Below are 107,272 nucleotides of genomic sequence, written 5' to 3' on the forward strand. Positions count from 1 at the left end.
TTGTAAAACAGAATCCAATGCTAATCAATTACTAGGCTTTGTAATCAAATCAAACTCAAACAGGGAAAAACTTATAATCTTTTGTTGGTTTACAATGATACCAGGAGGCTACAGGGTGTGAGAAAGCTCATAGATTCACAGAAAAGAGAGGAGTCAATTTTGCCAGCACTTTTTTCTCTTGTATCAAAATGAGTCAGAAAATCTTTAATAAAATCAAAATTCTACCAAATCAATAAGGTGTTTTTTTTATGTGACTGATCTGAATGAAGTACAGTACATTAAAAGTTTTCTCTGAAATGTGACAGAATTATTTTTGCAATAATGAGAGAAATTAAAAAGAGACCCTGGTTATATTCATTTACTGTACCTCTGGCAATCCTATACCTTTAATGCAGGGGTCCCCAAACTAAGGCCCGGGGGCCGGATGCGGCCCATCGAAGCCATTTATCCGGCCCCCACAGCACAAGCGCAGAAGGGGGTTGGGCTAAATGGCCCAAGGGGTTTCTTCTTCTCTTACAACCCTTATTATTATTATTATTATTATTATTATTATTATTATTATTATTATTATTGACACAACGACGTTGTATGACACAGCAAACAAGATAGATATGCTGGATTTCGTTTCACAAAATCACAAGTCGAACACTTCCCAAGTGTCTAGGACTGTGTGATGTATTTTCGGATGATGCGTGCAGATCCCAGTAAGGTGGCCTTTTGCAGTTGGCAGATCGTAATTTTGTCAATGTCTATTGTTTCCAAATGCCGGCTGAGATCTTTTGGCTCGGCACCCAGTGTGCCCATCACCACCGGGACCACCTGCACTGGTTTCTGCCAGAGTCTTTGAAGTTCAATCTTGAGGTCCTGATAGCGGCTGAGTTTTTCCTGTTGTTTTTCTTCAATGTGACTGTCACCTGGGATGGCAACATCAATGATCCAAACCTTGTTCTTTTCCACAACTGTGATGTCTGGTGTGTTGTGTTCCAGAACTTTGTCAGTCTGGATTCGGAAGTCCCACAGTATCTTTGCGTGTTCATTTTCCACAACCTTTGCAGGTTTGTGATCCCACTAGTTCTTAACTGCAGGGAGGTGATACTTGAGGCATAGGTTCGAATGAATCATTTGGGCCACATAGTTGTGCCTCTGTTTGTAGTCTGTCTGTGCAATTTTCTTACAGCAGCTGAGGATATGATCAATGGTTTCATCGGTTTCCTTGCACAGTCTGCACTTTGGGTCATCAACTGATTTTTTGATCTTGGCCTTGATTGCATTTGTTCTGATGGCTTGCTCCTGGGCTGCAAGGATCAGGCCTTCTGTCTCCTTCTTCAGGGTCCCATTCGTGAGCCAGAGCCAGGTCTTCTCCTTATCAGCTTTTCCTTCAATTTTGTCAAGGAACTTTCCATGCAGTGTTTTGTTGTGCCAGCTGTCAGCTCTAGTTTGTAGTGCGGTTTTCTTGTACTGGTTTTTTGTCTGCTGTGCTTTGAGGAGTTTCTGATTTTTGACTTCAATCAAAGCAGGTTCTTCACTTTGTTTTACATATTCTGCCAGGGCATGTTCTTCTTCTTTGACTGCTTGTTTTACTTGCAAGAGTCCTCTGCCCCCTGATCTTCTAGGCAGATACAGCCGGTCAACATCACTGCGAGGGTGCAGTGAATGATGAATGGTCATGAGTTTTCTTGTTTTTCTGTCCAAATTGTCCAGTTCCGCCTGTGTCCAATTTATAATGCCAGCAGTATATCTTATGACAGGTATGGCCCAGGTGTTTATGGCCTTGATGGTGTTGCCTCCATTGAGCTTGCTTTTGAGAATTTTTCTGACCCTTTGTGTGTATTCTTTACTGACCACAGTCTTCACATGTTCATGCTTGATGTTGTCCAGCTGTAATATGCCCAGATATTTATAGGCCTCTGGCTTATTATTATTATTATTATTATTATTATTATTATTATTATTATTATTGAGGCTGGGTGGCCATCTGTCAGGGATGCTTTGTTTGTGCTTTTGGTGCACAAAGGCAGAAGGAGTTGGACTCAATGGCCCAAGGGGTCTCTTCCAACCCTCTTTATTATTATTATTATTATTATTATTATTATTATTATTATTATTATTATTATTAAAATTGAGGCTGGGTGGCCATCTGTCAGGGGTGTTTTGCTTGTGCTTTTGGTGCACAAAGGCAGAAGGGGGTTGGATTCAATGGCCCAAAGGGTCTCTTCCAACCCTCTTTATTATTATTATTATTATTATTATTATTATTATTATTATTATTATTATTATTAACATTGAGGCTGGGAGGCCATCTGTCAGGGTTGCTTTGCTTGTGCTTTGGGTGCACAAAGGCAGAAGGGGGCTGGACTTAGTGGCCCAAGGGTTCTCTTCCAACCCTCTTTGTTGTTGTTGTTGTTGTTGTTGTTGTTGTCGTCATCATCATCATCATCATCAAGGCTGTATTTGTTCCTGTTTTGTTTGTTTTTTTACTTGAAAATGAGGCATATGCAGAGTGCTTAGGAATTTGTTCATAGATTTTTTTTAACTCTAGTGTGGCCCTCCAACGGTCTGAGGGACCGTGGACTGGCCCCCTGTTTAAAAAGTTTGGGGACCCCTGCCTTTAATGATATGGTTTAGCACTCTGGGTAGTTCCTGAAACCCAGGCTGGATTCAGTCTTCCATTAATGCTGGAGCCAACAATCATACTGGACTCCCATGCCACTGAAAACATTTTACCATTCCACAAAAGTTAAATCTCTTGAATAAACTACTCCCCATCTCTTCAAGCTGTGTTTTATGCCATTCTACAATGTTTGTTCAGTTGCCTAGCCTCCAAGGCCAGATTTGTTAATTGCTATTTTTGATCCCTGCTGAAATATATATGAAATATCATTTTTTTCACAGTTCCTTGATTAATATTTTCTTGGAACTACAGAAGTTTCTCGTCACTGTTCCTGTATGAATCTAAATGAGGGAGACTGTATGCAACAGATTGGTTGATAGAAAGTGTTACTCTAGCTCTACACAATTTCTGGGTATCCAGGAGAAATTGATCTGCCTATGCATCTAAACAAAATTTCAACCTCACACAGAGAACTTCTATTAGGTTTATACTTCACTGGCTTTACAGTCTCAGCTTGAAGGCACTAGAATGCACATCCCACAACTAATAAGTCATCATGGGTTAACAGGGATAGGAAGTTCCATGTGTCACCCCGTCTGTGCACTTCCTTTGTCATCCTTGACTTCATGTAACTCGTTTATGAAAGTTCTGAACACTTCATTCCGTAAAAATTGCAAAATAATATATGATAGCACAAATGGAATTTATGCTGCATATGATCAACAAAGGTCCAGTTGCTATTCTGGAAAACATTAATTTTGTGTAGTCTTTTAAAAGGTTGTTAGTGGGGAAAAAATGGAACTGATATGGTAAAGGCAAGGGCCAAGATCCTACAACTTGATTGCATAGCATAATCTATAGAATTAGGTGGAGGTTGCACCATGTCACAATTAGGCTCCTGTCGAATGGAAGTTGTAATTTCATTCATTCTTGTAGATGACTGCATATATTTCATTTGTGAACTGAAAAATGCTCTGTGATGATCATTATTTATTATGGCTTTTGTCTCATTGGAACCCCATGTTGAAATTGCTTGTTTAGTTAATTGTTCTTTTTATTGTTTTATTGATTCTGAATGCTTTGTTATAATAAAGGATACATTTTCAATGATATGCTTTTCTAGTATTATTGTTTTAATCAGAAATATTTAACATGCTTATTCATGGTTCAATTTTGTTCTAAACGTAGAAGGAAACACCTTAGATGGGAGGGGGAATGGAAGCAATGACTTGTGATCAGTTGAGTTGGACTCCTGGGAGTAAAATCCCAGGAAGCCAAATCAGCCTTAAATGATGCTCTTTCTTGGCACCTTGCAAAGCAAGCAAAGCAAAGCAGAGATTCTTCGCATTTCATGTGGCTCAAAATGTTTCAAGGAAAAGATGAATGACCTCACCTACCAATGTGTCCGGGTAAGTTTGATTTTGATGTATTCTTTGCTACTTTCTATTTGTCTGCCTGATAGTTTTCCATCCACCCATCCACCCACCCATCATATCTATTATAAGGAAATAATAGATTGCTTTTCTGATTCCCTCCTGCAGTGGCACAAATAGAATAATACTAGGATTTTGTTTTTCTGTTTGTTAAAATATTTTCATATGCACTCTTATATGCTGAAAACATTAAAATGAAGAGAGATATATCATCTTTTTGCTATGTGGTTTAAATATTCCGTGGCCCTTTTGTATTTTCTAAACCAAGATATAGATATCATTGTAATCAGTCAATTTTCACATAATGGACTGTCCATTTAGTGGGGAAATGTATATATTGTCTGATAATAGAAGAATGGGAATAAATCAGATTGCAACTCATCTCCCCTTACTTTTATGTATTGGCTAATTTTTCTTCATTATCAAAACAAAGCAGGAAATTTGGTCACATTCTTTTAGCAGCCTACTAAACAATGACCTAGAGCAGTGGTTCTCAACCTGTGGGTCCCCAGGTGTTTTGGCCTACAACGTGCAGAAATCCCAGCCAGTTTACCAGCTGTTAGGATTTCTGGGAGTTGTATGTCAAAACACCTGGCAACCGACAGGTTGAGAACCACTGACCTAGAAGGTTATCTATATCTAACAATGGCATTTGCTATTTGTTGAACTTCAAACAAAACAACTATACACTAGATTAGTATTCTTCATGCACTATTGAAGGTATGTTGATAGCATGAAATCATTCCAACACAAAGCACCAAAATACTTTCTGAGTTCCCACCTCTAATATTAAACGTATGTAATCCTATATTGTGACAGAAGTTATTGGCAAGCAACAGCTGCATCTTTTGTGCCCAAGAAAACCAGAGTATATTCACGAATCTAGAAGTGATTTTATGTCACATAGCCTTACAATCCAGGCTAGAGATTTCTTAGATGTAAACATTAGAAATATGTCTGTTCTGGTTGTGGCTGCAGTCTACCTGTAATCTTGGTTCATATTGTATGTGGTTGCTATAGGAATTACAACACAGGACTATGGTCATAACATTTGTTAGAAAATTAACATAAAAATCATTACCCAAATGAAGTAGCAAAAATATCACTCTCCAAGAAAAAAGAGTTTATTAAAATTGAAATGGCTAATATTCCAAAGTAGTAGTTTAACTATTTTTTTAATCCTCATCCTACAGGAAATATCAAGATACCGAAAACAGCATGAGTAACTTTACTTCCACATCCTCTTTTCTGTTGCTGGAATTCTCAGATATGAGAGAACTACAAATCTTATCCTTTTTTGTCTTCCTAGCATTCTACTTGACTGCATTAATAGGCAACTTTCTCATTATCACTGTAGTTGCAGTTGATTCCCACCTTCACATTCCCATGTACTACCTCCTATTTGATTTGGCCATGTTGGACATTGGATCAATTTCTGTCATGGTGCCCAAGGCTATGGCTATGTCTCTTAAGAATGATAGGTCAATTACTTATGCTGGCTGTGTTGCTCAGGTTTTCTTTTATATTTTCTTTGGAGCCTCAGGTTATAGTGTCCTAACTATTATGGCTCACGATCGCTATGTTGCAATCTGCCACCCTCTCCACTATGAGAGAATCATGCACAAAGGAGCCTGCCTACAGATGGTAGCCACTGGGCTGATTGCTAGTCTTATTTATGCCATATTACACACCTGTGGCACCTTTGCAAATCCTTTCTGTTCCAATATTGTCAATCAGTTCTTCTGTGAAATTCCACAATTAATAAAGTTGTCCTGCTCAGGCCTTTCTTTAATGGAAACTGGGGTTCTTATCCTGTCATTTAGTATAGCATTAGGGTGCCTTATCTTCATCATCAGATCATATGTACAGGTCTTTGTTGTTGTGCTTCGAATTCCTTCTTCACAAGGTCAGAAGAAAGCCCTCTCCACTTGTGTTCCCCACCTCACAGTTGTCACAATGTTGGTAGCCAGTGGGGTCCTCGCCTACGCAAGGTCTATTGCTGACTCTTCTAATTTGGATACAGTTTTGGCCATGATATATACCATAATTCCTCCTATGTCAAATCCATTCATCTATAGTGTTAGAAACAAAGAGGTCAAGACTGCTTTAAGAAATCTGTTACATGCTGCCTTTTCCTTTTAAAACATAGTTAAAGTTGTTACTTGAGAATTGAGTTGCATGATCTTTCAGATCTTAATATTTCCCTCTGAACCTTTAACCCTACACTTCTCATGTACTTTGTCCTCTCACACAGGTTGGGGTCTACTTTTTTCTTTTGTGTCATTTCTTTGAGCCTTATTTATCAGAAAGAATATAATTTGATAGAACGTTTTCACCCAGAGATAGTAAATACTGTTGGTTGCTTGTATATTCCCAGGTCTTCCTTGATTTTCTATAAACAGCCTGGGGTCAACAGGAGTGGCTACTCCTTGCGGTCCCAGCATATGGCTACTCAGTGCTTGTAGAAGTGTGCCCAGATCCATTTATTGCAACTTGAGGAAATCATTCAGTTTGAGGCTACTCTATCTTCCCAGTTTCATTGCTGGGATGAGGAATGTTACTTGAATAGATACCTCTTTCAGCAGTTTTCCTCAATGTACTTTGTATATATAAAGGATGTGGTAACTGGGAAGCACCCTATGAACTCTATACAAGAAACTTGAGATGCTTCTCAAAGTGTTCCAAAGATAATTATTTTACAGGTTAAAATTAAGAAAAACATTTTAGCAAAAAACCACCAAAGAGTTTTTAAGAATCTTCAGGCACTTTTTTTCCCATGTCAGGAGCGACTTGAGAAACTGCAAGTTGCTTCTGGTGTGAGATAATTGGCTATCTGCAAGGACATTACCCAGGGGATACCTGGATTTTTTAAAATGTTTTTGCCATCCTTGTGGGAGGCTTCTCTCATGTCCCTGCATGGAGCTGGAGCTGAGAGAAGGAGCTCATCTGCACTCTCCCCAGGTTGGATTCAAACCTGCAACCTTCAGGTCAGAAGTCTGCCGGCACAAGGGTTTAACACATTACGCCACCGGGAGCTTCTTCAGGCACATGATAAATTAGAAACTAATGGGAAAATTGTATGTATCCATTATTGGGGAAGTTGCACTAATAAATGCAAATGTTTTTCCAAGGGTCAGATCTCAATTGGTTTGTTTATTCACAACTTAAAAAGAGATTTCAACAGGATAAAAAGAACTCATGCAAAAGATGGAGAAAATTAGTTTTATTTGGAATTGTGTAAAGATGATGGTCATATAATTTTTTAAAATGTACAAATGCCTTTTGAAATTAGAGATAGAAGTTGAATCTGTAAAATGAGAAGGTGGGTCAAGAATTGTGGGCATAATGAGGAAATGAACATTTAAAACAATGGCATGACATAATTCTTCTAGTCTAGTAATTTTGTAAGAAAATATACATAAAATGATGTATAGATAGTACTTAAATCTAAGTAGGTTGTCAAAAATGTGCACAAATGCTTCAAATTTATGCTGTGCTTCTCAGGATAAGAAAGGATCTTTTTATGACATGTGGTGGACCTCCAACAAGGTGAAAGATCCATATCTTTAATGCAAATAAAGTAAAATAAAATTAAAGGTGGATTGTGGAATATAAACAGAAAAATATGTTTTTGCTGGACATTTTTGAGAAGAAATTGGATCACGACATTGACTATTCTTCACATATGTAATAACAACTGGAAGAATACTGTATGCTCAAACTTGGAAATGAATTGAAGCACCAATGAATGGAAGAATAGGCTGCTAAATTTACAGAATTTGCCCAAATTATCTAACTGATGTGGTTTCTGAAAGATAAATCAATTGTAATTTTTATGAAAGATATACATATACTGTATGTTATTTATCTATAGTCCTTCTTTTCTACTTCTTTTTCTTGAGTGCTGTTTATCTCAATGTGAATTAGTTTGTATTTGTTAAAACTAATAAATATCACTTTAAAAACCTAAATATTTTATATCTTTTGCCATAGAAAACATATCCAACATCTCTGTGTATAGTTTAAGATTATTTGATGATTTCAGCAAAAAGTAATTAAAAATTCCAGAAAGTGTATATAAGATTATCTATGTAGAACATTCCAAAATACCTCCAAATTAAAAAAAAAACTAACAAGAACAATTTCTAGAAAAGGGAAATTCCACAATTCACAATTGCCACTTTTTGGAGAAAAACTGCAGTAGACTAAAAAGAAAAGGGAAATGATAAAATCTATTTAGATATCGAGTGGCCTGTCACTCTCTCTTGAGGCAATGTGTCTCCAACTTGCATGAAATGCATGAAAAACTAAGGTACGAAGGTGACTATTACTAGCAGGCCCATACTTTGTAAAGCAGAGCTTTACTAGATAGTTTATTCATAGTAACAGTACAAAATGTTTGTTAATCCTCAGTATATCAATTAACAATTAAAACAACATTTTCCAAAACTCTATATGATTTTTTTGTTTCATTGTGAAATACTTCTATCTTTCAACATCAAAACCCAAAAGTTACAAACCACTGAGATGAAATATATCATTTTACTATACATACATCATTTTTATTAATTAAAGGGCCATACTTTCTTTACCTTTAAAAGCAGGGTGAGAACAGATGTATTTATTTACATATCAGAGACAACCATGATTAGTACTATCGACATGCATTTTCAAATAAGAAATATTTTGATACAAACATTTTCTGATAGAATTATATCATTGTTTTGCACACAAATAAAAATATCAATGACAAGATCTTGCATAAGGAGACATATATGTCTCATAGATAGCAACATCTCTGTATCTACTAAAGATACACCACTAAACCCATTGCAAACTGTATTACTCCCTTCTATTCTCTGGCTATAAAACAATAGTTTACAAGTTGCTGAAGTAGAAAAAGATGAGCGACAACCTATTCATACACTTTCTTTTGGTTAGATGCACTACATCAGGGATCAATAGGGACCACAGGAGGTCTCTGTAGATAAGTGTTTCCCAGTTCTATTCTAATAGTGTCAACCGGTTCTTCTGTGAAGTTCCACAATTATTAAGACTCTCAGAAATGGCAGAAATATTCAATGCCAGAAAACCGCACAATTATTATTATTATTATTATTATTATTATTATTATTATTATTATTACTATTATTATAAGACCTATTATACTCACTCAATTTTGGAAGGGGAAAAGGTACTAGAAATGTGAGAGACAGCATTGATTTCAAAATAAGGACAAGATGGAACAAAAACAAGCAACATTTGAGCAAATTCATTATTGAAAAATCATTAAAATTAGACATTAATACAGCTATATAGCATTTGAAATAACAAAATGGAAAGGGTTAATTTTTTTAGTGATTCTTTTATTTTTTCTAAAACCTAAACACTGTCGGTCTTCCCTGAATTTAACAAAGTTATCAGTTCAGAAACTTATTTTAATACACTTTGCTGAGTTAGGATTGCGGTTTTCTTGTATTGGTTTTTTGTGGGCTGTGCTTTGAGGAGTTTCTGATTTTTGACTACAATCAAAGCAGGTTCTTCACTTTGCTTTACATGTTCTTCTTCTTTGACTGCTTGTTTTACTTGTAAGAGTCCTCTGCCACCTGATTTTCTAGGCAGATATAGCCGGTCAACATCACTGTGAGGGTGCAGTGAATGATGAATGGTCATGAGTTTTCTTGTTTTTCTGTCCAAATTGTCCAGTTCTGCCTGTGTCTAGTTTATAATGCCAATATCTTTCATGTCACCAATATGTCAATGTCACTAATAAGCTACAGATTTAATAATGTAGCAAGAGATTTCTTAAGTGACATAGGAATTCGAGATATGTCTGTTCTGGTTGTAGCTGCAGTCCAACTGTAATCTTGGTTCATATTGTATATAGTTGATATACAAATTACTACACAGGACTATTGCCATAACATATCTCAGAAACCAAACATAATGTAGTAAAAGCTATCTTGAAGACTTCACTGCCCAAGAAAAGTGAATTTATTAAAATTAAATCTTGTATTCCTCATCCTACAGGAAATATCAAGATACCGAAAACAGCATGAGTAACTTTACTTCCACATCCTCCTTTCTGTTGCTGGAATTCTAAGATATGAGAGAACTACAAATCTTATCCTTTTTTGTCTTCCTATCATTCTACTTGACTGCATCAATAGGCCACCTTCTCATTATCACTGTAGTTGCAGTTGATTCCCATCTTCACACTCCCATGTACTATCTCCTATTTAATTTGGCCATGTCGGACATTGGATCAATTTCTGTCATGGTGCCCAAGGCCATGGCTATGTCTCTTAAGAATGATAGGTCAATTACTTATGCTGGCTGTGTTGCTCAAGTTTTCTTTTTTGTTTTCTTTTCAGCCTCAGGTTATAGTGTCCTAACTATTATGGCTCATGATCGCTATGTTGCAATCTGCCACCCTCTCCACTATGAGAGAATCATGCACAAAGGAGCCTGCCTACAGATGGTAGCCATTGGGCTGATTGCTAGTCTTATTTATGCCACATTACACACCTGTGGCACCTTTGGAAATACTTTCTGTTCCAATATTGTCAATCAATTCTTCTGTGAAATTCCACAATTAATAAAGCTGTCCTGCTCAGGTTTTTCCATAATGGAAACTGGGGTTCTTATCCTGTCATTTAGTATAGCATTAGGGTGCCTTATTTTCATCATCAGATCATATGTACAGATCTTTGTTGTTGTGCTTCGAATTCCTTCTTCACAAGGTCAGAAAAAAGCCCTCTCCACTTGTGTTCCCCACCTCACAGTTGTCATAATGTTGATAGCCAGTGGGGTCCTTGTCCATGCAAGGTTTACTGCTGACTCTTCTAATTTGGATATAGTTTTGTCCATGGTATATACCATAATTCCTCCAATGTCAAACCCATTCATATATAGTGTTAGAAACAAAGAGGTCAAGACTGCTTTACGAAATCTGTTGCATGTTGCAATTTCCTATAAAAACATACTTAAAGTTGTTCTGTGAGAACTGTGTTGTATGAACTTTCAAATGTTAATATTTCCCTCTGAATGTTTAACTCCACTCTTCTCATGCATCAGGTCCTCTCACACAGGTTGAGCTCTCCTTTTTTCTTCTGTGTAATTTCTTTGAGCTTCATTTATCAGATAGAACATAATTTGATAGTACATTTTCACCCAGAGATAATAAGTACTTTTGGCTGCTTGTATATTCCCAGGTCATCATTGATTTTCTATAAACAGCTTGGGGTCAACAGGAGTAGCTACTCCTTGCAGTCCCAGCATATGGCCTCTCAATGCTTGAAGAAGTGTGCCTAGGTCCATTCAGTTTGAAGCTACTCCATCTTCCCAGTTTGATTGCTGGGGCAATGAATTTTGCTTCAGCAGATTTCCTCAATATACAATGTAAATATATAGGACGTGGCAACTGGGAAGCACCCTATGTACTCTATACAAGAAACTTAAGATGCTTCACAAAGTGTTCAAAAGATAATTATTTTACAGGTCAAAAATGAAGAAAAACATTTTAGCCAGAAAAAAAAGATCACAACCCGATGAATTTTTAAGAATCTTCAGGCATATGAGAAATTAGAAACAAATGGGAAAAATTAATATATCAGTTATAGGGGAATTTGCACTAATAAAAGCAAATGTTTTGCCAAGAGTCAGATCCCAACTGGTTTGCTTATTTATAACTTAAAATGATATTTCCACAGGACAAAAAGAACTCATGCAAAAAGATGGAGAAAATCAGTTTTATTTGTAATGGTGTAAAGATGATGGTCATATACTTTCAAAAGTGAGACAATGTCCTTTGAAATTAGAGATAGAAGCTGAATCTGTAAAATGATAAGGTGGGTCAAGGGTTGCAGGCATAATGAACAAATGAACATTTAAAAAATGGCATGACATAAATTCTTCTAGTCTAGTAACTTTGTAAGAAAATATACATAAAATGATATATAGATAGCACTTAATTCGAAGTAGGTTGTCAAATGTATGTCGTGCTTGTCAGAATAAGGAAAGATCTTTTCCTGACAAGGACCTGCAACAAGGTGACAAGATCCATACCTTAATGAAAATAAAGTAAAATTAAATTAAATGTGGATTGTGGAATATAAACAGAAATGTTTTTGCTGGACATTTTTGAGAAGAAATTGGACTACGCCATGGACTATTCTTCACATATATAATAAGAGCTGGAAGAATACTGTATGCTCAAACTTGGAAATGAATTGAAGCACCGATGAATGGAAGAATGGGTTTCTGAATTTACAGAATTTGCCCAAATTGCCTGACTGATGTGGATTCTGAAAGATAAATAAATTGTAATTTTCATGAAAGATTGGAAATTGTTTATGGATTTCTGAGCAAAAAGATCTGGTAATGTTAGCAAGTGGAATTTAGTTAAACCCGTAATGATGGAATAACATATCTTTTGCTAGTTATTTTCCTCTCTTTATTAGAGTTCATTAGGGGGCAGAGTTCTTTTGTAGCTTTGTAATGTATTGTTTGTGTGGTTGTAGGTATTATAATACTGTAGATTAGTGACTTAGTAATGAACCATTATGTTAGTTTAGTGTTAGAATTAAGTGTAATGAACTTTAGTTTTAGATATACATACACTGTATGTTATTTATCTATAGTCCTTCTTTTTTACTTTTTTTTCTTGGGTGCTGTTTATCTCAATATGCATTAGTTTATATTTGTTAAAGCTAATAAATATCATCTTAAAAACTTAAATATTTTATATCTTTTACCATAAAAGAAAAGCATATCCAACATCTCTGAGTATAGCATAAGATTGTTTGATGATTTCAGCAAAAAGTAATTAAAAATTCCAGAAACTGTATATAAGATTATCCATGCAGAACATTCCAAAAATACCTCCAAATCCACAAAAACCAACAAGAACGATTTATAGAAAAGGAATTAACAACTCACTTTTCACTTTTTGGAGAAAAATTGCAGTAGACTAAAAAGAAAGGGGAATGATAAAATATATTTAGATATCAAGTGGCCTGTCACTCTTTCTTGAGGCACAGTGTCTCCAACTTGCATCAAATGCATGAAAAACTAAGGTACGAAAAATGCATGAAAAACTAAGGTGACTATTATCAGCAGGCCCATACTTTGTAAAATAGAACTATACTATATACTTTCTTCTCAGTAATGGTACAAAATGTTTTTACTTCCTCAGTATATCAATTAATAATTATACCAATTTTTTTTAAAAAAAATCTATGATTTTTTGGTTTCTGTGTGAAATACTTCCAACTTTCAACATCAAAATCCAAAAGTCACAAACCATTGGGATGAAATGGCTGTATTTTCTTTTTTCGTTAAAAGCAGGGTGAGAAAACAACGTATTTACTTATCAGCGACATACATTATTAGAACTATTGAAATGAATTTTCAAATAAGAAATATTTTAATATGAATATTTTCACTCTGATAGAATTATAACATGATTTTATACACAAATAAAAATATCAATGACAAGATCTTGTATAAGGAAACATATATGTCTCATACATAGCAACACCTCTGTATTTACTAATAATACACCACTAAACCCATTGCAAACTGTATAGCTCCCTACTACTCTCTGGTTACAAAATAGTAGTTTACAAGTTGCTGAAGTACAAAAAGATGAGTGACAACATATTCATACACTATCTTTTGGTTAGATGCACTACATAAGGAATCAATATGGACCATGACCTGCCTCTTCCAGGGCAATCTTCCAGCCTTGGCACTGTAGTGAAGTGGTCTGTGATCTTGTGGCACCGGTCAATCAGCTTAGTGATGTCCCAGATGCCCCTTGGGAGGGTCTCTGTAGAGGGCGTACTAACTAGCCCAAGCCCTTCATGGATGGTGAGGTGGAGAATGGCCCAGACCCCAGAAGCCAGCATTCCCCACTGCCTGCACTATATTTGCCCCATTATCAGTTGCCATAAAACCACAGGTGAGCTGCCGCCTCCCAGACAGCCATACCTCCAGCATGCGGTCTATGACCCGGTAGATCTTGGAAGAAGTATGAATCTTGTCAAGCACTTCTATGTGGAGCAGGCCCAGAGATGTCCTCTTTCCATGGTGTGCTCTCTCTCTCTCACCAATGCCCAGCGAGGGAGAGGTAGACCACGGGTGGACCTAATGTCTGTGATGAAGTGGATGGACGTCCAGCCAGTACCATCCATCAACTGTTCGACACATTCTCTGCACCCTGATACAGGGATGGTATCACCATCCTTGAGGAGGTCATACAGAAGGGGACCTTGTAGTTGGGAGCCACCAGTGTTTTGGAGAAAAATTGCGGTGGACTCCATCCGAAAGCCTCCTAAGATCCCTCTTCCAACTCTTGAGTAAACTTCTCAATAGTCACAAGGGACTATTTGCACCCCCCCCCCCCTCAGCCTCTAACTGTCCATGGGCACTAATGTACTCTAAAAAAGAAGAAAATGGGTTCCTTGGAACTACAAAGACAAGTATCCACTTATTATAATAATACAGAAATCATTAAACCTAAATTTAGTATCAATACATCAATATGAAAACAGATACAAAAGGAGTTGTTAAACAATCAAATAAAGAACTGTTACATTCACAGTAGAAACAATATTTTTCTCTTGTAGGATGAATTTACTCCTCTTCTCATAAACAATAAATACTCTTAAGTTCTTTGAGTGTTCCACATACTAATGTACTCTGCCAGTCCAGATTGAGAGGCTCCAGCTTGTGCCCTCGTCTCAACAGCAGCAGAAGGAGTAACAGAAGCAGCAGCAACACCAAGAGAGATGCACTTTATTTTTGTTGTGGTGGTAGGAGGAGAAGCAATATATATCTCCCTCTGAAAGCCTGGTGACCACTGGAGCCAGCACTACCCACCCCATGCCTCATTATGTATATAAAATATAAGTGTTGGTGTTAAATCACTTTATTAATGTGTATATGTACTTGTGTGCACTAGCCAGGTAAAGGTTTTCCCCTGACGTTAAGTCCAGTCGTGACCGACTCTGGGGGTTGGTGCTCATCTCCATTTCTAAGCCGAAGAACTGGCGTTGTCCGTAGACACCTCCAAGGTCATGTGGCTGGCATGACTGCATGGAGCGCTGTTTCCTTCCTACCGGAGCAGTACCTATTGATTTACTCACATTTGCATGTTTTTGAACTGCTAGGTTGGCATATTATTTTATTGTATGACACAGCAAACAAGATAGATATACTGGATTTCGTATCACAAAATCACAAGTCGAACACTTCCCAAGTGTTTAGGACTGTGTGATGTATTTTTGGATGATGTGCGCAGATCCCAGTAGGGTGGCCTTTTGCAGTTGGCAGATCGTAATTTTGTCAATGTCTATTGTTTCCAAATGCCGGCTGAGATCTTTTGGCATAGTACCCAGTGTGCCCATCACCACCGGGACCACCTGCACTGGTTTCTGCCAGAGTCTTTGAAGTTCAATCTTGAGGCCAGAATCCTAGACAAGTATTTACTTTGTAAATGAATTTTTTTTTTCCAAAAAATAAATAAATAGAAGATATAATTGAGATGTATACATTGTCTGATCTATCTCGTGGTAGAAGTGGATGAAACAACATTCTATGGGGAGTAGGGAAATTCTGATCAGCTGTGCTGTCCTGTTGGGATTAAAATCCCCAGTAAGAGAAACAACCTTTAAAGAGGCTTCCTGCCAGACATGTTGCAATGATATGCTGCAATGAATGCTTGCACCCACATTTTGTTCCTGCTATTTTTACAGATCTGATGTTTCTAATACATCTATAGCATTGGATAATATAATCAATAAAATGCCACAAATTTTGTACTAATCTTACAGAGCTTTGAAGGTGTGCAGTGAAGCTACTAAAGGTGTTTGTGTAAGTGTTATTGATACCAGTTTATTTACCATAGCTGTTTGCCAGTTTTCTTTCTTTCTTTCTTTCTTTCTTTCTTTCTTTCTTTCTTTCTTTCTTTCTTTCTTTCTTTCTTTCTTTCTTTCTTTCTTTCTTTCTTTCTTTCTTTCTTTCTTTCTTGCTTGCTTGCTTGCTTGCTTGCTTGCTTGCTTGCTTGCTTGCTTTCTCCCTCCCTCCCTCCCTCCTTCCTTCCTTCCTTCCTTCCTTCCTTTGTTATCTTCCTGTCTACCTATCTATCTACCAATCTGTCTTAACATCTTTTTGATGAGTAGTTTCTGAAGTAGGAAATTTAAAAGATGAGAAATTGTACAGTTTCAATTGTATAGAACCTGTAAAGTGTGCAGTAAAGCTATTAAAGGTGTTTGGATAAGTGTCACTGTTTGTTTACCAGAACTAATGTATCTATAGCATAAGATGTATACCCAAAAAAATGCTACAAATTTTGTACTAATTATTGAGTGATTGCAAATGCTGTGGGCAATGGACAGATGGACTCTCACACTTTACCACATCATATTGTTATGAAAGGTGACTGGAGCTGCATCTTACAGAGCCTTGAAGGTGTGAAGTGAAGCTACTAAAGGTCTTTGTATAAGTGTTATTGATACTTGTTTGCTTACCACAGCTGTTTGCCGGTTGTCTCTATCACCTATCTGTTTGTCTACCAACCAACCAACCTACCTACCATCTACCTACCTGTCTTTTTGATAACTAGTTTCTGAAGCGGGAAAATTAGAAGGTGAGAAATTGTACAGTTTCAATTGTATAGAGCTTGTAAAGTGTGCAGTAAAGTTATTAAAAGTGTTTGGATAAGTGTCACTGTTTGTATGCCCGAATCTTTGCCAACACTCCTGTCTGTCTGTCTGTCCCAAAATATGTTGTCTGTCTGACAACATATTTTTCAATGGTTTCTGAAATAGGAACATTTTTCACCTTCCATTGCTGACCTTCACAGTTTGAGGCATCATATTTTAGTACAGTCAGGGATAACATCACAATTTGGACTTAGTTCTTCTCTAAGCATTTTTTTTAGCATTTCCTGCACTTTTTATGTTTATTTAGTTTAACCTTTGGTTTTGGCTATTTATAAGTTATATTGAGTTTATTTTATTTCATGTTTTGCCTTGCCTTCACTGTTGTTTATTTGTTACCTGTTTTTGAGCATTTAATGTTTGCCTTTTTTGTTATGAGTCAGTGCTATCTTTATACATGATAGTAATGTAGACCAAAGCAATGAACAGATTGTTCACATGTTGTGTGGTTCAAAATGCTTCAAGGAGAAGATGAATAACCTCACCTACCAATGCCTCAATGGATGCTGGACGGGTGGCTGAATTTAACAATAACAATTACTTGCCTAAAATTGTTTAAATGTGTGTTGGGTAAGTTTTATTTTGTTGTATTCTAGAGTGTTATGCCCTTTGTTATCTTCTGTTTGTCTATCTGATGATTTTTCAGTCTATCCACCCCTCCTTATCTATTATAAGGAAAAGTAATTATTAAATCCCTCTTATAGTGGCACAAGTAGAATAAAACACTAGGATTTTGTTTTTCTGTTTGCTAAGGTACATGCACTTCATTTGGTATCTTCTAAACCAAACCATATAGGTATCATTGTAACCAGACAATTTCCAGATAAATAACTGTCCATTTAGTGGGGCAATGTATATATTGTCTGATAATGGAAGAATGAGAATAAATCAGATTGTGACTCATCTCTCCTTACTTTTGTGTAATGGTTAAGTACCTTTGGGCAAATTCTTCTAGCAGCCTACTGAACAATGAACTAGACATTTATCCAGTTCTAATATTGGCTCTATCTGTTGATCTACGAACAATATAAATACATATTAGATTAGTATCACTCATGCACTGTTGAAGGTAGGTTGGCAGCATGAAATTTGGCATGAAATTTGCCAACTCAAAGCACCAAAGTGCTTAGTGAGTTCCCTCTTCTAATATTAAACTTATGTAATCCTATATTGTGGCAGGAGCTACTGGAAAAAACCCCAGCTTTTGTGCCCAAGGAAACCAGATGATATCCTTAAATCTAGAGGTGATTTCAAGGCACGTAGACACACAATCCAGGATTGTCATCTTCAGGAACATTAGTTCTTTGTCATATGCATAAAGCCAAAAGAAACAGAAATATAAAATCAATCAGTATCACTTATGCAACTATTTAGAAAGACGGGAAGGAGTATATGAGTCTTGTGATTTTTTTTTAAATAGTCAGTTTATTTCAGACTATGTATGTGGTAATTAGTTACACAAAACCTCTTCAGATTTCATGGGTGACTGACTACAATTACTCATACAGTCTTTGTTTTGTGACTTATATTTTATCAAATCAATGTTAATCCATGAAAGCTGGATGTAAATACTTAGATAGCCCATACGAAAATCTAAATAATATTATAAAAATGGATTTAACTACTGAGAGTTTGTTTTTTGGAGAAAGGAAAATCTTTTTTAAAAAATAGACCAATTTTGCCTTCTCCCATTAATACCGAAGAGCAAAGCATAAGCAACCTATTATTGTATTTGAAATACAGACTTTGAGAACAGAGTTGATGTATTAACTCCACCCTATTCATTGCCTGTGTATATGTTAAGACATGTAACTGCGGCACATAAAACCATTATGAACTAACCTTCAGAAAATTTTGATATGTCATCAATATGCTGATATCGTAAGCCATTTCTCTTAATTTCTTCAGAAACACAAAAGGCTGGGAATTGATGGGCTAAATAAGATATAAATTAAACTGACATTAAAACTTATATATAATAATGTAGCTAGAGATTTCTTAGATGTAAATATGAGAGTGATGTCTGTTCACTTTATGGCTGCAGTCCATCTGTAATCTTTGTTCCTATTGGATGTGGTTGCTATGGGAATTATTCTACACAGGACTATTGCAATAACATTTCTCAGAAAAAAACACAAAAAATTATTTCCCAAATAATGTAGCAAAAACTTCACTATTGAAGAAAAAAGAGTTGATTAAAACTAAAATGGCCGATATTCCAAAGTGTAGTTTAATTATTTTTTAATTCTCATCTTACAGGAAATATGAAGATATCAAAAACAGCATGAATAACTTTACTTCTACATCCTCTTTTCTGTTGCTGGAATTCTCAGATATGAGAGAACTACAAATCTTATCCTTTTTTGTCTTCCTAGCACTCTACTTGACTGCATTAATAGGTAACCTTCTCATTGTCACTGTCGTTGCAGTTGATTCCCACCTTCACACTCCTATGTATTATTTCCTCTTTAATTTGGCCATGTCGGATATTGGATCAATTTCTGTTATGGTGCCCAAGGCTATGACAATGTCCCTTAAGAATGATAGGTCAATTACTTATGCCGGCTGTGTTGCTCAGGTTTTCTTTCATGTGTTCTTTGCGACCTCAGGTTTTAGTGTCCTAACTATTATGGCTCATGATCGCTATGTTGCAATCTGCCACCCTCTCCATTATGAGAGAATCATGCACAAAGGAGCCTGCCTACAGATGGTAGCCATTGGGCTGATTGGTAGTCTTATTTATACCATATTACACACCGGTGGCACCTTTGGAAATACTTTCTGTTCCAATATTGTCAATCAGTTCTTCTGTGAAATTCCACAATTAATAAAGTTGTCCTGCTCAGGTATTTCCATAATGGAAACTGGGTTTCTTATTCTGGCATTTAGTTTAGCATTAGGGTACCTTATTGTCATCATCAGATCATATGTACAGATCTTTGTTGTTGTGCTTAGAATTCCTTCTTCACAAGGTCAGAAAAAAGCCCTTTCCACTTGTGTTCCCCATCTCACCGTTGTCACAATGTTTGTAGCCAGTGGGGTCCTTGTCTATGCAAGGTCAACTGCCCAATCTTCTAATCTGGATTCCATTTTGTCCATGATATATACCATAATTCCTCCAACATCAAATCCATTTATCTATAGTGTTAGAAACAAAGAGGTCAAGACTGCTTTGCAAAATCTGTTACGTGTTGCGATTTCCTATAAAAATAAATTTAAAGTGGTTCTGTGAGAATTGAGTTATATGATCTTTCAAATGTTAATATTTCTCTCTGACAGTTTAAGTCTACACTTCTCATACATTGTTGAAGATTTTCATGGCTGCAATTATATGTATTTTCTGGAAATATATTTTAATATGTGTATTCTATGGAATGTTTTCAAATGATTCTGCATTTTGATTATGTGTCTTAGCAATGTTGCAACCTACCTTGAGTTGTGAGGAGAGGCGGGTATGAAATAAAATTATTATTATTGTTATTAATAATAATAATAATAATAATAATAATAATAATAATAATAATAATAATAATATATTTGTGCATCCTCAGTATATGGATTAATAATTATATTGAAATTGACAAAACCTCTATGATTTTTAAAATTGTTAAATGGTGTTTTAATTTCAACATCAAATGTTGCACCTTAGCACTGAGACATCCTTTCATCCAATGCAGTGATCCAGTAATAAAATGTTTATTGCAGCAAGTATATAAAAAGGGGAAAAAGGTCAAATCCAAAAGAGACATTCAGAATATGAAATGCAATACACAAAATAAGCCAGAATTCAGTAGCAGGAATCCAAAAATGCCATAGTAAGTTCCAAACTCCAGGAGTACAAGAATACAGAAGTAATCCATGGTATTCCCATGAACATGAACACAGGAACCTCTCTAAGGTAAATCCTCCAAAGGTACATAAGCGTAGACAGGAACATTAAACAAGAAATTTGTCAATACAAGAACCAGCATCTTGGTAACATGAACAACAGTCCAAGGCTGTTCCATCATCAATTATCTGTAATTCCAAGTCTATTATTGCACTGTACTAATCACCGAAAGCCTGATCCCAGAGCCAGGTTTTTACTTTTCTCCTGAAGGTTAGAAGGGAGGGGGCTGATCTAACATCACTGGGGAGGGAGGTCCACAGCCGAGGGGCCACCACTGAGTTGAAACTGCATTTGAACCCTGAGTAAGCTTTGGTTAATGTATGCTGTCATATGGAAATATTCATGAAAACGCAGCCTGAGAAATCTATATAGGTCCTGTAGATAGTGCCATGTTCACAACCTGTGTCTCTTCATACTGATACTCCATTGGTCCAATCCATGTGACAAGATCCAGAGTGGAAGGTGGTGGAGGGGGGCAGACAAAACTTACAAAGATTTTGCCTCTGCTTCTACACTTCTGTCTTATGGGATATGGGCTCCATGACATACTACCCTTCTGGCATCACTTTGTTTGGTGCTAGCAAATACATCTCCTCACTTCAGCTGCATCCATGTCATTAGGAAACACGGACAAATTCCGTGCAATACTCCTAGACCAACCAAATTTATTTCTCTCACACACACTGCCTTAGGAAGGAAAACTATACTTCTCTTACTTTAGCTCAGTGGTTCTCAACCTGGGGTCCCCAGATGTTTTTGGCCTTCAACTAGCAGCTGGTAAACTGGCTGGGATTTCTGGGAGTTGTAGGCCAAAAACATCTGGAGACTCATATAATACAATTCAAAGCAGATAATGTCATATCAGATCCTGGGATATAGGGCAGTGTAGAAGAGGCTTTAATATAATGCAAATAAAATGTCCTAACTCAGTCGCAACTGCTTATCTGGTTTCAAGCTCTTATATTCTTGGGGTGCTCAAGTGTGAGCTGCCCTTAAAATGGGAAAATATTTTTTCTAGAATAAAAAATGAAAAAGTTCAGACTTTGATGTTAATGTAGTTATGACATGAACAGCTTCCAGATTACATCATTTTTGATGCAAATATATGACAAGTCCTTGGCACATTATCAACTATCCGCCATTAAAGTGAATGCCAAAACCTAAAGGCCTTTGTCTGAATTAACTGCCATGACTCAATGTATGGAATCATGGACATTGTAATTTTGTTTCATGTTGTGGTGACTCCTAACCATAACATTATTTTCGTTGCTACTTCCATAACTGTAATTTTGCTACTGTTATGAATTGTAATGTAAATATCTAATATTCAGGATATATTTTTATTCATTAGACCAAATTTGAAGACTGGTGGGGTTGGGGGTGGGAATGATTTTGTCATTTGGGAGTTGTAGTTGCTAGGATTTATAGTTCACCTACAATCAGAGAGCATTCTGAACTCCACCAACATGGAACTGAACCAAACTTGGCACACAGAACTCCCATGACCAACAGAAAATATTGGAAGGGTTTAGTGGGCATTGACTTGAGTTTTGGAGTTGTAGTTCACCTACACCCAGAGAGCACTGTGGAAGTAAACAATGATGAATCTGGATCAAACTGGGCACAAATACTCAAAATGCCAAATGTGAACACTGTTAGAGTTTGTGGAAAATAGACCTTGACATTTGGGAGTTGTAGTTTATGGGGCTTATAGTTCACCTACAACCAAAGAGCCCCTTGAACCTCATCACCAATAGAATTGGGCCAAACTTCCCATGGAGAATCCCCATGACCAACAGAAAATACTGGTCTTTGGTGACCCATCTAACACCCCTTTTGTGACCTCCCCCATGGGTCCTGACCTCAGGTTGAGAAACATTGTCTTAGATCATAATCCCATTCTTCACCTTTCAAGTTAAAGACTGTGTTCTACATTTGGAATTTTCTTTCAAGAATATATCACAGCTAAACATGTGCAAATTAGAAGATTAGAATATGTCTCACAAAAAAGTTACAAATATGATCCTTTATCATGTTATCAGAAATAATTGGGCAGGTGTTCTTTTGTACTTTAATTTTGTTGTAAGAGTGGGGAAAAGAACACCCAGGAGAGGAGGAATTCAATAGTTGTTACTTCTGATCAGACCTGCTGGATTCTTGGGAATAAAATCCCAAGAAACCTAAACAGATTTAAATAATGCTCCTTCTATGATATGCTGTAATTATTTGTTGCTGTGAGGATAAACCCCAATTGTGTATAGATAGTGTGTTTGTAGTATAGACCAAAAGGTGATCAGTCACATTTATGGCAATAGTCACTGCATGACTGAATTCTCTGGAAAGACTGAATTCTCTTGTCTGTCATGCTGTAATGAAAAGTGGAGGAGAAGTTGAATCTTAAGGCTGAGTGTCTACCTGAAGCACATTAAAGGTATTTGGTACATGGTGTGTTCCAAAGTTGTCATTTCCTCCTTTATGATTCTGTCTTTCTTTATCTTTCTTCTTATATATCTAATTTGTCTCTATGTATCATGTCTCTATCCACCTATCCTACCATTATTTTTATAATTCTTTTTGGAAATGCTTTTGTTGTCATAATTCTTTCCTATAATTGAACAAGCAAAACAGAACAACCTTTTCATTTTCGGTTGGCGGTGCATTTGCTAAAATGTTTTTGTGCCATTCCATAAAGTTGAAACATGACAATGGTGAGAGAGACCCACATTGTACTGTTCAATTTATACATTGAATGACCATCATTTTGCAAGGCAATCATATGTATGTTGTCGAAGGCTTTCATCGCCGGGATCACAGGGTTGTTGTATGTCTTTCGGGCTGTGTGGCCATGTTCCAGAAGTATTCTCTCCTGACGTTTTGCCCACATCTATGGCAGGCATCCTCAGAGGCATGGATAAACTAAGTAAGGAAAGGAAAGAATATATATCTGTGTAAAGTCCAAGGTGTGGCAAGAGTCCTTTGTCACTGGGAGCCAGCATTAATGTTTCAGTTAATCACCCTAATTAGCATTGGAGATGTTTTGTCCCTTGCCTGGGGGCATCCTTTGTTCAGTCAAGCCTTCATTGTGTTGGTTCCCATCTACTGTTTTGATTTTGGAGTTTTGTAATACTGGTAGCCAGATTTTGTTCATTTTCATGGTTTCTTCCTTTCTGTTAATGTTGTCCACATGCTTGTGGATTTCAATGGCTTCTCTGTGTAGTCTGACATGATCGTTGTTGGAATGGTCCAGCATTTTTGTGTTCTCAAATAGTATCCTGTGTCCAGGCTGGTTCATCAAATGCTCTGCTATGGCTGATTTCTCTGGTTGAATTAGTCTGCAGTGCCTTTCATGTTCTTTGACTCTTGTTTGGGCGCTGCGTTTGGTGGTCCCTATGTAGACTTGTCCAACCTTCTTCCAGTATGGAAGAAAGGTAACCTATGACAAATGTTATACAAGTGTAGCTAAACACAATGAAATAAGCAATTCTATTGAAAAACTAATTTCAACACATTTAATGTGTTACGACGATAAAAAAATACAGAAAATAGCTGAAGAGTTTTCAAAAAGAAAAGGTCATCACCTGCTAGTGAAAGGAGACTATAGAACGATCTAGCCTAGCCATCTGTGTAGGGAAATTCCCATTCTGTAGGGAGGCATTGAGAAAACGCATGCCCATGCCAGATGTGGCTGCAACATTGAGGGGACCAAGATCCCTTCTACATTACCATATAATTCAGATTATCAAATTTGATTATCCACATTATCTGCTTTGAACTGATTTATATGAGTCTACACTGCCAGATAATCCAGTTCAAAGATGATAATCTGGATTTTATATAGAAGCGTAGAAGGGGCCTAAGGCCCCTTCCACACAGCTATATAAAATCCATAGTGAACTGTGGCAGTGTTGACTCAGATAATTCAATTCGAAGCAAATATTGTGGATTATCTGCCTTGATATTCTGAGTTATATGGCTGTGTGGAAGGACCCTGCTAAGAGAAAGCTCTTACCTGAGAATCTTAGAACTCAAATGGGCTCATAAAAAGAGATACAGTCTCTCAGACAGGCTTTATGGATGAAAATTAAAATGCTGACACACAGAGAGTCACTTGATGTTAATTTATCAGGGGGTTAGCTATTGAATCAAGATAAGAATGCAAGGTCCTTCCATTTGAATATTTTGTAAGCCAAACATTTGATATGTCAAGACTACTAGTATTCCAGCTTAAATATGGAAAGATTTTTAAAAATAGGATCTCAGATATATGACATTTTGAAAAATGAATATTCAAGTTCGTTCATTGTCAAGGGAGGAAAGAAAAAATACATTAGACCATGCTGGAAAACTGATGATGCCTTTGTTTTTTCCTGGAATATAATAATTCTCTATGGTGATACATTTATGTTTACTACTGTCTCTGAAATAGGAAAGGTAGAATGAACCACATTGTTCACCTTCAATTGTTAACCTTCACAGTCTTTATGCATCATATTTTAGTACATCCCAGGATAACAGCATAATTTGGACAGAGTTCTTCTCTAAGCATTTTTTTCAGTATAAACAATAAGAAATTTTAACAATTTTCTCCCCACTTCAAGAAAATCTTGACAGCTAGAGGCACAGAGACAGACACAAATTAATTTATATTTTAAATTAACTTTTTTGGATATCTTTTCCTTTCTTCAGATTTACTAATGAATGTATAAATATTGGGAGAAGGGCTGAGGGATAGTGTCCTTGGCTGATTTTTTCCCATATCTTCTGAAGCACAAAAGATTGTACAAAGGACAAGATCTAGGTAGGCTGTGTAATGGCTAAAGGGTTTCTTTTTTGATCCAGAAATTGAGGAGATGTTCTATTCAGGCTGTGATTTCCGTTGCTTAGAGAGTATTCTTATTGCTAAGGCCAATGTAGAAGGCATATTACAGTGTAACTCTCTTAGCATCTCTGGGGCAACATAAAGCACAATTGTTTCACTATTGGTGTAGGAAAATAAATCTTGTATATTTTCCTGTTTTATTAGACAGGCTTGCTTAAACTTAAACTATACCAATAGCTTCATAACTCATGTCTTTTCCTATCTAGGTGTTATATATGAACTGAAGGCAACATGTACAATCACACTTCTACATCCAGTTTTCTCCTGCTGGAATTCTCAACTACCAGAGGACTGCAGATCTTACACTTCTTTGTGTTCCTAGCAATGTACGTCGTTGCACTGACAGGGAATCTTTTCATCATCATTGCAATTCTGGCAGATTACCAGCTACACTCCCCCATGTACTTTTTTCTCTTGTGTTTGGCTGTGGTGGACCTTGGTTCAGTTTCTGTCACAATACCCAAATCTATGGCTATGTCCCTCATGAACGACAGGTCAATATCTTTTCCTGGATGTAAAGCTCAAGTTTTCTTTTACTTCTTCTTTTTAACGTCAGATTTTGTTCTCCTCAGTATAATGGCACGTGATCGCCATGTTGCAATCTGCAACCCACTTCATTATGAGAGAATCATGAATAAGGCAGCCTATGTTAAGATGTTAGTGATTGGGTTGATTATAAGTCTGGTTTATTCTACATTGCACACCAGTGGCACCTTTATGAATACTTTCTGTTCTAATAATGTCAACCAGTTCTTCTGTGAAGTTCCACAATTATTAAAACTTTCCTGTTCTGACCTATATCTAGTTGAAGTTGGGCTCCTTGTACTAAGCAGCATTGTCGCATTAGGATGTTTTATCTTTATCATCATCACGTATGTTCAGATCATTGCTGTGGTGCTCAGAATCTCCTCTGTACGTGGTCAGAAAAAAGCCCTCTCCACTTGTGTTCCCCACCTCACTGTTTTCTCTTTACTATTCATCACTGGAGTGCTTGCTCACGCACGGCGTCCTGGTGATATATCTTCGAGTCTGGATTTGGGTTTTGCTGTGATGTATTCCATAATTCCTCCAATGTCCAATCCATTCATTTATAGTATAAGAAACAAAGAGATCAAGAATGCTTTGAAGAAAGTGTTATATGCAGTTAATTCCCACAAAACCATCTTTAAGGCCATTCTGTGACTATCGCCTTGTATGATCTTTTACATATTATTTTCTTTCTCTTAATGAGTAACTCTATGATAAAAAAATTGCATTTAAACAAAAAAATTCATTTTGCCTTAGGGTTTTCTCTTCGTTCCTTCTACTTTTTCAGTCTTTTACTTATTTTCATTCTTTGACTTACTATATAGAGCGTAATCAAGTCTTGTCAATTATTGTTGTTTGGTTTGGTATTGTGATATGACCTAAGGGTTAATCCATAAAAGTATTATTATTGTTATTATTGTTGTTGTTGTTATTATTATTATTATTATTATTATTATTATTATTATTATTATTATTTATTCTTATTGATATTTCCCCACATTACCTAGTAGAGACCATAAAGCCTTCAAGACCATCTACATCAGCTGATAGAAGAAAATGTTGGAATTTCACACAACCACAAAGAAATCTATCTTTTATCTATTTAAATAGTTATGTTCTAGGCTTGAGCGATCCATGAAAAAAATGTTTCTAAACTCGCTTCAAAAGTAGGGGGCGCTGACGCTTCGTTTCTGAAACTACTTCCAAAATTTGGCACAAAAAAGTTTCAAAACTTAAGAATATTCGGAATATTCAAAATTAATTCGTTAATGGCGGACACGCATGCACAGTGGCCAAAAACAGCAGGGGGGGACTTTACAGGACTCTCCCGCCCTCATTTTTGAGCTATCCTCTTCAAATTTGGTACAGCGGTAGAACACAGTTAACACTGCTAGCTCACAAAAATTCAGAATGTTTCCTTTATCCTCTGATTTTTAGCAAATTTTCATATCTTTTATAATAAAACCATTTTTAATAATTGCAGAAATCTGTTCCTGGTTTGAAAGTCTTATTTCCAGTTTCATTGGGTTGTCTTTACTTTGAAAGTCATTGTTCTACTACAGAAACTTTGTTTTTGTGGCTGAAACTTTGTTAAATTGGTGGACAGTGTCCCAGGAAACCATATGTGCTATAGCACCATGTCCCTTGTGCAAAGACAAAGTTCAGATTATATGCAGTGGGGATATATATTATCCTCCTTATCCTTCCCCTCCTCCTCTTCTTCCTCCTCCTCCTTCTTTTGGAGGAGGTTTGCAAAGCTTTGGAGAACTTTTGTGCAAAAGAGGGAGAGAGAAAGGGAAGCCAAGGGAAACTTCTTCTCCTTTTCCCCCTCCTCCTCCTTCCTTCCTCCTTTATCCCAGATTATATGCAGTGGGTGCTCATATAATCCAGTTTAAATCAGATAATCTGGAATCAGATCCTGGGATATAAGGCAGTGCAGATCTTCAGCGCTTTATACCAAGATCTGATCCCAGATTATCTGCTTTGAACTGGATTATATGTCCACACTGCCAGATAATCTGGTATAAAATAATCTAGGAGTAGATTTCTTCTGATGGGGCTTAGTCTGCTTCTAACCAGGAGAGGAGGGAACTCTCTCAGGACAGGGGCTTATGTCACATACACACAAATATAGAGCAAAATTTAAAAGGAAAAAAACATAGATTTAAAATGCAACCTTTTCTCTTCCCAGAATGAGACTATTAATATTATATATATACGAGGGTTATCCAGAAAGTTCATTACATTTTGGAATTAAAAATAAACAAAGTACAGTAGAGTCTCACTTATCCAACACTCGCTTATCCAACATTTTGGATTATCCAACGCATTTTTGTAGTCAATGTTTTCAATATATCATGATATTTTGGTGCTAAATTTGTAAATACAGTAATTACTACATAGTATTACTGCGTATTGAACTACTTTTTCTGTCAAATTTGTTGTATAACATGATGTTTTGGTGCTTAATTTGTAAAATCATAACCTAATTTGGTGTTTAATAGGCTTCTCCTTAATCTCTCCTTATTATCCAACATATTCGCTTATCCAACGTTCTGCCGGCCCGTTTATGTTGCATAAGTGAGACTCTACTGTATAGAAGAAAACATTTACCATATTCAGTTGAAAGCCAGACCCAAATACCAGTTCTCACCATAGTCCCCATTGAAATCTAGGCAGTTATCATAGCGATAAAAGTGTTTGGAAAGCCCCCCCCCAACCCAACATTCCCACCTGGCTTGCATCCTGAACCAGGCTGGCTTCCCTTCCCTCAGCTGTACATGTGCTGTGCTCAACTTTCCCCACGATCTTCCTGGATTGCTCTTCTGTTTTGCAAATGCTTGCAAGGAAGGTTTTTTGGGACAGGAAAGGTGTACTTCTTGCAAAACCTTAGAAGAGCGCCTTCCTTGCAAGCATTTACAAAACAAAAGAGCAATCCAGGAAGATCGTGGGGAAAGCTGAGCGCAGCACATGCGCAGCTGAGAGAATGGAAGGATGGATGGATCTCCCCTCCTTTTCCCCCTTTCCTCACTTAAAGCTTCTGGCAAAAGCAGGAGGGAAGGCTGCGAAGGAGAAGAGCGGAGATCCTGCAATGCGACTCCCTCCTCTTGCAACCTGGTTTAAGCAACCACTCCAGGATAGGGAAAGGGGAAAGGGATTTCTCTCTTGCAACCCAGTTTAAGAGGCCCATAGAAAGCAACCATGGGGAAAGACAAACAAGACTCCCTCCCTTCTGCGATAGGCCGCAGGGAGGCAAGGCAAACCCAGGCTAGTCTGCACCTCCCTCAAACCAAGTTTGGGTGATTAGAAAATGCTCTTGCTTTGCTTCCGACAACATCTGAATCCATTAGAAAAATAGGCTATCGTGGTTCGATACCGTGGGATACAAATGACTAGATAACCTGCTTCAAAAGTCGCTTCAAAAGCTACAAAACAAACAAATTAGATCCGACATACGCAGGAATCAAATTTTTTGCCCAACCCTATTATATTCCTCCCTTACTCTCTTTCCCATTAATTCGAGCCGCTGTCTTTTGTCTATCTCTCTGTGTCTCTCCTTCTTTCTCTCTCTTCCTCTCATCCCTTCTGGGTCACCATGGGTTCCTTTGCCTTGCCTTGCCTTGCCTTGCTCTTCAGCTTCATCAACCTCATCATGTCCCTTTCAATATGGCGGCTTTGGAAGACATTTGTTCTACCTTGTTTCTATTGCCAGAGAACTGAAGAACTGCTGTGTCCAATTTTGGGCACCGCAGATGAAGGGAGATGTTGACAAGCTGGAAAGCGTCCAGAGGAGGGCGACTAAAATGATTGAGGGTCTGGAGAACAAGCCCTATGAGGAGAGGCTTAAAGAGCTGGGCATGTTTAGCCTGCAGAAGAGAAGGCTGAGAGGAGACATGATAGCCAATCCATGTACAAATATGTGAGGGGAAGTCATAGGGAGGAGGGAGCAAGCTTATTTTCTGCTGCTCTGCAGACTAGGACACAGAACAATGGCTTCAAACTACAGGAAAGGAGATTCCACCTGAACATCAGGAAGAACTTCCTCACTGTGAGGGCTGTTCGGCAGTGGAACTCTCTCCCCCGGACTGTGGTGGAGGCTCCTTCTTTGGAGGCTTTTAAGCAGAGGCTGGATGGCCATCTGTCGGGGGTGCCTTGAATGCGATTTCCTGCTTCATAGCGGGGGGTTGGACTAGATGGCCCATGAGGTCTCTTCCAACTCTACTATTCTATGATTCTATGATTCTATGCTGGGCATATTTGAATTATGTAATAGATATCAACATCTATCATATACATTCTCATGACTTAGAGGTGCACAACATAAATAGCTTTCAATATATCTGTTGTAATGTAGTATACAGCATCCCCTCCTAATCAATTACTATGCTTTGTAATTACATCAAACTCAAATAGGAAAAAGTTACCGTATATATGCAAGTATAAGCCCCCTTTTAGAACTGAAAAAGCCCGTCTTGGCTTATGCTAGAGTGAGGGTCCTGGCCGGCTTATATTTGAATTGGCTTATACTTGAGTATATAGGTAATTAGAGTTGGACAGTCTTATCTTATTAAAGTCTTATTATTATCTTACCTTTCAGTTTTATGTAAATATTCAAACCTGCTGATGCCTCAATTAATGTAATTTTATTGTTATCTATTTTTCTTTTTGAAATTTACCAGTAGCTGCTGCATTTCCCACCTTGGTCTTATACTCAAGTTAGTAAGTTTTCCCATTTTTGTGGTAAAATTAGGTGCCTCTGCTTATATTTGGGTCAGCTTATACTTGAGTATATATGGTATAATCCTTTGTTGGTTTACAGTTATACTATGAGGCTACAGGTATTTTTCTGTGACAGGATTGGATAAAGTATATTAAAAGCTTTCAGTGAAATGTGACAGAAATATTTTTGCAATAATGAGAGATATAAAAAGGCAACCCTGTCAATTTTCACTGTATCTATGGCAATGTTTGTGTGTTCAGTTGTAGACCCCAGTAGGTAGATCAGAGATGCCAAAGTTCAGTTCATTGGCTAATAGACGTTATTTTGTAAGCAGTATAATGCTGAGTCTTATAAATGCACAAGTAAATGTGTATGTGTACACATGTGTGTATTTGTGTGGGGATGTGTGCACAATTCATCTTTACTAAAGCTGTCCACTCTCTCAAGTTTTGAATCTCACTGAGATTAATCATTACCCTTTGGTTTATCTAATACTAAACATATTGTATACTTTAAACATTCTGGTTTAGCACTTTATGTAGTTCCTGAACCCAGACTGGAGTCATCCACTGATGCTGGAGCCACCAATCATTCAGGACTTCTATGTTATTTGAAACATTTTACCATTCCATAAACGTGAAATCTCTTGAATATACTACTCCCCATGTCTTCAAGCTGTGTTTTATGCCTTACTTCCATGTTTGTTCATTTGCCTAGCCTTCATGACCAAATCTGTTAATTTCTATCTTTGTTCCATGCTGAAATATATATGAAATATCATTTTTTTCACCAGTTCCTTGATTAACATTTTATTAGAACTACAAATGTTGATCCTCATTGTTCCTCTATGAATCCAAAGGAGAGAGACCTCTTAACTGTAGGCAGCAGATTGGTCAATGGAAAGTGCTACTCTAGCTCTACACAATTTCTGATCCATGTATACATCCTAACAAAATTCTTGTTTTGATGCTGATAGAGCATAAACCTCCCTCAAGGTGAGATGGCTGCATCATCTCAGTTTGAAGGCACCAGGGTGCATCTCCCACAACTAATCAGTCATCATGGGTCAACAGGGCTAGGAAGTTCCATGTGTCACTCCATCTGTGCACTTTCTTTGCCATCCTTGATTTTGTGTGACTTGTTTATTAAAGTCCTAGGCACCTCATTCCATAATAATGGCAAAATAATATATGATGGCGTAAATGGAATTTATGCCTGCATATATATAATCAACTGAGGTCCAGCTGCTAATCTGGAAAACATTAATTTAGTGTAAACTTTTTTAAAGGTTGCTGGTGAAAAACATTTAACTGAGATGATAAAGGCAAGGGTCAAGATCCTACAACTTGACAGCACAGCATTTTACCATTTATGGGGTTAAGTGGAGGTTGCGCCATTTCACAGTTAGGCTCTCATTGAATGGAAGTTGTACCTTCATGCATTCTTAGAGATGATTGCACATTTCATTTGTGCACTGAAAAATACTGTGATAACTGTAATGGAAATTGCTACTTGTACAATGGCCATGCTCTTCAACTAGGCCTGTGCAGCCTTGATCTGCATGCAACCAGTGTTCAACTGACAAGGAAATCACTCAGATGGCATTTGTGAGTGCATACTATGTTCTGATGACAATTACTTATCATGGCTTTTTCTCATTGCAACCCCGGATTGAAACTGCTTGATTAGTTCATTGTTATTTTCATTGTTCTATTAATTTTGAATGCTTTGGTATAATAAAGGATATGTATTCAATGTATGCCTTTTTAATCTTTTGAATGTTCTTTCCTCTGTTTTAATCAGAAATATTTGACATGCTTATTAGCTGTTAAATTTTGTTATAAACATGGAAGAAAACACCTTAGATGGGAGGGGGAATTGAAGCAATGATTTGTGATCTGGTGAGTCAGGCTCATGGGAATAAAATCTCAAGAAACCAATATAGCCTTAAATGATGCTTTTTCCTGGCACTTGGCTATCATTTTGTGGCAACTATGAGTCTGTGCTATCTTTATACATGATACTACTCTTGAATAGATTGTTCACATGTCATGTGGTTCAAAATGAGAAGGAGAAGATGAATAATTGCACCTACCAATGTCTCCATGAATGCTGGAGGAGATGCTGAATTTAACAATAACAATTACTTGCTTAAATTCATTTAAATGTGTTTGGGTAAGTTTGATTTTGTTGTATTCTAGAGTGTTCTGTCCTTTGCTACATTCTGTTTGTCTATCTGATTATTTTTCAATCCATCCACCCTTCCATATCTATTGTTCCATGCTTTTCCTTATCTATTATAAGGAAAAGTAATCTATTATATCCCTCTTATAGTGGCACAAGTAGAATAACACTAGATTTTGTTTTTCTATTTGCTAAGGTATTTTCACATGAACTCCATTTGGTATTTTCTAAACCAAAACCATATAGATATCATTGTAACCAGACAATTTCCATATAAATAACTGTCCATTTAGTGGGGCAATGTATATATTGTCTGATAACGGAAGAATGAGAATAAATCAGATTGTCACTCATCTCACCTTTCTTTAGTGTAATGGTTATGTAACTTTGGGCAAATACTTCTAGTAGCCTACTGAACAATGAACTAGATAGTTATCCAGTTCTAACATTGGCACTAGCTATCTGTTGATCTACAAACAGTACAAATACACATTAGATTAGTATCACTCATACACTGTTGAAGGTAGGTTGGCAGCATGAAATTTGCCAACTTAAAGCACCAAAGTGCTTAGTGAGTCCCCTCCTTTAATATTAAACTTATGGCAGAAGGTATTGGGAAGAAAAAAAACCAGCTGCCTCTTTTGTGTCCAAGAAAACCAGATGATATCCTTAAATATAGAGGTGATTTCAAGGCACATAGACATACAATCCAGTATTGTCATCTTCAGGAACGCAAACAGTAGTTCTTTGTCATATGCATAAAGTCAACAGAAACAGAAATCTAAAATCGGTCAGTATCACGTATGCAACTATTTAGAAAGAAGGGAAGGGGTATGTGAGTCTTGTAGTTTTTTAAATATTCAAATTATTTCAGACTGTGCATGTAGTAATTTGTTACACAAAATTTCTTCAGATTTCATGGGTGACTACACTGACTCATACAGTCTTTGTTTTGTGACTTATATTTTATCAAATCAGTGTTAATCCCTGAAAGCTGAAGGTAAATAGAGAGCCCATACTAAAATCTAAATAATATCATAAAAACTGATTTAACTACTGAGAGTCTGTTTTTTTGGAGAAAAGGAATTTTTTTTAAAAAATAGACCAATTTTGCCTTCTCCCATTAATACCGAAGAGCAAAGCATAAGCAACCTCTTCTATTATTGTATTGGAAATACAGACTTTGAGAACAGAGTTGATGTATCAACGCCACCCTATTCATTGCCTGTGTATATGTTAAGACATGTAACTGCGGCACATAAAACCATTATGAACTGAACTTCAGAAAATGTTGATATGTCATCAATATGCTGATATCATAAGCCATTTCTCTTAATTTCTTCAGAAACACAAATGGCTGGGAATTGATGGGCTAAATAAGATATAAATTAAATGGACATTAAAACTTATATATAATAATGTAGCTAGAGATTTCTTAGATGTAAATATGAGAGTGATGTCTGTTCACTTTATGGCTGCAGTCCATCTGTAATCTTTGTTCCTATTGGATGTGGTTGCTATGGGAATTATTCTACACAGGACTATTGCAATAACATTTCTCAGAAAAAAGCATGAAAAATTATTTCCCAAATAATGTAGAAAAACTTCACTATTGAAGAAAAAAAGAGTTGATTAAAACTAAAATGGCTGATATTCCAAAGTGTAGTTTAATTATTTTTTAATCCTCATCTTACAGGAAATATGAAGATATTGAAAACAGCATGAATAACTTTACTTCTACATCCTCTTTGCTGTTACTGGAATTCTCAGATATGAGAGAATTACAAATCTTATCCTTTTTTGTCTTTCTAGCATTCTACCTGATTGCATTAATAGGTAACCTTCTCATTGTCACTGTCGTTGCAGTTGATTCCCACCTTCACACTCCTATGTATTATTTCCTCTTTAATTTGGCCATGTCGGATATTGGATCAATTTCTGTTATGGTGCCCAAGGCTATGACAATGTCCCTTAAGAATGATAGGTCAATTACTTATGCCGGCTGTGTTGCTCAGGTGTTCTTTTACGTTTTCTTTGCAACCTCAGGTTATAGTGTCCTAACTATTATGGCTCATGATCGCTATGTTGCAATCTGCCACCCTCTCCACTATGAGAGAATCATGCACAAAGCAGCTTGCCTAAAGATGGTAGCCATTGGGATGACTTCTAGTCTTATTTATGCCATATTACACACCTGTGGCACCTTTGCAAATACTTTCTGTTCCAATATTGTCAATCAGTTCTTCTGTGAAATTCCACAGTTAATAAAGCTGTCCTGCTCAGGCCTTTCTTTAATGGAAACTGGGGTTTTTATTCTGTCATTTAGTATAGCATTAGGGTGCCTTATCTTCATCATCAGATCATATGTAAAGGTCTTTGCTGCTGTGCTTAGAATTCCTTCTTCACAAGGTCAGAAGAAAGCCCTCTCCACTTGTGTTCCCCACCTCACAGTTGTCACAATGTTTATAGTCAGTGGGGTCCTTGTCTATGCAAGGTCTACTGCTGACTCTTCTAATTTGGATATAGTTTTGGCCATGATATATACCATAATTCCTCCCATGTCAAATCCATTCATCTATAGTGTTAGAAACAAAGAGGTCAAGACTGCTTTACAAAACCTGTTACATGTTGCAATTTCCTATAAAAATATATTTAAAGTAGTTAATTGAGAATTGAGTTGTACGATCTTTCAAATGTTAATATTTTTCTCTGACAGTTTAACTCTACACCTCATATATTGTTGAAGGATTTCATGGCTGGAATTATAATATGTATTTTATGGAAATATGTTTTGATATGTGTATTCCATTGAGTGTTTTTAAATGATCATGTGTTTTGATTATGTGTCTTAGCAATGTTGTAACCTGCTTTGAGCTGTGAGGAGAGGCAGGTAAATAAAAGTATTATTACTATTATTATTAATTTAAATATTTGTACATCCTCAGTATATGGACTAATAATTAAACTGAAATTTATAAAACCTATATGATTTTTTTAAATTGTGAAATGGCATTTTAGTTTCAACATTAAATGTTGCACCCTAGCACTGAGACACCCTTTCACCCAGTCCAGTGATCCAGTAATAAAATGTTTATTAAAGCAAGTATATAAAAAAGGGGGAAAAATTTCAAATCCAAAAGAGACAGTCAGAATATAAAATGAAATACACAAAATAAGCCAAAGTTCAGTAGCAGGAGTCCAAAAATGCCAGAGTAACACCCAAAATCCAGGAGTACAAGAATACAGAAGCAATCCAAGGTATTTCTATGAACATGAACACAGGAACCTCTCCAAGGTAAATTCTCCAAAGGTATATAAGTGTAGACAGGAACATTTAACAAGAAACTTGACAATACAGGAACCAGCATCTTGGTAACATGAACAGGAGACCAAATCCCCAATAGCAATATTGTTTCCTCTGAGAACCTTGAAGCCAAACCATTTAATTTAAGCTTGTCCAGGCACCTATGACATCATGCCTAACACACCTGGACTTCAAGATCTTATTGCAAACCCACTGGGGATATCTAATTTGCCTGATTTTCACACCATGCATTCTCAAGTTTGATCTATACTCCCTTGAAACCTCCCCATCTTCCCAAGGTTATTTCTCAAGTGTTGTTTCTCTACTAATGCTATACCATCAAACCCAAGGTAAACTGTACAGCTCCCTTCCACTCTCTGGCTACAACACAATAGTTTACAAGTTGGTGAAGTACAAAAAGTGTATGACAACCTATTCATATACTCTGTTTTGGTTAGATGCACTACATCAGGTATCAATAGGGACCACAGGAGGTCTCTGTAGATAAAAGTTTCCCAAATTCAAGTCTTTCAGGTGTTTGGACTTCAGTTCCCATAAGCTTCAGCTGCTCTGGCCAATTATGGATTCTGGGAGCTGAAGTCAAAAACACTTAGAAGGACACACTTTGGGAAACAGTTATCTACAGAGACCTCATGTCACATATTTCCTGGCAGCCTTGCAGGAAATCGTTGTCAAGAGATCATTACATTGTGCATTTCCACAACATCGTCTCAAATCGATTTTCAGTTGAAAAATAGAAAAAATAAAGCGGAGCTTTCCCCCTTACTATACAGCTACAGCATTATGATTTCCACTTTAACTACCATGACATTGTCCTGCCTTGAGTCCCCTCAAGTGAGAAAGGTGGGGTAAAAATGTCGTAAATAAATAAATAAATAAATAAATAAATCTACAGCTGAGGGAAGTGCATTTAGTATTCCTGGGCATCATTTACACTGGCATACAATGCAGTTTCATAATGCAGTTTAACTGTATTTAACTGCATTATATAGCAGTATAGACGCATATAATGACATTAAATGTTGACAAGCTGGAAAGCATCCAGAGGAGGGCGACTAAAATGATTGAGGGTCTGGAGAACAAGCCCTATGAGGAGAGGCTTAAAGAGCTGGGCATGTTTAGCCTGCAGAAGAGAAGGCTGAGAGGAGACATGATAGCCATGTACAAATACGTGAGGGGAAGTCATAGGGAGGAGGGAGCAAGCTTATTTTCTGCTGCTCTGCAGACTAGGACACGGAACAATGGCTTCAAACTACAGGAAAGGAGATTCCACCTGAACATCAGGAAGAACTTCCTCACTGTGAGGGCTGTTCGGCAGTGGAACTGTCTCCCCCAGACTGTGGTGGAGGCTCCTTCTTTGGAAGCTTTTAAGCAGAGGCTGGATGGCCATCTGTCGGGGGTGCTTTGAATGCGATTTCCTGCTTCATAGCGGGGGGTTGGACTGGATGGCCCATGAGGTCTCTTCCAACTCTACTATTCTATGATTCTATGAAATCATATTATGAAATTGTATTATATAGCAGTGTAGATGGGGCCTAAGTCAAAAAGCTCATATGCCTCATTAAACTTCAAACCCCAGGATTCCACAGGAGACTGTCATAGTATTTCAAGTGAAAACATAGGTAGAATTGTGTAATGTGAAAAAAAAACCCTGGTGTGATGATTTCATGTCATTTGGTTGGGTGAGAGGGGGATAAGTTTGGAAATTCCGCACAATGATGATATTTTCAGTAGGAGACCCGAGATCCCCTCGCTTCTCCTTCTATACATATGAGTCATCCAAAGCTTTCATCCTTGTGAATACAGGTATTTCAGGTACACTATCTGTACCTGAAATAAACCCCCAAACCAATAGCGTCAGTAGCTTTAAATGGGAACTGATGTGCATTTCTAATTTTGATCTTTAGCAAGAAAGAAATTCTATTGCACTGGGTAAGAAAGACAAACCAGAAATGGGATACAGAACTGAACATACAGACCCCCTGAAGTAATAGGCATATCTTTGGCCAGAATAAGGTGTCAAAGAAGTGCTTAACTTCAGCTGGAATGTGCTGCTTTTGCATGTAGTTGGCCTTTTAATTGCTCAGTTTCCAGCATGCTGATCCTTGTTGGTATTCTTTAATTGTTTTCCTCTTAGACAGCTCTAAAAGGAATGAGAGCCTCCACAAATAGAGCATCAATGTCTAAATTTGCAAGGATGTCTAGCAAACATTTTTGAGACCCAAGTTTCCAGCAAGAGGCCCTCTTATTGATCCTGATCCATCAAAGCTCTTGTTGAAATGGAGGTTTGGCTGTATTCAACTATGTGGTTGCTATGTGTATGTTCTCCTTATGCAGACCTCATTGAAGTTATACATCTATGGTTGCAACTGTATTTGAACCCTGAGTAAGGTTTGATTAATATAAGCTGTCATATGGAAATATTAATGAAAACACAGCCTAAGAAATCTATATAAGTCCTGTAGAGAGTGCCATGGTCACAATCTGTGTCTCTTCATACTCATATTCCATTGGTCCAATGCATGTGACAACATCCAGAGTGGAAATTGGTGAAGGGGGCAGACAAAAATTACAAAGGTTTTGCCTGTGCTTCTACACTTCTGACCTATGGTATATGGGCTCCATGGCATTCTTCCCATCTGGCATCAGTTTGTTTGGTGCTAGCAAAGACATCTCCTCACGTCAGCTGCATTCATGTCATTTGGGAACATGGACAAATTTTGTGCTATATTTTTAGACCAACCAAATTGCTCCCTCTCACTGCCTTAGGAAGCAGAATTACACTTCTCTTGCTTTAACCCTTTCCTCACATATCACTTGAAAATCAAGTATTTTGCTTTAGTCTGCCACATTCTCATGCATTACCATTAAATTATTTTCAGCAGGCCTTGGATATATTTAAATATCTAGACATCTATACACATAATAAAAGTGAAAAATGTGTATGTGGAGTTGGTGTCCACTTACATAGACAGCCTCCCACTTCCACAAACTTGTACTTCATTGTGTTCCTAGCCCTGTACATGATGGCAGTATTAAGCAATCTTCTCATCATCATTGTAGTTGCACTTGATTTCCACCTACATACTCCCATGCACTTTTTCTGTTCAGTCTGGCTATTTTGGACATTGGATCCATTTCTGTTATGGTACCTAAGGCTATGGCTATGTCCCTCAAGAATGATAGATCAATTATTTATTCTGCATGTGTCGCAGAGGTTTTTTTTTTGCTTCTTCTTTTTCACATCAGATTTTATTGTCTTAACTATAATGGCACATGATCGTTACATTGCAATTTGCAATCCTCTCCAGTATGAGAGAATTATGCACAAAGGAGCCTGCCTTCAGATGGTAGCAACTGGGTTGATATTTAGTCTTATTTATACCTGTGGCACCTTTGCAAATACTTTCTGTTCCAATGTCATCAATCAGTTCTTCTGTGAAGTTCCACAGTTATTAAAGATTTCCTGTTCAGACCTTTACTTAGTGGAAACAGGGCTTCTACTCCTAGGATGCACCATGGCATTTGGCTGCTTTGTCTTCATCATTGTAACTTACATGCAGATTTTTCGTACAGTATTCAGAATGCCTTCTGTACATGGTCAGAAGAAAGCTCTCTCCACATGCTTTCCCCATGTCACTGTGGTCACACTGTTCATATCCAGTACAGTCTTTGCCTATGCAAGGCCTCCTAGTGGGACATCTTGTCTTGATATAGTTTTGCGGTGATATATCCTGTAATTCCTCCCATATCAAATCCATTCATTTATATATGAGAAGCAAGGAGATCCAGGTTGCTTTGAAGAACTTGTTTGATATCATGCTTTCTTGCAAAATCATGTGTAAAGCTGTTCTGTGAGATAATGACTGTATGATCTTTCATGTGTAAATATTTCTCTCTCAAGGTTTAAAACTATAGCTCACTCTTTCGTGTGTGTGTGTGTGTGTGTGTGTGTTTGTGTATCTACCATGGCGCCAATCTGTTGTGAACACTTTTATATAGCCATGCAAAATCTAGTGTTATTTCTGATATTCATGAGCATCTGCCAAGAATGTCTGGTGGGAGTTCAAACAAGAATTCTCCTCTATTATTAAAATAAATCGGAGGCAAGGAGGAATTCAGGTTTCTACTACTTTCCTCTTTTTGGACAGGAATATAACATTGTTCACTATGCCAGTAATCAGAATGAGATTGCTATTTGAGAAAACTGATTTCAATGGCCATGGATGGGGAATAACCTGTTCAGTGTTTAAATCATTATGATATCATTGCAATTGTTAGAGATGGGGTAGAGATACTGGTGACATGTTCTTGGGAAGTGCTCTGAAATGACTGCAACAGCTTGCTTTGGCAATCTTTGAGAAAGGAATGTAAAGAGCTTTCAAAAGTTTTCTTGGCCATGGAAAGAAAAGGTGTCGTAAATCGTTTCAATTTGTTATAAGAGTGTTTGCATTTTTGATGGGACTATTATTATTACTTGCATTTCAGAAAAACGTAAAAAAAATTGGTAAGATCATGAACCATCAGATTTAACTATGCATGCATCTGCAGTAGAAAATTAATGAAATTTGACACCACTTTAACTGTGATGGGTCAATGCAATAGAATAATGGGAGTTGTAGTTTTACAAGGCCTTTTGGCTTCTCTGCCAAAGCATATTGGTGCCCCACCAAACTACAAATTCAAGGATTCCATAGCACTGTGTCATGGCATTTAACGTAATGTCAAACTGCATTAATTCTACATTAATGCACTCAATAATAATAATTTTCCTGCTTTGTCCCTAATTAATCCTCTCTTGCTGGAGACTTTGTTTGGACACCTTTGGTAAATGTCTGACAGGGTCTGCATTTTAGTCCCTGTCTGAAAGGGCCCTGAGCCCATCACCCCTGTTTATGGACTGCTGCAGAGCTCAATGAGAGCTCCTAACTGATGTGAGTGCCTGATTAATATCAGCAAAGGTGTCTGTGTAACCAAACTATCCATTGGATCCTACTGGACTCTAAAAATTGACATAAACAAAATGATAAACATACATGTTTATTTATAGCACTTTGATAGCTATTCAAAACAAAGGCACTCTGTTGTCCTGGCTTCTGATTGGTCCAAAATGGTGCCAGCTAGGATCCTCCCTCTAATAGATCTGGGAGTTTTGTTTGTCCTCATATCTGATTGGCTCCAGTCATGGTGGAAAATTTAATGAACGGTCATTGGTGTATTTGAAGATTTGTGTCTGTTTATTTATTTGCCCAGGAGTGGAAAAGAATGCATTGAGGCAAGAAATAGTAGGTTGAAATGAGTCGTTATATCTCTGCCTCAGTCAGTACAATGGTACCAGTCAGGTAGACAAAGAGATGGTCAGGGTGTTGGTGAATTCAATGGAGACGTCAGAGAGGGGGTCTTATTCAGCAATTCATGAAGAATCCCTGCGGCTTTTCCTAAAGCCCATGATGTATTCTGCGTGACTTCTCAGGGCCTTGTGAAGGGATTATACTAGCTGTTGTGTGGTCATACCCTGAGGCCCTGGGTGTGTGTGGTGTAAACAACATTCTAGGGAAGTTCAATGAAGGGTGACTTGAAAAGTTCAACACAGGCTCCCTATTAGCCCCTATGGAACCATGGACTCCGGGATTCATCCTTGGGTTTGGTTTCTTATAACAACTGTATGCCCTTTAGGCATATTATGAAGACTGCACTGGAGACAGACATTAGGGATATGAGGAAAGAAAGCAGAACTTTATTGCCTGGGACATTTGGGCAGTTGTCATTCAAAAAACGAACATCTCAAAGTTCCGTACACACACTCCTTTATATGAATCTAGTTGTGTAAGTAACATAATGAGTAATGCTTCAGACAACTCTATTTTGTATGATCTTCTCAGAACTTTATCTCAGTTCCTGACATTGGTGAATATTTACCATCTCCACATGTCTACCCAGAAAATGTGTATTTTGCCTTACAATGATAACACACAAATATCAATTAAAGGTGGAAACAGAAGTAGTTCATGAATGATTGTGGCAAAATGAAGGATGTTTGTATCTGTGTTACATGTTTAATTTTTTTTCCAGAAAATAAAGCATAGATTTCATCATTATTTTAAAGTTCAGCATTCTTTGCTATACTAATACAAAGGCGATTCTCAGAGGAACAATTAAGTTGAGTTTATACATGAATTCACAAAGGCCAGGAAACCTGTGTTGATAGTTAGATCTCATTACATTGATTGGATGGGATGATAGTCCCAGGAATATTAATCTATTTCTGTTTCTCTTCAGAGAAATAAAGTGTTGCATAGATAGAAATATCTCTTTTAAAATAAATGTAATGGTTAAAATTAATATTTGAGATCTGGAATCCTCTGTAGATAAAAAGTTCAATTTAGGGTCAAGTCTACTCTACTGTGCTCATCTTATTCCAACCCTGAAAGTCTTCTCCAAGATTCATATTAGATGAAGTGGCAAAAGAATAATTTTACTGACTTTTTCCCTAGGGGACCAATTAAAACTGCTTATTACTTACCATTAATTCACTGTGTTTTATTGTTCACACACTCTTTGAATTGTTGCTAAAGCCAATTTTTAAAATTTTAATTTTGTATGGATAAACAAGAAGGAAAGAAACTATTTTCCCCCAAACACAAGAATAAACCATAACTTTTCCACAAACATAAACATGTTGATGATATCAGAAAGCAATTCCTTCAACACTTAAAATTATGTCATACTGTTCATGATTTATATTTCTTTGGCATACATTGCAATCTGATCCATGTAGAAAAGGAGCAGAAGAATAAACAATGGCAGCACCATAAAAACAAACATTAAGGCGAGGCCGCAAAGGGGCAAAGCACATTTCAGAATGGATAGGTTTTGACCTTCATGCTAAATTACTGAAAAAGAAGTAGCAGAATCACTATCAATGGCACATACATGTTTGCTGATCAACCCAATGAATAACAAAACAAGACACAAATAGGATAAAATAAGGACAATTTAATTGACATGGAACAACTTGGTGCAGGAATTGTTGGAGTGGTGGGTTTCATCTAGGTGTGGGCGTTCCCACTCTCTGTTGTCACCAACTGACTGCTGTGTACATTCTGGTTTTAATTTTTTTAAATATGTATGCCAGAATATATATTTATATACAGTATATGAGGCCCCTAGAACCATGAGACATGCAAAAAGATCATAGTTAATAACTTAAATTGTCCCCCTTAAAAATCAAATCCCCCCCAAGTGTGGCCTGTGCCCCACATTGGGAACCAGAGGCTTAGAGAAAGAACAGAAAACATTCTGGTTTTTTTTAAATGCAATTTTAATTGACCAAAAGCAGACCAACAAACCTTTTTAGTGTCAGGTGTGACTTGAGAAATTGCAACCAACAAACCTATGCACAACTAAATGTATAAAACATTAGATAAATTACAGAGTCACAGAACTGTTCCCCCCCCCCCAAAAAAAACCAAACAAACCACACATACAGTGGCACATGCTTTATTTACATCCCACCTGGATTTCTGTAACACGCTTTACATGGGGCTGACTTTAAAGAGGGCTTGGAAACTTCAGCTGGTCCAAAGAGCTGCAGCTAGATTTCTAATTGGGGCTGGCTAGAGGGAGTGGGCAACCCCTGTTGCAGCAGCTCCGCTGGCTGCCAGGCTGTTTCCAGGATTATGACCTTTAAAGCCCTAGATGGTTCATGTCCAGACTATTTGTCTGACAGTGTCTCCTTGTATGAACCTGCCCAGGCCTTGAGATCTTCAGGAAAGGCCCTTCTCTTGGTCCCACTTCTATCTCATAAAACCATCGTCATACAATTTTAAATTTTGAATCCCGTTTGGGGAGATAAAGCAGGATATAAATAATAATAATAATAATAATAATAATAATAATAATAATAATAATAATAATAGGCACACTGGGCGGTGTGCCAAAAGATCTCAGCAGACATTTGAAATCAATAAACATTGACAAAATTGTGATCTGTCAACTGCAAAAGACCACCTTACTGGAAACTGCACGCATCATTCGAAAATACATCACACAGTCCTAAACACTTGGGAAGTGTTCAACTTGTGATTTTGTGATATGAAATCCAGCATATATATCTCATTTGCTGTGTTGTACTATGTGTTTGTGTCAACAACAACAACAACAACAACAACACAACAGGCAGTTTAGCAAATGTCTCCCTAAATCTATTTAACAATAAAGTTCTAAAATTTGGGTTGGGAAGATAATAATCAGTTTGAGCCGTTTGGCACTTAATAGTGTGGTGCCATGAATGAGATTTTCTCAAAGATGCTGTGATTGATATGCTTCCTCTTATGCTTAAACCACTTCATCCCCAATGAACTATCTGTTTAATTTATTATTATTATTTTATTGTATGACACAGCAAACAAGATAGACATGCTGGATTTCGTATCACAAAATCACAAGTGTCTAGGACTGTGTGATGTATTTTCGGATGATGCGTGCAGATCACTGAAGGGTGGTCTTTTGCAGTTGGCAGATTGTAATTTTGTCAATGTCTATTGTTTCCAAATGCTGGCTGAGATCTTTTGGCACGGCACCCAGTGTGCCCATCACCACCAGGACCACCTGCACTGGTTTCTGCCATAGTCTTTGAAGTTCAATCTTGAAGTCCTGATAGCGGCTGAGTTTTTCCTGTTGTTTTTCGTCAATGCGACTGTCACCTTTATTATTACTATTATTATAAGACCTATTATACTCACTCAATTTTGGAAGGGGAAAGGGTATTAGAAATGTGAGAGACAGCATTGATTTCAAGGACAAGATGGAACAAAAACAAGCAACAGTGAGCAAATTCATTATTGAAAAATCATTAAAATTAGACATTAATACAGTTATATAGCATTTGAAATAACAAAATGGAAAGGATTAATTTTTTTAGGGATTCTTTCATTTTTTCTAAAACCTAAACACTGTTGGTCTTCCCTGAATTTAACAAAGTTATCAGTTCAGAAACTTATTTGAATACACTTTGCTGAGTTATGATTGCCACCCCTGGGAGCAATGTTCCAGAAGCACAGAAGACAAATTAATACATCTCTTCAATTGAAGACATTTTTCAGAATAAATCCAAGTGACATGGATGTCTTTACTGACACGCAGCTAGCTTGCTGTTAGAGAAGGAAAGTACTGTAGATCTGAAATCAAAAGCAATATGTGAAGAAAAGTTGTAAGTGATTTAGAAGTTTCCTGATGATTTTGGGATTTTCTCAAATGTTTTCACAGGCTTTCCTTCGCTTCCATATTTTCCTTTCTTCATATTTTCTCTTCTGTTCGCTTTAAGTAAGAGTTGTCAGAGATAGAAAGTTGTGGTGTTCCTTTCTGCTACCCTAGAAGGTAAAACAGATCACTGATTCAAATTACAAGTCCGTGGACTTTGATTCAACATTCAAAGAAATGTTTTGATAGTAACAGCGGTTCAACAGTGGCACTAATTATGTAGAGAGGGGGTGAGGTCTACTTCTCTTGACATCTTCACAAAGAGATTAGGTAGCTACCTGCTGGGGAAGTTCTAGCTGGATTCATTGCATTGAGTGGGGTTTGGAATTGAAAGTCTATTGGAGACCTTTTAAGTATGATTCTATGATTCTGTATTTTTGCCTTTACTTATGATTCCCTCTGCATCTATGAATCAATCTAGTTTAGTCACCATCTAGCTGGGGTGCTCATATAGTTTTAAAGATTTCCTACATGCAAACAAATAATTCATAAAAATTCATATAAACTGTTGCCTAATTTCCAGACAGTAAGTTCTGAGACATGCATTAGATGTGTAAGTTGGGCAAGTTTATTGCCTTACTTGAGTGGAAATTTGAAGTTAATGTAAAAATTACTTCTCTACTAGAAAGAGTTTAGGAAAGCAAGAATGAATTGACAGAAGACATTTCAGAGACTGGCATATAATTAGGGTTAAAGAAGCAAATGAAGAGCAGTTGAAATGGGAGTGTATGTCACATTTGGAGGTGTTTTAAACCCATTTTCTGCCAAGATGAGTGCAATATTTCCAGAATATGTAGTTCTGAGTTTCTAAATATTAGGTGTGTGATAATTGCAAATAGTAGTTTCACCACTTTAAAAAAACTTTTCTTTTTATTCTTCATGTTCTTTTAGTTCATATTGCCATTACATATGGTGTTTTCAAAAGGATCTCACCATCTAGCATAGATTTTCCTTTGCTTCTGTCCCTTCACATTTTTCTCTTACATTGATGCCATTTGTTTCAATAAGCTTACCAGAAGACTGAATAGTCTAAGTTTATTTCACCTCTGTTAGAATAGTACAATATTTGTTTGTTTAAAAATGGGAACCATAAGAAGAATTAAGATAATATCATATGTATGTATTCATTATAAAATTGTTTGAGTAAGACCCACCTTGTTGGGTAAGACCAATTTATCTCAGTGGGGCATAGTTCTAATAGGATATGTTTTAGGACAGTATTGTTCAAGTGAGAATTGAAGTTGCCATGCTGGTTGCCTCTCTGCTATAACATCTGAAGAATATTAGAAAAGCAAACAAAAATGTATTGATGAGAGCATTTTTAGAGATGGCAGACCAAGAAAAAAATGTGGAAATTTCAGATTAATATACAGTGAGTGTTAGACCACTTTTAGGGTATTATTTCTAACTCTGGACACATATTGCTCCCAATTAAGGATGATAAGTTTTATGATCAGTCACAAATTATTACCTCCAAGATAATTACATCTTATAATATAAAAAGAATGTAAAAGTAGGGATATGTAGGGAAAAGTAGGGAACTTCAAGAATGCTGGCTAATGTTAGTTTTTTTTCCACCGAAAAATGTCAATTACCGGTAAGGGAAGAATTTGAAATGGGAATTCATTCATTCATTCGTTCATTCATTCATTTTTGACAGCAGGTTAATAAGTTAACCTTGAGCCAAAACTTGTGTTAAATACCAATTTCTGCTAAAAATTAATATGGCAACTTTTGCCTCGCCACTTCTTTTATGCTCATTTTAAAAGCTGCCACCTTGTGGGTGGGATTTGGTGGAAATTGTGTGTTTTAAAAAGCATTTTAATTGTATTTATTATATTTTAATTGCATTTTAACATAAACCATGCAGTACTATTTAATTGGGTTTTTTAAATTTTGCATTTGCTTTGTTTTAAATCGAGATCAAAGTGTGTGGTTGTTATTCGTCTTCAGTCTCCACGAGGAGAAAGGCAGGATATACATAAAGTAAATAAATAAAATAAAAATAGTTTTCTTTACATAGGCAGCAGAAGAACTGAGAAGTAAACCAAACTCTCAATGTTTTGTTTTCTAGTATTCTCAGAGATTTGAGAACTATGACCTCTACACTTGTTTGTGCCCTTGTCTTTTACCCTACAATAGTTGCAAGAAACCTTCCTAACATTTGTACAGGACCTTGTTGTCCCACTCCAACATGTACACCCCTATGTACTTTTTTCCTGTATTGGATTTTGGATTTATCTCTGGAGGCATGCCTAACTATTGTCTTCCTTGTGTTTGAACAGGCAGTCACTATGTCTCTTAAGGAGCAACAATTAATGAATCAATCTTCTCTGTCAGAATTTCTTCTCCTGGAATTCTCAAATGTTCGGGAGTTCCAGATACTACATTTCATTGCATTCTTCATTTTCTACCTGGTAGCAGCTGCAGGAAATCTAGGTCTAACATTGTGGATAAGTTCTGTAATGGCTAAAACAAACAACTGCCAAATCTTAAGAAGAGATTTAAGAGGTCTAAGAATTGGGGATATGTTATGTACAGGGTGTCATTGGGATTGTTCTCATTGTGTTCCTCTTGCTAATGCTGTTTAGAAAAGATATAATAAGTCTATGCTGTAGACATCTCTGAGGAAACAAATACAAATTTTCCTCTACTGATGTGGGAAAATAAGAGTTGTATATTCTTCAGTTTAGGAGCTCTGACGGCAAAGTGTGTTAAAGCACTGAGCTGCTGAACTTGCAGACCGAAAGGTCCCAGGTTCAAATCCTGGGAGCGGAGTGAGCACTCGCTGTTAGCTCCAGCTTCTGCCAACCTAGCAGTTCGAAAACATGCCAATGTGAGTAGATCAATAGGTACCGCTCCGTAATGGTGCTCCATGCAGTCATGCCGGCCACATGACCTTGGAGGTGTCTACGGACAACGGCGGCTCTTCGGCTTAGAAATGGAGATGAGCACCAACCCCCAGAGTCAGACATGACTAGACTTAATATCAGGGGAAACCTTTACCTTTTATTCTTCAGTTTTATTAGACAGGCCTGGCTAAACTTAACTATATATCTACCAGCAGACTAAAAATTATTTGCTTTTTCTGTCTACAGGTATTATATGTGGATCGAAGGCAACATGTACAATCTCACCTCCATATCTGATTTTCTGCTGCTGGACTTCTCAAATATCAGAGGACTGCAGATCTTGCACTTCTTTGTGTTCCTAGTGCTGTTCCTGATCACAACAATTGGAAATCTTCTCATCATCATTGCAATTCTCACAGATTACCAGCTACACTCCCCCATGTACTTTTTTCTCTTCTGTTTGGCTCTGGTGGACCTTGGTTCAGTTTCTGTCATAATACCCAAATCTATGGCTATGTCCCTCATGAACGACAGGTCAATATCGTATTCTGGATGTATAACACAAGTTTTCTTTTCCTTTTTTTTGGAACATCAGATTTTGTTCTCCTCAATATAATGGCACATGATCGCCATGTTGCAATCTGCAACCCACTCCATTACGAGAGAATCATGAATAAGGCAGCCTGTGTTAAGATGTTAGCGATTGGGTTGATTATAAGTCTGATTCATGCCACATTGCACACCATTAGCACCTTTGTGAATACCTTCTGTTCTAATAATGTCAATCAGTTCTTCTGTGAAGTTCCACAATTATTAAAACTCTCATGTTCTGACCTATATCTAATTGAAGTAGGGCTTGTTGTTCTAAGCCTCATTATAGCATTAGGATGTTTTATCTTTATCATCATCACATATGTTCAGATCGTTGCTGCAGTGCTCAAAATCCCCTCTGTACATGGTCAGAAAAAAGCCCTCTCCACTTGTGTTCCCCACCTCACTGTTGTCTCTTTACTATTCATCACTGCAATATTTTCTTATGCAAGGCCTCTTAGTGATATATCTTCCAGTCTAGATTTGAGTTTTGCTGTCATGTATTCCATAATTCCTCCCATGTCAAATCCATTCATTTATAGTATAAGAAACAAAGAGATCAAGAATGCTTTGAAGAAAGTGTTATATATGAAGCTCATTCCTGCAAAACCATCTTTAAGATAATTCTGTGACCATCAGTTTGTATGATCTTTCACATGTTAATGTTTCTCTCTTAATGAGTAACTCTACAATATAAAATTTTTATTTAAGCATACAAAGGCATTCTGTCTTGGGCGTTTCTCTTTGTTCCCTCTACTTTTTATTTTTTTCACTTATTCTGTCAGTTAAATCTGACACAAAAAAGTTGGAGTTTCACAGAACCAAACAGAAATCTGTCTCTTATGTATTTTGAGTATTTATGTTCCTCCCTTACTCCTTTCCCCATTGATTTGAGCCACTGTCTTTTGTCTATCTTTCTGTGTCTCTCCTTCGCTCTCTCTTCCTCTCATCCCTTCTGTTTCACCATGGGCTCCTTTGCCTTGCCTTGCTCTTCAGCGTCATCAACCTCATCATGTCCCGTTCAACATGGCGTCTTTGGAAAACAATTGTTCTACTCCGTCTCCATTGCCAGAGAACTGGAGAACTGCTGGACATATTAGAATTATGCAATAGATATCAACATCTATCACATGCATTATGTTGTAAAACAGAATCCAATGCTAATCAATTACTAGGCTTTGTAATCAAATCAAACTCAAACAGGGAAAAACTTATAATCTTTTGTTGGTTTACAATGATACCAGGAGGCTACAGGGTGTGAGAAAGCTCATAGATTCACAGAAAAGAGAGGAGTCAATTTTGCCAGCACTTTTTTCTCTTGTATCAAAATGAGTCAGAAAATCTTTAATAAAATCAAAATTCTACCAAATCAATAAGGTGTTTTTTTTAATGTGACTGATCTGAATGAAGTACAGTACATTAAAAGTTTTCTCTGAAATGTGACAGAATTATTTTTGCAATAATGAGAGAAATTAAAAAGAGACCCTGGTTATATTCATTTACTGTACCTCTGGCAATCCTATACCTTTAATGCAGGGGTCCCCAAACTAAGGCCCGGGGGCCGGATGCGGCCCATCGAAGCCATTTATCCGGCCCCCACAGCACAAGCGCAGAAGGGGGTTGGGCTAAATGGCCCAAGGGGTTTCTTCTTCTCTTACAACCCTTATTATTATTATTATTATTATTATTATTATTATTATTATTGACACAACGACGTTGTATGACACAGCAAACAAGATAGATATGCTGGATTTCGTTTCACAAAATCACAAGTCGAACACTTCCCAAGTGTCTAGGACTGTGTGATGTATTTTCGGATGATGCGTGCAGATCCCAGTAAGGTGGCCTTTTGCAGTTGGCAGATCGTAATTTTGTCAATGTCTATTGTTTCCAAATGCCGGCTGAGATCTTTTGGCTCGGCACCCAGTGTGCCCATCACCACCGGGACCACCTGCACTGGTTTCTGCCAGAGTCTTTGAAGTTCAATCTTGAGGTCCTGATAGCGGCTGAGTTTTTCCTGTTGTTTTTCTTCAATGTGACTGTCACCTGGGATGGCAACATCAATGATCCAAACCTTGTTCTTTTCCACAACTGTGATGTCTGGTGTGTTGTGTTCCAGAACTTTGTCAGTCTGGATTCGGAAGTCCCACAGTATCTTTGCGTGTTCATTTTCCACAACCTTTGCAGGTTTGTGATCCCACTAGTTCTTAACTGCAGGGAGGTGATACTTGAGGCATAGGTTCGAATGAATCATTTGGGCCACATAGTTGTGCCTCTGTTTGTAGTCTGTCTGTGCAATTTTCTTACAGCAGCTGAGGATATGATCAATGGTTTCATCGGTTTCCTTGCACAGTCTGCACTTTGGGTCATCAACTGATTTTTCGATCTTGGCCTTGATTGCATTTGTTCTGATGGCTTGCTCCTGGGCTGCAAGGATCAGGCCTTCTGTCTCCTTCTTCAGGGTCCCATTCGTGAGCCAGAGCCAGGTCTTCTCTTTATCAGCTTTTCCTTCAATTTTGTCAAGGAACTTTCCATGCAGTGTTTTGTTGTGCCAGCTGTCAGCTCTAGTTTGTAGTGCAGTTTTCTTGTACTGGTTTTTTGTCTGCTGTGCTTTGAGGAGTTTCTGATTTTTGACTTCAATCAAAGCAGGTTCTTCACTTTGTTTTACATATTCTGCCAGGGCATGTTCTTCTTCTTTGACTGCTTGTTTTACTTGCAAGAGTCCTCTGCCCCCTGATCTTCTAGGCAGATACAGCCAGTCAACATCACTGCGAGGGTGCAGTGAATGATGAATGGTCATGAGTTTTCTTGTTTTTCTGTCCAAATTGTCCAGTTCCGCCTGTGTCCAATTTATAATGCCAGCAGTATATCTTATGACAGGTATGGCCCAGGTGTTTATGGCCTTGATGGTGTTGCCTCCATTGAGCTTGCTTTTGAGAATTTTTCTGACCCTTTGTGTGTATTCTTTACTGACCACAGTCTTCACATGTTCATGCTTGATGTTGTCCAGCTGTAATATGCCCAGATATTTATAGGCCTCTGGCTTATTATTATTATTATTATTATTATTATTATTATTAAGGCTGGGTGGCCATCTGTCAGGGATGCTTTGTTTGTGCTTTTGGTGCACAAAGGCAGAAGGAGTTGGATTCAATGGCCCAAGGGGTCTCTTCCAGCCCTCTTTTTTATTATTATTATTATTATTATTATTATTATTATTATTATTATTATTAAAATTGAGGCTGGGTGGCCATCTGTCAGGGGTGTTTTGCTTGTGCTTTTGGTGCACAAAGGCAGAAGGGGGTTGGATTCAATAACCCAAAGGGTCTCTTCCAACCCTCTTTATTATTATTATTATTATTATTATTATTATTATTATTATTATTATTAACAACATTGAGGCTGGGAGGCCATCTGTCAGGGTTGCTTTGCTTGTGCTTTGGGTGCACAAAGGCAGAAGGGGGCTGGACTTAGTGGCCCAAGGGTTCTCTTCCAACCCTCTTTGTTGTTGTTGTTGTTGTTGTTGTTGTTGTTGTTGTTGTTGTTGTTGTCGTCGTCATCATCATCATCATCATCAAGGCTGTATTTGTTCCTGTTTTGTTTGTTTTTTTACTTGAAAATGAGGCATATGCAGAGTGCATAGGAATTTGTTCATAGATTTTTTTTTTAACTCTAGTGTGGCCCTCCAACGGTCTGAGGCCCCCTATTTAAAAAGTTTGGGGACCCCTGCCTTTAATGATATGGTTTAGCACTCTGGGTAGTTCCTGAAACCCAGGCTGGATTCAGTCTTCCATTAATGCTGGAGCCAACAATCATACTGGACTCCCATGCCACTGAAAACATTTTACCATTCCACAAAAGTTAAATCTCTTGAATAAACTACTCCCCATCTCTTCAAGCTGTGTTTTATGCCATTCTACAATGTTTGTTCAGTTGCCTAGCCTTCAAGGCCAGATGTGTTAATTACTATCTTTGATCCATGCTTAAATATATATGAAATATCATTTTTTCACAGTTCCTTGATTAATATTTTCTTGCCACTGTTCCTCTATGAATCTAAATGAGAGAGACTTCTTAACTGTATGCACCAGATTGGTTGATGGCTCTAGCTCTACAAAATTTCTGGGTATCCAGGAGAAGTTGATCTGTGTATGCATCTTAATAAAATTCTTGTTTTGATGCTGATGGAGCATAAACCTCACACAGAGAACTTTTATTAGGTTTATATAAGCTCTTCAGAATCTCAGCTTGAAGGCACTAGAATGCATATCCCACAACTAATCAGTCATCACGGGTCAGCAGGGATAGGAAGTTCCATGTGTCACCCCATCTGTGCACTTCCTTTGTCATCCTTGATTTCGTGTGACTTGCTTATGAAAGTTCTGAGCATCTCCTTCCATAATAGTTGCAAAATAATGTATGATGGCACAAATGGAATGTGTGCTTTAATATGATCAACAAAGGTCAAGTTGCTAATCTGTAAAAAATTAATTTAGTGTAATTTAGTGTAAAAGGTTGTTAGTGAAAAACATCTAACTAATATGGGAAAGGCAAAGGCCAAGATCCTACAACTTGACTGCACAGCATAATCACCATCTATAGAGTTAGGTGGAGATTGCACCATGGCACAGTTAGGCTTCCCTTGAATGGAGGTTGTAACTTCAAGAATTCTTGGAGATGATTGTATAAAGTTCATTTGTGCCCTGAAAAATATTTTGTGATAGTCCTAACATAAATTGCTACTTGTACAATGGCCATGCTCTTCAGTTAGGGCTGTGCAACCTTGATCTGCATGCAGCCAAAGTGCAACCAATAAAGAAATCCTTCATCTGGCATAGATGAATGCATACTGGTTTACACCACTGTCACCTATACCTATGTTCTTTATAGACACTGATGACAATTACTTATTATGGCTTTTTTTTTCATTGGAACCCCTATTGCCTAGAAAATGCTTGATTAGTTCATTGTTCTTTTCATTGTTTTATTAATTCTGAATGCTTTGTTATAATAAAGGATACATTTTCAATGATATGCCTTTGTATTCTTTTGAATATTATTTCCTTGTAAATGAGTATTTATGAGGAAATATTTGACATGCTTGTTTGCCATCTTCTTGTTTTAATCAGAAATATTTGACATGCTTATCCATTGTTTAATTTTGTTGTAACCATGGAAGAAAACACTTTAGATGGGAGGGTGAATGGAAACAATGACCTGTGATCAAGTGAGTTGGACTCGTAGGAGTAAAATCTCAAGAAGCCAAATCAGTTTCTAAAGATGCTTTTTCTTGGCTTCTTGCAAAGCAAAGCAAAGCATAGAAGAGATTGTTCACATGTCGTGTGGCTCAAAATGTTTCAAGGATTCATAGCTTTCATATCTGTTATTTTCCATAGGAAATGTAGGAAATTCCATATGGAAATGCATATGTTTCACAGTGCTCTTTGACCAATATGATGGCTCTCTTGTCATCTCAGTCAAGTGGTCTTAGAGATCAAAGCTCAGATGACATGCTATACCTAAGGGATAAGTAACTGGTGGATGTTATAGGGTCTGTCTTACAGACTGATAAAAAATTTGGACTTTATCTACATGTAAAAAAAAACTCTGAAAATTTGAATTGCCAGGAAATATCCCAAAAGCAATAGAAGCCAGGAAAGACCCCCCCCCCCCCATGTTTTTTTGGTCTTTCTGAACCCAGTGTCCACAAAAGCAAGTGGAAATTGCTTCTACAGGTTGAGGGCACAAATTAGGAATTTCCTAGGGACCCTAGGATCATCGAATAACCCTGGTATTTTAATGGCCCTATGAACACTTGCTTTATCTCACAAGGAAGTAAGGTATTTAGTCTTGACTTTTTGCATTATGATATATTGCCCATACACACACACACACACACACACACACGTCAATGACCAGTACCATGTCCAGATATAGGTACATAGATAGGTAGATGAAAGACATAATTTCTGAGAAAAATCCTAGAAAAGAATTTACAAATGAGATTTTTTATAGTCAGAAAGAAGTGAGATGTATTCATTGTCTGTTCTGCTTTGTAGAAGTGGATGAAACAATATCCCATGGGGAATGAGGCAAAATTCAACACTGATTTCTGATCGGATGGGCTAGACTCATGGGACCAAAATCCTCTGAAAAGCCTTAAAAGAGGTTCCTTCCAGGCATGCTGCAATTATATGTAGCAAGTAATGCTCTCACTGACATTTTGTTCCTGTTATCTTTACATATCAGGTATTTCTAATGCATGTATAGTAAAGGGTAATAATCAACAAAGCATCACAATTTTTATCCTGATTATTGAATGATTTCACATGCTGGGGACAGAGGGACTCACAAACATCATACTGTTACTAAAAGTGGCCAGGAATCTGCATCTTACATTGCCTGGAAGCTGTGCAGTGAAGCTATTTAAAATATTTGGGTAAGTGTAATTGATACCTGCCTTTTTGTTGTTGTTGCAAGAACTGTATTCCAGTTTTCTCTGTCATCTACCTACCTATCTTTCTATCTAACTACTTACATATTCTAATATCTTTTTGATAGTTCTGAAGTGAGAAATTTGAATGTAAGAAGTTGTATACATCCAATTGGTTTTGCATAGAACCTGTAAAATATGCAGCAAAGCTGTTAATTTTTTGTAAATGAGTGTCATTGACTTCTTGTTTGTTTGCTGGAACTGTTGCTAACATTTCTGTGCATATATGTTTGTGTGTCTGCTGCCTGCCTGTCTCATTTATGCCTCACAACATCTATTTCAATAGTGCTTGAAATAGGAAAAGTAGAATGAACCAAATTTACTTTCTGTTGGTTTATATATAACTAATTCTCACAGTCAGGGATAAGAGTACAGTTTGGACATAGTTCTTTTCTAAGTAGTATTTTTTTTAGAATGAACAATATGAAGTTTTAGCAATTTTCTTCTCATTCAGGAAAATCTTGAAGGATGTATAAAGAGGTAGGCAAAAAGGAAAGGAAAGGGGAAGAAAAAGTCATGTAACTAGCTGCAGCTTTGAGACAAAAACAAAGTTATATTTCAAAATGAGCTTTTCTCATGTCAGTTCCTTTTTTTAAATGCACTGATGACATGATATTAAAGCTAAAGTTTTAAAAGCAAAAATAGTTGTCATAATGGCATTAGAATATAATGTGTATTATAAATATGTAAAATGCTAGAAATCCTCAAAGCTCTGTGTGGTCTTTCAAGTATTTTGTAAAAGAGATAAATGCACTTTCCAAAGCTCAGATAGGCAGAGAAATTGAACAATGCTACAACTTTTGTTTTATATGGGAAATGCCAATTATGAGTTATAGAGCCATTCTGCAAAGGCTAATGCAGGTCTACATCTAGGTCTAACATTGTGGATACTTGATAGGTTCTGTAATGGCTAAAACAAACAACTGCCAAATCTTAATACGAGGGTTAAGAGGTCTACGAATTGGGGATATGTTATATACAGACTGTCATTGCGATTGCTCTCAGGGTGTTCATCGTGTAAATGCTGCTGTAGAAAAGATATAAATCTATGCTCTTGACATCTCTGAGGAAACAAACAAACACAAATTTCCCTCTGCTGATGTGGAAAAATAGAAGTTGTATATTCTTTAGTTTTATTAGACAGTCTTAGTTAAACTTAAGCTACATATATACCAGCAGATTAAACATTATTGGCTTTTCTGTCTACAGGTATAATATGTGGACTGAAGGCAACATGTACAATCTCACTTCCATATCTGGTTTTCTGTTGCTTGGCTTCTCAAATATCAGAGGACTGCAGATCTTACACTTCTTTCTGTTCCTAGTGCTGTTCCTGATTACAATAATTGGAAATCTTCTCATCATCATTGCAATTCTCACAGATTACCAGCTACACTCCCCCATGTATTTTTTCCTCTTCTGTTTGGCTGTGGTGGACCTTGGTTTGGTTTCTGTCACAGTACCCAAATCTATGGCTATGTCCCTCATGAACGACAGGTCAATATCTTTTCCTGGATGTGTAGCACAAGTTTTCTTTTTCTTTTTCTTTATAACATCAGATTTTGTTATTCTCAATATAATGGCACGTGATCGCCATGTTGCCATCTGCAACCCACTCCATTATGAGAGAATCATGAATAAGGCAGCCTGTGTTAATATGTTAGTGATTGGGTTGATTGTAAGTGTGATTTATGCCACATTGCATACCAGTAGCACCTTTGTGAATACCTTCTGTTCTAATAATGTCAACCAGTTTTTCTGTGAAATTCCACAATTATTAAAACTCTCCTGTTCTGACCTATATCTAGTTGAAGTAGGGCTTGTTGTTCTAAGCCTCATTATAGCATTAGGATGTTTTATCTTTATCATCATCACATATGTTCAGATCGTTGCTGCAGTGCTCAAAATCCCCTCTGTACATGGTCAGAAAAAAGCCCTCTCCACTTGTGTTCCCCACCTCACTGTTGTCTCTTTACTATTCATCACTGGAGCATTTTCTTATGCAAGGCCTCCAAGTGATATATCTTCTAGTCTGGATTTGTTTTTTGCTGTGATATATTGCATAATTCCTCCCATGTCCAATCCATTCATTTATAGTATAAGAAACAAAGAGATCAAGAATGCTTTGAAGAAAGTGTTATATATGAAGCTCATTCCTGCAAAACCATCTTTAAGATAATTCTGTGACCATCAGTTTGTATGATCTTTCACATGTTAATGTTTCTCTCTTAATGAGTAACTCTACAATATAAAATTTTCATTTAAACATAGAAATGCATTCTGTCTTAGATGTTTCTCTTTTTTCCATTCACTTTTTAATTTTGTCACTTATTCTGACTAATATTTCTCCACATTACCTAGCAGAGACCATACAGCCTCCAAGACCAGCTAAATGACCTGACAGAAAAAAATTAGGAGTTGCACAGAACCAAACAGAAACCTATCTCTTACTTATTTTGAGTCCTTATGTCCCCCCCCCCCTTACTCCCTTTTCCATTTATTTGAGCCACTGTCTTTTGTCTATCTTTCTGTGTCTCTTCTAGAGTAGGGTCCGGTATTTGTCTCATATGTTTAATCCGTGCTTCTGTACCGTACAGTTCATTTGTATTGCATGGTATGGCAGAGTTCGTTCTTTGGTCTGCCTGCCGCTTGTTGCCTCTTGCCTGCCTCAGTGCCTGTCTTGCAGCCTGCTTATTCTTTAATCTCAGGTCTCCTAGCAGATTGAGAGGGAGAAGTCTCAGGATCAGTGGTGCCTTATGCCTGCCTTAAAGCCCAGGTCTCTTTGCAGATCGATCGAGAGAAGTCTCAGAATCAGTGGTATCTTACACCTTGCCTTTAAGCCCAGGTCTCCTTGCAGATCTAGAGGGAGACATCTCAGAACAAGTGGTGCCTTAAGACCCTGCCTTTAAGCCCAGGTCTCCTCACAGATCGAGAGGGGCACATCTCAGAATCATTAGTATCTTAAGCCCTTAGGTTAGAGGGCGGCACCAGTGGAGAAAGAGGGAATGTTTTTAAGGAGATTTTATTTATAGAAAGAAAAAAAATCCCTAACATTCAGGGGATGACCCAAACCTTGTAAGAATTCGTGGGCTAAAGATGCTGATATGCCTTCCATGTGTGGAGAATTTCACCGCTCTAACCTTAAAACTGAGGGGGAGGGGAGCCTGGGCAGCTTGCCCAATGAAAGAGCTCATTCGTATGGACCACAGTTTTGGAAGTGGTGGACAGACACAGAAACGGGGCCATACAAATGAAACAATTAGGAACAATAAGCGATTTCATACAAATGCACAAAACTAGTCTCTCCTTCTCTCTCTCTTCCTCTCATCCCTTCTGGGTCACCATGGGCTCCTTTGCCTTGCTCTTCAACTACATCAACCTCAGCATGTCCCTTTCAACATGGTTGCTTTGGAAGACAATTGTTCTACTCCATCTACATTGCCAGAGAACTGGAGAACTGCTGGGCATATTTGAATTATGCAATAGATATAACATCTATCACATGCATTCTCATGATCTAGAGATGCACAGCATAAATATCTTTCAACGTATCTGTTGTGATTTAGTAGACAGAATCTCCTCCTAATAAATTAATATGCTTTGTAATTATCAAACTCAAACATGAAAATATGAAAATAGTTAAAATCTTTTGTTAGTTTGCAATGATACCAGAGGAGGCTACAGGGTGTGAGAAAGCTCATAGATTCAAATAAAAGAGAGTAGTCAACTTTGCCAGCACTTATTTCTCTTGCATCATAATGAGTCAGAAAATCTTTAATAAAATCAAAAATTTACCAAATCAATAAGGTGTTTTTTTTAATGTGACTGATCTGAATGAAGTATATTAAAAGTTTTCACTGAAATGTGACTTAATTATTTTTGCAATAATGAGAGAAATTAAAAAGAGACCCTGTTCATTTTCATTTACTCTACCTCTGGCAACCCTATATTTTTAATGATATGGTTTATCACTCTGGGTAGTTCCTGAAACCCAGGCTGGATTCAGTTTTCCATTGATGGTGGAGCCACCAATCATACTGGACTCCTATGCCATACAAAACATTTTACCATTCCACAAAAGTTAAATCTCTTGAATAAACTTCTCCCCATCTCTTCCAGCTGTGTTTTATGCCATTCTTCCATGTTTGTTCAGTTGCCTAGCCTCCAAGGCCAGATTTGTTAATTGCTATTTTTGATCCCTGCTGAAATATATATGAAATATCATTTTTTTCACAGTTCCTTGATTAATATTTTCTTGGAACTACAGAAGTTTCTCGTCACTGTTCCTGTATGAATCTAAATGAGGGAGACTGTATGCAACAGATTGGTTGATAGAAAGTGTTACTCTAGCTCTACACAATTTCTGGGTATCCAGGAGAAATTGATCTGCCTATGCATCTAAACAAAATTTCAACCTCACACAGAGAACTTCTATTAGGTTTATACTTCACTGGCTTTACAGTCTCAGCTTGAAGGCACTAGAATGCACATCCCACAACTAATAAGTCATCATGGGTTAACAGGGATAGGAAGTTCCATGTGTCACCCCGTCTGTGCACTTCCTTTGTCATCCTTGACTTCATGTAACTCGTATATGAAAGTTCTGAGCACTTCATTCCGTAAAAATTGCAAAATAATATATGATAGCACAAATGGAATTTATGCTGCATATGATCAACAAAGGTCCAGTTGCTATTCTGGAAAACATTAATTTTGTGTAGTCTTTTAAAAGGTTGTTAGTGGGAAAAAAATGGAACTGATATGGTAAAGGCAAGGGCCAAGATCCTACAACTTGATTGCATAGCATAATCTATAGAATTAGGTGGAGGTTGCACCATGTCACAATTAGGCTCCTGTCGAATGGAAGTTGTAATTTCATTCATTCTTGTAGATGACTGCATATATTTCATTTGTGAACTGAAAAATGCTCTGTGATGATAATTATTTATTATGGCTTTTGTCTCATTGGAACCCCATGTTGAAATTGCTTGTTTAGTTAATTGTTCTTTTTATTGTTTTATTGATTCTGAATGCTTTGTTATAATAAAGGATACATTTTCAATGATATGCTTTTCTAGTACAGTAGAGTCTCACTTATCCAACATAAACGGGCCGGCAGAACATTGGATAAGCGAATATGTTGGATAATAAGGAGGGATTAAGGAAAAGCCTATTAAACATCAAATTAGGTTATGATTTTACAAATTAAGAACCAAAACATCATGTTATACAACAAATTAGACAGAAAAAGTAGTTCAATGTGCAGTAATGCTATGTAGTAATTACTGTATTTACAAATTTAGCACCAAAATATCACAATGTATTGAAAACATTGACTACAAAAATGCGTTGGATAATCCAGAACGTTGGATAAGCGAGTGTTGGATAAGTGAGACTCTATTGTATTATTGTTTTAATCAGAAATATTTAACATGCTTATTCATGGTTCAATTTTGTTCTAAACGTAGAAGGAAACACCTTAGATGGGAGGGGGAATGGAAGCAATGACTTGTGATCAGTTGAGTTGGACTCCTGGGAGTAAAATCTCAGGAAGCCAAATCAGCCTTAAATGATGCTCTTTCTTGGCACCTTGCAAAGCAAGCAAAGCAAAGCAGAGATTCTTCGCATTTCATGTGGCTCAAAATGTTTCAAGGAAAAGATGAATGACCTCACCTACCAATGTGTCCGGGTAAGTTTGATTTTGATGTATTCTTTGCTACTTTCTATTTGTCTGCCTGATAGTTTTCCATCCATCCATCCATCCATCCATCCATCCATCCATCCATCCATCCATCCATCCACCCACCCATCATATCTATTATAAGGAAATAATAGATTGCTTTTCTGATTCCCTCCTGCAGTGGCACAAATAGAATAACACTAGGATTTTGTTTTTCTGTTTGTTAAAATATTTTCATATGCACTCTTATATGCTGAAAACATTAAAATGAAGAGAGATATATCATCTTTTTGCTATGTGGTTTAAATATTCCGTGGCCCTTTTGTATTTTCTAAACCAAGATATAGATATCATTGTAATCAGTCAATTTTCACATAATGGACTGTCCATTTAGTGGGGAAATGTATATATTGTCTGATAATAGAAGAATGGGAATAAATCAGATTGCAACTCATCTCCCCTTACTTTTATGTATTGGCTAATTTTTCTTCACTATCAAAACAAAGCAGGAAATTTGGTCACATTCTTTTAGCAGCCTACTAAACAATGACCTAGAGCAGTGGTTCTCAACCTTTGGGTCCCCAGGTGTTTTGGCCTACAACGTGCAGAAATCCCAGCCAGTTCACCAGCTGTTAGGATTTCTGGGAGTTGTATGTCAAAACACCTGGCAACCGACAGGTTGAGAACCACTGACCTAGAAGGTTATCTATATCTAACAATGGCATTTGCTATTTGTTGAACTTCAAACAAAACAAATATACACTAGATTAGTATTCTTCATGCACTATTGAAGGTATGTTGATAGCATGAAATCATTCCAACACAAAGCACCAAAATACTTTCTGAGTTCCCACCCCTAATATTAAACGTATGTAATCCTATATTGTGACAGAAGTTATTGGCAAGCAACAGCTGCATCTTTTGTGCCCAAGAAAACCAGAGTATATCCACGAATCTAGAAGTGATTTTATGTCACATAGCCTTACAATCCAGGCTAGAGATTTCTTAGATGTAAACATTAGAGATATGTCTGTTCTGGTTGTGGCTGGAGTCCACCTGTAATCTTGGTTCATATTGTATGTGGTTGCTATAGGAATTACAACACAGGACTATGGTCATAACATTTGTTAGAAAATTAACATAAAATCATTACCCAAATGAAGTAGCAAAAATATCACTCTCCAAGAAAAAAGAGTTTATTAAAATTGAAATGGCTAATATTCCAAAGTAGTAGTTTAACTATTTTTTAAATCCTCATCCTACAGGAAATATCAAGATACCGAAAACAGCATGAGTAACTTTACTTCCACATCCTCTTTTCTGTTGCTGGAATTCTCAGATATGAGAGAACTACAAATCTTATCCTTTTTTGTCTTCCTAGCATTCTACCTGACTGCATTAATAGGCAATCTTCTCATTATCACTGTAGTTGCAGTTGATTCCCACCTTCACACTCCCATGTACTATCTCCTATTTAATTTGGCCATGTTGGACATTGGATCAATTTCTGTCATGGTGCCCAAGGCCATGGCTATGTCTCTTAAGAATGATAGGTCAATTACTTATGCTGGCTGTGTTGCTCAGGTTTTCTTTTATATTTTCTTTGGAGCCTCAGGTTATAGTGTCCTAACTATTATGGCTCACGATCGCTATGTTGCAATCTGCCACCCTCTCCACTATGAGAGAATCATGCACAAAGGAGCCTGCCTACAGATGGTAGCCACTGGGCTGATTGCTAGTCTTATTTATGCCATATTACACACTGGTTGTACTTTTGCAAATACTTTCTGTTCCAATATTGTCAATCAGTTCTTCTGTGAAATTCCACAATTAATAAAGTTGTCCTGCTCAGGCCTTTCTTTAATGGAAACTGGGGTTCTTATCCTGTCATTTAGTATAGCATTAGGGTGCCTTATCTTCATCATCAGATCATATGTACAGGTCTTTGTTGTTGTGCTTCGAATTCCTTCTTCACAAGGTCAGAAGAAAGCCCTCTCCACTTGTGTTCCCCACCTCACAGTTGTCACAATGTTTGTAGCCAGTGGGGTCCTCGCCTACGCAAGGTCTATTGCTGACTCTTCTAATTTGGATACAGTTTTGGCCATGATATATACCATAATTCCTCCTATGTCAAATCCATTCATCTATAGTGTTAGAAACAAAGAGGTCAAGACTGTTTTAAGAAATCTGTTACATGCTGCCTTTTCCTTTTAAAACATAGTTAAAGTTGTTACTTGAGAATTGAGTTGCATGATCTTTCAGATCTTAATATTTCCCTCTGAACCTTTAACCCTACACTTCTCATGTACTTTGTCCTCTCACACAGGTTGGGGTCTACTTTTTTCTTTTGTGTCATTTCTTTGAGCCTTATTTATCAGAAAGAATATAATTTGATAGAACGTTTTCACCCAGAGATAGTAAATACTGTTGGTTGCTTGTATATTCCCAGGTCTTCCTTGATTTTCTATAAACAGCCTGGGGTCAACAGGAGTGGCTACTCCTTGCGGTCCCAGCATATGGCTACTCAGTGCTTGTAGAAGTGTGCCCAGATCCTTTTTTTGCAACTTGAGGAAATCATTCAGTTTGAGGCTACTCTATCTTCCCAGTTTCATTGCTGGGGTGAGGAATGTTACTTGAATAGATACCTCTTTCAGCAGTTTTCCTCAATGTACTTTGTATATATAAAGGATGTGGTAACTGGGAAGCACCCTATGAACTCTATACAAGAAACTTGAGATGCTTCTCAAAGTGTTCCAAAGATAATTATTTTACAGGTTAAAAATTAAGAAAAACATTTTAGCAAAAAACCACCAAAGAGTTTTTAAGAATCTTCAGGCACTTTTTTCCCCATGTCAGGAGCGACTTGAGAAACTGCAAGTTGCTTCTGGTGTGAGATAATTGGCTATCTGCAAGGACATTACCCAGGGGATACCTGGATTTTTTAAAATGTTTTTGCCATCCTTGTGGGAGGCTTCTCTCATGTCCCTGCATGGAGCTGGAGCTGAGAGAAGGAGCTCATCTGCACTCTCCCCAGGTTGGATTCAAACCTGCAAACTTCAGGTCAGAAGTCTGCCGGCACAAGGGTTTAACACATTACGCCACCGGGAGCTTCTTCAGGCACATGATAAATTAGAAACTAATGGGAAAATTGTATGTATCCATTATTGGGGAAGTTGCACTAATAAATGCAAATGTTTTTCCAAGGGTCAGATCTCAATTGGTTTGTTTATTCACAACTTAAAAAGAGATTTCAACAGGATAAAAAGAACTCATGCAAAAGATGGAGAAAATTGGTTTTATTTGGAATTGTGTAAAGATGATGGTCATATAATTTTTTAAAATGTACAAATGCCTTTTGAAATTAGAAATAGAAGTTGAATCTGTAAAATGAGAAGGTGGGTCAAGAATTGTGGGCATAATGAGGAAATGAACATTTAAAACAATGGCATGACATAATTCTTCTAGTCTAGTAATTTTGTAAGAAAATATACATAAAATGATGTATAGATAGTACTTAAATCTAAGTAGGTTGTCAAAAATGTGCACAAATGCTTCAAATTTATGCTGTGCTTCTCAGGATAAGAAAGGATCTTTTATGACATGTGGTGGACCTCCAACAAGGTGAAAGATCCATATCTTTAATGCAAATAAAGTAAAATAAAATTAAAGGTGGATTGTAGAATATAAACAGAAAAATATGTTTTTGCTGGACATTTTTGAGAAGAAATTGGATCACGACATTGACTATTCTTCACATATGTAATAACAACTGGAAGAATACTGTATGCTCAAACTTGGAAATGAATTGAAGCACCAATGAATGGAAGAATAGGCTGCTAAATTTACAGAATTTGCCCAAATTATCTAACTGATGTGGTTTCTGAAAGATAAATCAATTGTAATTTTTATGAAAGATATACATATACTGTATGTTATTTATCTATAGTCCTTCTTTTCTACTTCTTTTTCTTGAGTGCTGTTTATCTCAATGTGAATTAGTTTGTATTTGTTAAAACTAATAAATATCACTTTAAAAACCTAAATATTTTATATCTTTTGCCATAGAAAACATATCCAACATCTCTGTGTATAGTTTAAGATTATTTGATGATTAAAAAAAGTAATTAAAAATTCCAGAAAGTGTTTATAAGATTATCAATGTAGAACATTCCAAAATACCTCCAAATTAAAAAAAAACTAACAAGAACGATTTCTAGAAAAGGGAAATTCCACAATTCACAATTGCCACTTTTTGGAGAAAAACTGCAGTAGACTAAAAAGAAAAGGGAAATGATAAAATCTATTTAGATATCGAGTGGCCTGTCACTCTCTCTTGAGGCAATGTGTCTCCAACTTGCATGAAATGCATGAAAAACTAAGGTACGAAGGTGACTATTACTAGCAGGCCCATACTTTGTAAAGCAGAGCTTTACTAGATAGTTTATTCATAGTAACAGAACAAAATGTTTGTTAATCCTCAGTATATCAATTAACAATTAAACCAACATTTTCCAAAACTCTATATGATTTTTTGTTTCATTGTGAAATACTTCTATCTTTCAACATCAAAACCCAAAAGTTACAAACCACTGAGATGAAATATATCATTTTACTATACATACATCATTTTTATTAATTAAAGGGCCATACTTTCTTTACCTTTAAAAGCAGGGTGAGAACAGATGTATTTATTTACATATCAGAGACAACCATGATTAGTACTATTGACATGCATTTTCAAATAAGAAATATTTTGATACAAACATTTTCTGATAGAATTATATCATTGTTTTGCACACAAATAAAAATATCAATGACAAGATCTTGCATAAGGAGACATATATGTCTCATAGATAGCAACATCTCTGTATCTACTAAAGATACACCACTAAACCCATTGCAAACTGTATTGCTCCCTTCTATTCTCTGGCTATAAAACAATAGTTTACAAGTTACTGAAGTAGAAAAAGATGAGCGACAACCTATTCATACACTTTCTTTTGGTTAGATGCACTACATCAGGGATCAATAGGGACCACAGGAGGTCTCTGTAGATAAGTGTTTCCCAGTTCTATTCTAATAGTGTCAACCGGTTCTTCTGTGAAGTTCCACAATTATTAAGACTCTCAGAAACAGCAGAAATATTCAATGCCAGAAAACCGCACAATTATTATTATTATTATTATTATTATTATTATTATTATTATTATTATTACTATTATTATAAGACCTATTATACTCACTCAATTTTGGAAGGGGAAAAGGTACTAGAAATGTGAGAGACAGCATTGATTTCAAAATAAGGACAAGATGGAACAAAAACAAGCAACATTTGAGCAAATTCATTATTGAAAAATCATTAAAATTAGACATTAATACAGCTATATAGCATTTGAAATAACAAAATGGAAAGGGTTAATTTTTTTAGGGATTCTTTCATTTTTTCTAAAACCTAAACACTGTCGGTCTTCCCTGAATTTAACAAAGTTATCAGTTCAGAAACTTATTTTAATACACTTTGCTGAGTTATGATTGCGGTTTTCTTGTATTGGTTTTTTGTGGGCTGTGCTTTGAGGAGTTTCTGATTTTTGACTTCAATCAAAGCAGGTTCTTCACTTTGTTTTACATATTCTGCCAGGGCATGTTCTTCTTCTTTGACTGCTTGTTTTACTTGCAAGAGTCCTCTGCCCCCTGATCTTCTAGGCAGATATAGCCGGTCAACATCACTGTGAGGGTGCAGTGAATGATGAATGGTCATGAGTTTTCTTGTTTTTCTGTCCAAATTGTCCAGTTCTGCCTGTGTCCAGTTTATAATGCCAGCAGTATATCTTATGACAGGTATGTCCCAGGTGTTTATGGCCTTGATGGTGTTGCCTCCATTGGGCTTGCTTTTGAGAATTTTTCTGACCCTTTGTGTGTATTCTTTGCTGACCACAATTTTCACATGTTCATGCTTGATGTTGTCCAGCTGTAATATGCCCAGATATTTATAGGCCTCTGGCTGGTGACACTTTATTGTTTGGCCATTAGGCATATTTATGCCCTCACTTTCAATGATTTTTCCCTTCTTCAATGCCACTGTCGAACATTTGTCCAAACCAAACTCCATGCTGATATCAGTGCTAAAAAATCAGACAGTGTTAGTCAGAGACTGGATTTCAGTTTCCATTTTCCCATACAGCTTCAGGTCATCCATGCACATCAAATGCGAAATTTTGTGAGATTTCTTAGATGTTTGATAGCCGAGATTTGTTTTTTTGTAAGATTGTTGACAGGGGGATCATGACAATAATGAAAAGCAGAGGGGACAATGAGTCTCCCTGGAAAATTCCTCTTCTGATGTTGACAAGTCCATAGCTTTCATTTCCAACAAACATTTTTTTATCTGTTTTTGGGCATTTAAGGTTCGCTTACTTTGTTATTTTTGTAAACTGCCCTGAGTCCCTTTGGGGAGAGAGAGAGAGTTATAAATAAAGTATTATTATTATTATTATTATTATTATTATTATTATTATTAACAATAAGAAATTTTAGCAATGTTTCTTTCCACTTCAAGAAAATCTTGAAAGATAAAGAGCTCATAAATGAAAGGAATCTGGGAAACGTTCTATTCAAGCTATGGTTTCTGTTGCCCCGAGGCCAATGTGGAAGAGACAATGTGGAATTGTAACTCTCTTAGCATCTCTAGGGCAACAAACAAAGACAATTGTTTCTCTACTGATGTGGCGAAATAAACCTTGTATTTTTCTGTTTTGTTAGGCAAGCTTGGTTAAATTATACCAACATCATAAGAATTCTTGTCTTTTTCTATCTATAGGTGTTATATTTGAACTGAAGGCAACATGTACAATCACACTTCTACATCCAGTTTTCTGCTGCTGGAATTCTCAACAATCAGAGGACTGCAGATCTTACACTTCTTTGTCTTCCTAGCAATGTACCTCATTGCAGTAATAGGGAATCTTTTCATCATCATTGCAGTTGTGACAGATTACCAGCTACACATCCCAATGTACTTTTTTCTCTTCTGTTTGGCTATGGTGGACCTTGGTTCAGTTTCTGTCACAATACCAAAATCTATGGCTATGTCCCTCATGAACGACAGGTCAATATCTTTTTCTGGATGTATAGCTCAAGTTTTCTTTTCCTTTCTCTTTATAACATCAGATTTTGTTCTCCTCAACATAATGACACATGACCGCCATGTTGCAATCTGTAACCCACTCCATTATGAGAGAATCATGAATAAGCCAGCCTGTGTTAAGATGTTAGCTATTGGGTTGATTATAAGTCTACTTTATGCCACATTACACACCAGTGGCACCTTTATGAATACCTTCTGTTCTAATAACATCAACCAGTTCTTCTGTGAAGTGCCACAATTATTAAAACTCTCCTGTTCTGACCTATATTTAGTTGAATTTGGGCTTCTTGTACTAAGCTGCACTGTCGCATTAGGATGTTTTATCTTTATCATCATAACATATGTTCAGATCTTTTCTGCAGTGCTCAGAATCCTCTCTGTACATGGCCAGAAAAAAGCCCTCTTCACTTGTGTTCCCCACCTCATTGTTGTCTCTTTACTATTAATAACTGGAGCGTTCTCTTATGCAAGGCCTCCTAGTGATATATCTTCCAGTCTGGATTTGGGTTTTGCTGTGATGTATTCTATAATTCCTCCCATGTCAAATCCTTTCATTATAGTATGAGAAACAAAGAGATCAAGAATGCTTTGAAGAAATTGTTATATATGAAGCTCACTCCTGCAAAACCATCTTTAACGATCTCATCAGATGGGGTGAAATCTCAGTCCTAGGAAGCTTTCACCCCATTCTGGGGGCCGGAGGTTGACAGCTGACATCACACAACAATATGTGATTTTTTGGCATAGGCCCCACCCCAAAATGACACTTTCACCCCCAATTTGAGAGGCTTCCCATGTGATGGGGAAAGTGTTATGAAAGGGATGTGTGCAGGGTGACAGATTTGCCTTATTGCTCCCTTTTTACTTGCCAGAAGCCAGGCAAAGCAAGACATTCACCTGGCTTTTCTGATAAGTTTGCAAGGCCATTCTGTCACCATCAGTTTGCATGATCTTTCACATGTTAATTTTTCTCTCCTCATGAGTAACTCTACAATAACAATATTCATTAAAACATACAAATGCATTATGTCTTAGATGTTTCTCTTTGTTCTCTGTACTTCTCTCCCTTCTCTTTATTCTCACTCACATTTCCCCACACTACCTAGCAGAAAACTTACAACCTTTAAGACCAGTTACATTACCTGATAAAACAAATGTTGGAGTTTTGCACAACCACATTGAAATCTATCTCTTATCTATTTGAAACTTTATGTTCCTCCCTTACTCCCTTTCCCATTAATTTGAGCCACTGTTTTTTGTCTATCTGTGTCTCTCCTTCTCTCTATCTTCTTCTCATCCCTTCTGGGTCACCATGGGCTTGCTTTGCTCTTGAGGTCCATCAACCTCATCAATCTCATTCCATGTGGCTGCTTTGGAAGATAATTTTCTACTCCGTCTCCATGCTAGACTACTGGAGAACTGCTTGGTATATTTGAAAAATGCAATAGATATCAATATCTTATGAATACTCATGTCTTAGAGATGCACAGCATATATATCTTTCAATAGACCTGGTGTTATTTAGTAGACAGAATATCCTCCTAATCAATTACTATGCTTTGTAATTATATCAAACTCAAACATTAAAAGGTAAAATCTTTTGTTGGTTTATAATGATACCAGGAGGCAACAAGATGTGAGAAAGCTCATAGATTCAAATAAAAGTGATGTGTCAACTTCAACGTCATAATGAGTCAGAAAATCTTTAATGATTCAAAACTCAGAATTTCACCAAATCCATAAGGTTTATTTCCATGACAGTATTGGATAAGAAATATATAAAGTTTTCACTGAAATGTGACAGAAATATTTTTGCAATAATGAAAGAAATAAAAATGCAACCCTGTCCATTTTCACTTACTCTACCTCTGGCAATGTTTGTGTGCTCAGTTGTGGACCTCAGTAGGTAGATTATGGATGCCAGAGTTCAGTTCATTGACTAAAAGAAGTTATTTTTATAAGCAATATAATTCTGAGTCTTATAAATGCTGAAGTAAATGTAGGAATGTGTGTACAATTCATCTTCACTAAAGCTGTCTACTCTCTCATGTTTTAAATCTCACTGAGATTAACCATTCACCTTTGGTTTATCCTGACTCTAATACTAAACATACTGTATACTTTAAATGATATGATTTAGCACTTTGGGTAGTTTCTGAAACCCAGACGGGTGTCATCCACTGATGCTGGAGCCATCAGTCATACTGGACTTTAATTACTATCTTTGATCCATGCTGAAATATATATGAAATATCATTTTTTCACCAATTCCTTGATTAACATTTTCTTGGAACTACAAATGTTGATCCTCATTGTTCCTCTATGAATCCAAAGGAGAGAGACCTCTTAACTGTAGGCAGCAGATTGGTTGATGTAAAGTGCTACACTAGCTCTACACAATTTCTGATCCGTGTATGCGTCTTAACAAAACTCTTGTTCTGATACTGATAAAGCATAACCCTCCCTCAAGATGAGATGGCTGCATCATCTCAGCTTGAAAGCCTCAGAGTTCATCTCCTGCAACTAATCACTCATCATATTGGAGACTAGCCTGGAGGGAAAGTAAAGGAGAGAATTCCAGGAGAGCAATAAAACAAGCCTTTTATTATTATCACAGCTGATGATAAGGCGAAACAGCCGTTGGTACCCATTTGTGAGTTTGTACTATACAAATGGCCGTCGCAACATGTGTGTGCGTAGCAAACAAAGAACTTTATATCTCGGCTTATCTAAAACTGACCAATGGCTGAGGGTCTTCCTCACCTTCTACACCTACTTGGCACAAGTGATTCCAATGACCTAACTTGTTTACTCTGAGCTTTCTTCTCCCTCTGGAACTTCCTGAAGGAAGGGAGGGGCACAGGCCCAGTGTTGCACATACTACTTTGGTTCATACAAAGCGCTTATATTGTCTATATAAAGGCTATATGATATATGCAGAGGCAAAGCTGTCAGAACCCTGGCAGCTGGGCACCAATAACCTACACGGAGGCCAGTCTCTATCTAATATCTTTATTAAAGAAATTTATAAAATCAATAAAAACAAGTGAAGAATATAGTTCAGAAGCAGACCTTTCAAATGAGGTCAAATATAGTCCAATAATGTATTGTCCAATAAATGATATTAGAGTTCAAAGTTTTAATCCACTTGACCAAAACACACACTCTTGCCAAGCAATAGTGTGGGGAAATGTCAGAGTCTTAGAAGTCCATTGAAACTTGACAACAAGGCTGGATATAAACTTGATTCTTGACTAGGTCCGTGACTGAAAACAAGCAAACATGAAGCGTGGAACAGGGTCCGTGGTTAAACTGCAAGGCAAGGCTTGAAAGCTTGATCCGGGAAGCTAGGAACTGGGGTTACGAAGTCCACACACGATCTCACTCCTCAAGCTGAACAATTGACTCCGCAAGGAATCTCTCGCGCCAAACCCCTATATTGGGTCTCGTTTTCCCGCCAACAATCTCTTTCCCTAGAGAATGAGAAGCGAAACCCAACTCTGTCCAGGTGCATGACTCCTTAGAATTTCCCAAGGGAAACAGGCTTAATCAGTCTTTTGTCTGGCAGCGATTCTTAAACTTCTCCGATTAGCTTCTCTAACTCCTCTGTCCCTCGAATAAGATTCCTTCCTGGGAAACGGAGGGGAGTACTGCCCAAGGCCTGTTTCACTGAATTCTTGAGGGCAAACATCAACATCCGGCTCTTGTTGAACCGGCGAAAACCCCATGTTTTCATCTTCATCTGCCACGATAGTATCAGGAACAGGACTACAAGGCCCATGAGGCATCACAAAAGCTATGTTAGGCAAAAGTTTACTATTTTCTGGCTTATGGTCCCTACAATCATGGGTCAACAGGGCTAGGAAGTTCCATGTGTCACTCCATCTTTGCACTTCCTTTGCCATCCTTGATTTTGTGTGACTTGTTTATGAAATTTCTGGGCATATCATTCCATAATAATTGCAAAATAGTATATTATGACACAAATGGAATTTATGTCTGAGGTTGAGCTGCAAATCAGGAAAAACATTAATTTAGTGTAAACTTTTTAAAAGGTTGCTACTGAAAAACATGTAACTGCAATGATAAAAGCCAAGGTCAAGATCCTACAACTTGACAGAACAGAATAATCACCATCTATGGAGTTAGGTGGTTGTTGTACCATTTCACAGTTCGGCTCCCATTGAATGGAAGTTGTACATTCATACATTCTTGGAGATGATTGCACATTTCATTTGTGCACTGAAAAATACTCTGTGGTAGCTCTAACAGAAATGGCTACTTATACAATGGCCATGCTCTTCAACTAGGCCTCTATCAACTAGGCCTCTACAGCCTTGATCTGCATGCAACCAATGTGCAACTGACAAGGAAATCACTCAGATGACATTTGTGAATGCATACTGGTTTGCAAATCTGGACAGTACCTATTTTCTGATAACAATTACTTATTATAGCTTTTTTCTCATTGCAACCCCGGATTGAAATTGCTTGATTAGTTCAGTATTCTTTTCATTGTTCTATTAATTCTGAATACTTTTGCATAAGAAATAATTTGTTTTCAATGATATGTCTTTTTAATCTTTTGAATGTTCTTTCCTCACAAGTGTATCATTGTCTTATTGGTTTAATCAGAAATATTTGGCATGCTTATTTGCTGTTCAGTTTTGTTATAAACATGGAAGAAAACACTTTAGATGGGAGGGGGAATGGAAGCAATGATTTGTGATCAGGTGAGCTGGACTCATGGGAGTAAAATCTCAAGAAACCAATACAGCCTTAAATGATGCTCTTTCTTGGCACCTTGTTATCATTTTTGTGTCAATTATGAGTCAGTGCTATCATTATAAACGACAGTAATGTAGACCAAAGCAATGAATAGATTGTTCACATGTCATGTGGCTCAAAAGGAGAAGGAGAAGATGAATAATTGCACCTACCAATGCCTCAATGGATGCTCAATGGGATGCTGAATTCGACAATAACAATTACTTGCCTAAAATTCTTGTATTTAGGTAAGTTTGATTTAAATGTATTTAGAGTGTTCTGTCCTTTGCTACCTTCTGTTTGTCTATCTGATTTTTTTCAATCCATCCACCCTCTTTATCTATTATAAGGCAAAATAATCTGTTAAATCTCTTTTGTAGTGGCACAAGTAGAATAACACTCAGATTTTGTTTTTCTGTTCAGTAAGGTATTTTCACATGAACTCCATTTGGTATTTTCTAAACCAAAACCATATAGATATCATTGTAACCAGACAATTTCCACATAAATAACTGTCCATTTAATGGGGCAACGTATATATTGTCCGATAATGGAAGAATGTGAATAAATCAGATTGTGACTAATCTCTCCTTACTTTTCTATAATGGCTTTTTTTTTCTTTACTATCTAAACTAATCAATTCCTTTGGGCAAATTCCTTTAGCAGCCTTAATGTACAATAAACTAGAACATTAACCAGTTCTAACATTGGCACTAGCAATCTGTTGATCGTCAAACAACATAAATATGTGCTAGATTAGTATCATTCATGCACTGTTGAAGGTAGATTGGCAGCATGAAATCATTATGTAATCCTATATTATGGTGGAAGTATTGGCAAACAACAGCTGCATCTTTTGTGCCCAAGAAAACCAGATGATATCCATAAATCTAGAGGTGATTTCAAGTCACATAGACATACAACCCAGGATTGTCATCTTAAGGAACACAAGCATTAATTCTTTGTAGTATTAAAAAAAAACCCTGAAATCCAAACTCAGTCAGTATCACTTATGTAACTATTTAGAAAGAAGGAAGGAGGGTGTGAATCCTGTGGTATTTTTTTAAAGAAATAGTTAATTTCAGGCTGGGCATGTGTTAATTACACAAAACTTCTTCAAATGCCATAAGTGATGACAATGACTCATATAATCTTTAGTTTGTATATCAGTGCATCTGAGCAAATTGATGTTAATCCATGAAAGCTGGTGGTTGGTTTGAAAGATATGTTTATGATTTGTAATTGGGACAGACAGATGCTAGATAAATAGACAGCCCATACTAAAACCTAAATAATATTATAAATCTCATTTAACCGGTATTGCCCTCCCCCATTAATACTGAAGAGCAAAGCACAAGCAACCCCTTCTATTATTCTATTGGAAATATAGTAATTGAGAATGGAGTTGATGCAGAAACCCCACCGTATGCATTGTGTGTATATATGTTAAGACTGCTCCACCTGAAACCATTATGAATTGACCTTCAGAATATTTTGACATGTCACCAATATGTCAATGTCACTAATAAGCTACAGATTTAATAATGTAGCAAGAGATTTCTTAGATGACATAAGAATTTGAGATATGTCTGTTCTGGCTGTAGCTGCAGTCCAACTGTAATCTTGGTTCATATTGCATATAGTTGCTATACAAATTACTACACAGGACTATTGCCATAACATATCTCAGAAACCAAACATAATGTAGTAAAAACTATCTTGAAGACTTCACTGCCCAAGAAAAGTGAATTTATTAAAATTAAATCTTGTATTTCTCATCCTACAGGAAATATCAAGATACCGAAAACAGCATGAGTAACTTTACTTCCACATCCTCTTTTCTGTTGCTGGAATTCTCAGATATGAGAGAACTACAAATCTTATCCTTTTTTGTCTTCCTAGCATTCTACCTGACTGCATTAATAGGCAATCTTCTCATTATCACTGTAGTTGCAGTTGATTCCCACCTTCACACTCCCATGTACTATCTCCTATTTAATTTGGCCATGTCGGACATTGGATCAATTTCTGTCATGGTGCCCAAGGCCATGGCTATGTCTCTTAAGAATGATAGGTCAATTACTTATGCTGGCTGTGTTGCTCAAGTTTTCTTTTTTGTTTTCTTTTCAGCCTCAGGTTATAGTGTCCTAACTATTATGGCTCATGATCGCTATGTTGCAATCTGCCACCCTCTCCACTATGAGAGAATCATGCACAAAGGAGCCTGCCTACAGATGGTAGCCATTGGGCTGATTGCTAGTCTTATTTATGCCACATTACACACCTGTGGCACCTTTGGAAATACTTTCTGTTCCAATATTGTCAATCAATTCTTCTGTGAAATTCCACAATTAATAAAGCTGTCCTGCTCAGGTTTTTCCATAATGGAAACTGGGGTTCTTATCCTGTCGTTTAGTATAGCATTAGGGTGCCTTATTTTCATCATCAGATCATATGTACAGATCTTTGTTGTTGTGCTTCGAATTCCTTCTTCACAAGGTCAGAAAAAAGCCCTCTCCACTTGTGTTCCCCACCTCACAGTTGTCATAATGTTGATAGCCAGTGGGGTCCTTGTCCATGCAAGGTTTACTGCTGACTCTTCTAATTTGGATATAGTTTTGTCCATGGTATATACCATAATTCCTCCAATGTCAAACCCATTCATATATAGTGTTAGAAACAAAGAGGTCAAGACTGCTTTACGAAATCTGTTGCATGTTGCAATTTCCTATAAAAACATACTTAAAGTTGTTCTGTGAGAACTGTGTTGTATGAACTTTCAAATGTTAATATTTCCGTCTGAATGTTTAACTCCACTCTTCTCATGCATCAGGTCCTCTCACACAGGTTGAGCTCTCTTTTTTTCTTCTGTGTAATTTCTTTGAGCTTCATTTATCAGATAGAACATAATTTGATAGTACATTTTCACCCAGAGATAATAAGTACTGTTGGCTGCTTATATATTCCCAGGTCATCATTGATTTTCTATAAACAGCTTGGGGTCAACAGAAGTAGCTACTCCTTGCAGTCCCAGCATATGGCCTCTCAATGCTTGAAGAAGTGTGCCTAGGTCCATTCAGTTTGAAGCTACTCCATCTTCCCAGTTTGATTGCTGGGGCAATGAATTTTGCTTCAGCAGATTTCCTCAATATACAATGTAAATATATAGGACGTGGCAACTGGGAAGCACCCTATGTACTCTATACAAGAAACTTAAGATGCTTCACAAAGTGTTCAAAAGATAATTATTTTACAGGTCAAAAATGAAGAAAAACATTTTAGCCAGAAAAAAAAAGATCACAACCCGATGAATTTTTAAGAATCTTCAGGCATATGAGAAATTAGAAACAAATGGGAAAAATTAATATATCAGTTATAGGGGAATTTGCACTAATAAAAGCAAATGTTTTGCCAAGAGTCAGATCCCAATTGGTTTGCTTATTTATAACTTAAAATGATATTTCCACAGGACAAAAAGAACTCATGCAAAAAGATGGAGAAAATCAGTTTTATTTGTAATGGTGTAAAGATGATGGTCATATACTTTCAAAAGTGAGACAATGTCCTTTGAAATTAGAGATAGAAGCTGAATCTGTAAAATGATAAGGTGGGTCAAGGGTTGCAGGCATAATGAACAAATGAACATTTAAAAAATGGCATGACATAAATTCTTCTAGTCTAGTAACTTTGTAAGAAAATATACATAAAATGATATATAGATAGCACTTAATTCGAAGTAGGTTGTCAAAAATGTCCACAAATGCTTCAAATGTATGTCGTGCTTGTCAGAATAAGGAAAGATCTTTTCCTGACAAGGACCTGCAACAAGGTGACAAGATCCATACCTTAATGAAAATAAAGTAAAATTAAATTAAATGTGGATTGTGGAATATAAACAGAAATGTTTTTGCTGGACATTTTTGAGAAGAAATTGGACTACGCCATGGACTATTCTTCACATATATAATAAGAGCTGGAAGAATACTGTATGCTCAAACTTGGAAATGAATTGAAGCACCGATGAATGGAAGAATGGGTTTCTGAATTTACAGAATTTGCCCAAATTGCCTGACTGATGTGGATTCTGAAAGATAAATAAATTGTAATTTTCATGAAAGATTGGAAATTGTTTATGGATTTCTGAGCAAAAAGATCTGGTAATGTTAGCAAGTGGAATTTAGTTAAACCCGTAATGATGGAATAACATATCTTTTGCTAGTTATTTTCCTCTCTTTATTAGAGTTCATTAGGGGGCAGAGTTCTTTTGTAGCTTTGTAATGTATTGTTTGTGTGGTTGTAGGTATTATAATACTGTAGATTAGTGACTTAGTAATGAACCATTATGTCAGTTTAGTGTTAGAATTAAGTGTAATGAACTTTAGTTTTAGATATACATACACTGTATGTTATTTATCTATAGTCCTTCTTTTTTACTTTTTTTTCTTGGGTGCTGTTTATCTCAATATGCATTAGTTTATATTTGTTAAAGCTAATAAATATCATCTTAAAAACTTAAATATTTTATATCTTTTACCATAAAAGAAAAGCATATCCAACATCTCTTAGTATAGCATAAGATTGTTTGATGATTTCAGCAAAAAGTAATTAAAAATTCCAGAAACTGTATATAAGATTATCCATGCAGAACATTCCAAAAATACCTCCAAATCCACAAAAACCAACAAGAACGATTTATAGAAAAGGAATTAACAACTCACTTTTCACTTTTTGGAGAAAAATTGCAGTAGACTAAAAAGAAAGGGGAATGATAAAATATATTTAGATATCAAGTGGCCTGTCACTCTTTCTTGAGGCACAGTGTCTCCAACTTGCATCAAATGCATGAAAAACTAAGGTACGAAAAATGCATGAAAAACTAAGGTGACTATTATCAGCAGGCCCATACTTTGTAAAATAGAACTATACTATATACTTTCTTCTCAGTAATGGTACAAAATGTTTTTACTTCCTCAGTATATCAATTAATAATTATACCAATTTTTTTAAAAAAATCTATGATTTTTTGGTTTCTGTGTGAAATACTTCCAACTTTCAACATCAAAATCCAAAAGTCACAAACCATTGGGATGAAATGGCTATATTTTCTTTTTTCGTTAAAAGCAGGGTGAGAAAACAACGTATTTACTTATCAGCGACATACATTATTAGAACTATTGAAATGAATTTTCAAATAAGAAATATTTTAATATGAATATTTTCACTCTGATAGAATTATAACATGATTTTATACACAAATAAAAATATCAATGACAAGATCTTGTATAAGGAAACATATATGTCTCATACATAGCAACACCTCTGTATTTACTAATAATACACCACTAAACCAATTGCAAACTGTATAGCTCCCTACTACTCTCTGGTTACAAAATAATAGTTTACAAGTTGCTGAAGTACAAAAAGATGAGTGACAACATAGTCATACACTATCTTTTGGTTAGATGCACTACATAAGGAATCAATATGGACCATGACCTGCCTCTTCCAGGGCAATCTTCCAGCCTTGGCACTGTAGTGAAGTGGTCTGTGATCTTGTGGCACCGGTCAATCAGCTTAGTGATGTCCCAGATGCCCCTTGGGAGGGTCTCTGTAGAGGGCGTACTAACTAGCCCAAGCCCTTCATGGATGGTGAGGTGGAGAATGGCCCAGACCCCAGAAGCCAGCATTCCCCACTGCCTGCACTATATTTGCCCCATTATCAGTTGCCATAAAACCACAGGTGAGCTGCCGCCTCCCAGACAGCCATACCTCCAGCATGCGGTCTATGACCCGGTAGATCTTGGAAGAAGTATGAATCTTGTCAAGCACTTCTATGTGGAGCAGGCCCAGAGATGTCCTCTTTCCATGGTGTGCTCTCTCTCTCTCACCAATGCCCAGCGAGGGAGAGGTAGACCACGGGTGGACCTAATGTCTGTGATGAAGTGGATGGACGTCCAGCCAGTACCATCCATCAACTGTTCGACACATTCTCTGCACCCTGATACAGGGATGGTATCACCATCCTTGAGGAGGTCATACAGAAGGGGACCTTGTAGTTGGGAGCCACCAGTGTTTTGGAGAAAAATTGCGGTGGACTCCATCCGAAAGCCTCCTAAGATCCCTCTTCCAACTCTTGAGTAAACTTCTCAATAGTCACAAGGGACTATTTGCACCCCCCCCCCCTCAGCCTCTAACTGTCCATGGGCACTAATGTACTCTAAAAAAGAAGAAAATGGGTTCCCTGGAACTACAAAGACAAGTATCCACTTATTATAATAATACAGAAATCATTAAACCTAAATTTAGTATCAATACATCAATATGAAAACAGATACAAAAGGAGTTGTTAAACAATCAAATAAAGAACTGTTACATTCACAGTAGAAACAATATTTTTCTCTTGTAGGATGAATTTACTCCTCTTCTCATAAACAATAAATACTCTTAAGTTCTTTGAGTGTTCCACATACTAATGTACTCTGCCAGTCCAGATTGAGAGGCTCCAGCTTGTGCCCTCGTCTCAACAGCAGCAGAAGGAGTAACAGAAGCAGCAGCAACACCAAGAGAGATGCACTTTATTTTTGTTGTGGTGGTAGGAGCAGAAGCAATATATATCTCCCTCTGAAAGCCTGGTGACCACTGGAGCCAGCACTACCCACCCCATGCCTCATTATGTATATAAAATATAAGTGTTGGTGTTAAATCACTTTATTAATGTGTATATGTACTTGTGTGCACTAGCCAGGTAAAGGTTTTCCCCTGACGTTAAGTCCAGTCGTGACCGACTCTGGGGGTTGGTGCTCATCTCCATTTCTAAGCCGAAGAACTGGCGTTGTTCGTAGACACCCCCAAGGTCATGTGGCTGGCATGACTGCATGGAGCGCTGTTACCTTCCTACCGGAGCAGTACCTATTGATCTACTCACATTTGCATGTTTTTGAACTGCTAGGTTGGCATATTATTTTATTGTATGACACAGCAAAAAAGATAGATATACTGGATTTCGTATCACAAAATCACAAGTCGAACACTTCCAAAGTGTTTAGGACTGTGTGATGTATTTTTGGATGATGTGCGCAGATCCCAGTAGGGTGGCCTTTTGCAGTTGGCAGATTGTAATTTTGTCAATGTCTATTGTTTCCAAATGCCGGCTGAGATCTTTTGGCATAGTACCCAGTGTGCCCATCACCACCGGGACCACCTGCACTGGTTTCTGCCAGAGTCTTTGAAGTTCAATCTTGAGGCCAGAATCCTAGACAAGTATTTACTTTGTAAATGATTTTTTTTCCAAAAAATAAATAAATAGAAGATATAATTGAGATGTATACATTGTCTGATCTATCTTGTGGTAGAAGTGGATGAAACAACATTCCATGGGGAGTAGGGAAATTCTGATCAGCTGTGCTGTCCTGTTGGGATTAAAATCCCCAGTAAGAGAAACAACCTTTAAAGAGGCTTCCTGCCAGACATGTTGCAATGATATGCTGCAATGAATGCTTGCACCCACATTTTGTTCCTGCTATTTTTACAGATCTGATGTTTCTAATACATCTATAGCATTGGATAATATAATCAATAAAATGCCACAAATTTTGTACTAATCTTACAGAGCTTTGAAGGTGTGCAGTGAAGCTACTAAAGGTGTTTGTGTAAGTGTTATTGATACCAGTTTATTTACCATAGCTGTTTGCCAGTTTTCTTTCTTTCTTTCTTTCTTTCTTTCTTTCTTTCTTTCTTTCTTTCTTTCTTTCTTTCTTTCTTTCTTTCTTTCTTTCTTTCTTTCTTTCTTTCTTTCTTGCTTGCTTGCTTGCTTGCTTGCTTGCTTGCTTGCTTTCTCCCTCCCTCCCTCCTTCCTTCCTTCCTTCCTTCCTTTGTTATCTTCCTGTCTACCTATCTATCTACCAATCTGTCTTAACATCTTTTTGATGAGTAGTTTCTGAAGCAGGAAATTTAAAAGATGAGAAATTGTACAGTTTCAATTGTATAGAACCTGTAAAGTGTGCAGTAAAGCTATTAAAGGTGTTTGGATAAGTGTCACTGTTTGTTTACCAGAACTAATGTATCTATAGCATAAGATGTATACCCAAAAAAATGCTACAAATTTTGTACTAATTATTGAGTGATTGCAAATGCTGTGGGCAATGGACAGATGGACTCTCACACTCTACCACATCATATTGTTATGAAAGGTGACTGTGGAGCTGCATCTTACAGAGCCTTGAAGGTGTGAAGTGAAGCTACTAAAGGTCTTTGTATAAGTGTTATTGATACTTGTTTGCTTACCACAGCTGTTTGCCGGTTGTCTCTATCATCTATCTGTTTGTCTACCAACCTACCTACCTACCTACCTACCATCTACCTACCTGTCTTTTTGATAACTAGTTTCTGAAGCGGGAAAATTAGAAGGTGAGAAATTGTACAGTTTCAATTGTATAGAGCTTGTAAAGTGTGCAGTAAAGTTATTAAAAGTGTTTGGATAAGTGTCACTGTTTGTATGCCCGAATCTTTGCCAACACTCCTGTCTGTCTGTCTGTCTGTCCCAAAATAGGTTGTCTGTCTGACAACATATTTTTCAATGGTTTCTGAAATAGGAACATTGTTCACCTTCCATTGTTGACCTTCACTGTTTGATGCATCATATTTTAGTACAGTCAGGGATAACATCATAATTTGGACTTAGTTCTTCTCTAAGCATTTTTTTAGCATTCCCTGCACTTTTTATGTTTATTTAGTTTAACCTTTGGTTTTGGCTGTTTACAAGTTATATTAAGTTTATTTTATTTCATGTTTTGCCTTGCCTTCACTGTTGTTTATTTGTTACCTGTTTTTGAGCATTTAATGTTTGCCTTTTTTGTTATGAGTCAGTGCTATCTTTATACATGATAGTAATGTCGACCAAAGCAATGAACAGATTGTTCACATGTTGTGTGGTTCAAAATGCTTCAAGGAGAAGATGAATAACCTCACCTACCAATGCCTCAATGGATGCTGGACGGGTGGCTGAATTTAACAATAACAATTACTTGCCTAAAATTGTTTAAATGTGTGTTGGGTAAGTTTTATTTTGTTGTATTCTAGAGTGTTATGCCCTTTGTTATCTTCTGTTTGTCTAACTGATGATTTTTCAGTCTATCCACCCCTCCTTATCTATTATAAGGAAAAGTAATTATTAAATCCCTAAAACACTAGGATTTTGTTTTTCTGTTTGCTAAGGTACATGCACTTCATTTGGTATCTTCTAAACCAAACCATATAGGTATCATTGTAACCAGACAATTTCCAGAAAAATAACTGTCCATTTAGTGGGGCAATGTATATATTGTCTGATAATGGAAGAATGAGAATAAATCAGATTGTGACTCATCTCTCCTTACTTTTGTGTAATGGTTAAGTACCTTTGGGCAAATTCTTCTAGCAGCCTACTGAACAATGAACTAGACATTTATCCAGTTCTAATATTGGCTCTATCTGTTGATCTACGAACAATATAAATACATATTAGATTAGCATCACTCATGCACTGTTGAAGGTAGGTTAGCAGCATGAAATTTGCCAACTCAAAGCACCAAAGTGCTTAGTGAGTTCCCTCTTCTAATATTAAACTTATGTAATCCTATATTGTGGCAGGAGCTACTGGAAAAAAACCCAGCTTTTGTGCCCAAGGAAACCAGATGATATCCTTAAATCTAGAGGTGATTTCAAGGCACGTAGACACACAATCCAGGATTGTCGTCTTCAGGAACACAAACATTAGTTCTTTGTCATATGCATAAAGCCAAAAGTAACAGAAATATCAAATCAATCAGTATCACTTATGCAACAATTTAGAAAGAGGGGAAGGAGTATATGAGTCTTGTGATTTTTTTTAAATAGTCAGTTTATTTCAGACTATGTATGTGGTAATTAGTTACACAAAACTTCTTCAGATTTCATGGGTGACTGACTACAATTACTCATACAGTCTTTGTTTTGTGACTTATATTTTATCAAATCAATGTTAATCCATGAAAGCTGGATGTAAATACTTAGATAGCCCATACGAAAATCTAAATAATATTATAAAAACTGATTTAACTACTGAGAGTTTGTTTTTTGGAGAAAGGAAAATCTTTTTTAAAAAATAGACCAATTTTGCCTTCTCCCATTAATACCGAAGAGCAAAGCATAAGCAACCTATTATTGTATTTGAAATACAGACTTTGAGAACAGAGTTGATGTATTAACTCCACCCTATTCATTGCCTGTGTATATGTTAAGACATGTAACTGCGGCACATAAAACCATTATGAACTAACCTTCAGAAAATTTTGATATGTCATCAATATGCTGATATCGTAAGCCATTTCTCTTAATTTCTTCAGAAACACAAAAGGCTGGGAATTGATGGGCTAAATAAGATATAAATTAAACTGACATTAAAACTTATATATAATAATGTAGCTAGAGATTTCTTAGATGTAAATATGAGAGTGATGTCTGTTCACTTTATGGCTGCAGTCCATCTGTAATCTTTGTTCCTATTGGATGTGGTTGCTATGGGAATTATTCTACACAGGACTATTGCAATAACATTTCTCAGAAAAAAACACAAAAAATTATTTCCCAAATAATGTAGCAAAAACTTCACTATTGAAGAAAAAAGAGTTGATTAAAACTAAAATGGCCGATATTCCAAAGTGTAGTTTAATTATTTTTTAATTCTCATCTTACAGGAAATATGAAGATATCAAAAACAGCATGAATAACTTTACTTCTACATCCTCTTTTCTGTTGCTGGAATTCTCAGATATGAGAGAACTACAAATCTTATCCTTTTTTGTCTTCCTAGCACTCTACTTGACTGCATTAATAGGTAACCTTCTCATTGTCACTGTCGTTGCAGTTGATTCCCACCTTCACACTCCTATGTATTATTTCCTCTTTAATTTGGCCATGTCGGATATTGGATCAATTTCTGTTATGGTGCCCAAGGCTATGGCAATGTCCCTTAAGAATGATAGGTCAATTACTTATGCCGGCTGTGTTGCTCAGGTTTTCTTTCATGTGTTCTTTGCGACCTCAGGTTTTAGTGTCCTAACTATTATGGCTCATGATCGCTATGTTGCAATCTGCCACCCTCTCCATTATGAGAGAATCATGCACAAAGGAGCCTGCCTACAGATGGTAGCCATTGGGCTGATTGGTAGTCTTATTTATACCATATTACACACCGGTGGCACCTTTGGAAATACTTTCTGTTCCAATATTGTCAATCAGTTCTTCTGTGAAATTCCACAATTAATAAAGCTGTCCTGCTCAGGTATTTCCATAATGGAAACTGGGTTTCTTATTCTGGCATTTAGTTTAGCATTAGGGTACCTTATCGTCATCATTAGATCATATGTACAGATCTTTGTTGTTGTGCTTAGAATTCCTTCTTCACAAGGTCAGAAAAAAGCCCTCTCCACTTGTGTTCCCCATCTCACCGTTGTCACAATGTTTGTAGCCAGTGGGGTCCTTGTCTATGCAAGATCTACTGCTCAATCTTCTAATCTGGATTCCATTTTGTCCATGATATATACCATAATTCCTCCAACATCAAATCCATTTATCTATAGTGTTAGAAACAAAGAGGTCAAGACTGCTTTGCAAAATCTGTTACGTGTTGCGATTTCCTATAAAAATAAATTTAAAGTGGTTCTGTGAGAATTGAGTTATATGATCTTTCAAATGTTAATATTTCTCTCTGACAGTTTAAGTCTACACTTCTCATACATTGTTGAAGATTTTCATGGCTGCAATTATATGTATTTTCTGGAAATATATTTTAATATGTGTATTCTAGGGAATGTTTTCAAATGATTATGCATTTTGATTATGTGTCTTAGCAATGTTGCAACCTGCCTTGAGCTGTGAGGAGAGGCGGGTATGAAATAAAATTATTAATAATAATAATAATAATAATAATAATAATAATAATAATAATAAAATATTTGTGCATCCTCAGTATATGGATTAATAATTATATTGAAATTAACAAAACCTCTATGATTTTTAAAATTGTTAAATGGTGTTTTAATTTCAACATCAAATATTGCACCCTAGCACTGAGACATCCTTTCATCTAATGCAGTGATCCAGTAATAAAATGTTTATTGCAGCAAGTATATAAAAATGGAAAAAATGTCAAGTCCAAAAGAGACTTTCAGAATATAAAATGCAATACACAAAATAAGCCAGAATTCAGTAGCAAGAATCCAAAAATGCCATAATAAGTTCCAAACTTCAGAAGTACAAGAATACAGACGTAATCCATGGTATTCCCATGAACACGAACACAGGAATCTCTCTAAGGTAAATCCTCCAAAGGTACATTAGCATAGACAGGAACATTAAACAAGAAATTTGACAATACAAGAACCAGCATCTTGGTAACATGAACAACAGTCCAAGGCTGTTCCATCATCAATTATCTGTAATTCCAAGTCTATTATTGCACTGTACTAATCACCGAAAGCCTGATCCCAGAGCCAAGTTTTTACTTTTCTCCTGAAGGTTAGAAGGGAGGGGGCTGATCTAACATCACTGGGGAGGGAGGTCCACAGCCGAGGGGCCACCACTGAGTTGAAACTACATTTGAACCCTGAGTAAGCTTTGGTTAATATATGCTGTCATATGGAAATATTCATGAAAATGCAGCCTGAGAAATCTATATAGGTCCTGTAGATAGTGCCATGTTCACAACCTGTGTCTCTTCATACTGATACTCCATTGGTCCAATCCATGTGACAAGATCCAGAGTGGAAGGTGGTGGAGGGGGGCAGACAAAACTTACAAAGGTTTTGCCTCTGCTTCTACACTTCTGTCTTATGGGATATGGCCTCCATGACATACTACCCTTCTGGCATCAGTTTGTTTGGTGCTAGCAACTACATCTCCTCACTTCAGCTGAATTCATGTCATTAGGAAACACGGACAAATTCCGTGCAATACTCCTAGACCAACCAAATTTATTTCTCTCACACACACTGCCTTAGGAAGGAAAACTATACTTCTCTTACTTTAGCTCAGTGGTTCTCAACCTGGGGTCCCCAGATGTTTTTGGCTTTCAACTAGCAGCTGGTAAACTGACTGGGATTTCTGGGAGTTGTAGGCCAAAAACATCTGGAGACTCATATAATACAATTCAAAGCAGATAATCTCATATCAGATCCTGGGATATAGGGCAGTGTATAAAAGGCTTTAATCTAATGTAAATAAAGTGTCCTAACTCAGTTGCAACTGCTCATCTGGTTTCAAGCTCTTACATTCTTGGGGTGCTCAAGTGTGAGCTGCCCTTAAAATGGGAAAATATTTTTTCTAGAATAAAAAATAAAAAAGTTCAGACTTTGATGTTAATGTAGTTATGACATGAACAGCTTCCAGATTACATCATTTTTGATGCAAATATATGACAAGTCCTTGGCACATTATCAACTATCCACCATTAAAGTGAATGCCAAAACCTAAAGGCCTTTGTCTGAATTAACTGCCATGACTCAATGTATGGAATCATGGACATTGTAATTTTGTTTCATGTTGTGGTGACTCCTAACCATAACATTATTTTCGTTGCTACTTCCATAACTGTAATTTTGCTACTGTTATGAATCGTAATGTAAATATCTAATATTCAGGATATATTTTTATTAGACCAAATTTGAAGACTGGTGGGGTTGGGGGTGGGAATGATTTTGTCATTTGGGATTGTTGTAGTTGCTAGGATTTATAGTTCACCTACAATCAGAGAGCATTCTGAACTCCACCAACATGGAACTGAACCAAACTTTGCACACAGAACTCCCATGACCAACAGAAAATATTGGAAGGGTTTAGTGGGCATTGACTTGAGTTTTGGAGTTGTAGTTCACCTACACCCAGAGAGCACTGAGGAAGTAAGCAATGATGAATCTGGATCAAACTGGGCACAAATACTCAAAATGCCAAATGTGAACACTGTTAGAGTTTGTGGAAAATAGACCTTGACATTTGGGAGTTGTAGTTTATGGGGCTTATAGTTCACCTACAACCAAAGAGCCCCTTGAACCTCATCACCAATAGAATTGGGCCAAACTTCCCACGGAGAATCCCCATGACCAACAGAAAATACTGGTCTTTGGTGACCCATCTAACACCCCTTTTGTGACGTCCCCCATGGGTCCTGACCCCAGGTTGAGAAACATTGTCTTAGATCATAATCCCATTCTTCACCTTTCAAGTTAAAGACTGTGTTCTACATTTGGAATTTTCTTTCAAGAATATATCACAGCTAATAACATGTGCAAATTAGATGATTAGAATATGTCTCACAAAAAAGTTACAAATATGATCCTTTATCATGTTATCAGAAATAATTGGGCAGGTGTTCTTTTGTACTTTAATTTTGTTGTAAGAGTGGGGAAAAGAACACCCAGGAGAGGAGGAATTCAATAGTTGTTACTTCTGATCAGACGTACTGGATTCTTGGGAATAAAATCCCAAGAAACCTAAACAGATCTAAATAATGCTCCTTCTATGATATGCTGTAATTATTTGTTGCTGTGAGGATAAACCTCAATTGTGTAGATAGTGTGTTTGTAGTATAGACCAAAAGGTGATCAGTCACATTTATGGCAATAGTCACTGCATTACTGAATTCTCTGGAAAGAGAGAACAGACAACCTTGTCTGTCATGCTGTAATGGAAAGTGGAGGAGAAGTTGAATCTTAAGGCTGAGTGTCTACCTGAAGCACATTAAAGGTATTTGGTACATAGTGTGTTACAAAGTTGTCATTTCCTCCTTTATGGTTCTGTCTTTCTTTATCTTTCTTATATATCTAATTTGTCTCTATGTATCATGTCTCTATCCACCTATCCTACCATTATTTTTATAATTCTTTTTGGAAATGCTTTTGTTGTCATAATTCTTTCCTATAATTGAACAAGCAAAACAGAACAATCTTTTCATTTTTGGTTGGCTGTGCATTTGCTAAAATGTTTTTGTGTCATTCCATAAAGTTGAAACATGACAATGGTGAGAGAGATCCACATTGTACTGTTCAATTTATACATTGAATGACCATCATTTTGCAAGGCAATCATATGTACATGCAGACATTGTCAGATATTATTATTTTCAGCCAAAGCTTAGTGAGCAACTGTTCATTCAGCAGGGCTGTGTATTTGTGTGCATAAAGATGGGAGAATGAGCACATGGGAGATGATGGTTCACTTTCCACTAAAAGGAACCTTTGCAACATTTTCATTACGACAAACATCTTTCTGAGCACTATCAGGGAGTAGTTATATGTATTAGTTCACTTTTCCAACATTATACCAGTGCCAACACATATCTTCAGAGTTATCTAGCTGCAATAACAGTTGAGCTAGCTATCTGCTGCACTCTATGCCAAAAATTAATATGGTTACAAAGGTTGAATAAACTTATTCCATATTGCAATTTCTTTTTCATTAAAGTAAATATTGGCTGTATGCGTGTGAAGGGTTCTTTGTTTTTAAAAAAAATCATCAAAACATGGTGATTATCCATGAGTCTACTATGGTACATCCATTTATTTTTCCATATGATTTCATGGGTTACAAACCATGTCCCTGGATGTACAGATCAAGTACAGTGGCATATGAATACATTTCTATCAAGTTCTTGAATATTTTACTCCCTCCTTGATATAGAACCTCCATCAGCACTGTATAGACTCATGTAATGCAGGTAAGTTAATTATATGAGTCTACACTTGTGGTTCCCAACCTTTGGGCCTGCAGGTGTTTTGGATTTCCGCCCCCACAGTTCCTAATAGCTGGTTAACTGGCTAGGAATTTTGGGCATTGAAGTCCAAAATAACTGGAGGCCCAAAGGTTGGGAACCACTGGTCTACACTGATACTATAATATAGTAGATGTTGTAAAATACTCTTGCTTGGTGCTGGCATCAATCTATCATCCATTCATCCATCCACTCCAACCTTCTTCCAGTATGGAAGAAAGGTAACCTATGACAAATGTTATACAAGTGTAGCTAAACACAATGAAATAAGCAATTCTATTGAAAAACTAATTTCAACACATTTAATGTGTTACGACGATAAAAAAATACAGAAAATAGCTGAAGAGTTTTCAAAAAGAAAAGGTCATCACCTGCTAGTGAAAGGAGACTATAGAACGATCTAGCCTAGCCATCTGTGTAGGGAAATTCCCATTCTGTAGGGAGGCATTGAGAAAACGCATGCCCATGCCAGATGTGGCTGCAACATTGAGGGGACCAAGATCCCTTCTACATTGCCATATAATTCAGATTATCAAATTTGATTATCCACATTATCTGCTTTGAACTGATTTATATGAGTCTACACTGCCAGATAATCCAGTTCAAAGATGATAATCTGGATTTTATATAGAAGCGTAGGAGCCTAAGGCCCCTTCCACACAGCTATATAAAATCCATAGTGAACTGTGGCAGTGTTGACTCAGATAATTCAATTCAAAGCAAATATTGTGGATTATCTGCCTTGATATTCTGAGTTATATGGCTGTGTGGAAGGACCCTGCTAAGAGAAAGCTCTTACCTGAGAATCTTAGAACTCAAATGGGCTCATAAAAGGAGATACAGTCTCTCAGACAGGCTTTATGGATGAAAATTAAAATGCTGACACACAGAGAGTCACTTGATGTTAATTTATCAGGGGGTTAGCTATTGAATCAAGATAAAAATGCAAGGTCCTTCCATTTGAATATTTTGTAAGCCACACATTTGATATGCCAAGACTACTAGTATTCCAGCTTAAATACGGAAAGATTTTTTAAAATAGGATCTCAGATATATGACATTTTGAAAACTGAATATTCAAGTTCGTTCATTGTCAAGGAAGGAAAGAAAAAACACATTAGACCATGCTGAAAAACTGATGATGCCTTTGTTTTTTCCTGGAATATAATAATTCTCTATGGTGATACATTTATGTTTACTACTGTGTATTGTTAATTTGGTTGATGTAAGCTAAAACAAATGAGAGAAAAAGTTGGATTCTTTGCAAAATTGAGTTTTTTAAATTAAATTAAAATGTAATACTTTCATATGTACAACTTTGCATTCAAAAGTGTAGAACCACTACCACCACCATCATTGTTGTTATTATAGGCATCCTTCCAGATAGCAATTCATAGCAGATTATGAAATGGGGAAAGTAGTTTTCACTGTGTGCCTTCAAATCACTTCTGGCATTTGGAAACCTTAAAGTAAAGGGTTTCTTGGCAGGATTTATTCAGAGGGGTTTTGCTTTTGCTTTCTTCTGAGGCTGAGAAAGCGAGTAGCCTGGCAAGGTTGCACAGTGGGCTTCCATGGCAGAGAGGGCATTCAATCCTGGTCTCCTTATTCATAATCAAATGTTAAAAACCCTCCACCACACTGGCTGTAGAAATATTAGTTGAAGCAGACAAATATGAACATGCACATCTATGAAAATGTACACCTGTCTTTTCCATTTTTTCTCACCTCTACACAGAAGCGGCCCTAGGTAATTTCGCCTTGTAGGCGAACCTAGTGGCTGCCCCCCCCCCCGAAATTGCGCCCCCTAAGACCTCGCACATACCTGCGGCGGCAGCCGTGGCGGTGGCGTTGGCGGCAGGAACCATTGGCTCCCTCCTCGCCGAATGCGGAAAGCCTCAATTGAGGCCTAGCTCTTCTCGCGAGTTCTCGCAAGGACTTGCTGCCAGTCTGTTTCCATGCACAATTCAAAGTGCTGGTTATGATCTTTAGAGCCCTAGACCAGGGGTCCTCAAACTTTTTAAGTGGAGGGCCGATTCATGGTCCCTCAGATTGTTGAGAGGCCAAATTATCATTTGAAAAAAAAAGAACAAATTCCTATGCTCACTGCACATGTCTTATTTGTAGCACAAGAAACCCGCCGAGCAACCATTACTTATTTATCTATTTACTACATTTATACCCCACCCTCTCTCACCCCGAAGGGGACTCAATGCGGCTTACAAGTTGTATGTACATACGATATATTATATTATTAGCATAGCACAATATTAGCATTATATATTACTATATTGTACTATACCATTATACCGTAATATTATTAGTAATATTACATTTAATATATAATATATAATTGATATTATTATATTATACAATATTATTATATTGTATTATTATTATTAGCTGCCCTGAGTCCGCTATTGGGTGAGAAGGGCGGGGTAGAAATACTGCAATAAATAAATAAATAAATGATTATTACCATATCATTCATTTACAATATTTCATTTACAATATTAGTAAATGAAAGAACAATACAATATTTAAAAATAAAAAATAATTTTAACCAACATACTGTAAACTTATCAGGATTTCAGTGGGAAGTGTGGGCCTGCTTCTGGCCAATGAGATAATCAAGTAGGATTGTTGTTGTGCCTTCAAGTCATTTCAGACTTTGGGCAAGCCTAAGTCTAAAACTGAGGGGGGGGCAGGTAAATGGCCTTGAAGGGCTGCATCCAGCCCCCGGGCCTTAGTTTGGAGACCCCTGCCCTAGGCAGTTCAGGTCCAAGCTATTTGGCTGACCACCTCCCTTTATACGAATCTGCCCAAGTCCTGAGATCTTCAGAAGAGGCCCTTCTCTTAGTTCCACCTTCATCTCAAGCTCAGTTGGTGGGAATGAGAGAGCAGGCCTTTTCAGTGGCTGCCCCTCTGCTCTGGAACTTCCTGCCCAGGGAAGCCAGAATGGCCTCTTCCCTGCTGTCTTTTCTGTGGTAGCTAAAACCTTTTTATTCAGGCAGGATTTAAAAGATGAAGGTTTTTAAGATCAAGTCAGGGGGTGCTGTGGCTTTTAACTTTGAGTATGCTTTGAATATGTTTTAATGGTTTTTAACTATGAATTTTTAAATACTGTTTATGTTTAACTCTGTTCTAATGTTTGCATATCTGCATATTTTAAATTGTATGCAACCGCTTAGAGTAATGGAGCAAAGAATATGGATATTTCTGTTAGCTCTCTCCTTCTCAAATTGCCCTCCTGATTTATGATTTATGAAATAGTACCTTTTTCTTTCACTAGTTATGCAACAGAATAATTGAACATTTGCACCATCAAAGAGCTTGAAACAACTCCCTACAAATGATAATTTGCTTTCACACATTTCCCTGCTTACAGTCTAATTACAACAGTTTTAGTCTGGAAGTGGCTACTATCAAATGAGGAAGGGGCCAAGTGAATGTATGTTGTGTTCCTGTGAATGTGCCATCAAGTTTCATGGCAACCCCAGGAATTTCCTAAGGTTTTCTGAGGCAAAGAATATGAAAGGTGTTTTCCCCATTCATTTCTATGTAATATAAGCTACAGCACCTGGGATTCATTGGCAATCACCCATTTAAATACTAAATAGGGGTGACCCTACTTAACTTCCAAAATCAGATGGGGTTTAGTTACACCAGTGCTTAAAGGAGTTGATAGATTGCCTTTGAGATACAACATTGTAATATCATACCAAAAAATTAAAACTAATTCACAATATAAATAATTTTATAAAGCAGAGGGAAAACAGGTAAATGTCCAGCACAGTATACAATGATCCCCCCCCAAAAAATGGTATTCTTAAGGGCCTGCCAGAATAAAAAGGAAAGACAGCAAAGGGAGTCCTGGGCTAACTTCTTTGGGAAAACTTCTTATGACTATTATTTTCCTGAAATTCAGATTTTAAAAAATGAATACCTAGTTTCTAAATTAGACTATTCACACTGTAACTCAACAGTAGACCCTAGAATCATTAAAATATTTACATAAGATCTATTTATCTTTTAAAATATATATTTATTATTATTAGAGTTGATATTGTAACATATTACTGTATATACACTTCTTAACTTTGGAGGGTGGTCTCACTTTGCTGTGAAGTTTGGCCTGGAATAATGTTATCTTTGGGTTTGGATTGTTACTTCAGACTTTCTATTCATCAGTTTCACAGGACCCCCCCCCCTTTTTTTTTTCTTGGTGTCATGATTTTTAGGCCTGTCCCTGGGGTTAATTGAGGGTGCTGATTCCGAACATTGCAATAGACAGAGTGCATCAGCTCTAGTTTCTTAGATATGGTTATCATGATTTTCTATGGGTGACCAGATGGAGATTGGTAGAATCATAAAATTATAGAATTGAAGGAGACCACAGCCCAACTCCCTGCCATGCCAAGCACCACCAAAGCCCCTGACATGTGGCCATCCAGCCTCTGTTTAAAAGCCTCCAAAGAAGGAGCTTCCATCACACTCCAAGGCAGAGAGTTGCACTGTTGAACAGCTCTCATGGTCTTCTTAATGTTCAGGTGGAATTTCCTTTTCTGTCATTTGAACTCATTGCTTCAAGTTCTAATCTACAGAGCAGCAGAAAACAAGGTATGTGTTCTGCATCTCAAAAATGAGAGCCAATAGGAGATAATTGTGCCATTGTTGGAATCAGCAGGTTAAATATATCCAGAAACAGGACCAACATTTGAGGCACCAAAATATGTTTTGGCCAATGTTATCGATATTTGATTGGAAGAGCAGTATATAACTACTGGTGTTAATGAAACAATGGGATGACATCTCTGAAGAAACAAAACCAGTTGCCATTGTTTGTCCATAAATCATATTAGGAATAGGGAGGGGGCAGCTTTCACTGTTAAATAATCAAAATCCTTTCAGAATTGATTAGGATTAAAAAATAGTGTACTGTATTAGTAAGACTTCTCATCTTCCTTTTACAGGTAATTTGCAAGGACTAAAGACATGAGCAACCTCACTTCCATGCCAACTCTTCTGCTGCTCCAATTCTCAGACATCCGAGTGCTGCAGATTTTTCACTTCTTCATTTTCCTAGCTCTTTATCTAATGGCAGTAATAGGCAATCTTCTCATTATCATTGCAATTGTCTTTGACCACCACTTACACACTCCTATGTACTTCTTCTTATTCAATTTGGCCACGATTGACCTTGGAACAATTTCAGTGATTGTGCCAAAGTTGATGGCCATGTCTCTCAAGGGTGATAGGTCAATTTCTCACTATGGGTGTGCTGCTCAAGTTTTCTTTTATTTATTTTTTGCGTCACTGGATCTAGTTGTGCTCACTGTAATGGCACATGATCGCTATATTGCAATCTGCAACCCACTCCACTATGAGAGAATCATGCACAAGGAAGCCTGCCTTCAGATGGTAGCTATTGGGTGGGCTACTAGTCTTTTGTATGCTACTTTACACACTGGTGGCACCTTTGCAATCACTTTCTGTTCTAATATGATCAGCCAGTTTTTCTGTGAAATCCCCCAGTTACTAAAACTCTCCTGTTCTCGCATTTATCTAGTGGAAGTTGGGCTTCTCATTGTAAGTTGTGGTATGACAGTAGGATGCTTTATTTTTATTACTGTGACATATGTTCAAGTCTTTACCACGGTGCTTCGAATTCCTTCTGTTCACAGACAGAAAAAAGCGCTTTCAACTTGCCTTCCTCATCTCACTGTTGTCTCCATGTTGGTCTTCTGTGGCCTCTTTGCCTATGCAAAGCCTCCCACTGGTACCTCGTCTAAACTTGATTTAGCGTTCGCTGTGGTATATACTATACTTCCTCCCATGCTGAATCCATTTGTTTACAGCATGAGAAACAAGGAGATCAAGACTGCTCTGTGGAAACTGTTAGATTTTGCGATATCATCTAAAAGCATATTAAAAATTGTTCTATAAGAAAAACATTTTTATGATTTTGTCAATGAATTATCACTTAAGCTGATGATAAAGCCACTTTGGAATATAGCACACAGGCACTATTTTTTATCCAACTCTCTTTTCTCAGTATGAGTTTTTATTTGCATCATTTTCCTGCTGTATGGGTTAGATGTAAGCAATATCACTCACATTAATTGAGACAGGAAATATTTTGGGATGTTTCCAGATTCTTAAAAAAAACTTACATTTCATAGATTATGATCAATCAGAATCGTGTATATAATGGTGGAACAATCTTGTTCTTTGCTAGCTCAGTCTAAATCCAAAGCAGAGAGGCAGTGCTATATCAAATGTCTGCAGAGCCAGCATGGTGTAATGTGTGATGAACCATGGGCCTTGTAGTCCTGCTCAGGACATTGTAATTCCTGATGAAGATGAAAACTTGGGTTTTTTACCTTCCCAGTCTGAACTGGATTCCTCTCAGCCAGATCTTTCCCAGGCAGATCTGGGAACCTTGCACCTGCAAGAAAGTTGTGCCCCAGAAGTATGTCAAACAACCCCAGAGCCTACTTCTCCCGTGTTCTTGCGCCGGGAGTTTTGTAAACAACAGAGAAGTTTGGATTCAGCTTCGCGCAGGAGTGCGAGGATAGCAGCTAAGAATGTTGCCAATTAACACTGGTTCTCGTGAGAATCTTTAAGGAGTTTAACATCTGGTCTCAGAGTTTAGCTTTCGTTTCTGATTCCCAGAGAACCGCTTTGGTGAGAAAGTTGGACTCTATATAGGTGTTTTGCCCGCGTAGCAACTTCGCGGAGTCAATTCGTCAGCCTACGGAGCGAGTCGTGTCTGGACAGCGCGTTCCGATTCAAGCCTCGCTCATGCTCAAGCCTTGCCTTGCTATCCAGCCTTCGCCTTGCTTCCCAGCCTTGTTTACCTGCGGACCTTGCCTTGATTCCCAGGACTAATCCTTGCCTTGTTTCACGGATTTTACCAAGTTATTCCACGGACCTTGTTCTTGTTCTTAGTTACCTTGTTCCACGTTCAAGCCTTGTTACTAGTATCAAGTTATTTCCTAGCCACGCTCAAGTTTTATGGACTAAAGGACCTTGTCATCTCCCCTCACTTTGCTTGGCAAAGTGAGTGTTTCGGTTATTGGATTACAACTTTGGACCTTAATATTTCATATTGGACATTAATTCCTTGGACTAATTTTGACCTTTCCTGAAAGGTCTGCTTCTGGACTATCTTTTACATTTGCTTTTACTAACTTTATATATTTCCTTAATAAAGATATTAGATAGATTCTGGCTTCTGCGTATGGTTATTGGTGCTCTGTAGCCTGGGTCTTGACAGTTTGACTCCGCCAAACTAAGCACCAATTAACCTTGGCCAGAATGTCTACCGGAACCGTACCCGGTGGGCAGCCACTGAGCTACACCATCAGCAAGGACGAAGTGGATCGCATCCGCGACAGACTCAACGCCCAGGATGGAGAAATAAAGGGCTTGCGGGAGCGCGGAATCCGCCTCCCGGCCATGGCGTTGCCTACCAAGTTTACTGGAGAAGCTTCCAAGGTTCATGTTTTCCGTCGCCAATGTCAAGCTTATCTAGAGGCCCGTGATGCCGAGTTTCCCCAAGAAGACATCAAAGTGGCATGGGTTTACAGTCTTCTAGACGGGCCAGCGGCCAACTGGGCGACGGCACTGTTCGACCAAGCCTCTCCACACCTAAGATCAGCGCAACATTTCTTGGACCACCTCAAGGAGACTTGGGGAATCGAGGACAATTTGGAGGCAGCCGGCCACAAACTCCGTCGCCTTTTCCAAGGAGACAGACCTATGTCTCAGTATATAGCCGAGTTCCGAGTGCTGGCCCACAACACCGGCTGGAACGATGTAGCCCTCAGAGGACAATTCCGGGAGGGTCTCAACATTGAAATGCTGGAAGAAATCTCCAAGGTGGATCCTCCCCAGACCCTCGAGGCACTCATTGATCAATGTTTACGGGCTGAAGTCATGATTGCCAACAGGAAACAGTGGGTTCGAGGCCAGGGCAGTAGAGCCGGGGCAAAACCCCCCGCTCCCGCCAGCGTTCAGCCACGTCCAGTGTGGAGACCCCCACCGCCAACCCCATACCCCAGAGGAGGCGAGGAGGTGCCGATGCAGTTGGGCAATGTGCGTCCCAGACTAGATGCCGCCGAGAAGGCCCGTCGTCAACGCTTAAACCTCTGTTGGTACTGCGGGAACGGGGGCCACTTCGCCAGAGAGTGCCCAGCCAAGGGGAAGCCTGCCGCCCGGCTTGCGGCGGCGTCCTCCACGGAGACGAAGACGTCTGAGCCGACTGGCACACAGCCGGCGGGGGAAGCCAACGACCGGGTGTAGAGAGGCTCGCCAACCCGGTCAAAAAATCCATTCAAGAGCCGCCAACCGGGGTCCTGTTCCTTCTCGTGGTCACATTATGGTCAGCAAAAAGGGGACCCGTCATGATCCACGCCATGATAGACTCTGGAGCTACCAACAACTTCATTGATAGAGAGTATGCCGACTCTCTGGGATTACAATATCATGATTTCAAGAATGCCCGTGTGGTGCAAGCCATAGACGGCCGCCCCCTCAAGACGGGCCCCGTAAGTCAATGGTCGGAACCCACCAGGATGTGGATAAGAGAACATATGGAAGAGATTTCCTTCTTTGTTACCGAGGTTCCCCATTTCCCTGTGATTTTGGGAATTCCATGGCTGACTCTCCACGACCCTAACATCTCCTGGTCCAACAGAGAACTGCAGTTTGCTTCACCGTATTGCCAAAACCATTGCCTCGTAGCCAAGGTATGCCATGCCACAGACACCGAGCCCATCATCACCTTGCCAAAGAAGTACTCCGAGTATTGGGATGTATTCAATGAGAAAGAAGCCGAGAAATTACCCCCACATAGACCTTATGACTGTGCCATTGACTTGGTGGAGGGGGCCCCGATCCCGCGAGGGCATCTCTACTCCCTGACTGAACCAGAGCAAGAAGCTCTCAGGGAATTCCTAGAGACAAACCTTCGCAAGGGATTCATCAGACCCTCTCAATCCCCAGCCGCCTCTCCAGTGATGTTTGTGAAGAAGAAGTCAGGGGAACTACGATTGGTGGTGGACTACAGAGCATTGAACAATATCACCAAGCGGAACAGCTATCCCCTGCCCTTAATCTCGGATCTACTGGATCGGCTTCGAGGAGCCAAGGTTTACACCAAGCTGGATCTTCGGGGGGCTTACAACTTAGTTCGCATCAGGGAAGGGGACGAGTGGAAGACCGCCTTCCAGACCAAATTCGGATTATTCGAGTCCCGAGTTATGAATTTCGGTTTATGCGGAGCCCCCGCAACGTTCCAGCATTTTGTCAATGACATTTTTCAGGACTATCTGGACAGGTTCTTGATAATCTACCTGGACGATTTTTTGGTGTTTTCTAGATCACAATCAGAACATGAGAACCACGTCAAAATGGTGTTACAACGATTGCGGGATCATGGACTTTATGCCAAACTGGAAAAATGCGCCTTTGATCTACAAGAGGTAGATTTCCTTGGTTACCGCATCTCGCCTTTAGGGCTCTCCATGGATCCAGCCAAGGTTTCAGCAGTATTGGAATGGCGGGCGCCGACTAACAAGAAAGAGGTGCAGCGTTTCTTGGGGTTCGCGAATTATTACCGCAAGTTCATTCCAGATTTTGCCCACTGGTCTGACCCAATCACTAGCTGCATCCGTGGAAAACAGCCCTTCCGCTGGACTGATCAAGCAGAGAAAGGGTTCCAGCAACTAAAGAAATTATTCACGTCCCAGCCAATTCTACAGCACCCAGATCCTGGAACCCCTTTTGTTGTGCAAGCGGACGCCTCGGATGTGGCAATTGGGGCTGTACTCTTACAACCGGTGGGAGACCACCTTCATCCCTGTGCCTTTTACTCCCGTCAACTAACCACACCAGAGAAAAATTATACCATTTGGGAAAAAGAACTACTGGCCATAAAGGCAGCTTTTGAAACTTGGAGACATTGGCTAGAAGGGGCCAAATTTCCCATTGAAGTCCACACTGATCATCGTAATCTAGAACACCTAAGAACTGCCCGCAAACTAAACCAGAGGCAGCAACGTTGGGCTTTATTCTTTGAACGTTTCAACTTCCAGATCCATTATGTGACCCCAGCCCAAACCAAGCAAGCAGACGCCCTGTCACGTAAACCGGAATACGCTGCAGGACGCAAGGAGACCTTTGAATCCCAACTGCTACAACCCGAGAACTTTGCCACGCTCACGGTGGGGAACACCAAATCCATTCCCATTGGTTCAACTTCCCCTACTCCAGGACCCATCTGTGCTCAAGAAATCAGGGCTAGTCAGCAAGCAGATGCCTGGGCGCAGGACCAACTTCGCCAAGGTCTGCATTTTCCCTTTTCGCTTAAAGATGGGCTGCTCTGCTATAGAAATCATGTTTATATCCCACCCGGACCGGGCAGGGAAAAAGCGCTTCGCCTGTGTCATGACTGCAAACCAGCAGGACACTTCGGACTATTTAAAACTATGCATTTGATCCTAAGGGATTTTTGGTGGCCCAAGATCCGCAAGGATGTAGAAAAATATGTCAACACCTGCCCAGTATGCCAGCGCTCCAAGATACGAAGGGAAAAGCCCTCAGGGCTTTTACACCCCCTTCCTACCCCATCTCGCCCATGGGAAATAATTTCCGCGGATTTCATCACTGACCTACCACCTTCCTGTGGATTCACCACGATCTTAGTGGTGGTGGACCTTTTCACCAAGTTAGCCCATTTCATTCCCTGCGAAGGCCTCCCCACGGCCAAAGAAACTGCGGATCTATTTCTTCAGCATGTTTTCAGACTACATGGATTGCCCAAGAGTTTAGTCACAGACCGTGGATCTCAATTCACCTCTCGTTTTTGGAAGGCACTACAAAAACTACTGGGCATAGACTCTCGCTTATCTTCAGCTCATCATCCCCAAACAGATGGGCAAACGGAGCGCACCAATGCCACTTTGGAGCAGTATCTTCGCTGTTATGTAAACTACCAACAGGACAATTGGGCTTCTCTGTTACCACTGTCCGAGTTTGCCTACAATAATGGAGTTCAAGCTTCTACAAAAGAAACGCCGTTCTTTGCAAACTACGGCTTCCATCCACGTTTCTTTCCCCCTGTCATTGAAACTTCAGAAGTTCCCGCAGCAGAGGATTGGTTGCAGGAACTCACAGCGGTGCAACAACTTTTGCTCCAGCAACTGGACCAAGCCAAAGAGGACTATAAACGCCACGCTGACAAACACCGCCAGCCGGGCCCTGAAATCAAGGTAGGAGATCGGGTTTTTCTGTCCACTCGCTTTCTGCCCTCCCACCGCCCTTGCCGGAAGTTAGATGCCCGTTTCATCGGCCCCTATCCAGTGGTGGCGCAATTAAACCCCGTGACTTTCAAACTCCAACTTCCGCGTTCAATGCGCATCCACCCAGTGTTTCACCGTTCCCTGCTCCTTCCGGCGGATGGTGTGCGTCCTGATACAGACCAACCGGCCCCCCCTCCTGTTTTGATGAATGGGGAGGAGGAGTTCGAGGTTGAGGACATTTTGGATTCTCGCTTTCATCGCCGCCGCCTACAATATCTCATTGACTGGGTGGGTTTTGGGCCTGAGGAACGCTCTTGGGAAGACGCCTCCACAGTCCATGCTCCTGATCTAACCCGTCGCTTTCATCTGACCTATCCCACCAAACCGCGACCTCGCGCCTCGGGGAGAGGATCCCAGTTTGGGAGGGGCCCTGAGGAGGGGGATAGTGTGATGAACCATGGGCCTTGTAGTCCTGCTCAGGACATTGTAATTCCTGATGAAGATGAAAACTTGGGTTTTTTACCTTCCCAGTCTGAACTGGATTCCTCTCAGCCAGATCTTTCCCAGGCAGATCTGGGAACCTTGCACCTGCAAGAAAGTTGTGCCCCAGAAGTATGTCAAACAACCCCAGAGCCTACTTCTCCCGTGTTCTTGCGCCGGGAGTTTTGTAAACAACAGAGAAGTTTGGATTCAGCTTCGCGCAGGAGTGCGAGGATAGCAGCTAAGAATGTTGCCAATTAACACTGGTTCTCGTGAGAATCTTTAAGGAGTTTAACATCTGGTCTCAGAGTTTAGCTTTCGTTTCTGATTCCCAGAGAACCGCTTTGGTGAGAAAGTTGGACTCTATATAGGTGTTTTGCCCGCGTAGCAACTTCGCGGAGTCAATTCGTCAGCCTACGGAGCGAGTCGTGTCTGGACAGCGCGTTCCGATTCAAGCCTCGCTCATGCTCAAGCCTTGCCTTGCTATCCAGCCTTCGCCTTGCTTCCCAGCCTTGTTTACCTGCGGACCTTGCCTTGATTCCCAGGACTAATCCTTGCCTTGTTTCACGGATTTTACCAAGTTATTCCACGGACCTTGTTCTTGTTCTTAGTTACCTTGTTCCACGTTCAAGCCTTGTTACTAGTATCAAGTTATTTCCTAGCCACGCTCAAGTTTTATGGACTAAAGGACCTTGTCATCTCCCCTCACTTTGCTTGGCAAAGTGAGTGTTTCGGTTATTGGATTACAACTTTGGACCTTAATATTTCATATTGGACATTAATTCCTTGGACTAATTTTGACCTTTCCTGAAAGGTCTGCTTCTGGACTATCTTTTACATTTGCTTTTACTAACTTTATATATTTCCTTAATAAAGATATTAGATAGATTCTGGCTTCTGCGTATGGTTATTGGTGCTCTGTAGCCTGGGTCTTGACATAATGGTTTGAGTGTTGGACTATGCGGTCAAGATTCAATTTCCTTGTGACGGCGCGAGTGGCGCCATCTATATGTCAAACTATAAGTTTCAAGATTTGAATTGTTGTGTCATTCCTGATTTTGCCTTTACCCTGTAAATGCAGTTGGATTGGTTATTTATATCTGTCAATCAATGTTGTGTGTACCTGTTATATTGCTCACTCAGCTAAACTGTTTGGCTCCACCTCTTCCTGGAGTAGGACTGTGTTTCCTCCTTTTCATTCCACCAGCAAGCTCTCTATCGGATGGACGTGAGAGAGAGACTTGGCACTAAAAGCCCTTGAAAAGTTACCTCTCAGCACCAATTCTGAGGTTCTTGCCCTTGGGACTCACACTTCATGTTCAGGGCCAACCTGAACAACGTTGAGGAGTCTCAAGCGCCTTCACATTAGTCCTTTGGCAACAGAGGAAGACTGTGTCTTCAGACATAGGTCATTGGACTGAGGCTGAGTTTGCTCCGGCATTCACAGCCAGAGAAAGAGGGATCAGGAAAAGCTCCATGGACTTAAACAATCAAAGACTGTAATGTATATTTTCTTTTACCCCCTTTGTGAACAATAAACCCAGTTTTTGAGTTATCTACAGTGTTTTGGTCCTTGGGAGTTCCAGTTTCCCTAAAGGAGGGCAAGAAGCAATCCCCTGGGGAAAGATGTCACGTCCATGCCTCTTTCACTAAGAGTACAGCCCCAGGCGCGACGGCACATTCCTGCTCAACCATAAGACTCCACTCGGTGACTTTGGATGAGCCAAACACTCTCAGACCCAGAAAAAATAACACATTTGACTTAAAGTCACCATAAGTTGGAAATGACTCGAAGGAACAAACAACCATCGAGCTGAAGACTAGTTATGTGAAACTGTGCATCCCCTTTCCAATACCAATCTCATATTATTGGATTCCACTTATGACAAGTAGAATATCTGCTCTGAAAATGCTATTTATGTGTTTCCAGCAAGACACATAGGGGAGAAAGAATGGAAATTCATCACCATTTTAAGTAGCAGTCCTGAGATATTTTTCTTATCTTCTTAAAATCACCATGTCAAAGATAGTATGCATTTTGAATCATGGACAAATTGTGTATAATTGCATGCAGTTCTATAACATTCTTTATCTCTCATCCCCATCCCATTTTAATGCAGATGCACCTGTATTTCGAAGAGGGAGTTGTGCATGAATGTTTAATCCTTTGCTTTGTTTAGGCATTTTTTTCTGTCTCTGTGTCTTCCTGTTTAATCATTGCTTTTATTTTTTCTGCTTTTGTGTGTATGTTTATTTATTAAATTGTAGGACATAACATCAAGCAAAATAATCAATATCTGCTCCCCCATTATTTCTTCCCTAGTAGTTTATTTTACAACAACAAAAAGTGAAAAAAGAATAGCATGAAAATAATTATTGTCCAGACTATCTTACAAAATATAAAATTATAGCAATTTTTTAAATCGTGTCAGAAGTGACTTGATAACATACTGCATTTCGCATCTGGTTTGAGAAAATTGGCTGTTTACAGAGATATTGCCCAGGGGACGCCCGGATGTTTGATGTTTTACCATCCTTGTGAGATGCTTCTCTCATGTCCCCGCACAGGGAGCTGGAGGTGACAGAGGGAGCTCATCCATGCTCTCCCTGAATTTGAACTGATAACCTTCAGGTCAGCAACCCAACCTTCAAGTCAGCAGTCCTGCTGGTACAATTTCCGCTATTTCAGCTCCTTTTACTATCCATTCTTAGGCATTGCTATCCCCAGCATTTTATTTCTCGGTTTCACATCAACTGCCATGGCTATAGAATTCTGCAATGTATAATATTTTGAGATATTTACCCTTCCCTGTCAGAGAGCTGTGGTGCATCAAAAATGTGAAGAAATGTGCAGAAATTCTTTTGGGCTTGGAAAAAGCAAAGCCTCGCAACCTGACATGAAAGAAGATTAAGATGAAAATGATGGTGTGAGATTGCACCACTATGTAATCTAAATGTGGAGATCTTAATTTCTGTAGTTTCTCTATTCTCCTAAGTTTGTAAATAAATTATCAAAATGACAAAAGCGGGTATTGTTTCCAAAAACATATGAGTCCTGATGGATCAGGTTCAAAGTCCAGAAGACCTCTGGGATGTCCAAGTGAGAGCCACAATCTTTGTTTTCCCCTCATTGTCTAAGAGGTTTAGTATTTTTGACATAAACATTGTGTGCAGCCATGATGACCAATAGTTGATCATAGGCTTTTCCATCAAAGGTCCATTTTTTCCTGCCATCTAATATAAAATCAACCAGTTGGCCTTATGGGTTTTATTGAACTGCAGTTCTCATTGGTCCCAACCAACACGGCCAATGGTCCAGATTAAGAGATGCTGTATCAAGGTGGTCACATTTTCCCCTTTCCTAGTTTATTTCCTAGTTTATTTCCTGTACAACCCACAGAGGTAACATATTGAGGCATTAAGGCATAGGACATTGTAGATCTTTATTGACCCATATCAGAAATGACATTTTGAACTCATGAATTCTTAGGATAACAGTGGAGTTTTGGTAGATGATCACAAATTACTAATTTGTGAAACTGGCTCCAATTGTTTCTCTCTCTCTCTCTCTTTTTTTTTTAAAATTTTTTTTATTGATTTTTCAAAGCAAACAATAAAAGCCACTTTAGTGGACAAAGGGGAAAGTAGGGAGGTATGATAGAGAAAGGAAGGGTAGGGGAATAGGGTGTGGAAAGGGTGTGAGGACAGGGTAGGTAGGGTTTGGGAAGGACGGATCAGAGAAAAGGGAATGGGAGAATTGGGGTTGTTGCTTGACTTCCATTCTTCTCTATAATGGTGTCTTTACTATTTGTTTAGATCCATTGTTAGCATTATTTACTTCACACATCTTCTACAATATACTCATTACTTTCTGTTTGTGGGCATTATATCAATATTTTGATTTTTTTCTTTTTTCATCCAATTTTTTAATGGCGTCCAGTCCATCTTGCTTTTCAGTTTATTCTGTGTTATTGATAATATAAAGGTTAATTGGTCCATATTCATTATATCCCATACTTTCTTTATCCAATCTTCTTCTCTTGGTAGTATTTTCTGTTTCCATAGTCTAGCGAGTACTAATCTGGCATCTATTGTCAGATAAATAAATAATTTGTCTTCATTTTTCCCCCATTGTGTGTTGGTCATGCCTAATAGGAAGTATTCTGGCAGTAATGGTATTTTTGTTCTCAGAAGTTTTTGACAATTATCATGGATCTCTCTCCAATAGGGTTTTTATCTTCTTGCAGGTCCACCACATATGCATGTACGGTCCTTCTCATTTACCACATTTCCAACATTTAATGTTATGACCTTTAGTAATTTTTGTTAATTTCTTTGGAGTCAGATGCCACTGATAAAACATTTTAAACCAATTTTCTTTCATATCATAAGCATATGTGTAATTTAATTTCTTTTTCCAAATTAATTCCCATTCCTCTAGTAAAATTGTTCTACCTATATCCCTCGCCCAGTTTACCATACACTCTTTTATTTCTTCCTTCTCCGTGCTCCAATCAAGTAGAATCCTGTATGTCCTTGCAATTTTCTTTTTTCCTTTGAGTAGCATTTCGTCCCATGATGTCACCTTATCCTCAAAGCCTTGAATTTTATCCTTATTATAGCTTTCTTTTAATTGATAGTACTGAAGCCAGATCAGATTACTATATTTTAGTTTCAATTCTTCTTGGGATTTTAATTTTAGCTCCTTTCCTTCTTTTTTCAATATATCTCTGTATGTTGGCCACATGTTCCAGCCTAATTCTTTTCTTTGGCATGCCTCCATAGGGGAGACTCAGAGGGGAGTTTTACTATAGAGTTTCTGCTTGTATTTGTTTCAGATCTTCAACAGAGCTGAGTGGATGAAATGGTTCCCGAAGTTTTTCTCAATAAGTGATTTATTGTACCAGAGGTATGCATGCCATCTGGCTCTCAAATCATGTCCCTCTAAGATCAATATTTTTTTGTTACTTAAATTAATTCAGTCCCTTACCCAGTCCAGAGCACAGGCCTCAAAATAGATGGCTAGGTTCGGTAGGCCTAGTCCCCTTTATTTCTATCATCTGTTAACTTTGTAAAGTTTATTCTTGCTTTCTTATTGTTCCATACAAATTTAGATATGTCTTTGTTCTATTCTTTGAATAGTTTCTGATTCCCTGGAAAATGTCAGTAGTTAAGGAACTGGCATCGGTTCATGAATCATCATTTTGAATAGCACTGAACTAAGACTTGTATTCTAATTATGAATAAAAATTCTCAGTAGTCTATTTTATTTATTTAAGTACAAGCTGAGAAACATAATATTTGCTGTATATGGAATCCTGGGATTTGTAGTTTGATGAGATACCAGTAATCTTTGGCAGAGAAGGCTAAAGATAATAAAACCATAACCCCTGTGATTCTATACCATACAGCAGTTAAAGCAATATCAATAGATTATTCAACAGTGTAGATGCTTAAAAGAGAACTTAAAAGAAGCACAGTTCCCCCTAAGGGGACAAAGCCACAATTATGATTGTCCTACCCAGGCATTTTAAAAATCTGGAAGCAGCAACATGGGAAAATTGAGAAGGTTAGTGCTTCTTTTTGGTTCCCCTGAGGCAGAGTAATTTCCTGCTTTTATCACTCATAGGCATCTTAGAACTTTATCACATTAGCATATGGAATGAGCACCTGCTGTTAGACCCAGCTCCTGCCAACCTAGCAGTTCGAAAACATGCAAATGTGAGTAGATAAATAGGTACCGCTTCGGCGGGAAGGTAACAGCATGCCACATGACCTTGGAGGTGTCTATGGACAATGCCGGCTCTTCGGCTTAGAAATAGAGATGAGTACCAACCCCCAGCATCAGTCACGACTGGACTTAACGTCAGGGGAAACCTTTACCTTTACCTCTATATTAGGCAAAGATTCTTTGTGAAGGTTAATTGGTGAAACTTCCATCTTTCAAGTCACCTTGGGCCCCATGTCAAGAGAAAAGTGGAATATGAATTAGTTATATGGTGAATAAATTGCCCAAACAAGCTCTTACTTATGAATTATTTGAGACTCTTTTTATGTGGAAGGGGTCCTCTAGTTTTAACTTTTGCATGCCCCCCATGATTTTAATTGTATTGATATGTTTTACTTAATTTGTTTTTTTGTTTGTGAGCTGCCTGGGATCCTACACTAGGAGAAAGGCAGCATATATGTTGTTATGGAATCTTTGAGTAGTGATACTACTAGGAGTACTAGAAGGGGAAGAAATACTACTCGTGAGCAAGACTCTGAGGAGGAGCGACAAAGGAAGCAGATCCGGAAAATACTTACAGAGCCTACTGATGAGGACTCATTTGAGGGCTTTGAAGGGGATGATGGGGTTGAGAATTAGGAGGATGGGATGACAAGTTCAGAGAATGACGTAATGGACTGGACTAAGGTGCGGGACATCTGTGAAGAGCCCATAAGTAGTGACACGTTTGAGAGTTGGCACAGTGGGGATCTGGCTGGGTCTTGGGGAGTTATGGGTTTGGATAAAAGATGGAAAGATTGGAGGGATCGACAAGGGGTTTCAGCTGAAAGGAGGTCTGGTTGGGCGTTGCCTGATTCCAGTTCTGAGGAGGAACTGAGGCAAGAGGCTTCAGCTGCTA

The 107,272-nt window shown here is 37.9% G+C and overlaps 12 protein-coding genes and 1 pseudogene across 12 annotated transcripts; all 13 read left to right on the forward strand.

Moving 5' to 3' along the window:
- The first annotated feature begins 2,190 nt into the window (after positions 1-2,190).
- LOC100556030 (olfactory receptor 14C36-like) lies at positions 2,191-6,765 on the forward strand. Its single transcript, XM_003230666.4, has one exon. It carries the CDS (start codon positions 5,263-5,265, stop codon positions 6,184-6,186), a length of 924 nt encoding a protein of 307 aa, XP_003230714.1. The 5' UTR covers positions 2,191-5,262; the 3' UTR covers positions 6,187-6,765.
- A 2,782-nt stretch (positions 6,766-9,547) lies between these two features.
- On the forward strand, positions 9,548-11,047 carry LOC100556229 (olfactory receptor 14C36). The gene has a single exon (XM_008125428.3). The coding sequence runs from the start codon at positions 10,151-10,153 to the stop codon at positions 11,045-11,047; it is 897 nt and encodes a 298-aa protein (XP_008123635.2). The 5' UTR covers positions 9,548-10,150.
- A 4,199-nt stretch (positions 11,048-15,246) lies between these two features.
- Positions 15,247-20,026, forward strand: LOC100566074 (olfactory receptor 14C36-like). The gene is made up of 3 exons (XM_062957485.1): positions 15,247-15,921; positions 16,583-16,696; positions 19,029-20,026. The coding sequence occupies exon 3, from the start codon at positions 19,054-19,056 to the stop codon at positions 19,999-20,001; it is 948 nt and encodes a 315-aa protein (XP_062813555.1). The 5' UTR covers positions 15,247-15,921; positions 16,583-16,696; positions 19,029-19,053; the 3' UTR covers positions 20,002-20,026.
- A 5,445-nt stretch (positions 20,027-25,471) lies between these two features.
- On the forward strand, positions 25,472-26,999 carry LOC107983916 (olfactory receptor 14A16). Its single transcript, XM_016999376.2, has one exon. It carries the CDS (start codon positions 25,769-25,771, stop codon positions 26,717-26,719), a length of 951 nt encoding a protein of 316 aa, XP_016854865.2. The 5' UTR covers positions 25,472-25,768; the 3' UTR covers positions 26,720-26,999.
- A 6,987-nt stretch (positions 27,000-33,986) lies between these two features.
- LOC100561973 (olfactory receptor 14C36) lies at positions 33,987-35,818 on the forward strand. The gene has a single exon (XM_062957536.1). The coding sequence runs from the start codon at positions 34,691-34,693 to the stop codon at positions 35,636-35,638; it is 948 nt and encodes a 315-aa protein (XP_062813606.1). The 5' UTR covers positions 33,987-34,690; the 3' UTR covers positions 35,639-35,818.
- Positions 35,819-39,457: 3,639 nt separating this feature from the next.
- LOC134292617 (olfactory receptor 14A2-like) lies at positions 39,458-40,071 on the forward strand. The gene has a single exon (XM_062958111.1). It carries the CDS (start codon positions 39,474-39,476, stop codon positions 40,020-40,022), a length of 549 nt encoding a protein of 182 aa, XP_062814181.1. The 5' UTR covers positions 39,458-39,473; the 3' UTR covers positions 40,023-40,071.
- A 7,702-nt stretch (positions 40,072-47,773) lies between these two features.
- LOC134292456 (olfactory receptor 14C36-like) lies at positions 47,774-51,312 on the forward strand (annotated as a pseudogene).
- Positions 51,313-55,975: 4,663 nt separating this feature from the next.
- On the forward strand, positions 55,976-60,556 carry LOC100562768 (olfactory receptor 14A16-like). Its single transcript, XM_016995837.2, has one exon. The coding sequence runs from the start codon at positions 56,708-56,710 to the stop codon at positions 57,668-57,670; it is 963 nt and encodes a 320-aa protein (XP_016851326.1). The 5' UTR covers positions 55,976-56,707; the 3' UTR covers positions 57,671-60,556.
- A 99-nt stretch (positions 60,557-60,655) lies between these two features.
- Positions 60,656-63,718, forward strand: LOC100562571 (olfactory receptor 14C36). Its single transcript, XM_003224576.3, has one exon. The coding sequence runs from the start codon at positions 62,462-62,464 to the stop codon at positions 63,383-63,385; it is 924 nt and encodes a 307-aa protein (XP_003224624.1). The 5' UTR covers positions 60,656-62,461; the 3' UTR covers positions 63,386-63,718.
- Positions 63,719-67,761: 4,043 nt separating this feature from the next.
- Positions 67,762-70,535, forward strand: LOC100562376 (olfactory receptor 14A16-like). The gene has a single exon (XM_016995836.2). It carries the CDS (start codon positions 68,014-68,016, stop codon positions 68,878-68,880), a length of 867 nt encoding a protein of 288 aa, XP_016851325.1. The 5' UTR covers positions 67,762-68,013; the 3' UTR covers positions 68,881-70,535.
- Positions 70,536-72,638: 2,103 nt separating this feature from the next.
- On the forward strand, positions 72,639-78,023 carry LOC100562172 (olfactory receptor 14C36). The gene has a single exon (XM_016995835.2). It carries the CDS (start codon positions 74,894-74,896, stop codon positions 75,839-75,841), a length of 948 nt encoding a protein of 315 aa, XP_016851324.1. The 5' UTR covers positions 72,639-74,893; the 3' UTR covers positions 75,842-78,023.
- A 4,804-nt stretch (positions 78,024-82,827) lies between these two features.
- Positions 82,828-84,792, forward strand: LOC134292461 (olfactory receptor 14C36-like). Its single transcript, XM_062957486.1, has one exon. It carries the CDS (start codon positions 83,820-83,822, stop codon positions 84,765-84,767), a length of 948 nt encoding a protein of 315 aa, XP_062813556.1. The 5' UTR covers positions 82,828-83,819; the 3' UTR covers positions 84,768-84,792.
- A 7,187-nt stretch (positions 84,793-91,979) lies between these two features.
- On the forward strand, positions 91,980-95,160 carry LOC100561777 (olfactory receptor 14A16-like). Its single transcript, XM_003224573.4, has one exon. It carries the CDS (start codon positions 93,856-93,858, stop codon positions 94,804-94,806), a length of 951 nt encoding a protein of 316 aa, XP_003224621.3. The 5' UTR covers positions 91,980-93,855; the 3' UTR covers positions 94,807-95,160.
- Positions 95,161-107,272: the final 12,112 nt, after the last annotated feature.

Source organism: Anolis carolinensis, chromosome 6, assembly GCF_035594765.1.
Source record: "Anolis carolinensis isolate JA03-04 chromosome 6, rAnoCar3.1.pri, whole genome shotgun sequence".
In the NCBI taxonomy this organism is placed as follows: Eukaryota; Metazoa; Chordata; class Lepidosauria; order Squamata; family Dactyloidae; genus Anolis; species Anolis carolinensis.

Bases quoted from the DNA above. Each gene is read 5' to 3' on its own strand.
- LOC100556030 (XM_003230666.4), top strand. From the start codon at position 5,263: ATGAGTAACTTTACTTCCACATCCTCTTTTCTGTTGCTGGAATTCTCA.
- LOC100556229 (XM_008125428.3), top strand. From the start codon at position 10,151: ATGAGAGAACTACAAATCTTATCCTTTTTTGTCTTCCTATCATTCTAC.
- LOC100566074 (XM_062957485.1), top strand. From the start codon at position 19,054: ATGAATAACTTTACTTCTACATCCTCTTTTCTGTTGCTGGAATTCTCA.
- LOC107983916 (XM_016999376.2), top strand. From the start codon at position 25,769: ATGTACAATCACACTTCTACATCCAGTTTTCTCCTGCTGGAATTCTCA.
- LOC100561973 (XM_062957536.1), top strand. From the start codon at position 34,691: ATGAATAACTTTACTTCTACATCCTCTTTGCTGTTACTGGAATTCTCA.
- LOC134292617 (XM_062958111.1), top strand. From the start codon at position 39,474: ATGATAGATCAATTATTTATTCTGCATGTGTCGCAGAGGTTTTTTTTT.
- LOC100562768 (XM_016995837.2), top strand. From the start codon at position 56,708: ATGTGGACTGAAGGCAACATGTACAATCTCACTTCCATATCTGGTTTT.
- LOC100562571 (XM_003224576.3), top strand. From the start codon at position 62,462: ATGAGTAACTTTACTTCCACATCCTCTTTTCTGTTGCTGGAATTCTCA.
- LOC100562376 (XM_016995836.2), top strand. From the start codon at position 68,014: ATGTACAATCACACTTCTACATCCAGTTTTCTGCTGCTGGAATTCTCA.
- LOC100562172 (XM_016995835.2), top strand. From the start codon at position 74,894: ATGAGTAACTTTACTTCCACATCCTCTTTTCTGTTGCTGGAATTCTCA.
- LOC134292461 (XM_062957486.1), top strand. From the start codon at position 83,820: ATGAATAACTTTACTTCTACATCCTCTTTTCTGTTGCTGGAATTCTCA.
- LOC100561777 (XM_003224573.4), top strand. From the start codon at position 93,856: ATGAGCAACCTCACTTCCATGCCAACTCTTCTGCTGCTCCAATTCTCA.